Source organism: Sceloporus occidentalis, unplaced genomic scaffold (assembly GCF_023333645.1).
Source record: "Sceloporus occidentalis isolate IW3139 unplaced genomic scaffold, rSceOcc1.0.p SCAF_25, whole genome shotgun sequence".
Taxonomy (NCBI): Eukaryota; Metazoa; Chordata; class Lepidosauria; order Squamata; family Phrynosomatidae; genus Sceloporus; species Sceloporus occidentalis.
In genome coordinates this window covers 6,541,112-6,658,955 of record NW_028317005.1, presented here as the reverse complement: position 1 = coordinate 6,658,955, position 117,844 = coordinate 6,541,112, and the positions used below count along the sequence as shown (strand labels likewise).

Below are 117,844 nucleotides of genomic sequence, written 5' to 3'. Positions count from 1 at the left end.
AGGCGACCGGCCTCATGCTCCCTAATGTTGGGCTGGTTAGCGGGAGATTGCGATCTCCCCAACCTGCCCTGCTCAGCAGCTGCCTCCTACCCACACCAGCTCTCATGGTGCCTGGATGGACCCCCTGGGGCGACCGCTGAGCAGGGCTGTTTTGGGGAGATGACAATCTTGCACCTGCCTCGGCGCGGCCCTGAGAACGCAGGTCTTCTGCCCAGTGCGCCCATGCGTTAAGACAGCACTGGTTTACTACTCTTAGAATGAATCATACTTAAACCTCAAAGTGCAGCAGATGACTCTGGGTTTGGGGGATTCCAAGTGTATTAATGACTGCATAGTGCTGCTATAGTAAATGGTAAAGTAGGGTGGAATAGTAATAACAATCCATTTGTCATGGTTGCCATGTGTAGGGGCATGTTAATGCTGCAACATTCTATACATATCTGTACATCCATATGTGGTTGCAAATCAAATACCTATAGGACGAGAGAGCCCCCTAAAAGCCAGACCTAATTGCCCAACATAAGTGCCTGACTTCTCATGCAATCTCTTGTAGTTAAATGGAAGCAGATCCCTGCAGCGATGTTCCAACATCTAGTGGAAAACATCCCCAGAACAGTGGCGACTGTTATAGCACCAAGGTAGAGGGGGACTTCATATTATTGGCTATTATTTTGGAACAAGATTTTTATGCCGGTGCTCACATGTGTTAACAGGTCTGAAATGCTCTGTTTTTTTGTAACCATAACATGTAAAGGTTGGATGCTTTTATTATGCGCCATCATTGCCAAACATCATATTGCCAGCATGCGGTGGTGTGTGTTCCAGTAATACAAAGCGATAACGATTACCCAAGCCTGGTTTAGATGAGCTGCAGTGAGCCTTTATTTATAAAACCTCACAAAGAACAATACATAGAACTTTAAAATCATTTATTTACAGTAGTAAGTCACAGACAAAAGTCACAGTGTTCTGTATTAAAACATATACTACATGTGTTTTATCTAGAGTGGCAACTAAAAAAACAGATATTTCTCCAGTTAAGTCTGCAACGGAGTTAAAGAGTTTGATGACAGCAATCAGACACATAGTGCTTGGCCCCAGACCTCGTCCATTCACTAAAGAGGGAGTTTGAAACACATAGTTCAACTTGCATTTAAAGGACTGAAAAACTGAGGTTTGACCTTGATAATGCACATTTCTAACTCTCATCCAAGCTCTCTCTTGAGTGGATAGACCCCAAAGTTGTAACAGCCAAGAGATCCCCTTTAGCAAACTAAAAAACAAAACTAAGAAAACTATTTGCACAGCCACAGGAGGACACATTAAGTGTGTGTGTATATCTATATATATAGATATCTATATATATATATATATATATATACACATACACATGCTCTATTTTTATATATAATATATGTAGGTATACTCGTTTGTAAACAAATACATGTTATTTGCTGCACATGATAAAAATGGTCCTATTTAGTACTTAAGATGAAATTCCTCATAATTTTGCAGCAAAGCTATTTGATGAAGATGGGGTCAAATTTAAAAGTCTTCTAAATAGTTCTCTGTTATATAATAATGTTTTTGTTTAAGGCACTGTTATACATTAAAAAAAATATATATTTATCCAGTGAATTTAAATGGTTTGCTGCAATGTTTGGAATTGGAGAACTGAACCATGACACTGCCTTATTTGTGCAATGTAACTTTAAAAACAGAAATATAGGTGATATTAACTTTTTTTTATTTTTTTTTAAAAAAAAAAGCATTTAGACTTTTTTGTTTTCAGAACGAAACCTCACCAAAAAAGCTATTTCATAAGTGCTGATTTTCTTTAATCTATGGAATGCTGTGTTTATACAGTACTTGTGGAATCCTCATTGGATACTAAAACATATGAACAGAATCTCCCTATCAGCAGTGTTTTTTTTATGTTAAGACTATTTTCTTCCTAGCATTTACAGTTCATGTAAAGTTCAAAAGCCACTTAAAAGTCATATGTAAAGGCTTTGAGGCAACTTTCATTACTAGGTTGCTTAAGAATCCTCATTTATATTAAACTACGGTTTCTGTGAATGTTGAGTTTTTCCATTCCTTATTTGCTAATAATTCTAAGTAAGATTGCGTCTTCTTACCGTCTTTTCATAACGAATGTGTGGTAACCCCAAGAAGCATGGAATGTTGTCAAAGAATTTCTACAGGTCCGTTCTTCTGAACCATGTCCAAATAGATGCCCACACAACTTTTGCTTTAGTGTTGGTTTCCAAACATGAAGTCTCAATACAACCCTGATAGACATAACAGCAATGTTCTGCCTTTTGAGCGTATTTGCTTAATGCCAACTTTCCCTTTTAGATTCCATGAGTAAAATGATAGAACGGAAGCAGTGGCTTATGTGGACATGAAAGTAGAGACACTGTCCTTAGACTATCACCCTAATGATTACATGGTGATGCGAATCTTCACAGGAGTTCAGTGTCTAGCTCTGCAAGTACGCTGAAGGTCAATTATTCTAACTTTCCCACCAACAGTGCTGCTATTGTAGTGCAAATCATGCAGTAAAAAAAATGGCTGGATTGAGTCTTGGGCTAGACATTTGTTTCCAGAGCAAGTAAACGTCCCATGCGTTCCATGTTCTTTTCTATTGTGGCACGGCAAGTTATTTCCTTGGCACACTCCATAGGGAACCAACCTCTCTCTCCATCTCGCAGTCTTTCCCCTTCATACCACCCTGTAAGGTAGAAGCAGAGATTGTGAACTTGCAGATTGTCAACAGGGCCGAGTCCAACTGTTTTATAAATCAGTCCAGGTATTTTATTGTTTGTGTTGCTTACACAAAGTGGGTATTAATGTGTTGTCTAGGGCAGAAACAGAAACTGGCTAAATGAAGGTCAACTGTCTTAATCTCTTTACAAACATAGAACGTCACTAGTATTCCCACAGCTCAAAACAAAACAAAAAAACCCTAAAACATTAATTTTCATGAAGCAAACCAGCTACAATATAAAACCTGGCATTTTGTTTTTATTGTTGTGCGCTTGGGGAATGCAATGAATTTTATCTACTGGGAATTAGTTACTAGAAAAACACTGCCTGACGCAGTCCTACTCATGATTGTAACAAGAAGAATGACAATTTCCTCTGACAGAAAACTTAGAACAACAAAAATCAGCCATCATCTCTGTTGCTATGGTAACCACACAACGGATACCCTAGATTGTACTGGAAAAGAGATGGATCGGTATTGTTTTCTAGTAAGTCAGATTTAGGACTCTTCAACTGAAGCAGTCACCTTAACAATATATGTCTGCGTGACACGGCGGGAAAAACCCCCAATGGTTTTAAGATACCACCTGCTGACTCGAGCATCTCTTAACCCTCAACTTGCTGGATAGATATGGAATCTACCCCTTCAAATGTAATATAAATGTTTTGCACTCCAACTTAAATGTGAGTGTATTGGAGTGTTCTCCTTAAAGAACCATATCTTTGCAATATTACACCATATTTGTTTGTTTCTTTTCTTTTTTATGTCCTTATATGTTGGATATCGGAGACCAAACTACACTAGTTGGGTAAATGATTATTTTTGTTTTTTTGAAGTGCACCGTATCACCTTTTGTATTTAATTTATGTTTAGATGCAATATGGCCTGCAGTAATCATGCCGGGGTTTACCTAGTGAAACTGAACCCAATTATTAATTACATTTGGTCAGTGGCGACTCTAGAAACAATATATAGGGGGGGCACAAAAGATACCACAGTCAAAACTGGGGGGGCATTAATAATTTCCACCATTAAATCATACCACTGAAAAAATCATATATATATATATATATATATATAATATTCCCAAAAGTAATGATACTTTTGTTATTGGACTAACATAATACTTCAACATGGGAAGCCTGAAGCCACAAATAAATAACACAATACCTTAACTTTTCCACTAAATGATTTCTGGGCCTTGAAAGTTTTGTCCCCTGAAGTCACTACAAATTCAGGAGGGCGTTTTATCTCTGGATATAGCTCTGCCATACCGCCACCTACCAAACACACACCAGGACAGTGTCGGCCACACCAACATCCAGACACATGCACCAGAAAAGGCTCTGCCACACCAACATCCAAACACACACACCAGGACAGGCTCTGCCACACCAACACCCAAACCAGGACAGGCTCTGCCACACCGACACCCAAACACACACCCCAGGACAGGCTCTGCCACACCGACACCCAAACACACACACACCAGGACAATCTCTGCCACAATGACACCCAAACACACACCAGGACAGGCTCTGCCACACTGACACCCAAACACACACCAGGACAGGCTCTGCCACACTGACACCCACACACACACACCAGGACAGGCTCTGCCACACTGACACCCAGACACACACCAGGACAGGCTCTGCCACACCGACACCCAAACACACACCAGGACAGGCTCTGCCACACCAACACCCATACACACACCAGGACAGGCTCTGCTACACTGATAACCAAAATACACAAACAGCAACACCAGGATGGAAATTCCACACTGCATTGTTGTTGATACCCCTCTTAGTGTTTTTGCCCCTTGTGTATTGATGCCTCAGCCAGCACCCTTTTTAGTATAGATTAATGTGGTGCCCCCAGACCCTTGTATGATCTCTTCCAGCCAGCACGATTTGTATTAATGCCCCCAGCGAGCCTTTCCCTTTATTATTGATTAATGTGATGGCCCCATCACATATATGCGTTAGACATGCATTTTTTAATCATAATAAGTACTTATCACTTGAAATTGAAATATGATTTCAAACTAACAGCTGAACTGGCAGTTTCTTTAATATATTATTTATTATATATATTAATATTAGGCCCTGCCGCCGAGATATATATATATATATATATATATATATATATATATATATATATATATATATATAGATAGATAGATAAATATATATATATTAGACCCTGCTGCCTATAGCAGGTATAGATCCACACATTAACATACAAGCCCAGCTTTGCATGTATAGATCAATTGAAATTCACTTGTGAACTCAGCATTGAGGGTATAGATCAAATAAACAGAATCAGACATACAAATCCTGCAGGTATACAATTATAATGTATGGAAACATAGCATTGCAGGTATAGATCAACTGCAAATCACATGTAAACTCAGCACTGAGGGTATAGATCAAATAAATACATGGAACCAGCACTGCAGGTAATGATCAACTAAATATGACATACAAACCCTGTATTTGCAGGTATACATAAATAATGTATGGAAACACAGCATAGCAGATATGGATCTATAGAATAACACAAAAGCACAGCTTTGTGGGTATAGATCAATTGGAATTCACATAAAAACACAGCATTAAAGGTATAGATAAACCCCCACTTGGTATTTAGAGCTCACACAATAAAACACAACAAAACAATTACACACAGAAAGCTCAGCTTGACATAAGGCAATTGATTCAACATGGTTTTGTGTAAATAGCTTCATTCTACAATATCATATTATTCACAATGGTTGCATAATTGAGTTATTGCATTTTCCCAGCATACCTGGAATGCATAAGGGAAACTGGGGGCAAAGGCAAACTCTGTCCCCAGTTTCCCATAGGCATCTTTGTCACTAAACATGGGACCATGGTAAGCTATTTACTGACAAAGATGCCTATGGGAAACTGGGGACAGAGTTTGCCTTTGCCCCCAGTTTCCTATAGGCATCTTTGTCACTAAACATGGGACCATGGGGAGCTATTTAGTGACAACGATGCCTATGGGAAACTGGGGACAGAGTTTGCCTTTGCCCCCAGTTTCCCATAGGCATCTTTGTCACCAAACATGGGACCATGCTAAGCTATTTACTGACAAAGATGCCTATGGGAAACTGGGGACAGAGTTTGCCTTTGCCCCCAGTTTCCCATAGGCATCTCTGTCACTAAACATGGGACCATGGGGAGCTATTTAGTGACAAAGATGCCTATGGGAAACTGGGGGCAAAGGCAAACTCTGTCCCCAGTTTCCCATAGGCATCTTTGTCACTGAACATGGGACCATGGGGAGCTATTTAGTGACAAAGATGCCTATGGGAAACCGGGGACAGAGTTTCTCACCAGTTTCCCATAGCCATCTTTGTCCCAGCCTCCCACTGCCAACCATGCCCCCAGTTTGTCAACTTACCTGACTGAAGATACGCGGTCTGACAGTGGACTCTGCTGAATTCCCGCTGCCAACTTTCTCCACCCACTTCACTGAACGGGGCTGGCACCGCCCCACAAAGGTAATTGAGCCGTGCTGACGCCGCCCATGAATGTTATTGAGAGGCGCCGGCTGACTCAATTCAATTTCAAATCGACAGGGGCGGCATTTTAAGAATACACTCCAGTCGATCCGAAATAGATTTGAGTCAGCTGGCCAGCGCGGCTCAATAACCTTCGTGGGTGCACTGTCCCGGATTGAATCTGGGACATCTGGTTCCAAATTCGGCGGGGGGGCAAGGAATAACCTAGGGGGGGGCAATTGCCCCCCTGTAGCGACGCCACTGCATTTGGTTAATTGGTTAAAGCCCATTGCTTTTTCTTGTAGGGCTGGATAGCCTTTTCTTTTTCTAAATCTTTTGACAACCTTCTGGTGAAATCTTTACACATTGCATTTAGTGTTTACTCAGGCTGTATTTGTCTAATATTAAAGTTATTTGGATGATCTAAAACATTTAAGTGTGACAAATATGCAAAAATATAAATACTTGTTTCAGATAATAGTGTTGTTAAGAATTATCCCAAACCCCCTTTTTTCACAAAGCCATCACGTGGAATGGAAAGAAGTCAGTACACCTTCAAACTGCATTAAACCCAATAATTTGCTCACCGTCATTAATTTTCTGATAAACCAAGACAACGTCAGCGACCTGTAGAGAAAGCTCATCTGGCTGCTTAGCAGTATATGTCCTGGTAATTTCCACTTGTGTCAAAGCTTTGGGAGGAAAAGAGTTAAAAAGTTTGTTAGTTTGTCAGAAATACAAAATTATATAAATTCTTGATTGAGATGAAATCTGCAGGACAAATAAACACATTATATATGTCATGTAAAGTCAACGATTGTATAATTGCTGTTATGTGCAGTATGGGTGTGTTGTCATCTGGTGGCACAATGGTATAATACAGACACCTTGTTAGTAGGCCTAGTTTCATGCGTATGCCGGTAACAAATTTGTTAGTGATGCATGTAGGGGTTAGCGATGGAATATTAATGTCACTTTTTCAAGACAAGTGCCATTTTTGTAAATCATATGGTTTGTGACTGTTTTCGCACTATACACTAGGGGGCAGTATGGCACAGGAGAAGGAACGTTTCATGCTTACTTGTTCTATCTGTGTATGGTCTGTCATTTCTCTGTCCCAGCGCAGTTATCCAGCGAGCTCGGTCACTCCTGTAACATATAAGGTGAAAAACATGTGTAGGAACTAAAGCCAAGTTGTCAATGACCCACTGTCTCGTGATGTACGGTTTGAATGAGCACATTCTGTGCCCTCAAAATAGACGAGTCAAGGAAAAAATATCTAGAGTGTTATATTTCTAAACAAATTGTGCAGCAAGTACTAAATTAAAATATGAAAAAAAGATGTAAAGAAACCATGATTTGGAAAACAAGGAAAACCAAAACTGCATTGAAGACTTGTTTAAAATGTTAAAAGTATGCCGCTTAAAGCAATGTGGCATTATGTCTAGTAAGCATTTATCCTGCTCTCCTGAAACATTGTATGAGCACACACTAAAATAACGAGCATGTTTCCAGAAATTCAGGTGCAAATGTGTGTTCAGTATGTGTTGTTTATTTTTTGCGCAACCTTAAAAATCCTCAAATATGGAATAGCTCCTTATAGGAGGCAATTACTGTGGCATTGTCAGACTGGATCGACAATAAAGACTATTAAATTACAACATCCATTGTGCCAGAATTCAAAGTGTACCACACTCATCAGTGTAAGATTCTGCCCTGATGAAGACCCCTAGTTATAGAGTAGAGAGAACACTGTTTTCCAGTCGTAGTATCTGGCTTCTCGGCAGCCATCATTGGAAGCAATGATAAAGGAATCTTATCCTGTATTTACTTTTTATATATGTCTACATTTCCGAAATAACCCTGAATAGACAGAAATACTGTGCTGTGTGTTGTCAAGCCTCAGATGAGACTCAGTGGCGGATCTACCGGGGTCGCAGGGGTCGCGACTGCGACCGGGCCCCGGCGGCAGGGGGGCCCAAGCCAAGGGGCCGCCCGAAATCTTTTTTTTTTTACGTTTTTTTTTTTTTTTTTTAAATAAGGCAGGGGCATCCAACATGCGGCCCGCGGGCCAAATGCGGCCCGCGAGACCTCGAGGTGCGGCCCGCGTAAGATCGGCAGCCAGGGCAACCGATCTTACACGAGCCGCACCTCAAGCCCTGCTACTTACTTGTGGGAGGGTCTTCTGGACAGCACGGAGGAAGCGGAGTTCACGTGACTTCCTACTTCCTCTGTGCTTTAGCAGAGAAGGCAGAGGGAGGCCGCGCCCCCTGCTGAAGTCTGTGAGCGGCATCGAGGGAGCTGCAGTACAGGTAGGGGGGTGGGGAGGGTGTTTGAATGAGTGTGTGTGATTGAGGGAATGAATCTGTGAATTAATGATTATATGAATAAATGAGTGTGTGTGTGTGTGTGTGTGTGTGTGTGTGTGATAGCATGGATGTGTAAGTGCTGGAACCTAGGCATGATGGGACTGTGATTGCTGTTAGCAATCACACTCCTATCATGCCAAGTCAGCCAGTACATGCTGAAACCTGGCTAGCTGCCCCCCTTGTGTATTGATGCTGCCAGCAGTATGGGGTCTGCACATCACTTACAGCCATCCTGTACCAGCGTGTATTGGCTGACTTGGCATGATAGGAGTGTGATTGCTAACAGCAATCAGAGTCCCATCATGCCTAGGTTCCAGCATTTACTGGATGGATGTGTAAGTGCTGGAACCTAGGCATGATGGGACTGTGACTACTGTTAGCAATCACACTCCTATCATGCCAAGTCAGCCAGTACATGCTGAAACCTAGCTAGCTGCCCCCCTTGTGTAGTGATGCTGCCAGCAGTATGGGGTCTGCACATCACTTACAGCCACCCTGTACCAGCATGTACTGGCTGACTTGGCATGATAGGAGTGTGATTGCTAACAGCAATCACAGCGAGCACAGTCCCATCATGCCTAGGTACCAGCATTTACTGGTTGCCTAGGCTAACAGCAATCACACTCCTATCATGCCAAGTCATATTGCTAATTTTGTCCAATTGTGTGTTACCTACTTTTATTAAACATGTGAGTTTTTATTAGTATTTTTAAAGGTGGGGGTCATTTTCGGTTTTAGCTAAGTGAACCCTGAATGTTTTGGTCCAGAATTTTCATTTTAGTTCATCCCTAGAATAAATCTAGGGAATCCTGAATTTGTAGTCGCAAAACTTTCAAGGCCCAGAAATCAGTGAGAGGAAGAGTAAAGGTTTTGTGTCATTTTACTTTATTTTAATCTGCATATTTTATTAAAGGCCATATTTTTTGTCACAGTGAAAAATGAGTGCGGCCCGCGCACGTATACAATTCTGATGAAGTGGCCCACTGCAGAAAAAACTTGGACACCCCTGGATTATGCCCTTTGTACATGCGCCCCTTTTTCTTTGATTATGATTCAATATGTAAATTGAATTTGTTGAATTAGTTGAAAAAAAATTGTTGGGTAAAAATCATGTTTTTTTTGGGGGGGTGAGGGGGTGGGGGGCCCTTAACAGATTCTCGCACCCGGGCCCTGAGGCGTCTAGTTACGCCCCTGATGAGACTCACAACTTATTTGTGTAGAATACCAACTACAGGCCTGAGAAAGACCTTATTACAATGACAACAAAATAAGTCAAAAGCGTGATGGAAAAGGATGGAATGTCTTTAATTTTAATTATTTTATTGAATTGTTGGTAATCCAACAGGAGGCCATGTCCACATTTGAAACAGTTGTGAAATATGGTCAATCATTTGTGAAAGTAAAAGTTGGAAAATTGTTATGGTAAAAACAGGGTGTTAGAAATCCCAGTGCCAGACCCGCACTTAATGCCTCCGGATGGTTCCTTAACATCATCATCAACCAGCACAGACAAAATACCCCTTATGACTTAAATTAAAAAATGTGTAACTAATGCTATACTATTGCACGGGTGATTAAAAAAATGACATCAGAGCCTTCAGATTCAGCATTTATTGGAGGGATGGCCGGTGAAGCAATGCCTTTATTTGAAATTCCATTGTCTCTTCCCCAGGATGGCAACGTGCCATCAGAGGTTAAACGATATGGGGAAATATTTGACTAATCTCCTGACGTATGTAAATATCATATAGAATACTCAGAAACCGCAAGCTTTACAGATCCTAATCCACAGTAATGGCCACATTGGCCAGTGATAGGGAGCGAGTGTTATTGAGTGAGGTGTTTTATGTGAAAGGTGGTATGGGCATAAGGTCCCCTTAAACTAGAAGAACTAAAGGGTGATGACAGAGATCAGCAGGCAGAGTGGTGAAGACAGACAGGGTTAAGAGGCCCCGCTGAAATGTTTTCCATGAGGAAATACATCAAATTGATATGCTATTTAAAAAAATGGAATAAGCTTATTTAAGATGCATACTATAGTAGTGCATAATAATATTAATATCTGAGAAAGTTGTGAAAAACCCTCTATGTGGAACAGCACATTTAATTGTTGGTGTAATGTTTCTCACTCCTTTTCACCTCAACCTTGTCCACTACACAACCTAATATTGGTGGTTCTGCTTCACATCTCTTTTACTAAAAAGGGAATCCTGGAAAATGCTTTCTAAGTTTCTTGCTGGCGCACACTTAGTACAATTTAATTAAAAATATGGTCTCAAACGTCTATATGTGGGGCTCTAGCCTCTACACACAGAGACAGAGTAAGTGTATCCAGTGGAAAAAGCAGCGACACTCCATTTACTGGCACTACATCATCACTAGAATTCCTCGTTCATTAAGTGCACAGGGAGCTGGATGATACAAAACAGACACATTAACACGCACAATATAACTTCACTGCCGTAATCAACAGTCGGAAAAGATCACACATTTTACCCGTTGTGCTCAGGAATAATAGCAAAATCTCCAGAATTCCTTACTGTTTATGTTAAAAACCATACGACCATTATTGCAAAGAAAAGGATGTATCTATTTCCAGGGGTTATTTAACATAACTATGTATTTCTTAAATGAAGTTACTACTATTAAACAAGTGTTTATCTGTTATATAGAACTAAATGAGCGTCGTGATCCCAGTGTGTGGCTCACCCTGACTCACGGAAGTGGGAGAACAAGACGAGCCTGAGGTGTGGCAAGGCTAATGCTGGGCCATCGGCCAGCTGCTTGTTCACATCTGTATTCTCTACATCAGAGAAAATGCTTTTAATTCCAGTAGTCTTCTGACCAAGCAAATTTTCTAGATACTTTGTAGGTGACCAGTGTGGGTCCTTGTGAATGTTATTTTGTGTTTTGTATAAAACGTAAATGACCGGTTTTGTTCTCGTATTGATTCCGAATTTAATTTGTAGGTGTGTGTGCAGTGACGTGCATGCTGCAGGTTATACTCCCAGATAATGCAGACGATTATCAGCTACGGAAACTATGACTTCTGGCTCATGAAACTGGCAGGGTGTGAGAAAACAAGAATGGAGAAGGATTTCAGTCTGCATTTCTCATAACAGAGAGCAAAATGACTCAAGTGCAGCACCAACACTAATTGCTTAAACAGATCACATCAAAAAGATCTAGCTGTTGCTTGTAAATACAAGCAGCAATTTTTGTCTCTCAAGGGACAGCTGTCTGTTTTCCTCCCTGGCTCCCTGCAGTGTGAGCAGTATTTCACTACTAAATACTCACCCACTCTGCTTACAGTCTCTGTTCATACCCCCAATATTTCAGTTCCCCAAAATATGGTATGGTTAAAGGTACCATGTACATACCTAACCACCTCCTGACACTTTGATTCAGAATGTTGGATATGACATGATATGCTGGTGCCCAGCTTAACTGTGTTGCGAGGAAGCCATGTGGGTGCTGGCATTGTGGTCAGTGCTGTAGAAGCACAGGTCAATTGCAAATGCTTATGGGCTTGGCAGATTCTGATCTCCCTAACCAGCAGTTCAGTAGGACTGTCCCAGCATATTAGGGAGGCTGGGAGTTATGTCTATGTCTGAACCCATTTATGTGGACATTTCCCCAGTGCATCTAGGTTCAGGGTGAACCAAGTAGTGCCAGTGGTAGCGTAGCGTAGACAGATGCAGAAAAAGAAAGGGAGGTGTTTCTGTAAGGGAGGTCTTTCCGTAGCAGTTTGAAGTTGACTTTGAAAACTAATCGTGTAGATTGTTAGTGCCGTGCCCCCGACTTCCATGGAAAGCCAAAAGATTATTCTACAGCAGTTCTGGCATCATAGCTTCCATTGTTCTCAATCAAAAGAGTGGATAATCTACAGAGGTTTTTTGTTGGATACTTCCAGAGACAGAACATCTCTCTCCTCCAGTCATTACCAAGGTCAAATTACAAGCAAACACGGTTAATGGAGGCAAGAGGCTTCTTGCAAATCGAATGGATATGGATGTCTGGTATAAAGATGGCTCTTTAGAGGAACAGTGCTCATTTTTTAGGGTCCCTAAGCAAAGAGATATCTAGGGGCCCCACCTCAAGTACAACTGTTGAATGTATGTTCAATAAGGAAATAAGTACTTATGAACACAGTTGCATTAAGAAAAATTATATTGATTATAGCTTTATAAGGAATCCATGTCTCATCTCTGCCATGTCCTCTGAGGGACCCCTTTAGAGCAGCAGGGGGCATAATTTGCTGCTTTATATGGCTGCAGCTGTAGATCCTGAATACTACAAATAGATGGATGAGTGATACAATGTGTTACATATAGGAACGACTAGCAGTAATTTTTGCCTGAAACAAAATAAACTAATGTATGCCATGCACATAACAGCCATGTATGCCTAAAATTAAGGATCTCAATATCTCATTATCTATAATGATTATTTAATTAGCAACTTGAATTATTTATTTACTTACAAGGTCTCTGCTCCAAGCAGCATCTCTACTTCCTCCCCTGCATAGTTGCTGCGAATGGTTAGCGTGAATAGGTGACTTGCTGAGCATTGGCGCAAGTAGAGAATTGGTGTGCTGGTCTTTGTAGGTGAAGTCGGTTCCTCGCTATCGTATTGCTCAACGTAAAGCTGGTCTAGTAAGGAGTAATCTGTGACGTTATAACTCTCCTCACTGCAAGGAAAAAAAACATTAACACAACCATGTTATACTGTATGGATGCTATATAGTGGAGTGAACTTGCTTTAATTTATATTCTGCTGACAGGAGGTACAGACATATAGGTGGATCTAGATTTGTAGAGAAAAATTATTTAAAAACATCTGTCCTAATTTAATTAATATTTCATGGATCTATCTGAAAGATTTATTCCATAAACAGAGAAATGTGATACACAAAAAATAAAAAAAATCACAGCCACCTTCATCAAAACACACCTTCATCAAATCTACTACCACAAGAAGTTGCCATAAAGAAATGGAAAGATGGTGAAAATATGTGGACACGTGAAGGAGAAAAGGCAATATGTAAGAGACAAATACATAACAAAAGCAGCATAAGAGGGTAAAGTTGGAGAAAAGGGCAGACTGTGCCAGCATGAATGAGGAAAGAAGGGTGAACTAGAGATGGAGGATTGGGGAGCATAAAGTTGATGAACAGACAAAAGATACAAAATAGATTGGGTTAGAAGAGAAACTTGACATGGATGAAGGTGAGATGAAGAGAGCTGCAAAGTGTAGGAGGCGGTAGCGGTGAAGAAAATGTCAGAGGGAATGATCTGAAGATATTATTGAGGAAAAAATGTGTGCCATAGGGATGCGACAGAAATAGAATAAATTGGCTGGATTAAGGCGCTTCTGGCCCGTCACCTTGAAGAAAAACTTTGTATTTATCAGTGGGACATGATTACTTGTACATGGCTCTGTGAACAGTCCACTTAAAATGATTTAGCCGATTTTAACAGATGTTCATTACAACTCTATTGTTCTTGGAACATATTTCCAAACAATCATTTCTTCTACCACTTCCTAACTTAATTTCCCATCTTTTTAAATATTTGTACCATGTTTTAGAAGTTGTGCAGGACAGTAGGACAGTGGAGTCTGAAATTATACTATGGGCGTTCAATTAAAACTCACCCAAAAAGCATGTAAATGTATTATATATATATATATATATATATATATATATATATACACATACACATATACACATACATACACACGCACACATACACGCACACACCACATGCATATAATGCAGACACAACGTATGTCATAATATAATTAATTTTGTTGTGCTGAACACCAGATAGGAGCCACATTGTAAGGAACATAATAACACATAACTACAATAACATTTACAGTTTTCTGATTATTTACTGGTTACTAAAGGTTGAATTTTCTTTCAAATAGTGTAAAGAGCATGTAGAGGTGAGGCATTTCTGCTCTGGGCTTTTGTCAATCAAACAATGCCGCAGGATGGAAACATCATTACTCAAGTTCACAAGAAAAAGAAACTAATATTACAAGTTCCATATTCTTCAGAAGACATGACACCGGGATGAATTTTGCCTCCAGGTCATCAAAAAGTAATTCCTGCCTTTCCCCAACAAAACAAAACAAAAAACAATAAAAACAGTAAGACACATCCAGCTTTACAATTATAAAACAATGTTGGTTGGTCAACAATATGTGGATGTTGTTGTGACACCACAGTCAGATGCTGAGAGAGCAACCAAGTAAAATACTCCATTCATAAAATATCGTGTTTGTGCATGAGCAAATCTAGTTGTGGGCACTGCGCATGTGACTCTGCCAGCAGTCCTGATATTTGGGACACATGCCATCAATCACAAGGACATGTTGCTAGGACTGTCTCGGAATTTATAGAGTAGAATTAATCACTAAAACTATTTTTTAAATCAGAATCTAGAGTACATCCAGTATATCTTGTTTCAGAAACACATTTTGCATAATGTGAAAGTAGACAGTTCTTTATGTAAGCATTCTTTAACAACTCTGCCGGGAAAATGCAAGAAACCTTTGTTTGTATTCTAATAGGAAGCACAAAATGCCTAGAGAGAATAAGGTTGTTTTCCCAACGATAGAGCACAACTTAAAATACACAACATTTATTTTTATGAAAAGTTTGTTCATATCCATAGACCATAAATAATCATTTTAATTCAGGGGTCTACTGGCTACAGCACATGTACAATATACAAATATCAAAACGCAAAATATTATCTTGGCATCCACAGAATTCCAGACAAGATGCTTAGAAGTGCTGTAAGTGTCATGACAGTGAAGATAAGAACCACTTGGTACATCCAAGGTTCTTCAGTCCCTTATCTGCCTTAAAATATTTATAGTTTCTGTGGTATAAAGCAAGTGCTCCTCGGAGTTAACGAGGTCTGTCTTTGTTGTCTTTTGAAATCATTGTACAAACCCCTTTTGTTCTGGGTACATTCATCAGGAAAAATGGGTAAGAGGAGAGCCTGAGAAACCCCATACATTTTGTTCCCACATATTCCAAGCAAAACTGGAGACTGGCAACTGGTTGTCTTCTCTTAGGAATCTCCAGAAGTCTGGAAAATTAAACTGAACCAGTCAATATAGGACATCCAGCTGAGGCCTATCAGCTGGCACCGGGCACTTCCGAATATCATTTTTTTTCTATGGTTTTCTGAACAAGGAACTTAACCAGCTTAAGCTAAAGACAGTTACAGTTCTCAATGGGGTGACACGAAAAACATGTGTTCAGGAACCTCCCCAAAGGAATGTGCGTATTATAATTGAGACTGCTTGTAGACGGGCCTTTAAAACATTCTTGGCAACGCTATGCTTGTCAAGGAAATGCTTCCTGCAATTGTTTGTCATGCGTGTGCCTGTTTACCAGCTGTGGGGTAAGGTAAGTGAAAATGATCTGGTTTGGCAACCCACTGACCTATTACTTAGGAAGGAGTTTGAAGCCCCCACACGTTTCCTGTTTCACCTTCCCTGCACACTAACTTCCATAATACATTATATATAAAGAACCATTTGTCATATATAAAACACAGCTGCACACAGTTACTTCATTATCTAAGGTGATTAAGTTTCCTCCTAAAGGGAAATCAACAATGATATTAGTCCAGCCTGACAGTACCGGATAATTTATTTTACATACATAGTTTAATTTGTAATCCCACTTTCTGTATGTACGTATATATATATATATATATATATATTTACACACACACACACACACGATATAAAAAAAATATTGCAGAGTATGACAGTGTCTACTGGACTAATAACCCACACATATGTATGTGTATATTATATATATATATGTATAAATAATGACTTTAGGACAATAGACAGGAAGGGTTGGTACCTTCTATCCTCTCACATAGTAACTAATACTCATTGTATCACGCACTCACACATTCACACTAAAACTCACACTATCATACCTCCCATCTTTATCTAATCAGCAGCCTACATCATCTTTCCACAGTGTGTTCTAATTTGGATATGTTCTTCCTTATTTAAGTGTACAGCCTTTAATGAGGAAAATGTGTGTATGTTGTCAATTGCACAAGTAGCAGCCTTAAAGTGTACATGACAACATTTGTGCATTTTCATTTAATGCAAAAAAGCTTACAAAATACCATGATCTTTAATATTATACATCCTTTCCAAGGGTGTATGCATGCGAGATTAGCTTTTCTATTTCAGCAAAATAATTTAGATTAATTGGCTAAAGGAAAAAGTGGGAATTACATTTCTACATCCCCTTAGATTGCTTCAGTTTAGTTTAGTTTAATTACACCAAATGAAGATACCTGTAATGTTTCTGCATACACGCTGTCACATGCTAAAACTTTACTTGTTTTACATAAACTCGTATAAAGCCGGATTGTTTGTCTGCCATGCCAATGCCACTTATGGTTCAGTCAACAAAGCTCTAAAAACCTGGCACAGAAATCAGTCTTCTGTAATAATTAAAGAAGCCTTCTTGCGAAATCACTTTAAAGAGATTATGCATGCTAATTAATCAAAGGTATATGTTTCCACGTTAAGGAAAAAAAACTCCCAATGACTATAACCTGATACTTGTAAAACTGGCCAGATCTGATTCTCCCGGAGAAATATTCACTGAAAGTCCAGCATGCAGCTGCTCACAGGTAACATTCCACCGTATTGTCTGATCTTTGGGTTCTGTCCAACTTATGAAGTACAGCTGCCTTTTCTCAAATATATCTGTTTTCCCCTGGGCAGTGAGCCAAAAGTCTCAGCAATTTGCTGTAATCCCAGTGTGACAAGACAAAGAACAGAAAAAAAACTATAGAATGATAAAAAAAACTAAAATACTTTGTACCTTGAACTTTTTGTATATAATACCTATCTGTGCTTAGCATATTACCGTGCTAAGCATAGGCAGGTATGTTATTCAACAAAACACCCATAGAGAATTCTCATCAAAATAAATCTAGTACGCAGTCATGTGCTGATGATATTATTCGGGGATTCAGGAAATAAGGATATAAAAGGAGACTTTTACAGAAAGGTCAAACAGGGAAGCTGAGTAAACAAGCTATGAGCAAACAAGAAAATAAAATATTACATACATACAAATCTATATTTCTAAATCACTCTTGCTTTCTGCGTATTAAGACAGACCACATCACCTGTCTGCAAGAGAGAATTAGTGAATAGCAGATGGCAGATTCCATTAATCAGATGTACTCGCAGCCAAGATCTGTTCAGATCTGTTCGGTGTAGAATTAACATCACATTTTAGAAGAAAACATACAGTCTAAGTTTATTTCAGGGCAGAGACGGCCTTAGGGCCGTCATCAGAGAAGTATAACAACAAGAGGTGCCCTTTGGCCACCAAAGTCCAACAATGATGTATAACGTCTCTACAGTTCAATACCATCAGCTCACTGAAATACTCAGTGTGAGGTTTACTTTGTAGAAGTTCAGTGTTTAATACATCTGAAGAGATCACTGAGTTACTGTGACTTTACATCTTGCTCTATTAATATGTTGCAACATGTTAATAAAAGTTTCAGGATAGAAAGGGCTCATTTCTACATGATGTGAGCATCATAAATTAGCATAGCTATAAATTTGAAATCTGGTGTTGTGAATTTGTAACAGAACTAGTGAAGTGTGAAACCTTAGACAAATCCATGTAAATCCTTTTTGCTCACCCAATGTCCTTAAAAACATATTTAACGCAGGACTTGCACATCTAATTCACTTGAAGAAAACTGAGAAACTCTATAACAGTTGGAAAAAACTATTAGCAAACACTTCAGTGCTACTGAAGACGACTCATAGTTAAATAAACGTTAAGAATGAACCAAAAGAAAATATACCAAATATGTAAATGAATAGCTGCACATATGCAGTTAAGGCCCTACCAAGTGATAGGAAGAGTCAGTATCATCCATATAAACGATCACATCAAATTTCTCAAGAAGAAACAATATATTTAGCAAAATATTTTATTTGGCTCTGAAAATATGCAAAACTTTTTATATTGTATTGTACAGTCCAGCAGAATATGATGGTGCCTGAAACAGCCTGAGGATGACGAGGCAGTCATGGCTCTTTAAGCCTAGTGGCCACCAAATCGCAGCAGATAGCTGGATACTTAAGACTGCACTGTATGTTTTTGTGGCCACACAACAAGCAGACGAGAATATGCACTAGGGAAACTGGGCATTGCAGCACCTGATCTGCCGCTAGAGCAGCTGTCAGCCAGAGCCGCACCATGTATTTGCTCAGTCCAGGCCTTGACGGCACTATCATCAAATAATGATAATTGACCATGACGTATCCTGTGAACCAGTATAACCTATAGGACTGTTTTGGTTTTTTTTGTATTTAAGTTTATTATACAAACTGATTATGATAAAACAGACATCAACCTGTTTTAGCAGGAGTACATAAATCGGTATTATCGGTACAGATAGACGATAACCAGTACTGCGATGCAGCGCAGGGCAATACACGTTACAGTACGACTTCAGTTACGGAAAGCTCAGTAGAAGCAGTGTACGATTACATTTCCAGACGTGGCGCATATGGTTAGCACTTTAGTGGAACATAACCTGGGGAAATGGGGGGGGGGAGGGGGTCGAGGAGAATGGGGCTAGTCTTCAGCCTCTAGACTGTCCTTGAGAGAGTAGTCTCTCAGCAGGCTGTGGATAAGCCTGCGGCAGTCACGGACTGTGACCTGCTCCCTCCTCAGCACCAGGCGGTTCCTGGCAAACCATAGAGCGTCCTTTACACAGCACATGAGACGCCAAGCATCCTCAATGGCGCTCTCCGTGTGTGTTCCTGGAAAAAGTCCGTAAAGTACCGAATGGTAGGACAGGTACTTTCTCTCGATAGAGTCCTTGAGATCCAGCTCCAGGGCTCTGAACAAAGCCTGTGCAAACGGGCACTGCCAGAACAAGTGAAGGGAAGTCTCCTAGTCCACAATGCACTGTGGGCAGTGTCTATATCTGCACAGCCCCCTGGCATGCATAAATGTCCTTAGGGGGAGGCCTCCCTGAATGGCCATCCATGCTATGCCTTTATGCCTGTTGGTTAGCCTGCTCGACGACACGTTAGCCCAGACAGTCTTGGCTGTGGCGTTGGGGAGCCCTGGGATGTTCTCGATAGTGTATTTGGCTCTGATGAACTTGTGGATCACACGGGGTAGCCACAAATCTGGTTTAAAACTCCCTCCAGTTGGTGCTCCCTTACAAATGTACCAGGGCATGGTCCAATTGTAAGGGACGGAGCTGTCCCACTTTTCCCACTTGAGCTGCCTCCACAGGGGCAGCAGGAAGAAGCGAGACATGGAGTTTCCAGCAGAGCCTTTCACTACGTCTCAGAGTCCTGCGCACGCAGTTGCACACAAAGAAGGTCCTCAGCATGGTAGGGATGTCAGGCGCTCCTTTGCCTCCCTTGCCGGGTTCCTTGTACATCACTGCGCGCTAGAGCAGCTGTCAGCCAGAGCCGCACCATGTATTTGCTCAGTCCAGGCCTTGACGACACTATCATCAAATAATGATAATTGACCATGACGTATCCTGTGAACCAGTATAACCTATAGGACTGGTTATATATTCACAGGGAGCAAAACAGCAGATGAGCCTGAGAAACATGAATATTCTGGATCTTCTTCAACCATAGGTTTGGTCAAAGTTAAGGTGACTCTCTATGTGTTAAACCTATAGCTTAACTTAGTTATTTTTAACCAATTCGTTTGCACATGACTTCTCACGGGCTTTTAAACAATTATAGAAAACATAACCTGATCATAATTGGTAGGCCTCCAATACAAAGAGTAGGCTGAAACATTGTGAAACTCGTGTGTCAACAGTAACTATACCCACATACACAAACCAGATAAATGTTACAAAGGTAAACGTTTTTACGAGGGTTCACAGCAATGTTTGCTTTAGTTATTGTGTACTTGTTATATTACTTTCAGTTTAAAATAAGTCGATAGCTGTGCCCCTATGCACATGCGAGCTAGGTGGATTGCCACAGGATTGGAGTAACTGACCTTAGAGTCAAATTGAATATTAGATAGATATAAAAGACATGATATAAAATAATATAGCATAATCTACTGGAAGATACATATAATATCATTAAAATGCAATTTTTTTTGCATCACAGTCTTAGTGACCTCATTAAAATACATCCAGCAGGACCAGTCATTTTACCAAAGAGGTGACCTGAAAGGTGGGGGAAACTGGGCAATGGCATATTCTTCCTAGGGAGACAGGTCCAAAAAGCAGTAGCCCCTAGACCACACTTAGGCTCACAATCCCTTTGTGTCCTTTTCCTTCACTGATCTCCCTCCTCTTTAGGAGTTCGGATGTGTTCTGCAGCCCTAAAAGCCACAATAATGCTTATATAATACAGCAATGCAAATTTAACGATTTTTTTTTTTAAGTCTTAAGCTCACAATCATAATGAAATATGTTGGGAGTGGGCACCATCATCAATGTGAAATGCAATTACATTCTAATTTATTAAAAATAAATATGTATGCTTAATATAAAACTAAATTACTGTTACGAGTCCAGTAGTTAATATTTTGAATGCCATAAAGGAGATCCCGGGGTTTGTTTCCCTTTCACACAAATAGATAGCAGGACTTTGGAGAGATCTGCGTCTGGCGGCTTCCTGTAAACAGTATGTTTCAGGAAGGCCTGCATAATCAGAGCTTATTTTAAGGCTAAAAATCCACCAAAATATCCATATGTTTATGTTTTCCTTTGTGTGTAGCTTTCTATATGTCGGTGAAATCTGAAAATGAGAACGTTTAACACAGCTACAAAGATGAGAAAGTTGGTTGCAAAGAAAGTATTTTTTTACCCTTAATCTAATTTTTGTGCAGGAATGAAAGGTGTTCAAGCTTTCCTAATGCCAAAGTTAGAGAATTTCCTTCTTACTTTTAATATTTCCAGGCATAAGGGCCAAGAAATACATTTGGGGCACTCAAAATTTTAAAGAGAAAAACAAGTACTTAGAATATACAAAAGAAACAAATATAAATGGTTTTAAATGAAAAATAACAAAAACTACTTCAATCACTCCTCCACTTAGAGGAATGCACTTATCTATGATGTGTTATAATTGTAGTAGGGTGATTATGTATATATTTTTCAGAGGATTGCATTTTCAAATACTAGCATTCCCGGGAACACTCCACACTTTACCCAAGTCTGCTTTCTCGGGTCACTTCTCTTTTTCTAGAGCTGGGCAGCAGCATTGCCACACCCACTTCCCGCCCACTTCCCCTCCCACTCAAGACTGTCTTGGGCTAGCCTTGTCACAATGCCTTGTTTGCTCCACCCTATACAAGTCTAGTCCCACCTACGTAGTCATCTAGTCCCACCCTGTCACAAAGTGTCACCTCTAGAAGAGGGAGAGCTCCAGGTAGCGTGCCTTGGAGGTAGACTATGCCCAGAGCATAACACATGTGAGCAACACAAGGCATATAATCAGCAAGTGCACAAGTGTTATGGGTCAACATGTTTTAGAAAAAACTGACAGTTAGGAAGCACATCTTACAATTCTGCAAGACTTACCGTATCTAATAATCAATAGTGTTTAATACAGTAAACTCTCAATAAAAACCAATGGGGTTTCACAACAGGGGAAAACAGTAAAGTATCTATAGAGTCAAAGTAACAAAACATGCAAACTGATACATAATTTTGATTTTCTAGTTGTTTGTTTATTTACATTTTCATAGCAACATTTCAATGCTGCCTGTTGCCAACGGTTTGTTTAGCAGAGTGAATGTAGAGAACAGGGCAGTGTTACACCTCTTGAGGACTGCCGAGTTCCAAAACACAGCAGCCAAAAGCATATGGAAGCTGAAACAAGTCCTATTCGAAATGTTACAGATGTATCCTGGGATACCATTTTCCATGCCAAATGAGCTCAGATTGTCCAAGTACAATAAAAAAAGAGCTAGTGGATTTCCAGTGATAAACTGCTTAAAATTATGTGTCAAAGGCAACTTATGATATGCTGATTTTAAGACTTAAGCCAATATTTTGCTAATGTTTTAAGAAATTAAAAAAATGTGCTATGTGAGGTCAAATATGCTCCCTTAGCACAAGTTTACAGCAAAGCTGCTATACTCATTCCAATCTTTATTACTACACTGAACTTCAGATCACTACTCCCAATGCACCATAAAAAGCCTATAATATTCTTTGTCTTCAGGATCACACTATAACTATGTAACATGTTCTGATTTCTGCCAATTTACTAGGGCTCTCTAATACAGCATTCAAGGAAATCGATTAAAGTTAAGGTATTAAAATGCTTATACAATGTTATTGATGATTGAGCTTGCCACACTGAATTTATAATGCCAAACTGGAGTAATTTTAGTTCTGAATTTGGATCAATGAGCAGAAATATTTTGTGGTGTCTATCAGGGATGTTAGCCTAAAACTGCTCAAAATATACCGTAATAATAATAATCTTGGAGTCTTGTCCTGCTTGATAGCCTTCAGTGCTGGGTTTTTGGCAAATCCTGATAAGAAACCAAAAGCTAAAAACTTTAAGCCAGAATAATTACCTTTTCTTCTTTGTAATAATGAGGACATCGTTGAAAAGAAAGAAGTAGACTGGCTGTTTAGTTGTTTTCTTTGAGAAAATCCCAGTATCTTCTACATAGGCAGTTAGCTCACCCCTCTTCAATAACCACCGGGATGAAGACACCAAAGGGAATGGCTACAAGACACACAAAAAAACCCCATAAGATTTTGTATTGGCTCTTACCACCCCCACGTAAACCGAAATGAAATATCATAAAACCTATTGCCTTAGAAACTATAAATTAAAAAACAACACACAAAGAGTGAGTTAAGGGGCTTCCTCAGCACCCACAGGATTGGAGAATGCGTAATCAAATGAGTTCATAATGTGCCAGGATCGTGCAGGGCAATTTATCAGGACTGGTCAGAACTTTCCTAAAGTGGCCATAACAGGACACAGTACAAATGGGAAAATAACTTAGAAGAACACTAACCAACCTCGCAGCAAATATGTTACTGCCACCTCATATAGAATCATTGATATTGTTTTAATGGGGAGTTTAACTTGACTTCTTCTAGACCAACAGAAAAGCAGACTTAAAAATCTTGTTCACAAGGACCAGTTTATGTTGGCAAATTTGAGAGATTCTGAAAAATCTATACTAGGCTAAGTGATGACGTTACATGACGAGTGGTCAGGGTTAGAAATTATCTTTAAAATGTTGTGTAAAAGTGTAAAATAAGATACAAAACATTACATTTGTAATGTATAATTAGTTACTAAATGTGTATTGTAGTGACAGATTAAGTGTGCATAGTGTTAGGGTGTGTATTCTTATTGTTAGCCATTGCGTGTGTGAGAGTGTATGTTGAACAGTGTATCCATGTGTATAAACGTGTTTTGTGTATGTTACAGTGTTGCATTAACATGGGTATGTATGTCAGTATATATAATACGTGTGTATGACTGTATGGTGTTAGCATGTGTGTTCAGGAGTCTAGAATCTTAGCATGTGTGTTACTGTAAGATGTTTGTGAGGATAAGATGTTAGCGTGTGTCTGTTACTGTGTGGTGTTAGTATGAGTAAGTGTATAAAATAATGGTTAAACATACCACCTTAAGTCTTTGTGGTGTAAAATATCCTTTGTCATTAAGGGGTTAATTGGAGTACTGTACAACATGGTGCAGCACTGAAGAAAGGTGTACTTTATGTCATATTGCCCCAATACACATCCTTTAACTGCAAACCAGGGGTAATATATGAAGATAAAAACATGAATGGTGAAGGGAAAAAAAGCTGGCTCCTAGAGCCAAACAAAATCTGATGACCCCGACTTACTTGACTAGACAAGCACATTACAAATTACTGTTTGCCCTGGATGGTGTACGATCTCCTTTCCTGTGACATTTCTCACCTGAAGCCATATTTTTATAAATTTCTCATATCTATGCATTTTTATACATGAATAGAACTAGTTACATTTTTAAAGAAAAAACTAGCAAAAAAGCACACTGCAGATTAATTATATTTTATGTATACATATTATTTTATTGAAGATGTATTAGCAAATTTTTGTTTTACAATATTGACTAAAGCATTAAGAATTCCAAGACCACTAAATATCTACAAGTTAAGCATTACAGATTGAGCTGCACAAAACCCTACTGGGGCCAAATGTATTATTTTTCCATAGAAATGTTTTGATTTCAATTTTTTTTTTGCTATAGAAAACACTATTTCACAAATAGTTTTTTTTGTATAATTAAAGTTCAACCACTTCCTAGTAAGCAGAAGTCTTTGCTAACAAATAAGTCTTAATAGTTGTAGATCTAGCTAGAAATACAATGGGTCTTTTCCCATGATCACACTATAATGGACTGTTTAAATTTGATGTCATAAAAGAAAAACGTACAGAAGGTCTTTTAGCATTTAAAAAAATACAAACTTTTGTACGTTTAATAGCCCACTTGAAAATAAAGCAACAATGAAACGATGCAATATTATGTGCACAACTTTCTTTACTCATGATCACTACAGACACATTGACTCCAGATTATTGACCTCTGCGGAAAAGGCCTGCAAAAGTTTTGAGACAATGCTGAAAAGGAGGACAAACTCCACTTTATACAACAAGAAGCTGAAATAAAAAAAATACAATATATAATTTAAACATAAAGGATATTGTCCAGCAAAGTCACAATAGGGTGACAACCTGGTTCTTTTTAGGGACAATATATTTCCCTGAAATCGAGCTTGAGATTCACATATGCTATTTAGCACACATCAGACCTTAGTACGGATGGGGCATCATAGGGCAGGAGGGCAAAGTTTCTGCATAGCTAAGATGAGACTCAAAACTGGGTGATCTTGTACCTTTTGTCTTTGAAAAACAGCCTTGACTTAACAGTAGCACGCACCATCTAACCCAACTCCTATCACAGAAGTGCCGACATGTAACAAAACAAGCAGAAACGAGGAAGTGCTCAGAATACATATACTGTATACGGATAATAATATACCAACCAATAACGCAACCCCGTAGAATTGAAAAGAGGAAAATGTCATCAATGTCACTTCTCATTTTCCTTAGCACTTTCATTTGCTTGATTGGCAAACAGAAAGGTCATCTTGTATTTGTACAAACATCAGCGTACACCTGTTAAGCATCTACAGGTAAAAGGTGCAGCTTTATGTACTGATGATAAGGTGTAGAAAGAATATGTCGAAATAGCACAAAAATTTTTTCAGATGAAAAGGTTGCAATATTACCAGGATAAAGTGATTAATTAGTCTAGAAATGAGAAATATTTAATGATTATAGATCAACTGTCACATTATTGGAACACACAAGAGGTAGAAAATGTTGATAAATGTAAAATAATGCACTTGGGATGTAAATGCCTCAAGGCAGCATGTAGCGTTGGGGACACTGCTCTGTCATCGACAACAGAAGTGAGGGACTCGGCAGAAATTATTTCTGAAGACTTCAAGGTAAGCAGACAATGCAATAAAGCATCAGAAAAAGCAAGCAGGATGCTGGTTTGTAGAGCGAAAGGCATTAGTAGCAGGATGAGGACGGTGGTTCTTCCACTTTACAGATCTCTGGATAGGCCTCGTCTAGACTTTTCTGTACAGATCCGGTTACCCCATTTCCAGAAGGATATTGAAACATTAAAGGGAGAGTTCAGAGGAATGATCAATGAATCTTAAAAGGTATAGCTCGGTGCAAAGAAGAAAGAAAGGGGATGCAATAGAAACATTCAAATACTTAATCGATTTAGCGAAGTACAGGAGTTTACTTAATTGAGGAACGATGTTAAAACAAGAGGTCATAGGCTAAGACTAGAGGCTCACAAGGCTTCGATTTAGTGTAAGAAGTTCTACTGAGATAGTAGACGACAAATGTCTCCAAGTAGAAGTGGAGGAGAGAGGGAATTTAAACATGAATGGGAGAGACAAGAAGCTATCCTCAGTATGGGACCAGACCAAAGACTGATAGAGGTTTGAATCGCTTAGCATCAGGAAAAATGGGCAGACTAGAGGGGTTGGATGGTTCTTATCTGCCATTAAATTCTGTGATGTGTAAAACTGTTAAATTATAATGAAATATGCAAATGCACCGTGGAAACGCAATGAGAATGTATAGGGAGAGTACATGGAACAAAAGAAAATACCTTAATTTTAAATTCCAGTTGAGAATTGATTGTGACCATCATTTCCATCCTCTCCATCTTCCGTGCTCCTTCATTACACAGACGGACCAACTAAGAATAAACAATGGAAGTTTGATTTATATATAAACAGTGGATACAAATTAACAAACAGAGACAGGATATGAACAAAGGGAAATCTTAAGCAGGGTAGACATACAAACTTGCGTGTTACATATGTCTATAACCAAGTGCTGTTACTGAGATACATGCAATACTTTGTTATCCCTTTCCCTATTACATTGTGCGCGTACTGGTGATTAAATGTAGATTCCCCACAACAGCTTGTGATTTTGAGAGGGGAAGAAGTTGTACAGGTCGATACAGCATGGGGCGTTAGATTCAGCATAGCTTTAGTGTACTTAGTGCTTTAATATTTACGGCTCAGTAAGGGAAAGTAATGTAAGTGCAGTAGTTATACAGACATTATGATATTGGGTGTCATAGTTATGCTGACATTTTAATAAGTGGGCCCTGGTCACGGCAAATGACTATACAATGTAAATGTTTAAAACAGCTGATTTTCTATTCTTCTACTCTATTCTTTTAGTCTATTCTTATCTACCGAACCTATAAATATTGGAAATACTGTCTTGTTCTTAACTCAAAACAATACACACGGACAATGCCTGAGGCGTCACAATGACTAATCCTTAAAAACATGCTAGTTTAGCGAAATCGGACTTACATCAGGGATATCAGAGAACATGGAATGTGTGCCTCTGGTGGTGTTAAGTCTTAACATGTGAAGAACAATGACGACTCAGCCCATACACATTACCAATTTACAACACACAGGAGCACACTGTTCAAAGCAAATGGTAGTGTGTTACACTGGATTGAATTTAACAGCAGATGAGAACCGTCTGACAAACGATCAGGAGAGCATTCAGATGAATCCGTAGATTTAAGTAAATTTAAAGTTGTGATCATATGTATCAGACTAGAGTATCCCTTTAGCTGTATAGGTAATTGCAATTGCTGATTGCGGTTGCACAGAAAATATCTGAAGAACTAACATGAAAATCAGCAACATAGCTTAGTTCCCCCTCCAGCGGAACTTGGCATTTCTCCAGCATAAAACCATTTTTAGCAGTTGTCACAATTCATTACTATTGCTTTAGTGAAGCTAAATAATAAACAGGCATTCTATTTACCCAGTTTTCAAAGAATAGTTTAGATGCCAAGTGATTTACCTTGCCAACTTCTTTCAGGGCTCTTTTGCATACCTCATACTTTGAGGAATCTTTGGGCGTTTTTTGACAGATAGTCTGCAATAAAATAAAGTATCCCAATATTTAAAGTGTATTTTTAAATTCATTTAAATCTAATTAATTTAATTTTCCCAAATAACTTGTAAACAGAAACAGTTCCCCTCCACATAGAAATTGTAAATATAGTTTAAATCCTAATTTCATATGGCTCAGTATTCAGTTTTGTACCGTCACAATCCTAGAATATACTGCTGCACACAATTTTTTAGCCTTTATGCATATTATCTTTGCAGGCCAAGTTTACAATCTTGGTTTTCCTCTACCTCTTCTAGCATAAGCCAGTCTGGCTTTTGCTGTGTCAATTGGAAAGAATTTTTCATTCCTCACATTGATTACATCAATATATCACGTACACATGCTTCCTTAGCATTCATTCTTCTTCAATAATTGGCAGAAAACATGTATTCAGTGAGGTTATTTTCCCCAAAGTATAATGTATTTACTATAGCATCCTGTCTTCGAACCCCTCGATGGATTGACTTTAAAAAAAATTATATTGCTCATGGATAAAAAAAAAATACTTTAATAAATCATAAATTGTGGGCAAAAGTTGTAATTTTGCATCCTATTCTGCATACTATTATTTCATGTGTTTGTCCTACCCAAATAAAACGTCACTTAATATATTTAATTTTGCAAGCCTCAAAGGAATTCTAGACGGTGCAATTAGGACATGTAAATTTTAGATGCAGTGGAGGAAATGGGCTAGGCTGTGAAATACTTGCAGTAAAAGTTGTTTCTATCATTCCATTACTCATAATTGTGCACAGTGATATAGGATGACACATTTTATAGCTATTAGCCCAGCAGCAATGTGTAAGGTAGAAAACCAAACATTATACATAATCCAGCACTGCTCCACCACAATGGAGACAGGACAGGGGTAGGCAATCTTCGGCTCTCCAGATGTTGTAAACTACATTTCCCTTGATGCTTTGCCAGCATTATGACTGTAAGAGCATTATGGGAGATGTAATCCACAACATCAGGAGAGCCGAAGATTGCCTACCCCTGCCCTAGAAGTAACCCTTCAAAGATTGTCCTTTGACAAAAGGTGGCAACCATATTTCTACATTTTTCTCTTCTTGGGATACATCATTCTCATATTTCCATTTTTAATTTTATAAGAGTCTTTTGCTTGTTTTCAAGAAACTCACAATTAATGTTTTGAAACTTGAGTTTTTCATTAACATTGCATGGATATTAAATTATGATTTAAAGATCATCTCATATAAGAATATATTTGCAAACTGATGAATCACTTTAAATACTAAGCTGTATATTCATAAAAATCATACTGTGATTCAATTGAATAATTAGCCTTGCAGTAACCCAACAGAACAGGTTTCAAGGTCACTTCACAGGATACAATATAATATGCCGCAGAGCACTGCAGGCTTAAAATAAAGTGTCATTCAACATAATCATAAGGCTATTTTGTCAAAACTGTTGGCAAGACTAACAGATGTATTACCTCATCTGTATAATTTGAGATCATAAAGGGTGATCCTGAAAATATGCACCTCTGAACACTGGCTAACTGTACTTTTTTATCGTATCAATTAACTAAACCCAAATTAAGAGAAGCTTTGGATAATTTAAGACAACATTTATTTTGCTTACATCCATGAGCAGGGGAAGTCGAGTAACTCTCTGCATAGGAAGGATGAGGAATGAGATCATGGGGAGATTCCTGCAGTCTTCATGAGATTCAATTCTAGACAAAACTTCCTTAAAAGATGCATTTGTAGAACTGGAAAACAAAAAAAATTAACACATTTGTGTTCTGCTTACTTACTTAATGTGAAAAGTCTCAATCTTAAAAAAATATCCAATACATATAAAAGTCATTGACTAGAATTTAACACAAAATATTAAGTGATAATACATTATTTCATGTGCCAATGTTTAATATTTATTATTCTTAGCCTGGATATACAGAATAAAGTGTATATTTATCTAATGAATTGGCTTGTCTGGAGCTATATAAACGATAACAGCAGTAATAACAGCAAGAAATACAGGATTTTACTTTTTATCCAGATTGCTCATCGATACTGCGGCTAGCTAATTTTCCCTAATAATCCTGCCTCGCAATCATAAATTTAACTAGTAGCTCATCGACAATGATTTGTAAAGAATAGCAACCGTGTGACTGAATAGAAACTGAAACCTCTTTAACTCTCATAAGATCATTTAATTATGCTACAACCCTTCATTTGGTTAAAAATAATTTTGTCAAAAGCCTTCCTTGTCAAACAAACAACCGATTACATAGACTGGATAAATAAACTAAGGACAGGGGTCTGCAGACAGTAGCCTTCCTAGATTTCAGTAATGCATTTGACACTGTTCCTTATTATAAATAATTTACAGTGTTTGAGTTTGGATGTAAAAGTTGAACGGATGTAAAAGTTGAACGGATGAGGCAACGGCCGGGTGGCAGCAGACATGCCTTCTGGATTATCTCTGGGGTTTTTTTTAGGATAACTAGGACTTTAGAAAGCACTTCCGGTCTCTATGTCCGTAAGCTTTTGATGCAGACATTTTTTCTTCCAAATGTGTTTTAGGTCTCTTTAATATTGGGCCATTTGGCTGGATTCACCCCCTGTTGAGGAAACGCCTATTAAGGTTCTACTACAGGTTTAAAAGTTGGTTTGTAATGTTCCCATATTTACCACTCACTGGCCAACAGAAGTAGATTTTTCCCCAAATATTTTGTTTATAAGCACATGACAATTATATTTTAGGAGAGAAAAAGCATCATAAATAATATAAAATTTGTACATTAATTTTTGGAGTGTCCTTTGCTGATAAACTTCATTGGTGCAATACTTCACATAGGGATCGAATGTTGACTTTGCATGCTTCTCAACAATGTCGCTAATGTCTTCAATTACAATGTTTCTTTGATGTCTTCCTTCCAGCTCTTTAAAGAACCTACAGACAAAAATAAAGTTGCATTTGTTATTACAATACTTCGGACTTACGAGGAATCTTATTTACCTTGTGGTTTTCAATTGATCCAACTACACATATGGGTAAAATTGGTAAAACATTGGCCACTGCAGCCTACACAAAATGAGTCATACATTAAATCTGTTTTTAATTATTTTTCTAGAATCATTTTGATGTTTTTTAGCTACACGCAGCCTTCTCTTTTACATATTTATATACACTGCAAGCATTGTAGAATAAGAGTTTAAAAAAGTGTTTTATGGTGCTTTGGGGTCTATGCTTGGCAGATAATTACAGACAGGGCCCTTTTAACTGCACAGACAAAGTGATATGTAGCTATGTCTTTTCTTCATTTTACAGTGATCCCATTCCTTCTCCAGCCTCAACATTGAAATGCATTTCCAGCAAAATAAATATAACAGGCACTGGTTAAAATCTCACTAGCCACCCTAATTTTAATACATAACTATTGATTAAGGCACAGATATTTATATATATATATATATATATATATATATATATATATATATATATATATAATGTATTTATTTATTTAACATTCATAGGCTGTAAGAGATGAAGGACTTTGCCAAGGTAAAACGGATCTGTTAAACATTGAATCAATCTCTCACTCATACACTCCCACTGCCTTCCACAACCCCTTATCTCACTTGCAGCTTTCTCTGTGGGGCTTCCACACTGTGCGAGTAACCTCTCTTTTAAACCCAGGGGAAGTCTGAACGCAGAAAGCGCACACAACGTAAAGCGACCCCGCTGCATTCCTGCTTCCCTTGGGTGGTAAAAGAGAAGTTGCTTGCACGGTGTGCGTGCATGACAGCAATAAGATGCGGGTCCGTGACCATGTTTGTTATGCCACTGGGGCCTGCATTAATAACAGTGGTGCTTCACCACCCCCCAGACCCAGTCTGGCCCTGTCAATGTTTGTCAAACTATCAGACTTGTAGGGGTTTAGTACTTTTCAGACTGCATGAAAGCATCATAGGTTCTGTAGTATTACCACAGCAATGTAACATTATCCACCCCCATCACAATAGTATATGGCCCTCATCATTTAATGAGCTGGACTCTACTACTCAAGAATATTAACTTAACAGACATCTTTTTGGCAAATTATCTTGACACAACCACTACAATGAGTCATAAACAGGAAGAAAAATGATGCTAATGACTGCCAAACAAAATGTTTACTCGTGTTAATTCCAACCCTGAATATAATGTTGGGTAATAAGTACAGCATTCAGACAGGCAACAGATTTCTCTCTAGATATTTAGAACACAGAGTTCTGTCTGTGTCCTCTGACTTGCTAATGAAGACATAAAGTTGCAATTACAACCCAATAATACCAGTGAGCTGGCTCTATAATATGGATAGTATACTGGTATATTAAATGCAATTCATTATAAAGGCATTCTTCCTGAATTTAAAATTTTATGCAAGACACAACTAGATCAGACAAAATAAATACTGTGATTTCTAAGCTTGGGCCCGAGGCAATATAATTGTTTTTTCCCCCCAAGACACAAACTCATTGAGATTGACTGCATGTTCCTGGCTAAAACCATCCACCAATGATGGCAAGTGGGTTACAAGAGTCGCTTGAGCTGGCGAGTGCATGGTGGAAGCTCCTGAGAAATAGAAGCACTCAGAAGATGATGGGCACGTTATCTTAACAACATTGTAGTAAAACCAGTGGGGTCTCAAGTTTATGTGACTTTATATCTTTTTCTACATCGCCCAAATGAAAGCTATCAAGTTCAACAAAATAATCCAGTCTTTAGTAGTAGGGTCACAGTCACCCTCTTGTACGTTAGAGTTTACTGAGCTAAACACTATCAATCCTGGACCACAGAAGCTTTACAATAATCCTTTTTAGTAATCATAAAAGTTTCACTGCCTGAGACAAAAAGTTGTCTTATAATATGCCCTATATTTAGAAAAAAAAAGCACTTTAAAACACTACCTTTGGCAAATATTTTGTGAAATATGTCATTTTTAATTCCATGTAAATTACCCTAAAGCAGAGAAACTCCCTTGTCTTAGATAATGGACTGGTATGACTTTGATAGACCATTGCTTTCAAATGAATGTGGTAATGGAAGGTGTACTCTTTGGGGCCTATTTACTACAAAAGACACTTGCAAGAGATTGAAATATTTCAGCTCTGCCATATCAGTTCGCATTATCAAGGATAAAGCCCATTAAGCTTTTGCAGCAAGAGAGTTTGGCCCTGAAGAATACATAGGATTTCTTAAAACTCTCCTCGCTAATTTACATAGAGCTTTTCTCGCATGAGACTCTCACTAGGGTTTCTTTTTCGCCAGGTATAGTGATATCGGCTGAAATGTACAACTCTCTTGCAAACTCCCTCTTTAGTGAATAGATGCCTTTTATGAACTGAGCTTTGCCTTGAGAAGTTTGATAGCACTTTACTGAAATATATTGGCAGCCATTGCTCGATTACAAAAAAAAAAAAGCAGGAAAAAAAGAAGGATAATGTAATAAGAAGAACAAAAATAATTTATACAGAGGCAATATAATGGTGTCATTTTATCCACCTTCTGAAACCCATCTATTATCATTTAAAGCATAGAAAACCTTTGTTCTGTCTCACAACATAAAGAAACTTTGTGTGCATCCCACATTACTTTTTCAACAGTGATGTTTGCCACAGTCGCACAATAAACATAACCCGAAAGGTATTTGTATGGAGAAATTGGCCAAATGCTTGTGGGTCGATGCCAATTTGGGTCATTCACATACCTTGCTTGCCACTAGTGGCAGGTCCTGTCCAATATTGTGTGGCTGCACATAGCCACCTGGAAACCACACGCCATTTTCTTTCTTTAGGTGGACATGTGGATTTTCTGGTTCTCTCAGGCAGTCATGACCTTAATTTAATTTCTAGTTTTACGTCTCTTCAAAATGCAAATAAGAACCCAACAACATTCCAAACATATATTTTGCCACACCATCTGTTCACACCCATAGTCTGAGATAATATGCATTGAATAGTTAAGCACTCCTTAGAAAGAATTACATACGCAACAGCTGGCTGCTTTTACTTTACTCTGAAGCATTAGCAATTATACACATACTAAAACATAAAATGTTAAGTGTTAGGAAGACCACACAAAAATTTAGTGACTCTCCTTTGAATTCTATCTAAATTACACATGTCCTTCTCTGATCTCCACACCCAACATACACTAGACTGGTATTAGGACAACACATAGACATGGACCAAAAACATGGGTTGGAAAGAAATGTGTGATTTATCCAACATTTTGTATTTTTTTTTTAAGGGAGGACATTTAGAAAAGATTTACAATATTAACAAAATGTAAAAAAATAAATAAATAAATACTTTGTGTTACAAATGTAACATTTTTATTTTATACTCTGAATATATTGCTCTGATGTTACAAGAAATAGCCATTAATGGGGAGCCTCACTAAAATTGTAGAAATAATTACATCATAGATGGCCAAACATTGCATGCACACCAAGCAGCCACCTATTACTTTAACTACAGTATCCTTGGGCAGCAAGACACCAAAAAAACAACCCAAGACAGCAAGGCTTCTGACTAAATCTGGAACACACAAGAATCGCATCAGGGAAGGGCTGGCCCATTGTGGCTCAGCCAAACGGCCCCATATTATTACCTCCACCATAGGAGGAGTGGTGCAGGACACTACAATGAGCCAAGGATTACTGGTGCCTGGGTGCAGGGTGCCCACATATGAAATGTCATACTTTAAGGAATATAGCTGGTCATGGTTGGGGAAATGAAGCCTGTCCTGTAGGAGGGCTAAGTACATCTGTTAGCACTAAATAAAAATATACTTACAGTGGCCCCAAACTTAAATACAAACACTGAGAGATACCTTAAAGTGATCAAAGTCCTTTTAATACTTAATCCATACTTAAGTCCATTTGCTACTTAATATAAGACATAACAATACTGGAAAATGTGTTTGATGCAAGCCAATGGATTTAACTGTGACTTATTCAATAGCTCCAATCTAACATTGTACTTCGCTTTTAATTATAGCTTAAAATGATTTTATTAACAGTAATGACCTTTGTCTAGTCTTAGCAATTATGAGGTTTTTTTTTTTATCATATGTCTGGCTATAAAACTAAATGTAATTCATTTTCATTGCAGGCTATCAACTCATATTTTTATTTGCACCAGAAAACAGCAAACATAATCCACAGCTACTAAGCGAACCTTGCAGCTGGCTCTTCAAACTTGTACTCTTCAAACAAGATAAGGACAGCTTTGACTAAGCACAACAATGCTCTTTTGTAGGTGCCCGAAACCTGGATAATATAGTTTCCACACCGGCAAGTCATTTTCCGTGTTGACAACATTCAACACAAAACTAGTGGTTTACCAAATATGTATGCTGTGGCATAGGGCAAATGGAACAATCGGCTGCTCGCTCCTTGTAGACACTAACATGTACCATAACATCTCACAATACAGTGCTCATAGGTCTCCCAATTCTGGACACTGATAGCAGGCATTAAAAAACTATTAAAATACCAAACGGAAGAGCTGCAAAAATGTTTCAATTCCAGCCAGGGGTGGGCTGGTCCAAAATTATTCAAAAATGGCAGATCTGACGTAGAACATCGTGACTAGTACACTGGGTGGCTATAGGTGTGCTTTTAGAAACATTTGGGTATTCTAGTTTAGTATTCTACAAAGGACAGCAAGTGGACATGAAGAGGTTTAATCAATAGAAAGGAAGTTAACAGACTATACATTATCAAGGGCCAACCAAAATGAGCTCCAGCTCCAAGAATACATTGGATGGCCCTGAATAAAGCATATTAAATCTCATCAGTGAGATTTTTTGAAAGTCACTTTACTGGTTGAGTAATATATTATGAGGGGAAAACTTTCATTCTTGCAGAGATATTTGCCAGGGAGTACCTATTATAATGCATACCGAATACATGGAGCTGAAACCATAAAACTCTTCTGAAAACACCCCGCCAACTTCTACTTTAGTGAATACATCGCAGAGCGTTTACAGGGGGAAGTACAGTAGATGTACCAGTATGTTTTAAATCAAGCAAAAGATCTGTTAACCTTCCTCTATACTTCAAGCATCAGGTGTAAACCTATACCACCATCCTACAAGAAATCATCGTTATTACCTCCACTAAGCCAATGAGCACCACAGCCTGGAACTGCACAACATACATCCAAGAGGTAGCGTGGACATCCTCCAAGAAAGCAGGTAAGCACATCATAAAATAAAATAAAAATAAGGAACTTTATACCAAGAAGACCACCAACAACCAACAATACCCTACCAACAACAATCCACAAATGCTTTGTACAAACTACTCACCACCTAACAAACCCTATCAGCCCAATAACAGATAATGTGCATCTACAAACCTACCACAGTTTTTCCTTAAAATCCCTCTACTACAAGGAATCAGACTTTCTTTTTATATAATGTGTGGTCACCATGATCAACCATCAGCTTATGAGAATATTTCCTAATTGGTTGGTTTGCTAGTCATCCAGGGTGCGGACAATGAACATATCCACCAAAAAAAAATTGCAGTAGTTTTTGGTAAGGTAGTAATCAGCTGAATTGTTGGGTTGTCAAAGACAGTTGTCAACCAGTATCAGTTACTGCTAGCATTCATTTATAGCAAAGAGTCAGTGCACGTGAAGCGTATTGTGTTAATGGTTAAAACATACAAAACACGTTTTTCTATGTCTAGAACCAAAAATGCTTAACTTTACTTTCTGCACATGCTCTGTAACATTCCCACGGTAGTTGCAATCAAAGGGGGTAGTTACAACCAACTAGATATCTGCTAGCTGGACATTAAACTAGCACAGAAACGCATGCAATAGATGTATTGATCTGCATATAGTAAAACTCCAACATGAAAGCAAGACAGTGGGTCTTTGCATTTCCCCGACCAATAATGTGCCATAGATGGCCTCTAACAACAATGAAATTAGACACTTCCAAGTTGTGTGTTCGCTTCACAGATATTAAACACTTGCAGGTATCCAGTTTCAAGCATGGGCGTTTTTCAAAAGTACAGTACAGTTTTAACAGAATGGCTAGACTCGTTCAAGTACAAGCTGACAATGTCTTAACTGCTGATTCAAATTAAAATTGTACTTTGAACTACGCATGATAGCATTATCACATAATTGCTTTCTCCTGCTGGACTTGCCTATGAAATTACATCACGTTCTTATGTTTACAGTGTTCTGTAAAAAGTAAATGATCAATCAAGCATTCAGCTCAAGGGAAATTCTGGCCATATTTAGATTCTTAGAAATATTCAATTACATATATTATCTTATTTCCCTTTAGAAAGCTTTTGCTTTTATTGTCCCTAAGAATATGTCAAGATTGCCCCCGACCCAAGCTGAGGTATGTAGGGAAGGCAGGGCTAGCTGTGCATATGGGTGGAACAATCCCAATAATCTTGATTAGGTGGAAAGTCGTAGTATTTGGTCATTAATCCCCAAATTTATTAGGTCATTGGCCTTTTATTCAGGATAGCAGTATACCTGTCCTATGTATGTTTAAGTGACTATTAACCTCTACCACTTTTAATAGAAGGCAGTTGCACTTACCTACTATGCACTCATGAAGTAAAACTTGGGTATACCTTACATGTGCACCTCAGTTTTCTCTGCAAGGCTGCCATCAGGGGGTACGCCCAGTACTCGTGTACGGGGCCTGGCGTCCCTGCTCTCTCACCTGTGACAGCAGGGAGGCCAAGCTTACCCTGCTTGGCTGCAGGGCTGCACTTAGGCGAGTGCCATAAGTTTTGGTTGTTTGTGAGCATTTGGTATTATGCGTGTCAGAGTATAGTATTAGCATGAGTGTATATATTTGTATGTATATTTGTTAGTGTGTTTTTATTGGTGTATGGGGTAGCATGTCTGTGCATGATTGTTAGCATGTGTGTGTTACTGTAAAGTGTTAGAGTGTTGAAGTGTATGTAAGCGTATGGTGTTAGCATGCTTGTATATGGTGTTCGTATTTGGTGTTAGCATATCAGTGGTGAGCCTAAAATTAGTGGTGGTGCCTGGGAGAGGAGAAAGAATGTGTGTGTATGCAAGTGTTTGATAGCAGAGCTAGGTTGCTAGAGTGAGTCTGTGTGCTAGTATGTATGAACTACTGCACCTAATCCCCACTAACCCTAGGCTTACCCCAGTTCTCATAAGGTGTGCTTATGGGAAGATTTTAAGACCAGTAGAGATTATCCGTGGTACTATAGAGATCCTCTTATATACCCTCACTAGTTGGCCCGTGCCTGTGGCCCTGCCCATTTCTAGCCCAGGCTCTGCTCCTTTACTCCACTGGAAACACCCCCTCCCCCAACAAAGGTGTCCGGATTTGGGAATGCAACACAGTAAATCTGACAATATTCCGATCACAAATGATACATCTTCTATTTATCAATATCATATCATGATACATGTCATGCATTTTTTTTTTTACTTAAATGCTGATGTAATTTTCTTTAAACTGCTATCTTGCTGACACAAAATATATAAAGTATAGTTTAATAAGCACGTGCGGGTCTGCTTTCAAGGCTATATTTCCCTATTCTCCACATTAACTTCTCTATCTATATTACAACTATTATTTGCAGAGTAATCATATCTGGTATCCACGCACACAGATTGCCTATGGCAATAACCTATTACAGCAATACCTATTTGCACCCTTTCATCTCTGTCACAAGAGTGCACAAAGAAAAATAGAGTTATGAGAATGCATAACAAAGGGTGAGGGGAACAACATGAGACCAACATTGGGAGGTGGTAGCTTTGTTCTAAAGCAATGTGCCCTTAAGCACTGACAGACAGGTGTGGGACCAAAAATGCATAGCTATTACATATGTACAACGTGCTATACATGTAATATTCTATATTAACAAATTATGAGAATAAAAGCAAGCTAACACATTCAGGTCTAAATGAGCCAGAGTTACTCCAGGTTGAGATAATTGCAAAATATACTTGCAGAGACTGGAGAAAATTTGTACAGAGAATGTACTCAAAGTTGGGTTCCCTGAAAGTGCCAACACATTATGTCACGCCCTGGCTCAGAGCAACAACAGACCACCCAGTGGGAAGCACACATTACACAAATATGTGCTGGAAGTGTCCAAAACCCTATGCCACCTCTACATACAATCAGGGAAAGATCCCTAATAAAAATCTATTCTACTTCCTAGCGGGTAAAGCAAATGTATCCACATTGTGCTGCAAACTGTTCCACAACTATTACATCTATTTTCTGTTTTTCCATCCCAAACACTTATCACAAAAATATATCATTTTTTAAAGACACAATTCCAGCACCCACATTGAGACAAATTATTAATAAATTAACATGCTAATCCTAGAATGAAAAACAAAATTCTAATTATTATCCTCAGGAGAAACCTTAAAATTGAATTTTAGTTTAACATGTTTTAGAATTAGTGAAATATATGTGCAATTTTAGATAATAGATCCTTAATTTTCTGTATTTCCCATGAGAAGCTGTAAACATTACTCAAATCATATTAACTAAAGTGCTTTCCCTCAAAGATCCAGCTACAATATTCACTACAGTCATGTTCACAGGCTGGAACGTCATCATTGAGAGGACAGGTGCCAAGTTTCTAACGGCACAGCTGAACTATAGGATAAGGTCAACTTGGTGGGAATGTAGGCTGTTTGAATCTGGCAACGCAGTACTGTTTATATAACTATGAACAAGATACATTGTGTTCAGTTTGAATTCAAGAACAAAAATCAAGCGGGAGATTTCATCATTTTCTGGGAATCAGAATCTGTGAATAGCACAGACAGAAGAAGAACTTCTCCGGTAAGCCAAGCAGCACTTGAGATGATAACAGACTGAATAAAATGTGGACTTTACGTTTTACCATCCCAAACGTAAATGTAGAAATCAAAATAATTTAAAGTGGTTAACATGTGTAACAGAACTTTCTGCTTAGCAAGCATGCCACCCTGGGTTTTTTCAGCACTGTAGGGGAGTAATATCTCTGGTGCCCCCCTCCTGCATGCTCTGACAATAAGGTCATGACAACACCCCTTACCACCTCAGATCATAATGAAACCATCTGGTTTGCTTAAGACCAATCTAGGCATTTGCTTCATCCTCCCTACACTCACTCAATGACTGTATAATAGGAACCAACAATTTTTCATTTGGTTTCCTTGCCCTAAAACAAATTGTGTGAGCCTGTCCTTGCTTTCATCTTGGTTTTTTTTTTTTTTTTTTTTACACCATAACATCATAGGTAACAAAGCTTACAAAAATGTTGCCATGACCTCTTCGTATTTATAGAGTAACATACCAGTAGTTACATGGATGATATTTCCCTTCCTAGTCCAGTAAAACAGGTACTATGACTTTGTTAGGACTATATGATGGTTTATGTGGTCATGGTAACAATATTTTGATTCAGGAACAAAGAAACCAATAACAATATATATGGTACAATATTTTAAAGAGGAAGAATGTGAAATTATTTTAGTTAAACCACCTGTACCATGTACATTTTTGCTTTGTGGTCAGGAAGCAGAGTTGTATATCAAAAGTGGCAAAACTACCCAATTACCGTATTTGCTCGATTATAAGATGACCCTGATTATAAGACGACCCCCCAAAATCTGAATATTAATTTAGGAAAAAAAGAAAAAGCCTGAATATAAGACGACCCTATAGGAAAAAAGTTTTACCAGTAAATGTTAATTCATGTAAACTATTAAATTTTTTAATAAAAGCTATGATTGAGAAAAAGGCAGAGTGGCGTTCAGGGGGTTAAAAGGCATTTCATAGAGCACTCTGCCTCCAGAAATGCCCTATGCCCCCATTTAACACTCCCGCCCCCACACACACACACTTACCAGGGCTTCCAATTTCCTGCTGTATACCGGGGCAGCAGTCTTCCTTCTGTCTCCCCCCATTTAACACTCCCCCCCCACACTTACCGGTGCTTCCAATTTCCTGCTGTATACCAGGGCAGCAGTCTTCCTTCTGTCTCCCGTTGCAGCCGGAAGGAGGTGTGGCTAGCAGTGGGGGTTGTCTGCATCCATCGCGCTGACCTTCCCCGGTTGTCAGAGATCAGAGTTCCACCGGCACCGGTGCGGGGAACTCTGATCTCTGACAGTCGGGGAAGGTCTGCGCGATGGACGCAGACAACCCCCGCTGCTAGCCACACCTCCTTCCGGCTGCAGCGTAACTTGTCTACGCGGATAGCGTGGATGTCAACCAGCTGCCCCGGTATACAGCAGGAAATTGGAAGCACCGGTAAGTGTGTGTGGTGTGGAGTGGGGTGGGGTGGTGTGGAGTGTTAAATGGGGGGGGGGGCGGGAGAGACAGAAGGATCCAGGTCCCCTGCAGCGGTGCGGGGGATCTGGATCTTAGTCTCATAGTCAGACCTCTATTTGAGGTTTGATTATAAGACGACCCCGATTAGAAGACGAGGATAGAATGTTCTTACCCTTAACCCACTCATTGGTAATTAAAGCTACAAATTAAATTTAAAGATATAACAACTATAAAAAAAACTAGCTATTAAAATTTTACTATACTCAGGAGTAATAAATAACCAAAATGTCTGTAAAGTTTTTTTTGTGTTTTTTTTAATGTGTATTGTTAAATTAATACATTTCTTCTCCTTTTCAGGTCTGCAAGGTGATTCTCTGCAGAAGGCTTTCGAGGGGCTCATATATCAAAAGTTGTCTGAAATGTAACAGTTTCATGAGCGGCCAAACAAAAGCACATTTTGTGTATTTGAAAAGAACCTAGACTAATGTGTCCCTAATGGGAGGTCTGTCTGTTTTCGGTTAGAAAGGAAGCTATAGGTTTGTCTTTTGTCCAATTCTTAATTACACAAGGTTTACTCGCTATGAGGCTTTAGTGTCCCCTGTGTGAAAAGGGAATCATCGGAATAGCTGCTTTCAGAGACTTGTATTTGTGGAAACAAAAAGCATACACAAAGAACGAGTATACAGGAATCCACCCATAAACAATGAAATGTATTTACAGATGTTATACGTACATCTGAGTTAAAGCTGTGACATGTGGCCAGTTCAAATGTTCTCAGACATCATCTAATCACTGACCGAGTTTTTATTTTTGGAAGGAATTCCAGAAGGGAAATGTATACAACTATTCCATTCAATAGCACGAGAGACGGCAAATCCTTTTTAAATGCACCAAGCAATGGTGTCCGAAAAAAGGCAGCCAGAGGAATTTCATGGAAGTTCAAGAATGCGCACTGACAACCACATATTGTATGAGCAGAGGGTTACAAACACACATGGGCTGGGAACTGCCCGCTGTTTGAATCACTCTCTTCTTTAATAGGGGAAACAGATTCCAAGGAGTCTCCAAGATGAGACCAGGCATCCCGGCTGCATTGAAAGCATCACAAAGTTGGCATTGTTTGGAAAAAATACTGATGACCACTTCTTCAAGAGCCCTCAGACACATGGAAAGGGTTTTATTTTCACCAAACCCTTTCAAACCTTAAAATGTAAATCATGTATACAGAAACCACAAATATATCAACTTTATTCTGATACTCCATGCAACTGAAAAAATTCATACTAAAATTACCGTATTTGCTCAATTATAAGACGACCCGGATTATTAGACGACCACCCAAAATCTGAATATTAGTTTATGAAAAAAAGAAAAAGCCTGAATATAAGACGACCCTATAGGAAAAAAGTTTTACCAGTAAATGTTAATTCATGTAAACTATGTGAACAATTTTTTTTAATAAAAGCTATGATTGAGAAAAATATTTTGTTTTTATTTCCTTTTTTTTTTTTTCAACCTGCCCCCCCCCCCAGTTATGCACATCTGCCCCCTGGCTTGCCACTCTGCCCCAGAAATGCCTTATACCCCCTATATGCCACTGTGCCTCATGATATGCCTTTTAACCTTCCAAATGCCACTGTGGCCCCATGATATGCCTTTTGACCCCTATGTGCCACTCTGCCTCCAGAATTGCCTTATACCCCTATATGCTACTCTGGCATTTAGGGGGTTAAAGGGCATATTATGGGGCAGAGTGGCATATAGGGAGCTATAAGGCATTTCAGGAGGCAGAGTGGCATTAAGGGGGTTAAAAGGCATTTCATATAGCACTCTGCCTACAGAAATTCCTTATGCCCCCCCTTTAACAATCCCTCCCCCTCCCTCCATCCTCCAAACTTACCGGAGCTTCTGAGTCCCCGGTGCATAGTGCGTGCAGAGCTCTACGCGATTCGCGTACACAACTTCTGCTGCAGCCGGGAGGAGGTGCGGTTAGCGGCGGGGGTTGTCTGCGTCCATTGCGCAGACCTTCCCCGGCTGTCAGAGATCACGGGGAACTCTGATTGCTGACAGCCGGGGAAGGTCTGCTCAATGGACGCAGGCAACCCCCGCTGCTAACCGCACCTCCTCCTGGCTGCAGCGGAGGTTGTAGAATCGCGTAGAGCTTAGTCCGGGCAGCGCGAATCGCGCAGAGCTCTACACGCTGCCCGGACTAAGCACCGGGGACTCAGAAGTACCTGCAAATTGGGGGGGGGGACGGGACAGGAGGATCCAGGTCCCCTGCATCGCTGCGGGGGATCTGGATCTTAGTCTCATAGTCAGACCTAGTTGAGGTCTGATTATAAGACGACCCCGATTATAAGACGAGGGGTCTTTTTCAGAGCATTTGCTCTGGAAAAAACCTCGTCTTATAATCAAGCAAATACGGTATATAAAGCTTTAACGCTTTGCCTGAAACCAAAAGCCACTACTAATGTTCACAAGTATGGCAGAGGAAATCTAGACTAATATGCAAATTAGTAAAATTTTTATATTGTGGAAAAACAATATGTGATGGTTTTAGTTAACCTTTTGTTTGCCATAAGATTGGGCAATAAACATTTATATTTAAAAATGACATTAGCGATACCTTTGGCCATTATAGATATGGCACCAAACTTCTGTTCAGTTCTTGTTACACAAAAATCACTAGGGTTTAGTCGAGAGGTAAACAGCTCTATGTGCCTCTATGGTGGCTCCTACTTCTATACTTTCTTGTGTGTTGCCACTGCATCATTGACTTAGGTCAGTCAGTACAACTAAGACCTGAGAATTGGACTGATTCAGAGTAACATTATACTACCATAGCCACACTTAAATGCAAGGGAACATACGTTACAAGCTTAGTGATAATCACAACCATGACTGAGATTTTTCTTTCTAAAGGGACAGTGATATCAGATATTTTTAAAAAACAGCACCTGGTGGGCCAGTAGTACCCCATACTTACCGGATCTGCCCCTCCAGCAGCATATTGGGATAACTAGTGTGTGCCCCTAGGTGGCCACATGTATGTCATTTGGCAGCTGCTGGCCTTAAAGTGTCATCCCCAGTCCAGATCTGGAACTTATCACCACGGCACCCAAAGAAATGTTCATGTTGGCTGCACCATCCAACTGATTCATTCAAATAATACTCAAGTTTTTTCCCAGCAGAGCATAAAACAATGTTGGATAGCTTTTCAAAACACTAATTCCAAGGATGGCACAGGGCGTTTTTAAATATCCAAGACTATGTACCCCTTATATTAAACAAAATATTACATTGCAAATGTCATCCTGAAAGGGACAATTTTCAGTCCTGAACATAACAATTAATTGTGATAATAACATGGATTTCAAACAGAAAAATATGAACTGCTGCAGGCACATGTACTTTAACAAAATAAGACAGACTGAACAGGCTTTGTCTTTACATGTAACTGGTTAATGCCAGCTGAAACAGCTACACAATTATCTTTCAAGAAGATGAATGTAAATTTCCTCCTCAACCAACCAGATTGTAATCTCGCAAGAACAGGGCCCACTTATCCTTTTCATATTTACTGATAATTTAATATAAACCTACAGAATAAAGAAATTATGAACGTCTATATGTTTTTCACATCTAAATACAATTTTTAAACCATTAACAATTATGGATTTCTTATGCTTTCCAAAAGACACAAGGTAGCATGGAAGCAATTTAATACTCAGCATTTTTAAAACATTGTTTCCGGGGATAGAAAAATCTTACTTTTTACTTGCTTCACAGACATCTGTAATGTTGGAGAAGAGGTGATGGCTTTCGGTTTTGGTCATAGTGGAACTCAGTTGTTTGGAATTCTTAAACATTCGGATCAAAATTTCTAAGCTAAGTAGGTATGAATGCTCTGAAGATATCACTTCAAACATCGCCTGCGAAAAGCCATTAGAAAAAGTGATAAGCAATTACAAGACATTTGTGGAAGAGACAAAAGATGCATACTGTTAATGTAGTATAATGGATGGCTGCCTTAGATCTCCCGTAGTGAGCCACTGCTTTGGCTCATGGATCTTGCTGAAGTTTTCTGTGGCTCTAAACATGTACTTACTATTAATAGAAACACATAATTTAATGGCAGATAAGAACCATTAGGCCTATCTAGTCTGCCCATGTTTTGTGATGTAAAGACTCAGAACTTAATCAGTGCTTGGTCTGGTCTATAAAGACAGCCATGTTGACCTATACTTAATGTTCTACTCCTTAGCAAGGAGACATCTTTATTCCTCCCAGTTTATGAATTTGTCTGTCATAAAAGGCATGTACTACAGAAAGTAGACTCATTATCAAAGTTCTCCTACTCAGTACATCAGCTCGTTTTAGTGGATTTCACTTTCAGACCTATCAAGGAGCTTTCTTAGGCACTCAATGAGTAATCAAAATTACAGAATACATGACTAGCTGGTGTTGGAATGTTTGGCACTCTGTTAGGAATCGCTCTCTGCTGTATAGAATATGCCATATTCAACCAGATTCTAACCTGTACAGGGAGACTCCAATGGAATAATTACCTATGCTTTCACCAATATATATTCAACTTCATACTGAAGAGATCCTTCTGTGGGGACAATATTTCATACAGACACAAACGATTGTGAGTTGGACCATTTAAAGAAGAGGATGGCATGAGTCTTTTGGGAAGTCTGGAGTTCTATAAAGTGGCATGAGGTCCTCACTCAGGCTGGTCAACAAAAGACACATGACACGATTAGCACAGCATGATTGTGAAGAGTGTAAATACCTCTTGTCTTTTTCTTTCTTCTTGGCTAACTGACTGCGACAACCCATTCTTTCTTACCTAAGGGAGGAAAAAAAAAAAAAAAGACATCAAAACATTCAGCTTTTTGATAATTTCACTTAGGAGACACATTATGTATGGCGATTCACACAACTAAAGCAGGTCTCTCAAGTGTACAACCTATAATATTACTTAATATATTTAATAAACCACAATGTTTTTTTTTCTTTTCCCGATCAGTTCATGGAAAGCGCTATGTGCAGCTGAAACAGTAAGATATGATGCAGAATTTATTTATATAAGAATATGCATATCCATGAATGGAATTGTCAGTCTGATTCCAGCGTCTTACGATTTACTGGCAGGTGGTTGAAGCATTTGCCGAAATTGCGTTAACATTCCTTCCACGTGCTTCAGCCATGTTACTAATCCGTCTTGTATATATTTAAAAAGAGCATAGAACAGTCACATCATATTGATAATATCATGTAAAATTTCTTTCAACGAAAGGTCCCTGTACCCGTGTGTACTGCAGGGTGTTTTGAGAACACATATAGATTATCTGCACGTCCTTCCCTCCTTCCAAGTACCAACATATTAGCCTGGCTTTCAGACAAGCGTGCCAACAGCAAAGAGACACCACAGATGGGGTCAATCCTGAATCTACCTTCTAGAGGAGAATGCATTGGTGGCATGTGAGCATGCGCTTCCAATGACTAATCATGCAACATAGAAGTATTAGTACTTTATAGATCCCTACAAAATTGGTATGCCAGACTTATTTTGTGGGGTATGAGATATCTCAACTCAGAATTAATGAGATAAAAATACAATCAAGTTAAAGTATAGCCTAAAGTCATATATTTTTGTTTTAGTCTAAAAGATCTAGCGATCGTGCAAGAGGAGTGCAGTTCTTGCACCTTCCAGTAAGCCATTGTGGAAAACCAGCCTCCTGACATATATGTGCCCACATCAAAGGTCGAGATTCTTGCAGTAATTTTGTCAGGCACATTTTAGTCAAGACTTCTTTTTATAGCTTTCTATGAATCTGGGAGGGTTTGGATGTGATATTTCATAGAAATCAAGTTGTTTATTTAATGATTCCAGGAATTCATCAATCAGCAAGTCAAATCTAACAGTATGTCTTAATCGCTCAGGAACGTCCCGGATACCGGAAATGAATGCAAATCAAAATCTATTTCTGAAACGGAAAAATATGTTGGTTATCCAATAGAAGTATATTAAGACAATGTGTGGAAACAGAAATATAGATTCAACAGCTAGTTGATGGACTCCTTTTCTCTTGTGTATTAGAAAACATGTGTCATCATAAATAATTCTGTAAACAATATGTTTGCTCTGTAAAAGAATGCAGAAAATAAATACTCCACTTGTTTGGGGGGAAAAAAAAAAAAGATTATAAATCTCCCAAGAAGTTCATATAAATATAACCAAGGTGCCTAAACTATTCTTCCTGCTTTACAAGATAGGAAAACCAATTTTGTTTGTTTAGTAAAAGAGATGTAAAAAATGTATCTACATATCTGCTTTACTCGAACAATATTTAACTAGTATGAACTGTTATCCTGGTGACTATAGCCGATTAATTCCTACTTGAAAAATCTGCACTTTTGCACTTTGATTTACCATATACATTAATTTGGAATTTGTTTTTGTGATAATTTCAAACTTTGGGGGGCAATAACACTTTCTACGTAACACAGCTGCGTTACTACCACCCTGTCATGCAATGCATATTAAATTGATCCCACAGGGCTCCTCTATTACCTGGTGCCTGGGTGCTTTGCACCCGCCTTAGAACATCCCCCAACCTCACACTCTGGAAGGCTATGGTGAAAAAGGATTTCCTTCATGATCAGCATGCTCATTGGATCTCTGGCTCACTTTACTGAAATTACTTCCTAGGACCCAGTATGTGAATCAGTATTGAGGGGGAAGACCTGCCTCATCCATGGACCAGATCACCATATCTCAGAGCCCTAAAATTGGGACTTGCAAGAATCTTGACAGTTTCAAGCTATGGCTTATGTATAAAAAGTTGGAAAGTGGTCTTATCATCAGATTACATAAAATGGATTGTGACTGTTGATTAACCATTTTTTGGTGCCAAAATATCACTTTTCAAACTTTGGAAAAGAATCGCTTTGTATACATAATCTCCAATTTATTTTAACCTATGCTTTTCCACCCCACCAACACCTGGCTAATAAATCTGTTTTCCCCCAGTTATGAACTAGAATATCAATGCTCTTTTACAGAGTTGGTAAATGCATTTATATAACACCAACAAATTGTGCAACACTTTACATAGTAATACAAGTGACACATTCAAAAAGTTAGAAATACACAACTACATAAAAGGTAACATTGGTGCTTCTTGTACACTTACAAGGATTATACAACATGACACGCTAACTACCCAGTCGTTTTGGATTAATGTAGAGCCGAGAAGTCCTTTGGCCCATCTTCTGTGTGTTGGGAAACATGTTACAACAGTAAACAAGCATAAGCACAGGACATTATTCCAATCATATCTTATGATAAATGTAGTTAATAATTTACTAGACACAAGGGACACCGGCATCCCATATGTTTACAAGGAGTAGCACATGATAATTGGCCTAATGCGGCAGTTCCAGCTGGCAGTAGCGCCGATCAGGCTTCCTGGGTCAATTGGGGCTTCAATGTAACTCGCCCATATACAGTATAGAGCCACATGCTCAATGGTGAACTCTCTCAGCGCTTCATACCCTTAAAATGATGTCAGCCTGGACGTAAATGGGGGGGGGGTGTAACTGAGGCACTGCTCTGGGTCAGAGAGGGAGTATTTCAAATTGCATTACCATTATGTCATAATCCTATTCATCTTTCAGATTCCTATAATATAATATTCACTGCAGAAGCAGTTGGCTAGATTAAAGAAAAATAAGAAATAAGGTTATGACTTCATTCAGATATTTGTAAAATAATTTTACTAGGAAAATGTACATTGTGATTCTCATTTGTTGGGATATACAAATTATATAGAAAAAAAGGAACGCTTGAACAAGTTGCGAAACTCATGCAAAATGTGGGTCAACCTAGTTCAACAGAGAAAGCCCACTGTAAACCACTGGTAACAAAATGCATTATCAAGGGTTATATTTCCTAACACTCTCCTTGTATTATACATGGCCAGTTCAGCTGTTCTTGCAAGGGAACCTTATTAGTGTTTACCCTCAACTCAATGGGAGATTTTAAAGCATATCTTAAATTCTCACTGTGAAAGGTACATACCGTATGGGAATAAAAGAGTCAGGAACAAGAGAAAAACCAATGTGGATAAATAAAAATGTAAAGGGGGCAATAAATGGCAAAAACAGGCATTTAAGCTACTAAAACAGGAAGGCAGTGAGGAAGCACTAAAAAGCTATCGGGGAAAAATATTAAATATGTAAAAATCAGATAAAAGCAGCAAAATTGGAGACAGAAAGACTCATTGCCAAAGAGAGTAAAACAAACCCCAAAATGTTCTTTAACTATATAAATAGTAAAAAGGTTAAAAATGAAAGCATTGGCCCCTTAAAAAGTAATGAGGGAGAAGTTATAGACGGGGATCAGGAAAAAGCTAATCTATTAAATATATTCTTCTCTGCTGTATTCACAGAGGAAAATGAAATGCCAGGTAATATACAGCAGGATGAGATGAATGCCCCAGCACATGTCTCCTGTCTAACCCAGAAGAAGTGCAGTGCCGCCTAAAGAAAAATCAAAATAGACAAATCACCAGGTCCAGATGGCATTCACCCCCGCGTTTGAAGGGAGTTAAGTAATGTAATAGACAGACCCCTATTTATAATATTCAAGGACTCTATAGTGACAGGGTCTGTTCCCCAGGACTGGCGCATAGCAAATGTTGTGCCAATATTCAAAAAGGGGACAAAAAGTGACCCGGGGAATTATAGGCCTGTTAGTTTAACTTCTGTTGTGTGTAAACTGTTTGAGGGTTTCCTAAGAGATGCTATTTTGGAGTATCTCAATGAAAATAAATGTATGACTCCATATCAGCATGGGTTTACAAGAGATCGGTCCTGTCAAACTAACCTGATCAGCTTTTATGAGGAGGTGAGCTCAAGACTGGATTGGGGTGAATCGCTGGATGTCGTATATCTTGATTTTTCCAAAGCATTTGATACGGTGCCACATAAAAGGCTGGTACATAAAATGAGAATGCTTGGGCTGGGGGAGAATGTGTGTATGTGGGTAAGTAACTGGCTCAGTGATAGGAAACAGAGGGTGGTTATTAATGGTACATACTCTGAGTGGGTGACTGTTGCTAGTGGGGTACCACAGGGGTCAGTTTTGGGTCCTATTCTTTTTAATATATTTATTTATGACCTTGTAGAGGGATTGTATAGTAAAGTATGAATCTTTGCAGACGATACTAAGCTCTCTAACGTGGTTAACACAATAAAGGACAGTACACGATTACAAATGGATCTGCATAGGTTGGAGGCTTGGGCTGGGATGTGGCAGATGAGGTTCAACACAGATACATGTAAGGTTATGCACATGGGGAAGAAAAATCCAGGCTGGGAATATGTATTAAATGGGAAAACACTGGGGACGACTGACATGGAAAAGGACTTAGGAGTTTTAGTTAACAGTAAATTTACCTGTAGCGACCAGTGTCAGGCAGCTGCTGCTAAGGCAAATAAAATCATGGGGTGCATTAAAAGGGGCATAGATGCCCACGACAAGGAAATAATTCTACCACTGTACAAGTCACTAGTCAGACCACACATGGAATACTGTGTACAGTACTGGGCACCAGTGTACAAGAAAGATATAGTGGAGCTGGAGAGGGTTCAAAGACGGGCAACCAGAGTAATAAGGGGAATGGGAGGACTACAGTACCCAGAAAGATTATCAGAATTAGGGTTATTTAGTTTGGAAAAAAAAGACGGTTTAGGGGGGACTTAATAACTATGTATAAATATATAAGGGGGCAGTACAGAGATCACTCCCAGGACCTATTTATACCCAGGACTGTATCTATAACAAGGGGACATCCTCTACGGCTGGAGGAAAGAAGGTTTCTACACCAGCACAGACGGGGGTTCTTTACAGTAAGAGCGGTGAGATTATGGAACTCTCTGCCAGAGGAAGTGGTAATGGTAAACTCAATAAAAGAGTTCAAAAGGAGCCTGGACGTTTTTCTTGAAAGCAATAATATTACAAGTTATGGATATTAAATTAATAGGGACAGAACGTTGATCCAGGGATTTATTCTGATTGCCATATTTGGAGTCGGGAAGGAATTTTCCCACTGGTATGGGGCAATTGGCATCTGCTTCATAAGGGTATTTTGCCTTCCTCTGGATCAACACAGTAGGGACACAATATGTATATAGGTTGAACTTGATGGACTTTGGTCTTTTTTCAACCTTATGAACTATGTTACTATGTTACCCTTGATGATGCATAACTATATCAGGGAGTTGAATTGTTCAATTCCGAAAATTCCATCTTTAGTGAATAGACCACTCGGCTTGTCTATGTACTAAATGCCAGCGTACTGGTACAAAGACAGAAGCTCTATCTCTGCTTCAATGACCATGTAATATCTGAAGATCGTTTTATACTGTTTGATCTTATAGCTGCTTGGTTATATATTTAGGCATTGAGTTGCTATAACTTTTAGGAAGCTTTGTGCATCAAAAACTTGCTTTGCATAAAAGGTCCCCTACAGCTTTGACTGTGGTTCTCTTCTTAACCCTTTTAAGAATTGCTTTTTTTCCTGTCTCAGGCTAAATTGTAGAGATAATTTTAAACAGAAAAACTTGTTTCCTACTGAGCAGCCAAAAGGCTTGCTGATACACTGAGATATTATATAATATTTTGGAGGGGACCCTTTGTGACGATGTAACCCCAGGCCATGATGCGATTTTTAAAACTGCAGTGAATATTGTTACAGATTATTGTGTTTGTACGTAGACCAGCAACACCAGTGATCAGATCACTTTTCGCTGGATAGGTGACTGTTTCCACACATGGTATCTGTTTGTATCAATTAAGATCTTCCAAGGTCTTCTCTTGAGTTTCTCACAGACAGATACCATGGGGATGCTATAAGCCTAAGCAACATTTGGCTTCTACTATGGCTGCTATAAATATTCAATTATGGAATTATGGATTCCAGTACTCATCATGAAGCACCTCCAACCATGATTTAATTCTTAAAATCAAACGCATAGTTAAACAGTCACATCAGTAGAAAACTCTACAATATCCCCTTTGTTTAAAAGACACTGAATTACATTCAATATGAGCAGACAGGGCATTTGTACAAATATCAAACCATCTGCCTCACATCTTTTAAAAGAATTCTAAAATAATGTATTATTTTCCCATAGCATTTAATCAACCCAAACAACTCATGCCAAGTACTCTGAACCGTTGAAATGGTTTTTGATCCACAAAATGGGCATGATGCTAACCCTCGGGTAGAGACACCCCAACCCTATTTTTAGTCCCTTTTAAATGTGTAGTCCCTTTTAAATGTTTGCAGTGTACCTCTTGCAAATGCATAGAATTTTTCTAATAGATGTGAGGCATACGGTTTGATATTCTGCAGAATCCCCCCTATACATATTTGCTCTTTTCCTTAATAATGCCCTAATCCTATTTCTGCCTGCTCCAGCTTGTCACTGATACCCAACTGTAAGAATAGGTTGAGGATGGGGAGGAGAGTATCTTTTGAACCAGCTCCACTATTGGTGATACTGAGGGAGTGATATTGAAAAGTTATGAAGTGTTGGTCCTCAAAAACACTTAACTATACGCTATTATTCCTGACATACTTTGTTAAACAAATGTCTTAAAACAAATTCCATTCTATAAACAGCAGTTTCATGTATACATTACAAACCCACGTTCAGCAGATGGGTGTCACTACATAGAGAGAATAAAAAATTTGAACGCCTTTATATTGGGAAAAATGTGGCATGTTTTTGTTCTTAAACCAATAAACACCAATTACAGTCAGTACATGATTATTTTACTAAAAAAACCCTAGATCTATGTATTTCGGTTTTCTTTTTACATAAGCACCAGCAGATTGATCAGAAATAGAGGCCAGGGTACCAAATCGGAAAATGGATGACGCATCCTGAGTCATTGAGTTAAAAATCTAAATACATGCATGCAATCAAAAGGGTTTGTATCTTATTTTATATCAAAAGGAAAATAAATATGGTCAATATGGTCACTCCAGCCATACGCAATCAGCTGACAGCAAACAACCATAGTACAATCAGTTTTCAATATGTACGTTCCTGCATACTTTCACTTAATATTTTAATATATAAAATAACTTGTTCCTTTGCTTCCCCTTCTGCTAGCTCATTTTATTTAATATTTACTTCAAAACATATTTTAGTGATTTTGTATGTGAAAAAAATAGTTTGAGATACATATCTCAAACATTTCTGTTCATCTACATATTTTTTTGTTATGGGTACAAGCTGAAAAGGCCGCTAGAGTGCAATTAATATTTTCTCTAAGTGGAACAACACCTTCAATTGTGGTTTTCCAATAGAACTTTATAACTCAGTAAGGCTGTTTCAGTCTGCATCTGGCCCAGGGAGAATAATTATGTTGGACCCCTTGACATCCAATTTCTCTGTAAAAGACTATAAAACACTCCACCACAGTGAGCGGCATCTCCTTTTCTGCTGAATAATAAATTTGCTTTAACTGCCTTTTACTGATCCTCAAAATATATAATTAGTAATAATACAGTAACCCAAATCATTTAAAGAATGCATTGTAGCAGTCAGTCGTGTGTTTAGGGATTAGCCGTGTTTGTGCATAATAACCTTGAAATGACTTTGTGTAGAGTCTTGTCAAGCTTGTTTAACAGAATTTTTTTTTTTTCTCAAATACATATGTTATTCCCACTTACTTCCTTGTCGATAGCCTTTTCTTACCTACAACAGTGAGGTAATCTGGTCTAGGCTGACTAGGCATAAAAAAACTAGGTGGGGAGATAGCGGAGTAGCTTCTGCCATCCACCAACCTAGTGCCCTATGCCTAGTCAGCCTAGACCAGAGACCGGGGCAGATCACAACTGGGCCATGGGACCATAGGCAAGGTACATATTTGCAGTCCCCTCCTAGTCCCACACGTATATAATACTGCTCCCATATATATGAATGGCCAGGTCCCCCAAGCACCTTAGGCCCTAAGCTTGCACCTAGGCATTATTGTGCATGATCCAGCTCTGGAGACTGCCATAGTAGCGATCAGGCTCCCTGCTCAATGGGCCGGTAAGCAAGTTTGAAAATCATCTGTTCTTTTTAGTACACTATAACTGGTTAATTATCACAAACACAACTATTGTGGTTTTCTTTGTAAAAACACATTTTTTCCAAATGTTGTACGACCCAAGATGTAAGAGGCCTGGATCTTTGATGTAAAGGTCTCCATGGGAAGTGACATATTTGGTTTTCCAGAAAACCCAAAAGCTGCCCCTCAATGAATAATTGTTACGTATCAGCCATACGCCTCTATTACTCAATAATACAGATTCTCACCATAGCTCAACTTCTAAAGCATATAATCCACTGTAAAAGGGTGTTTGGAGCTAAAGATGATCGCTCTAAATTACTGCAGCATCACTAACCTAATACTATTTTCTAATGCTCTAAATCAAAACTTGGCATTTAACAAAATGTTATAAAACTAAAGTATATAAAAGCTACTGAAAAAAGTTGTACTAATGTGGAGAGATGGACATCATCGCCACATATAATTAAAAACCCAGCTTGCTCACTTACTACACTGCTAATTGCTCGTAGAATGTTTTGGACAGCTTCCATGTGTTCCAGCTGGTACTGGGAGCCAACATGTCTATTCGTGATAAGGTAGTGGGACAGATATCCCCTCATATTAAATCTCATCAAGACAGAGATAAAATTTGATTTGCGTAATCAGTGATTATATTCTATCTTACACATTAAAACCACACCAACCTCCATTCTGAAGAAGACTTTTTTCCAGAGATTTGGTAATCCACTCTGACACCTTGATGGTGCCAATGTATAGTATAAACCATCCTCAAAGCACATACATACAAATAGGTTCATATTCAAGGTTTTAGGATCACATTAAACAAGTTGCTTTGCACAGTTCGTAGTTTCAGCTTCTTCAAGATTTAAGTGGACACTTTACCAGAAGCATGTAAATATCATGTAGGGTGACAAACATTTATATCTCATAGAAGGACACGGGAAACTTCAAGGACACAGCAGATTGGAACCAATATGCAGTACTTGATCGGTGTTTCTAGTGTTCACACTACACTAGTGTCAAACGCAGAACGCCTGGGGAGCTTTTCCATCTAAGCTTTTGCAAGAATACTAAGGACTTGGAATTGTGAATGGAATACATAACTTAAGAGTCTGGCGTCCTGCCACAATGCCCTTCTCACAGTGCTGTAGTCAATAAAAACAAAAACGGAGAGCTATCGACATTCACTGCATCTGATTGCATTTTCTATACTGTGCTATTTGTGTTGCCTAATTCACAAATAAGCAGAGCTCAAATCACAAATCATGAGAGCTGTTACCAAAAGCCTGTAGAAGGCAAGCATAATCAGTCCGCATTAATGTGTGCTGCTTTTTTAGCAAAAATGGGAACCTGTGATACAGGACCGAGATCCCATGAATAAGGGAAACCAGGGCAGTCCCGCTTACAAAAGCCAAGCTGCATAAAAAAGTCCCTAAAATGTAGCAGGCCTTATTCGCCACCACCTATGGAAAGAGATAAAACTCCAGCATGTCAGCAATAATCACTAATTCGATATATATTACCGTCTATACACACACGTTTCATCCACTACATGGTTTTATCTGCTGTCGAAAGGTACATCAGAAAGAAAAGAAGTCATTGACAAATAAGTGTAGATTTTTAAACTGTACAGCATTCACACTGTATTCATACAAAAAATGCACAGATCATAAAACTAAAGTATGAAATGGATATGGTTACAATGATAATTTAACTAACAAGCTCTTCAGCCTTTTCTACCATAGTAGTAGCAGAACTAGGGATTGTTGTACCTGGGGCAGAGAATACAAAAAAACCACCCCTAACATCAGAGCAAGTCAAGGTTTAGGACAGAAGTCACAAAAGGAGGTGGCAGGAGAATATTCTTCACATGCCACTGAGCTGCTCAAAGGTGCCATCACTTTGGCATGTCTGTGGCACCTGCCCCTACTGCCCTGCATACTTCTCTGCAAAGGCAATTATAACACTGCAGAACACTGATTTATACCAGGGATTTCAGCTTTGAACCGGCTGCTTCTTGAGACAAGCAAGCTAAATAAAAAGGCTGGCTCTGGTTCAACTACAACATAGAACTGGTCCAATGGAATCTGCATTTCAATTACTCGCTAACAAAAACCATTACACACACTCAACATCATGCACCAAACTTTCCCTCGATTTAATCCAGTTCTTCCTAACTCTAACCAGCATGGTGCCTCTCCCTCTCATCCTTCTCATCTACCAAGATGTACTTTGTTAGGTTCCTGTTAGGTAATTACAGCTAGAAGGATAAGTACAGGCTGAAATTTCTGTTAAGGGAATACTGGGGTTACTGCTTTTTAAAATTTAAGGACAAAGCTATTGGACTAACTTAGAAAAACATGTAAAGTTACATAAACTTTTGGTACCTTAGAGGTCTCCTCTTGACATGGAATGTGTAAACCTAAAGAAGACACCTTTGAGATCCTGAAAGCTTATGTAACTATGTATTTTTCTAGGCTGGTCCAATAAAAAGGTATCAGCTGCACGAAAGGGATAAATTACTACACGTCCATGTCCTGACCAACTAGATGTACTGCTTTCATTGCTCGGTACTGTAAAACATTAAGCAAATTCTACATTTTATCATTCTATACACTACATAAACCAGTTTTGGCAGGACAGTCCAGATTTTCAGTCAATGTCCCGCTATCATGGGTAGCTGTTCCACTGTCCTATTTATGTGCCTAGTGGGGAACACAGGCTTGTTGAGGAGATCCTCTGATCGCAGACAACCATCACGAGGAGATGAAAATAAGTGTATGCTTTATCTCTTTGCAATGCTAGATACACAAGATTGCTATTTGAGTAAGGCGGGTGGGTGACCACGCTTTCCACCCACTTCCAGGGCAAACTCTGCCCCTACTGACCTCTTGCCACAACCTTAAAATAGGTGTCCTGATTTGGACACTTGGAATGTTTGAGCGTATACATTTTAACTTCCCGTTCTCAGGATCTGATCATGATTATGCCAACACAATAATTTAGCTCCACCATTTTGTTTAAGTTACTGATTGGTTTACAAAGCCTTTGAATGGATGGAGTGAGAAGAAGCGAGACAGCTTCAGGACTGGAAGCTACTTAAACCTCATATCTGTGTCTCTTTCTGCTACAGATTCCAGCTTTCCTTAAAAACATTTAAACCTAGTATCTTAAAATAAATCACATATATTGAATAACAAAACCACAAGATAAAAGTTTTAACAAACAAAATTTCATCACTGAACTATAACTTGGGTCAAGGTTCTCTGAGAAACTTATATCCACCTTGGTATCACTGGATGCACCAATTCCTTGTTACCTTTTTACGTGCTGCATAAACAAAAACCAGTATGATGACAGACGAAACAAAAATGCTTTCTCAGGAAACAAATTAAAATGCTGTGTAAATATAAAGGAAATTTGTGTATTTTTTGAAAATGTATTGTTTGTTCTATGTAAAAGGAAGCCTATAAAAAGGTAAATATTGTCAAGAAACCTACCACCGAAAGCTGACTCCATGTCGATCTTAAAGGTTTATATTCAACAATAATCCGCTCTTCCTTTTGTTCTTTGGCATCTGCTTCCTCATCAGAATCGATTTCAAGGGCTTTTTCCTTGTAATTTTGGTATAGAACAGCATTTTCTGCAATGGATCAGAAACAACCATTTAGGGAAAACAAATATCACCACTATGAACACTCATGAAACATAGGCTCAAAATGTAGAAAATTATAAGTAAAACAGTAAAATATTCACATATGGACTTTGCAATATATTGGGGGTATAATATAGTCATTTTTCCGGGTTTATGTTGGTTTGGAGACTTTTTGACCTTAGAGAAGCTGTTCCTAGTGACAAAACTAACAAATTCTGTAGTGTTTTTGTGCTCTGATTAAAAAAACATTAGATTGTACTTTACACTTTTGGCAAGCATCCAATAACAATCTCCATCCTGATCTAGCTTTATGTATATGGGTTTTTCTAATGTAACTACCCTTTAAAAACTGCCCATAGGCAACGCTGCATGTAATTGTATCCAATTCTTTGAAAACAACTCTCTAAATACAAGCTTTGTACATGAAACAAATGTAACATGGTACAAATGTAGAGTAACTTAAACTCGACTACAAGTGTGCTTAGCAACAAAATCACCAACAAACGACCTTCAGCGCCTGTAAAAGGTGCAGCAATAAACAAACATTTGTAATATGCATAATGAACACCTAAACTAGAAAAAAAAGCCATGTTCTTATGAGCAGATTATTGTCATATAGGGACAGTAAAATAAAAAAAAGTTCACTAATAATCTTCTTAAATAATATATGGGTGCATGGGCTACATGAAATCCTATTTATGATAATTCAGTAAAATAATTATTTTATAGAAAAGGACATTTTGAGCCTCTGTACCAAGAATTAAAAAGGGTAGACTCAAGAGAGTGCGACAGTTGACACTTTAAAAATCAAAAGCTATTTTTTTTTTAAATGAGGATATTTAATGAAAAAAAGCAGCTTTCAATAAAAGGATCCTTCCCAAAGGTGTAGTTAATAGCCCTTTCCAGGATTAGCCCTTTGATATGCGTCCAGATGATGGCAGGCACAGCGAAAATGCAATGGATTGTAGTTTTAAAGAAAGTGATGAGAGATTCATGGGTTATGCTTCCTGTACTTTTTAGGGTAAGCATGATCAGTGAAATATGTCAGGGGTGACTAACGTTACCATAAATATAAAAGAAAGAAGAGGGGTCAGTTACACTAATCCTTTTTTGGAAGGAGATGAATACAATAGCCTACAAAATTGTTGTCTTTTATCTTTTATCTGTTTTGTAACATACCTTCTCCATCAAATGTCCCTTGTCCCCGTAGAATTTTTCTCTTTAGATACACGAAAAAGAGAGGGGGAAAAAAAGGTCAGTGTAAATGAGCAAGTCATTATTATCTTGCAAAAACAATCAAAAATGGTGGGGACCTTTTTAAAACAAATCAATCAGAAAACAATGATTATTTTGCATCACTTTTAGAATGTATGGCAGTGCCAATCAGACCAGTACTGGAGTATGTGTATGTGTGAGTGTCATTTACGCATTGCTACCTCTCTCACACAATACACAATTGCTTGAATCATAACTCTCATACAAACTCCCCTTCCAACTCTTGTTTTTGTGAATAAGCCTCCTCGTGTTTGGGCTCCGCAAACTGGGACGGGATTGTGATGGCTCCCAGCTTGGATCGTGTCCTTCTATGCTAAGGTCATTTATTTCTAGTAAAATAAAGAATGTGCATAAGACCTAAATCACATAGCAGAACATCTGGGGTGGGATGGGAGAATAGATGGCTCTTGAGAGGCCAGTATCTCACACACACACACACATTATTTGGCAGGAGAAATGAAGAGTAGCTTGAGAGCTCTATCATCTTGTCCCCCTTAGAATTAACAGTCCAGTTCAAAGACGGCTAATTTTAAGTTTGCTGTGATAAAGTATTTAAACTAAAAGATCCCTGCTGGAAAAACAGTTTAGTCGAGAACAATCAGCAAGATAACGGTTTATTACAGTAAACGCTAAACTGCAATTGAACTTAAGAAACTACAATAAGAAATATGTTTTAGTTCACACACTGCGTTAAGCTTAAGTTAAAAAAAAAAAAAAGTTTAAAAAGCGAACACCATAGCAGCCAATGAAACATTCATGTTGAATCAACTAATCCACTGGTTGCTATGGTGATCATACCCCTTTTCAAACTTTGCTTTTTTTTTTTCCCGTACACACGTCTACGGGGAAGCTTCCACGCTGACTTTCTGTGATATTTTAACAGTTTCCTTCGCTGATGGCTAGAAAACAAAACATGGGCACCACTACCACCTTAACCAAACAGGGCATATATGTTTGGTAACACACAGGTAGACATAAAACTGTCAACAAATGAAAAGGCAAACTATATGACCTTAAAGCAAATATAATCAAAAACAGTAATGGTTTATAGTAGGGTTTGCAATGAGGATGACGAAGCAGCCCTGACACTTTAGGGCTGATGGCCACTTATAACATGGGTGCCGCCGGCAGCTGGATACACAAGGCCGCACGCTAAGTGCTTATGCTAATACAGGGTGCGACTGGGCATATCCAACGGCTAGGCGAACACTAAAGCCCCCGATCTGCTGCTCCAGTGGAGCAATATCTGGCAGTGGCCCACCGGGCATCTGGGTCTGGTTTATAGTGAGAAACACCAAGTATTTTTTCATGGTAGCTGCCCCCTGCCTCTTTTGCAAGAAGCTCACCTTCAAAATGTTTCATTTATAAAGTGAATGGATTACCGTTTCATTCACCAGTAAAATTGTCCGGCACAATGCTACTTTCAAAGTGATTAAATGATTACATATATTAAGGAATACTTCCTTATTTACTTCTATTTGATATTTCCCACATATGTCAACAAATCATTTCAGAAGTTCCCAACAGTGCTCTTTATCTCTTGATTTATTCAGTGTAATTGAAGCTTTATGGAAATAATGTAAATGAGCATTCTCTAAAGGATAATGGATTGTTATCCATTCATTAACAGCAACCTAATTAGTAAAACTAGAGATTTCAGTGTTAATTACCAAATTGTATTCTGATCACGTCAGACTTTAAACAGTGTGAACTTTTCAGAACATTCTGAACATTGAGGTTGATTTATACAGTTCTCGCAGGCAGAAAAATTAGGACAATACTGCAATTTAATTTTGGCGATGTGGCAGCCATGCCAAAATGCAGATCTGTGCAAGAATACAGTTCAGGCTGAAAGTTGACATACACCTAGCCTAAAGACATTCAAACTCAAATCGCTTTACTTTAATCAAAGGCTTGGGGTTGCATTCCACAAGTTACTCACAATACTTAGCTGGATTTTTTGCCCATTCCTCCAGATAGAACTGGTCTAACTCAAATTTGTGGGCCTCCTTGCTAGGACATGTTTTTTCTGTTCAGTCTACAAACGTTACGTGGTGTTTGGGTTAGGGCTTTGTGATAGCCACGCCAATTCTTTCACTTAGTTGTCTATAAGCCATTGTGTTACAACTTAAGAGGTATGCTTACGATCATTGTCATGCTGGAAGGCCCACTTGCAACTATGATTTCACTTTGTATCTGACGTTTTGAGGTGTTGCTTTAGTATTTCCAGATAATCCTCTTTTTTCATGATGCCATCCATTTTTCAGAATGCATCTATTCCTTTTCCAGCAAGACACCCCCACCATCATGATGCTGCCATCCTCATGCTTCACACTTGGGATGGTGTTCTTCAGATTAAAATCTCACCCTTTTTCCTCCATACACAACGCTGATCATTATGTCCAGTTACATTTTTGTTTAATCTGACCAGAGAACAAGGCTAGGTTTTCCTCCTGTGATCACCTGTAAACTTCATTCTTTCTTTCTTTTTCATGCTGGTCTCGGAGTGGGGGCTTCTGCCTGGTGTAACAAGCTTTCAGGGCATGGCGATGTAGCAGTCTCTTAATGGTAGATGTAGATACTTCCCTTTACCAGCTCCTTTGTTGTTATCTTTGGGTTCAGTTAAACCTACAGGTGGGCCCTTACAGCACTGTGTATGTAAACTTTGACCCATTAGACATCTGACATAGTGAATTAAAGCTGAACAAATTCTGTCTGTAATGGATCTTTATTTGACTTGCCAAAAGAAATGTGTGGTAACAAGGCGTGTTGGGTTGTGAAAAGTTAAGTTTGAATGTCCTTATCCTAGTGGTATCTAAACTTTGGGGCCTCAACTGTAGGTGGACCATCACACCATAAAAAGTGGATAATCTCATATAAAAATATTTCTTCAGATTTTTGAAACAAAAAATAATGGCCACATCTAAAATAACATTTCGCATCTGTCACATAAGTATGTATGAACGTTCTTAATTCCAGGCTTCATTTTGAGCAGTGCTAAATGTATAAATCACTCCCATTGTATGGAAGGTCTGTATATAAAAGGTGGAATAACTGCTATAAGAGGTTGAACAGCAAAGTTCAGGATCTTTATCCACCCTTTGCAAGAAATATCAGGATTTTCATCCACCCTTTGGAAAGGAAATGTTGACAGATGTTTATGTGGGCTGTAGTTCAATGCCTACAGGCTACCTGTTGGCATCATATGATTCAGGCTATTCATGAAAAAGGCAGCAAATGTAAAATATTTCCAACCAATTTTTGTAAATCAAAAATATTTAGAAACTTTTTACAAATATTTTCTAGTTTTTCAAACATTTCCTAATTTAAAATTCCTGTTCTATGCTCAATTAATAAATTCTACTGCAGATAAACAATCTTACCTTTATCCTTCCCAAACTGGAAAATCTCTCTTTGTCCTCTACGACCGCCTTGAGGTTTGGCTGAGACATACGGTTATTCTTTTTTCTCTCTGTAGGACTGTTAGTGTCAATGCCACTTACTACTGCCCTGCGATAAGATGTGGATCGAAGACCTCTCCGCAGTGTCCCTGGGCTATCTGTCTCAGGTTCTGCTTTTCCATCATCTGAAGCTGCCACTAAACGAGCTGAGTTGGTCTCCACCATACTACGTGTCTTAAGTAGCCTTCTGTTAGGTTCCATGTTTTGGGATCCACTATTTTTGTGTGTTACTTTTATTTCTGAAGCTAGACTTTTAGGAATAATTTGTTGTGCACCCATTCTTAAAGCAGCTGCACTGTTTGTGCTTAGCACTACTGACTGCTTTTCTGATAAGGAACCTGAATTAGATGGGATTCTTTGAAGAGCTTGCTTTTCATCTGAAGGTGATTTTGAAGAACCTGAAGAAGAGTCTGGAGAGAAGGAATTCACATCCTGCTTGGCTTGTGTTTGAAGAGTCTGATCACAGTTACCAGATTTCTGTAACCCATTTTTTGTAAAATAAGAATTGGAGCCAAAAATGATCTGTTCTTTATCAGGTGTTACGGTAAAACTACTGGATATCCTGTTGGAAACCATTGATTTTTGATTTGGTGATGGAAGATTTCCATTGGCTGTAAAACTAATGGCGTTATTTGAAACCACTTTTAGAACCTGAGATGAACCTTTATGATTCTGGGCCAAAGGTTTATATTCCAGAGATGATGATGAGGAGGAAGGCAATAGTTTACCATTGGGAGCTGTTGGAAAGACAACTCGTTGGTGAGAAATTTTGCTTTCTGGAGAACTTGTAATCCTTTCGTCAGGCTGGGTCAGTGTAAAACAGTGTCTGTCCTCTACAGGGAAGTCTGTCACTAGGAGTCCACTTGGACTCTGATAAGACTGTGGTCTAGGTCTGGGGCTCCGACTGTAGTACAATCCCTCTCTCTGGGGAGGAAGAGTAGCTGATCTCCTCCACGATGGAATGAACTTGACATCACTGCTAGAAAATTCCACCTCGCTTTCAGCCTCCATAGCAATGCCTGTTCATCCTCCAAAAGCCATAAAAACACAAATTCTAGAGTCTGACAGTATCCACCAACTGTCTATCATTCCTAGAAAAAAGAACAAGGAAAAAGCTTAGTAATACTTAACACGTCTTATTTATGCATATTATTCTATGTGGGAACCAGTATAAAAGGCTTTCACCTTAACTATGCAAAACAAGGAAGTCTGTGTCACATTATAGTTGCTCATGAATGTAAATAGACTGTTCCTTTACTGTAGAGAAAGTTTAGAAAAAGGTCAAATTAGATTAGTAAATAAAAAACACAACCTGGTAGTAAAATATATACGTCATGCTGTAGAAATCAATCACTGAAGTCAGTTATGCTAGCCTACAATGCACTGCAAATGTCAATAGAATCTATTTTATTTATGATGGAAATGGCAATAGATATGTGCTGTTCAGTACTTTTTTCATTTTCGGCATCTCTTTGGCACTTAAGAGTTAAATAAATTTGTCCTACCACCCCTATAATTTAGTGAAGGGCTTGGACATTTCAAATTCTCAGTGGATGTTACAGCACACCATGACTCCAATCAGCATTTTGCTGGCTGAGGGTAGTGGGAGCTGTACTTGAAATGGCAGTTTTATGTCTCGACGATGAACTGCCCAACTATAAAACTTTCTTGAATACACTCTCTCACTTGTCTGATGGGATTACGCACTCCCGCAATGTTGGACAGAAATCATTAAATTGAATGCACTCTGCAATATAATAGGCAGTTAGAATCTGCCAATAAAAGAAAACTAGCCTTTGAAGAAAAGATGCATATATGTAAACCAGGGGGATATAAAAAAAAAGATTCTATACTCTGACTGCGGTAGATTTGAAGGAAAATACAGCAGTAAAATCACACAGTAAAGAATTCCATGAAAGCTACTCATTAGAAACAACTTGGGAGTCCAGTTGATGGAGGGGTTTAAAGCCCCCTTGTAGGATAACCATATTATTAGACCTGTTCCAGCCACAGACTGATACCCTTTTAGGGATTGAGCACTGCTGTGTAATATATGGATGATAAAAAATGTCTTACTCATCTCAGCAGTCTATAGGCTGGGAGCCAGACCTTACATTGACATTACACACCTGCCATGGAAGGCATGTATTAAAGAGGTCTGGCTTAACCCTTTAGCTACCAGATACAAATTAGATTTATTCACACACAGGAAACTTGGAAAGAAAGTTTTTTGGAAAGTTGTGGTTTTTATTCTCTCGATTCACTGCCTGGTTTCTCCAGCAAGAAGGGTTAAGCTAGCCCTGTGCAATGTATAAAATGTGATGGGGACTTAGAAGAAATCTCACTGGTTTAACTACACATTAAGCCTTCCAAGCTGTTCCTGCAAACATAAGCTCACTGGAGTGGAACCTTCATAATGTATAGTGAAGACAAGGAGCAGAAAATGAAGCACAACTCCCCTTTCCTCAATCTCTGCCAACTTTCCCTTTAGTGAAGAAACCCTAAAGATCTTTTAATTTTGGTGTTTTTTTTTAATTAATTCCATATCACAGGTACACAACAAAACAAGTTAATTGCATAACTTTCAATGATATCAAGTTTCATGATAGGAACTAAAGTACAAAAAAATAGGAAAAATGTATTTATAGGAATCAGTAATGCTCCTATTACTGTGTCTGATTAAAAGTTAAAGGTTTCTGAATTTTGATTCTACCACCAAGACTCAGCTGGATCACTTACTTACATTTGCTTGGGGCTGTCCTGGCTTGGCACAATGACTCGAACTACGGGCTTGGATTTTACCAGGTTTGGAGAGGCTGTAGCAGGACACAGTGGAGATCAGAAGGTGATCGTGAAGTTCTGCTCCTCTAAGTCACTATGACAAGACGCAGCTCCACCTGCCCACAGGGTGGAGGAATAAACCGCTCTCTTTTTCCTTCAGGAGGGACAGCTGGGCATAAAAGATCAGAGTCCAACGGTCAAGTTTACTGTGACATTACAGCAAACTAAGTGTTGTTTCACAACTCTACAATCCACTCCGAACAATCTGTTTGGAACGGCACATAACAACAAACTACTTCGCACAGGGCTGTTCACTTAGCCTTGAATTGCTGTAGTTACCGTCACCACATTCCATTCAAGGTGAGAGTGCCTCCTAGTGGCCGCTATTGGTAATTACACACCCAGCAATTACTGAACAGGGGGAGGGAGGGGTGTTACATGTATCAATTTACCTTTAAACAAATAGTCGGCTACCCTCTTAACTGCAGTACAAAAGGTAAAGCAAATGTATTTTAAAATATATTTTTATTTCAACTATTAATTATTGAAGGTTGCAATTTATAGAGATTACACTTTGAGTAGACATATTTGTAGTAATTAATATAAGCGCTAATTTGCACACATTCATTCATTGTTAGTATCATATATGGGAAATGGGTAAAATTAGCCAGTTCTTAAATCTCTCAAATATTTAAGTGTATTTTGCTCCAGGAATAGAAAATGTTTTCTTTTTTTGGTTTTGCCCAAGAGGCTTGGGCAAGGAAGAAAACACGGTTAATATAAAAATAGAGGGACAGTAGGCTTAAATGAAACAAGTAAGTTTTAAGATTTAATCACACATGGGATAGGCATAAAGCCCTCCCGAATTAAAGATGAGACCAAGGACTAATTAAGGTCAGAGCCTTTACATTAGAAATGTGGGCAGGCTAGATGGGCCGAATGGTTCTTTCTGTGTTTCTATGTATTAAAAAATGAATATCCACAGTAAGGAAGCCTGCTAGTTTACACAATGGAACTGAAAGCGAAAACCTGTAACAGCCCCGATTGAGGAACAGTGCAGGGGCTGGTAGTATTGCCAACAGGGTCTCTTCCTTTGCCTTTAAATGTTCAGTGGATCTCTACTCGTCGTTAATCTTGACTACAAAGGGGTATTTTAAAGGTATCTGATGTTTTCCAGCCTCCCAAGAGTCTACTACTTAGTAGACTTGGGCGGTGGCATAAAAAATGTAATCGTCTGTCTTCTGTTTGGATGAAATTCATCCAAAATTTTTGTTTCCAGAAATCCCATTCGTCTGTCCGGTTGCCATGGAAAGAAGGAATAAACGTGTAGAAGAAGTTGAATTAAAATGGTGAGATTCTCCTCCTCTTAGGGTAGTTAAAATGGCGACCGCAGAGACGAACAAATGAACAAAGATTTTTGTATTGCGCACATTTGCTTTTCGTTTTTGTTAAATTCGGCACAAAAATGCATTTGTAGGAAAACTAACGGGCAAGTCTTCTATTTAGTGTGTGGAAGGTAGAGTGGTTTACCCGGTGTCTTGGGACTTCCTGGGTTTGGAGTAACTTTTAGTCTTGTGGCAGAGTAGATACCAAGGCACACAAATGCCCCGCTCTCATTTTAGGGAAGGGTAATATGTAGGCTGGGGGCAATCAGTGATGTTAGATACATTAGCCAGACGTTTACCACTCCATTTGCTTTTCCGAGAGGCCGGTATGGATTATTTACAGTGCATCTTTCATTAAAACTGACAAGGTGCCATTTTATAGGACACAGAACTTTGCATATACACAGTGATATCACATGTACAAGTGACTAGAAAAAAACAGCTGTTGTTCTTCAGACTCCCATGGTTAAAAACAACCTTAGGGTAATTTAAATACAACTATGTGCCTGACAGAGAGGTTTATTCATTATGAAAGGCCACCCCTGGCAAGTTTGTGCTGGCTGGCTTTGTAAAACGCATAGTTCAATGACTAAATCTCAATCTCACTAAATTAACTATGCGTTACACAGGACCATGCAATCTTATCTTGGAGCAGGAGCTCTTGAGGTTGGACCTTTATATTGTTTAATAAACTTGACAATTCCCACTTTAGAGTAACATGCAGTCTTTATGGGCCACTTTTTGGAATTTTGGTTAATACGCAGATTTAAAGGGGGGCTGTCACAATCTCAGCTTTTATTTTAGCAATATATTTATCAAGTCTGCTTAAGGTGCTTTTTGCTTGCCAGTCGGTGTAGTTGATTAATGGCAGTTTTACGTTATGAAAGCTGACATCTGTAACTGAAAGTGGAAGAAAATGAAAGTACATTATTTATTGGTTTATTAAGTTGTCCTCCCGTCCCTTGCCCAAACTCTTAACAAATGGGTGAAATAACTTGTATTATCTCACAAATCCATTGAATGGGATGTTGAAATATTGTTAATTTAGTAAAGCAATGGTTATAGAAGTAAAGATACGTAAGGCAAAGTATTTGCTTGTTAGCGGATATTTCAAAATTCAAATCAATGTCTTAATCACAACAATAAGCATGGCAGAAACAACATAAACATTGTGATGTGTTAGTAAGACACTATGTATGAGGTAGGTATGGCTGGAACTGAAATTGATAGGATTCATAAAAATAATGTAAATGGATTGTTTTAGATCTTTATGAATGAATCACCCAGATATACAATACTAATGGATTATTCTGAGGAGATGAGTATTTTATTGCTAACGGCAGGAGAGCGCTGCTAAGAGGCTGTTCCCATTTAGAGAATTGAAACAACTACAGAAGCCAGGGGAGGTTGGACTACTTCTGGTCAAGGGGGCAGGTAAAGCCCATCTGTCCCCCTTCCTGGTAACTAACATACACACTCGCACACATATTTACACACTCTTGAGGCAAAAACACACTCACACTTACTTACACATACACATACACACACTTCAACATATACACTTAAACACATTCTAACACACACCTACATACACACTCCTATATACATACATACTCACTCTCTTCCTCCATTACCCCTTCCCTTACTGGGAGCCTTTTTTTTGAGCCAACACACTTTTACCGCAGAGTAACATTTCATGGGTGTGTGTTAGTGTATGGTGTTAGAGTAAGGTTTTTCTGTGTGTGGGTGTTATTGTATGGTGTTAGCATGAGTATGTGCATTAGGTTTTAGAGAGTGAGACCTAGTACATTCTTTTAGAGTGTGTTAGTGTATGGTGTTTGTGTATTTGCAAGTAATATTAATGGAGGACAGGTGACCAGATGGCTTCACTTGTCCCCAGTCTAGAAAGTGCCAGACTCAATATAATAACCTTCCCCAAAGAAGATGCCAAAGAATTCTTTCACCCAGGTGTCGGTAACTCTAGGCCTTCACTTACATTCAAGGTGATGAATGAAAAGAAAATAATTTGATTTTTTTCTTCATTAGAATGCAGTTAGCTGGAATCCCCATCTTCACCCAATCTAAATCCATTACAATAATAACAAAGAAAAAACACATTAGTAGCGTTATGCCATTCCTACAGATCAAGGAAACTGAAGTATGACTAAAAGGAAGATGATAAACTAACGATTCCAGTCCTACAGCATTCTAGGCCACACGTATAATGTATGAAAGATTTATGTCTCTAGTGTAACAGGCACTGTAACCGGAGTTGCAAGAGTATCTGATGTCGCAGGAATAGTACAAATGAGCTAACACTTACCTAAGAACCAAGTTTAGAAAGTAAATTCATAATAATTTCATTCAAAAACACACTTCTTTAGATTACTTTTACAATTTTAAGCCACGCTGTAATTTTCAGCACTATATTCAAAAAGTAATTCATGTAATTTCAGTGTAAAAAAAGTGGCAATAAACAAAAACCATGGGTTATAAAGTGGTGCATCTCATGTATAAATATTTGATGAGTTATTGTGACATGACACTGAACACAATTCACTGTGACATCAAAACAGGATATATTGCATCTGCAGCAGAGAGTAGAATAGTCTGGCCTAAGATGGCTAGATCTTGGAGGAAGCAGCTTCATTAGGGGGCAATCCCATTGGACACCACAGCTCTCACTGACCTGGTTGGGGATACCAAAGATCTACCTTAATGAACTAATGAGGAGTGACGGTATATCACAGCTCTGTAGGTCTAAGTTATCTGCTGAGGGTACTCCAACCTCACTGGCACCAGGAATACATTATATGTAAAGGCTGCTTGTTCCAATTTGCAATATCATAATGCTGCCAACAGCATTTTAAGCATTGGGCCTGTAACACATTTTTTTAGTAAATCTTATAAATCACCCCAATAAAACTTGATAAGACCCATTGGGCCCACCTAATATGTCCCCATTTCTATCTTCTTAGCCCATATCCTTGTCTCATGTTTAGAGCAGCTTTATGCTCATTCAACATTTGCTATGGTCTTACTTTATATGCTATAATATACAGCCTTGTAACTCTGGTTTGTATAGATGTGTTTTAGGAAAGAAAACATTTAGTGTTAACGCGATGTTACATTACCTTGACTTTTCATTGGTGTGGCCAGGGATTTGGAAACGTAGGGTACTTATTGTAGTCATAAAAGCTGCTATGTTAGCATCAACAAATTACCACAAATAAAATCAAACATTTTTTAAGCATATTAACTAACAATTAAAGTCAATCAATTGACTTGTTACCAGTTCGTAATCTATAGTTCTTTAAGCAATTGTATATACTCTGTCCAATCACTTCTATGACCTCAATTTATTGGTTAACTAGGTCCAGACCAAGTAGTGTAAGGTCAATGTTCAATTAGTTTTGACTTAAATCGATGGATTCTCTGGGTCAAACAATATGGAGCAGATACCTAAATATTCTAGTCTGATGTAATTATTAATATATTAATTCATATGATTAATTTTTAGTATTGTTTCCCATTTGGTGCTTTCCTGTTGAAATTCCCGTCTTACTTTCTGACAAACTTTTGTAAGCTGTTAGAAGAACCATATGGTTGCAACTTGCTACCATTACTAGACAGAAGCTTTGTGATGTACTGTTAAAAGCTTAATATTTTAGGACTCACAGTCATTATTTAGAAAGTTCCCATGTGTGCTCATACATTAACCAGCAGTACTTTGACTTGAGAGACATGGGGAATACCCATGAGACATACTAGTATAGTGTGTCCCGTGTTGCTACTTTCATTGACAGGCAACCCTTGTCAATCAACACCACAGACAATCCTCTCACCAAACTATGCCTGCAATAAGACAGTCTGTCAAATTTCACATGAATACATACTACCTTAGTTTGAGAAACATAGATTAGTTTAATTGTTTAAAAAATCAAGTGGTTCAAGCCACCTCCGACGAGCTGTCAAGAGAAGATCATCAAACATAACCATGGCTTTGAGATTTTTTTTGGTGTTTTGGTTTAAATGTAGATTCGTATACTTTTACTATATTGCTGCAGGATAAGTTGTCTAATTTGATTAAAGTTTACTGTCGGTGCAGAACGATGATGACAAATTGGAAACAGGATTTTAAAATCATGACAAACAGGTAACGTGATCTTGTTGTTCAGCCTCACAAGGACTTCTAAATGCTCTGGCACTTAAAGAATGCTCGAAACCATGCACATTTTCTCTGTCACCACATAAAGTAAAGGAATTGGACAATTAGGCCAACATAAACATTGTTTTAATATAATTCATTCTGATTACTGTACACATTTACAGGCATGGAGATGATATACTGTCAATGTAAACAGTTGTGTTCATGGGAGAAGATCGGTCTCAGGAAATACGTCTTGCGTGTGATTTCAGTTACTTGTGCACTTAGATAAAGGTTGTGTAACTGATAAGGTAGGAAATGGTGGGACGTAGATTTAAAATTATTTGAATAACCATCAGCCTATTCACACCACCATTTTAAATGTGCTCTTCCATCTAATCTGCCGAATTTAACATGCGTGACCAAATGCAAAAACATCATTCCAAACCATTCCCAAAATAATAATTTACCCCCTTTAGGACTGAGAGGTTTTCATACCCTAAACACAGGTCTTTTTTTTATTTTTACAATATGGTGGGTAATCCATTATTCCCCTTTTCCATACTTTTTGTATCCACACAAGCGATAATTCTATTTTATTTTAGGGACGCAGAGTGAGGCAACATTAGTCTTCTTTTGAAGCTACTGTTTGTTATTTTTGAAGAATCTTGTCCTGCTCCCACAGCAGTAGCGCAGCACAGACTAAAATGTCAAAACTAGTAGTACAGGAATCTAAACATGCATGTGCCTTTAATTAAAAATGGAGATGCATAAAATATAGGGGGGAAAGAAAAAAAGTGTCCATGGGCGAGGGGTTGGGGTGAGGTTTATACTTAAGCTAAAATATACATTGTGATTTGAGACCAAGCTAAAATTAATAAAATTAAGAAATAACCTGAAGCTAAAAGTCACACCTAGATATTAAAAACAATGAGATCACAACGTAACAAACATGTTTCATATTCTTTGGAATGTAAACAAACTCAGGAATTACTCAAGAATGTTTTATAGTCTGTAACTAATGTGAACAATACATTTATTTTATATATATCATTGTTTTAAGGAGCATATCGTTTTAATTAGGTCACCTGTTAAGTACATTAAAAACATTACGTGGGGCATTTAATTAAATGTTTATTCAGCGTATCACCTATAGGACATGTAGAGAGACCTCAAAATGTGTTGTTCAGGAATTATTAAGTTAGGTAAGGTACTGTTTTACTTAGACTAAACATTAATTGTTATATGAAGTGTGTTAATCAAATCTATCTTAGAAGCTCTTTCATTTGATTCCCTCCTTTGAAGGCTTAATCTCATAATTTATCAAATATGAGGAATATTTCGACAAGGAGCATCTAGCATTATTGGCGCCAAATGGCCATATATGAAAAAAGGGCCACTTGGAGGATCTTATTTTTGGCTGTACACTTTTGAGCGCCTGATGTCCTCAGAGGATGTCACCACACTGTTTGGTCTGTGGTCCAGCTGGGGCAGTTAACCCTGGAGCAACGTGATGACTGAAGAAACAACATCCTGTGTTCATGGAAGGAACCTGGAAGCAGGGACATCCACTGTAAGAAATTCATGTTATTTTTCAGAAAGATTCAGTTAAGTTGTCTGACACATAATGGTTAGAATATCCAGCAGTACTAAGAAAGATGCCTATAATATTACATTTAATCAAACAAGTGTTACATTCAGTAGAGTTGGTGGAGCAGCAACATTTAATGGTTAACTAAACAGCTACAGTTAAAGCAAAGGTGTGTCCCGTATGTTTAGAGCACTTAATGTCTAAAGGATCAGTAAGAATCCTTGTTCTTACTATGGGGTTACATGGGGCTTAGTCAATTTTGTGACACACTGATAAAGTTAAAGTGATCACAGATTTAATATGTATGGGAAACAACCAATTGTTAACACAATATAGGCATTGCCAGAATTGCCACCAATAATACAGTTCATACATTACCCTTTTTATTGCCAATTACCCACTGACAATGACAGCCCCCTTCAAGCAGGGGCGTAACTAGAAACCACTGTTGCCAAAATTGTCTCAGGGCCCCCAACATCAACAGCTGGTCTGTGCCTACATTGCCCCCCAACAACTTGTCTGTGCCTTATTTGCCCCTTGCCCCCCCTTCCAACATACACTCCGGCTCACATACATAAACACACTTACACAAATTATACTGTCAGGTCACTCGGTGCCAGATCAGGTAGGAGTCTCAATGCAGGGGCAGGTTCAGAACATGGATGTAAGCCAGCTGATGTGTCCAGTTCAGGGCTGTGCGCTACTTTAGCTTTAGATTTTCTCTTAGGCGCCATCTTTAGGTATTCGGAGAGAGCAGGAGAAAAACAGGCAGGAAACTTGAAGCCCACTGGCAGGGCAGACGGCTAGGAAGCCCACTGGCAGGGCAGACGGCAAGGAACACACGCACACAATTACACATCCATGCTCACATACACACATACAATTACACATCTATACTCACATACACAATTACACATCCATCCCTGGCACGGGGAGATAGACACGTATCGTGGCCACGATACATCATGTGACCCCGCAGTCCGTGTGGTCATATCCAACAGATGAGCTACTGCAGCTTAAACTGCTGAAAAAGTTAATGCTGGTTCTGATAGAAAGGTGTCAGAACTTTGCATCGTACTTTGTTGCACATGGGGCTGCGTAGCCCATGCTGACCCCTGTCCAGTGCCGAAAGTGACTACAATGGGCACGTGCGCCTAAGAACTGGACCACGGAGCACTGGAAGAAGGTGGCCTGGTCTGATGAATCATGTTTTCTTTTACATCACGTGTATGAACCGTCTTGTCTGCCTGCCAGCACCGTGTATGAACCCCGGCTTATCTACTTACCTGCTCGTGTATATCCGGTGAATGGTTTTGTATTTTTTGCTGTTGGTGGAAACCCATTATTTAGCTCCGGTGTCGGTAGCATGACAACACTAAATTGTATGCACGAAGAAACGATAATTTTCCATAGGACTTAGGCTTTAAATATCCTCATTACTGTAATACTGAGTGATATAATAGAATGTACTTGTTGTTTTTTGTTCATTAAAAAAAAACAAAAACGGAATTTCAGTTCCCTTGCTATTTATGTTCCTTCATTACCTCCTTATCTCTAATTTACTTCCTAAATGTTTGGCTTTATTTTATCCTAATAGCATTGATTTATTTCATAGACTTGTCACATATTTCTGGCTATAATTAATTTTTCTTTAGACTAGTTTATTATTAATGACTACTTACAAACTGGAAAAATAAACAAAACCATGCGTATCATTAAATCTAGTTTTACATTTTCTAATATCAAGAAGCTCCAATGGAAGGACAATTAAATTACATAAGACCCTTGATCAGTGAATGTATATTGTACGCAGGTACAAAACAATTTGATCTACTCAGTTTTGTTCAGACACTAAAGAAATTGATACCCCTGCTTCCTCCTAATAACAACCCTTTAATGTTCTAAATTGAAATAATCTATAGGGGAGAAAAACAGCATTAGTATATGTGTAAACATCCTATTCTATTCTGTGAAATTCACTACTTACATTAAGCTTAAATGTTGTCTAAAAACCCAAATAAAATATATCCTCCTAATACCCACAACCTATATTCTGAAAGAAACCATCTATTCTCCCCAACTTCATGCTTGTTATTTCCCCATTTGACCCTCGCTACAATCTTCCTTACCCATGCAGTCTATCACATTATGTCTCAACCTCCTGATATATTGTACACTCACAAAGCAGTAACCTCCTTTCCGTCTGTATCAGTATGTGTTAAACATTTGTTAATGTCATTGTTAATTTTGTAGATTTGTCATTTTTTCAAATTTGTTTTAAAACTCTTTATTTCCAAAAGAGGACAGATTGCACAAAATATGCACATCATTACAGCATGGATACAGAACAAATTGTGCACACACCATTGTCACCATAAATGCAGAGGCTACAGAACTTTTCTGTCTCTCTTAAACCCAGACTGCACTTTGGCAGTATGCATGTATAAACTCTGACACTGTAGTATGAACAACTTGTCTTACAAAATCATGGGATCCCTTGGGGACACACCTTCCTGTCATGGGAAGTGTAAGGTAAAATTAAATATTACTCACAGGTAGGGTATATGCCAATGTAATGATGTACATGTTATTCAAAGATCTGTCAAGGTACAACCTTTATACACCTGTATTAACCTATACCACCAAGTTACAACTCATTGTTGCTACACTGGAAGACATATGATGACAATTAATTGGCCTTAAAGCCTGTTTGGTGAACAAGCATTTTGCCGTGTCTTCCTTATGCAGTGATGTCTCAATCCAATCCATTTAAAAGATAAATTGTATTCTAGATAGTACCATGTCCAGTACATGCAGTTGAGAATGTATTTACTGGGCCAATATAGCTTTCTTCCCTACTGCTGAGAGAACCCCTAACAGTTTTTTTTCCTTTGCTACTAATCAACCTCTATCATCGTGGACACTGACCTGAACAGTGCCCAGTACGCAGATAATGTGAACTTAAGCTTTAATGTACCAGTAAAATAATGACTAATTGTCTATCCAAAGTTTTTTTGTAATGGAGGGGCATGACCATAAACAATCATGTCAGCATCGTAAGCTGAGCACTTGGGGTATTTTGAGTTTCATTTGGAATCTTAGTATCGGAGTGGTGTATGCTCTATGTAACACTTTAAGTAACATTTGCTATATGATTTAGAAACCAGTAATTTGGACGTAATGTTGGTGGCCACAGTGAGATGCTTGACCTCTGAGTATGGAAAATCTGCCTTCCAAGCAGTTAGTCCCCTATTCTGAACTTCAAGATTCAAGACTGGTCTGATGAAGTTATAGATTGAGGTCATTTTAACCGCCTGTGTTCTATGGAGAATGGTAAATTATCAAGAGGATAATTCATATTTTCGTCCCTGAGCTGAGTGTAAGAAGCCGGAGAGCTGTATAGGTGGCATTTGAAAGGTTAGACTATGTCTAAGAAGGGGTAGTTCGCGTTGCTATGCTGGAATAACAGGTTACTCAGCAATGGCATAAATCCTGAGAGAGGAGACCTGTAAGACCAGTCACTTTCTGATCAACTTAAAGGACTTCCAGGTGTAATATAGTAGAGGGTTTGGGACAAGTACTCCAGCGAGGAAGGCCTTGGCAGATGAAGAAGGGAGGCCAATTGTATGGACTGAAAGTACTACTGCTCCAGCTAAGGACATGTGAACCTTGAGAAGCCAAGAATCCAGTCTAGCAATTCTGTAATTAGCTACTAAATTGTTGGAGCTATTTTGTTGTAATTTAAATACTGATATCCTGCCCTTTTATTTTGACAAATATATTTTTGTTGTAGACTATTAGGTTTCTTAATGTCTTTTCTTTTGAGAAGGAAAGGGAGCATGCTTAGAGGATATAATAGTTTAGGAAAATTGATCATTGTGTATAAGTGGCAATGGCCCGTAAAGGATAAATAGAATTTCATCCACTTTTCAAAATCATCCTCCAACCCAGACAAGAGTGGTAACATATTCAATTTGTACAATTTAGGTACAGTTAGGTATGTCAAGATAAGCAAATGGGAAGTCCATTTGAATGGAAAGGGAAATGTTCAGCCAACCTTTGCCTGTGATTCTGTTTTCTATGTATTTATTAAAAACCTGAGGCATTTTGAAATAGCTCCAACACGCTCTCAAAATGCCTTCGGTTTTTAATAAATACATAGAAAACAGAATACCTGCATATTGTGCAAAGACCACTGTCTTTAGTTTTATAGTTCCCACCTTAATCCCCTTGATATCAAGAGAGGATTCCAAAATTTGGAGTAGGGTTTCCATTGTTAAATCAAAAAATAGGGAGGGAAGAGGACAGCCTTGCCACGTTCCCCTTTCCAACTGAAACCAGTTAGAATTTAAGTTATTGACCTGTGCTATAGGGGAGACATACAAGGCCCAAAATAAATGTATAAATGGTAACCCCAAAATGATGAAACTCAAAGAAGCATGTGAGATAATGGCATGATGCCTTTATATTTTTAGAAAGTTTGAAATGAAATTTTAATGTTATGTTATAGTGCTCCTGAATCTGCTAGCAGATATAATGCAATGTATTAGAGAAGATCACTGTTACACCTTTTTACAATCTTCTTAATAAGATAATCTGGTTTACTATCCCTGTTGGTTTCGCAGTTATGTTTCTGTTTTGTGTGCTTTTTTAAAATTTTATTAACCTTTGTACTAATATTAATTATAATTACACATAGTTTTATGGAAATTATTCTTATCTTCAAAACAAATATTTTCTGTGTTTCCTGAAAGCTATACAGTACATGTTGATATGTAATACTTGAAATAAATTACAAGGTAATGAATACATGCACAAAGGAATAATTCATAGCTATCTACAGATAGATTAGTAAAAAGAAACATCTGTTTCTCAGTGTTCCAGTACATACAGATGAGAATCTTTGGGAATGCCTGAAATACTCCAGATACCTGCAGTTATGAAATGTCATAGAAAAAAACATAATTTGTACCAAACATAAAGCAGAAGCCATCACCACGCAAGAGAAATGGCTTGAGTGATTATAATGAGGATTCATATTCAAGCTTTTACCACAGATTATACACATAATTAAGCGATATAAAAATATTTGGGAGTGTCTGGGGATTAAGAATTTTAATATTTATACTAGAAAGAGGATCTTGAATCCTTAAATCCTATTTTGAGTCTAAAGAGTTGTGGCAGTTTTGGCGGTGGTCAATGACTGAACATCATATTTAAGTAGAAGGATGGCAGTTTCTCAGTTATAGGTAAAATAGTATTTTGTAAAAATAAAATAACATAAAATGAAATGCATGGAGGATTCAAATTACCATAATGAAGATATTCATTATAGTAAAAATTAATAATTGTATGTCGATAAAGTCTGTCTAGAAATGCTTGGGAAAAATATATATAAATCTTTCTTAGTCAATATATAATGGGCCTTTTTAGCCACACATTTACATTTCGATACATATGGGCAGGAGATGGAGCTATTCGTATACTATGCATTTGACGTTACCACTTATTAATCAACATATACATATAAACACATATACAGCTAAAGCTTGGCCGAAATTGGGTCATGCAACTGGACAATTATCCCAAGCACACTAACAAATCTACAACAGAATTGCTGAAAAAGAAAAGAATGAATGTTGCAACAGCTCAGTCAAAGTCCAGACCTCAACCCGATTAAAATGCTGTGGTGGGACCTTAAGAGAGCTGTGCATAAAAAAAGCCTGTAAAACCTCAATGAACTGAAGCAACATTGTAAAGAAGAGTGGGCCAAAATTCCTCCACAATGATGTAAGAGACTGATAAAGTCATACAGAAAACAAGTACTTCAAGTTATTGCTGCTAATGGTAGCTCCTCAAGCTATTGAATCATAAGGTGTAATTAGTTTTTTATACATGGCTTCTCTGTTTTGGCTTTATTTTTGTTGCACAAATCATGACACAGTGTCATCTCATGTGGCCTAATTGTTAGGCCTGTTAAAGAACAGATGATTGTTATTATGTCCTACATATCAAATACAGTATATTCACACATTCAAGTAACGTTTACATACATGTACATAACTATCTGTCTGATATTACTCAATAATTCTTCCACTGGAGCTGTTTGGCGCTGCGATGCACTGTGTGGTGATGTGGAGATAAAAATTTTAATTTGTACTAATCCAAATGCACAAGTCTAGTACTTCAATTTATTTGAGCGCTTGTGGCTTCCCACCACTTTTCAAAGCAGTGCCATTTGTACTATGGACAGTCTGCAGGAGTACCCAAGGGTTCCTGCCTCTGCAATGTACTGTCCTGTGCTGCTGGAAGAGGTCAGTGAAATAGACAGATTAGTGTGCTTAGTTACTGTAACAGCCACTCACACCCACACACTTTTGCCCCCCCCTCTCCTAGGCTCCACTAACCCTAGGCTCAACTCCTATGCTGTAACACCATATGTTGATATTCACAATCAAACCATCCATTAACACACTTATTCTAAAGCCATACAGCAGCGCACACATATGAATGCTAGCAGCATGCACACACTGACACACACTCACACCATACATTAACACACATACTCTAACACCAGACAGTAACACACCCATTCTAACAACATACACTCACACAGTATCAAGATGGACTAACGCCATGTACTTACACACACACACACCCTCTAATAAATACACTCACACTGATTCTATCCCTCTGTCAGTTTTCAATCTCTCTCTCAAGCACTTCATTGGTTGATGGTAGACGAGCCCCCTGCTGGCGACCAGTAGAGTCACTCGTACAGACTTTTAACTCTTGGAGCGGGGAGACCATCTGGTCTCACCAGGCCAAGTTCCGCCATCAGGAGTTAAAGGGCACTGTGTAATGCAGGATCTAGGACAACACAGGTGATGCACCCACTATGCAGAGACGGTAGCATAGTCACAGAACGAAATGCTAGGCAGTAAGTCCAAGGCAAACAGGCAGTATAGGGACAGCGGCAGGAAAACGTGGTCAGGAAATTCCAAGGTCGGGGCAGGCAGCACAGGATCAAAGTCGGGAAACAAAGCCAAGGTCTGGTACACGTATGAAGACAATCAGAAGCAAAATGAACCAATAACGAGAACCCTGAGCAACACACAAGTGACTCTTTGAACGGGCACTGAAGGACTGCAGAAGTGGGTTTAAATAGGGCAAAAGGCAGGAAAAAACGTTGGTGCGTTGGTGCATCGTGGCCGTGCCACAGCAGGTTGCATTACATCATGCGACCGCCGTGAGCATGCCGAGCGCACGTCACTGTGCGAGAGCCTCCCACCAGCGGCTGATCGGCGATGGACCGCGACAGACACGGTAGGTATCACACCCTGGGAGCGACTCTACTGATCGCCTGCAGGGGCCTCCTCTGGCATCAACCAATTGAGTCCTTTAACTCCTGACGGCGAACCTACGGATTTCCGATCCCGTTAACCCCTGCGATGCTGCGTAGATAAGGTAGGCTAGATGGGGAAGGGACCAGGGAGATTAGTAAACGAAGACGAACATGAACATGAAGATTCTTTCGTGTTGTGTGCCTTCGTCTTCGAATATGTTTTGCCGCCGCCAAGTTTGTATGTTCGGTATTCGGAACACACCCGTCGTGTTCATTTTCATGTTCGCCCGAATACGAATGCACAAGTCTAGTATTTACCATCCAAGCTTAACCTGTAGTAGAAATAACACATTACTTACAGTATGTGTAGATATGGTACAAATGGAAAGAGAATTTTGCATGCTATAGAATTTTACAATATACACAAACAATATAAATTATTGACATTCATTGAACACACTGCTAATAGGATGTTTCTTGGGCTTTTGTTTTGCAAGATATGTTTTTATCTTTATTTTTTCCATGATTAGTATGGTGCTAAGTATTTATTACAGCAGATTAAATGTGGGTGGATGATTAAAAGTCAAATTAATTAGAAATATATTCTCAGCCAGCTGCAGAAGTAATTCAGTAGATGTTTGGCTCTTGTTTAGGATATGAACTGTCTTCACATATGACAGCACAATTATAATTATAAATTTGTATTAGTATTTAAAAAAAAAATTTTTTTTTTAAAAAAGAGGAAAACTCAATGATCAGAAAGCAGGGCTCTATACAGTAGTGCTGCTGGCTCCTGCTGAGTGTCTAGTCATTTTACTCACATAACATGTAGGGGACATGATAGGGACCCCAAAGTACTTTCATGCTAAATCAAGTTTTGTTTTCATAAAGCTGATTGAAAGTTAACTTTCCCATCTTGTAGCTTTCAACCTCATTTGGACTACTTTGGCACATCTACAAGCAAGTTTATTATTTAATATTTAGTCTTTTTATGCATCTATATGTACCTAACATATAGTTTCTTTCCCCCGGATCCGCTCCACTTCTGGCCTCCAACAGCCATAACTCCTCGCCTTTTACCTTAATCATTTCCCCTCTCTTTTTCATCTCTCTATTTCCTCTCTTGTAGCTTCCCAGAAACATCAGAAGCCTTCTGGTTAGAGAGTCCTGACGCAGTAGCTTTGAGTCTTAACCTTTCCTTACAGAGCGCCATGCAGCTTGTACTTTTACTGACTGTAACATGTGCCTACAATAGAAGGTTCTTAATGGCTGATCCTGTGACGTGACAGGAAGGAAGAAGCTTCTTCTTCCATCACCTTCCTGCAGGACCTAAGATTGCCAAGTGACTGCTATTTTGCCTGCATGACGAGTCTGTCTCCATACATAAGTGATCTGCAGCTCTAGTGATGTAATGTAAGCAGTATGCGAAACTAATGGGTGAGCGTGTGGAACCATGACTGCGATAAAGGACAATGGAGCACTGTAGCTATTATACTGAGATGAGGCCAGTTTTGTCCTTTGTGAATTTGGCAACCCTAGCCTGCACAGCACCTAGTACAACAAGCTCTTTATTCCCACTGTGCAGTGCAAGAATATACAGTATATATATATATACCGTATTTATGGCAAAACAAATACTAAGCAACAAATAAGGGAACTTTTGCCACCAGGGGCATGAAGACAATGCCCCATTTTCCCCATGTAAAACTGCCCCTACAAAATGCAATTATAAGAGGACTAATACTACAGCTCCTGGATAGGAAATCAAGATTACTGCTCCCGGTATATATTGCTCAATATTGTCTATAAACTGGAGTAAATATACTCAAATATGCCCCTTATAGCTAAGTTGCAAGGAAACAGTGATATCCTTCATTGTCACCCTAGAGTGACCCCGTTGAACATCAACACCACTTGTAAGTGGTAAGGAGTTCATGTTTACAATAAAGTAGCATTTGAAAATGATAGAAAAGTGGTAGTTTTTATTGTCTTAATCCGTTAAACTGGCTTACTTTTCAGTAGCTTCAGCATGGATATAAAATATATTGGGATAGATTTCAAAGAACGGGGATATCAAAACACTCAGCGAAGAACATTTTAATTTGAAAACTGTTCCAGTTTCTGAATTGCATGCACTGGCAGCGGTTTTGTTGCACAGATGAATCACAGTTCATTCCTCTGTTGTTTATAATAAGACAACACATTTGTCAACTCATATGGTATTAATTTAAACATGGCTCTATCCCTTACTTAAGTGCACTGGTAGTAATAATAGTTGTCCTAAAATGTTTAGTTATTTAAGCCAAACGTTTGGAAATTTCCACTTGTAAAAACAATATAACAATCATAATATTCATAAATAGATCAATTAAATGCCAGCTTGGTTTAAGGAAGACAAATGGCTTACTTTAGGTACTAACTTTGCTACTGAATATAAAAATTAATCATTCCTTTTTTCATCATGTTGGTAAATTTTATGCCAGACACAATACTGCAATTTCATCCTTTGAAAAAAATTATATAAACAAGGCAATAGCTATTAAAAGTCAAACTTTTAATGGATTATATTCTTCTTTCCACCTAGATTGATGGTTGGAGTAATAGTAGTATTTTGGCAGATTGAGGCATTTTTGTGGAAAATACATTCAAGCTGTTGCGTAATTTTGTGCAAATATTTTTTCCGTGTGAGTTGCCAACTAAGAAGATTGTTAAAAGTGTAAACATCCATATCATACGGTTTCTTGTAGGAAACAATTCATTGGAATGTATTTATTATATGATGTCATGCATGTGAGACAATGTCAAAATCAGAGAACTGTTATTAACAAACTGTTAATTGCATGGATTACCATGGTTTACCATTATTTGTTTGTATTCCAAATTATTTAATATTTTCTTTTGTCAAGTGATGTTATTAAGTAGTTCTTAGAAAAAGGAGTCAAAGGAACCATTTACTGTGATTATTTTGTAATCGTACTTTTTATGATTTGCGTTACTTACAACAATGCCCTGGCCACAGCTATGTGAAATGTTTTTTCATTTCTCATTGTGGCTATTTGCAGAGCAAGAAAATGAAAAGGAATATGTTCCCTCATACTGTGTCTGGACAGAAAAGCTAACCGAGGGGGCTGTACAATCCTGTTATTTTATATTGCAATAACAGATGTCTATTATCGAATGTTTCTAATAACTAAGAGGTAATTAACAAAAGGCTCATGATGTAGTCAACTTTTGTGACTTGACAAATATGCTCAGGTTTTCTGTATGATTTAACATGTTGATCTTTAAAAAATAATTTGTCAACAGCATGGTAGATCACATGCATAGATTACATATTTGTATTTTGAAAATTTAAAACACCCAGCTGTTTTCTATATTCTTTAGAATCACAACACTTAGTAGAGTTATGTTTACCTTGGTAAGGTTCCCCAGAGAGCAGGTTCTGCAGCTATGCTGTGGTTGTCTGTTTTGGTCAAGGTCGTGGTACGTGATTCTGACCCTCATTCAGGGAGTGGTTCCATGGGGAAACTCTTACTCACTAAGTTCCTGCCATGGATTTTCTCCATATCCTGTAGCAAGAAATATTGTCTAGATGTTTGATACCACTGGAAACTGAAGAGTTTCACTTAATGTTCTAAAACCAAGGTAAATCCAGATAATGGGTGGCATAACATTGGCTTTGTCTACCATATGTTAACTTTAGATTGTGGTTAAATGAAGTTCTACCACATTTTAATAAAACTCTCTTACTCACAATTAATATCAGACTAGTATGTCTTCCCAAGAAGGATCTGACCAGCTACATTGCCAAATAGTCCTTATGCATATCCGTAGTTCACTGAGAACTTCCTCCCATCTGGCATGGAACATACTTGGCCACTGGTAGTCCCAATCAAGTAAGTCGATGTCACACTCGTATGTCACCTTTCGCCGGCGAGTCTGTCCGTGGGGGCCCCGCTGCTGCCGTGCGTCAGTCCCGCGTCCCGCTCCCTCGGGTGGGGGCGTCCTCCGTCGGGTCCTCCAGCGCTGCTCTCCGCCGGGGATCACCATCTTCGCCATCCTTGGCCGTCGTGGCGTCGTTCTCTCCTGCCGGGGGTCTGCGGCGGGGGTCCTGGAGGGGTTCTTCGCTCGTCCTCGGTGAGCTGGAAGTGCGCACACGTGCACACTGTCATGGCGGCCGGGAATCCCATACCCGGCAACAGCATACGTCACGCTAGGGGGCGGGTCCTCTAGCTATTTATCTAATTGGATGATTATTTGCTGCAGCTGTTTGGCACCAAATTTAAACCCCCTGCTCACTCTAATCTGAGCCCTTGTGTGGTACAAACGTTTTCACTGTCTCAGTGTGTTATATTCTGATTTACTGGTTTCCTGACTCCTGCTTTGTTCCTGACTACTCTCTGATCGCCGCCTGGATTGACTTTGGATTGCTTTTTGGACTTTGCCTGTTTGCTGCCTGCCTCGACTTTGCACTGTGACCTGTTTATGCTATTTGAACTTTTCTTGCTGTTGTCCCACTATTCCTCCTACAACTACTCATCCTGATTGCTCACCATTCTGCAAACGGGACCCGTCTCTCGTCGGAGTGTTACATCGTATCATCTCCACATTATTGCACTAGCAGTTGTGACCTTTTTTGCACCTCTTTATGCTGATTGGAGCACTATGGTGTACCCACTTTAAGCAATTGGTAATCACCAATTTATCCAGTGTTGATTATTCGCTGATCAGAAATAGTAGGCAGTGTTAACACCAACTAATGGAACCACACCTCTGCATGCTGCTTGGAGCTTCATGGCAAGCCAATCTCTCATAATTGGTAACATTGTCTCTAATTACTTGTTTAAGATGACTGGCTTACTTGATCCTTTGTAACAGGAGCCCACTCTCATTTTATTGGTCCAGATTTTCTCTACTGGTATATCCAGCGGATCATCGTGATTGAACCAAAATAAATGAACACTGATAGCAGCTGCAGTGAAAAACACTCAATTTGTGACGATTAACCTAATGCAGGGGCGTCCAACATGCGGCCCGCGGGCCAAATGCAGCCCGCGGAACCTCGAGGTGCAGCCCGCGTGAGATCGGCAGCCAGGATCACAAGAGCCCTGCTGCTTACTTGTGGGAGGGTCTATTCTCTGCTCCAGTCCTGCCTCCTCTGTGGGGAGAACGAGGGAGGCCGCGCCCCCTGCTGAAGTCTGTGAGCGGCATCGAGAGCTGTAGAGCAGGTAAGGGGGTGCGGTAGGTTGTGTGAATGAGTATGTCTGATTGAGGGAATTAATCTGTGAATGAATGAATTTGTGTGTGTGTGATAGCATGGATGTGTAAGTGCTGGAACCTAGGCATGATGGGACTATGATTGCTGTTAGCAATCACACTCCTATCATGCCAAGTCAGCCAGTACATGCTGAAACCTGGCTAGCTGCCCCCATGTGTATTGATGCTGCCAGCAGTATGGGGTCTGCACTTACAGCCACCCTGTACCAGCACGTATTGGCTGACTTGGGATGATAGGAGTGTGATTGCTAACAGCAATCACAGTCCCATCATGCCTAGGTTCCAGCATTTACTGGTTGCCTGGGTATAAAAAGAGTGTGTTTGCTGTTAGCAATCACACTCCTATCATGCCAAGTCATATTGTTGATTTTTTTTGTCCAATTGTGGTGTGTTACTTTTAATAAAAGCAAGGCTACACACAAAAAATACAATGCCCAGCCAACCAGTACATGCTGGAATCTGGGTATGCCTGAGATTGCTGTTAACAATCATCATATATAATTTTTTTGTACAATTTTGGTTTGTAACTTACTTTTATTAAAAGTGTGTGTGGGGGGGTCACTTTCAGTTTCGGCTAAGTGAACCCTGAATTTTCGGTTTTGGTCCAGAATTTTCATTTTAGTGCATCCCTAAAATAAATAGAACTATTTTATTTTTACTTATCCAGAATCCTGAATTTGTAGGCCCAGAAATCCCAGAAATCAGTGAGAGGAAAAGTAAAGGTTTTGTGTCATTTACTTTATTTTAATCTGCATATCTTATTAAAGGCCATATTTTCTCTCAGTGAAAAATGAGTGCGGCCCTCGCACCTATACAATTCTGATGAAGTGGCCCACTGCAGAGCAAAACAAAATGTATCAATGTGAATTGTAATCAATTGTTACAAAGTGTAATAAATGAGTCCATAGTGTGTAATGTAATAAAAAATTCAGTGCAAGCGGTTAATTGCTACATTTACAAGTTGTTAAAAGGCGTATTAAAAGTTAAACAAGGGTTAGTCCAAATTTCGAGCTCTGAGTGATATTCCCAGTTCCTCTTCTATTAAAGTCTGTTAGTAACCCTGCTGGTATCGTAGCGCAACCCAATCTGTGTTTTTCTTGCAATCCCATCATTTCCCTTTGTAAATAATTTATAGTAAAGCCTAAAAATTCTGTGTTCTGATGGACTTCTTGTGGTTTATGAGGAAACCGAGGACTGGAGAAGAGCTTCTGCATCCAAGTGGTGTAAAGAAGACGTTGTTGGTGACTTTGAGACATCAGTAATATGTCGTCTAGATAAATAAACAGATGAACACCTCTACATCGTAGTAGCGAGACCACTGGTTTCATCAGTTTGGTGAAGCACCAAGAAGCTGATAAGAGGCCAGAATTGTAGACAAGTAAATTAATACCTTTTCTTCTCCCATAGGAATTGAAGGTAAGGCTGATGAAGTGGTGACACTGGGACTGTTAGGAAATGGTCATAATCCACTCAATGGTTGAGGTATTTTAGATTGATCACCGGACATAAGCCTGAATCCCTTTTCTGAACTAGGAACATGTTGCTCTGGTGTGACAGGGAAAAAGGGATGTTAGCACCTTTCTGGAGGAGATCCAAGACTTCTGAAATGACAAGCTCTTGATCATTTGTGGACAATTAAATGAGTCTGGGAAGAGAGGACTGCACTGGAGTGGCATAAAACATTTTTAGATACCATTGGACTGTTTGGAGGAGGTTATGTTGAGCCCTTGTGGGAAAAAATGGGTGAGTCTGCCAGCCACTTTTCCAGGGGAGAAAAGAGATAGGAACATTTTACCTGAGTGGGGTCTGCAATGTGAAGATCCTCTTTCACATCTCGCTCCAATTCTTTGGCAAATGACTCTTCAAAGAGCACAATGTGCCAAGGGACCTAGTTCAGACTTTGACATCTCAGTCAATAAGGGATCAAGTTTTAGTAGAATAGAATGCCTACATTATATAGTAAGAGCTGTATTTGCATTGCCTAGTAAACAGAATGATGTTTGGATGTACCCCCTTTGAACAATGGTGTCAACAGTAGAGCTACCAGTTCTGCCATTTTCTGTCAAATCAAATTTTTTTTGCCATAGGGCCAACAAGGTTAAGGAGTTTGTCCTGAAAGTTACGTAGAGATCTGTCGGGAACCTTTCTAAGGCTTTTTTCTGTTTTGGTTAAGTATTGTACAAAATTGGGTTCTATTGTAGGTGTTTTGCAGACTTTATTTGGAATGGATGGCTTGGGACATTCTGTTCGAAGTTTATTACTGGCCACCTCATCAAAAGGTTAGCAATAACTTAAACATATATTTAATTATGTGCGTAATGGGAACCCACTTAGAGGATCTCGGGTGTCCTATGTGTTCACGGTCAAATAAAGGTTCACCCAAGTCGTCCAGAATAATATTTTATCCAAGCAGTTTAGATTAGAGTCAGAAATGCTTGGAGAGGCTTGATTATTGTTATATAAATCATCAACTGATTCTTCTGTGTAAGTGAGCTCAGGATAAAATGACTCATCAGAGTCACCGTCAGAGGAGCAAAAAGAGTCCCACTTTATTCACCTCTTTTTTAGGCTGTTATAGGTTCTTGTCTCCTTCTCCACTTTTCAATATTGCCTTTTATAGATGTCACAGAATCATTTGGTTATTGTTCAAGGAAGGACCTCAAAGTCCTCAAAAGTAGACTACATTTAATCATCTAAATGCTAAGGCTTAGCATAGCTTTGCACAAATTGAATCACATTATCACCCATTACAGGGGTCAGGGGTAAATCAGAAACAGGACCTTGTATGAGATCTGGACAAACTGCACAGTTCAAGTAAGGAAACAGTTTATTTTAAACTGAAGTAAAATTAAGAAATAGCAATAAGATAGCAAGATAAGTAAACTTATCTGTCGATGCACGGCAAAGAGCTCTAACAGAACAGCTGTCAAAGCACTTTAACTCAGCAAAAGGCAAATGGAAGCAACATGACGTAGGTGGAAATGAAGGAGAAAGAAGATGCTGCCAGACTTTACCGTTCCCCGACGGAGAAGATGATGTTTGACTAAAATGAAGTGGTAGAAAAACAAGAAAAAAGCTACAATTTGATGGAATAAGAAACATGGCAACAGAAGGCAGAATACAGTGGCCAGACAGATGCCCAGCCAAAGATAGAAAATAAAATACTTTAAGTAGAAAAGGCAATATAGATATAAATTTAATATAGAAGTCCTCAGAGAAAGAGAACACTTTCTGTCAAATATTCTAATTAAATATATTGCTGTTTATTGATTTGATTTGAAAACATTTAACTGTCTCCTATACTATCTTTTGCTGCTATGGGAATAGTAAAGAAAGATTAAGAATAAAATGAGCATCCTGTCTACAATAAAACTTAAGGACAACAAGAAGAATCAGTGCAGTTAAGCACATAAAAAATCATAACAAATTTAACAACGATCAATAATCTTTTTGTTAACCCTGGGGGAACTCTTACTCTTTTCTGTACTACTATTTCGACAGTAGGTAGGTGGTAATGGGTGAGGGGCGGCTGGAATTCTGCCCTGCGTCAGGCCTAGGGCAGCGCTCATCCACAAAATACACCACTGTATTCAATTAATGAATTAACAATTTTGGACCTCGGAAATGAAAATGTTTGCAACAAAGCACAATATTAATACCTGCTGTTGGTGATGAACAGGAAATAAAATATTAGTTAAGGCTTCTACTCCTATGTGGCCTGAATTGCTTTCTAAAAAGAAGCAAACTCTTTGAAGCTAACACTATGACTGGCATATTTGGAAGTGAATTCTGAGTAATGGCTTGTTGTCTTGACAGCATTGCAACAGTATAAAGGTTCTTGGTATGAGAACAAAGCCATTCAAATGATTTTTTTAAGTGTAATTACATTTGACGCCACTAGATAGCAGTGTTTGGCTAATCTAGATCAAAGGTAGTTTTACGTTAATCTTCAGAAAAGAATTCCTGTGACTCTTCGACTTTGATGAACTGCAGGAATACCCCGTTGCCACGATTCATGACATTTATGAAGTAAATGTCAATCCCTTCATACTTATTCAAGTGTAACCATAGATAAAGGTCCCAATATTGCCAATTAAAATTATTTTTATGGTAATGAGTGTTACTTGCAAGATTATTAAGTTTGTATGGTCTTTGTGTGATCAAATTCTTACCACCAAAGGCAATTGTCAAAATGTCTGTTCCTTTGCTTTTAAGCACTGTACCTTTAGATAAAGATCATTTAATACTGGTTTTGAAGCAAAGTAAAACTATATGGCGGCCTTGCAATGCTGATTAAACATGATTCAGATTTGACTGTTTTTTTTCTGGGCCAAATCTAATCAATCTGTGTCTAGTGTCCATAAAACATAACCTCTTACATACCCCCCGAACTATCAAACTCATGATGTGTCTTGGTCCATCTGAGTATTTGTTAATGGTGGAGTTACATAAACCTAAAGCTAGGATAAGTGCATAGAAGGAGACTTTCAGCAGGGATTTTAGATGAATGTCAATGTTTCCTACCCATGTTGTTATTCAACTGATTAACATCAGTGATATGGTGCATACGCTTGCACCCAGCAATGCATTTACACCCCAGCCAATCCCCTTCTCGTCGGAGTCTACAATGCTATAAAAGGTGCGCTGTGCGTTTAAGACATGGAGCTCCTGAATATGATGTCATATCCAGTGTTCCCTCTAAGCTGTGCGCTTGTGCCGCCGCACATAGCTTTTGGAGAGAGCACACACATCAAATTGTGTGCACAACGAGTAGCATACCTAGTAGGCAGTGGCGGAACTACCGGGGTCGCGACTGCGACCAGGCCCTAGAGTTCTGCCACTCAGGGGGGCCCAAGCAGGGTCGGACTGGCCCACCGGGATACCGGGAAATTTCCCGGTGGCCTGCAGATTCGTGGGCCCGACGGCCGGCTGAGCGGGGCGCTACTTCCGGTCCGGCTTGCCATATTAAATAAAAAAAAAAAAAAGTATTAAAGTAGCGCTGGCCGGCTGCATCAGCACCCAGCGGCCGTGTGCGATGGCCGGCTAGTGATGGGAGCAGCGTGAGGGGTGAAAGCTCCGCCCCCTTGCACGGACCTTTCACCCTTCACGCTGCTCCCATCACTATGCGGCCATCAGATTGTTGGAACTCTAATCTAAACGGCCGCTGCATGCTGATGCCGCCGGCCGGAGCTACTTTAATACTTTATTTATTTTTAATATGACAAGCCGATCCGGCATGTTAAATAAATAAAAAAAAGATTAAAGTAGCTCTGGCCGGCGGGATCAGAACGCATCGGCCGTGTAGATTAAATTTCCAGCAATCTGATGGCCGCCTAGTGATGATGAGACTGAGAGCAGCGTGAGGGGTGAAAGCTCCGCCCCCTCGCACTCAGACTGCTGGAGCACCGGACGTCGGGTCACTGACGTCCTGTTACCATAGAAAACGGCAGTCTGCAGCTACCAGAGGACGGAGGACAAGATGGAAAAGCCCCAAGAAGTGGAAGAAGTAGAAGGTCAGTAAACTGATTTATTTTTTGTACAAACTGTATAATATTTTTTTTTATTTTTTAAAAACAAAAACAATCGGTATGTGTGTTTATGTAAGTGTGCTTTTTTAAATTATTATGTCATTGCTGTCCCAATTCAGCCCCCCATGTAATCTCTGTCCCCAATGAGCCCCTCCCAGTGTCACCCCTGTCCCCATTCAGCTCCCCAGTGTCACCTCTGTCCCCATTCAGGAGGCAGAGTGCCCCATGATATGCCTTTTAACCCCCTATATGCCACTCTGACTCTATAAATGCCTTTTAACCCCTATATACGACTCTGTCTCTATAAATGCCTTTTTAACCCCCTATATGCCACTCTGCCTCCAGAAATGCCTTTTAACCCCTATATACGATTCTGTCTCTATAAATGCCTTTTTAACCCCCTTATATGCCACTCTGTCTCATGGTATGCCTTTTAACCCCCTATATGCAAGAGTGGTGTATAGGGGTATAAGGCATTTCTGGAGGCAGAGGGGCATATAGGGGTTAAAAGGCATATCAGGGGGCAGAGTGGCAAGCCTGGGGCAGATGTGCATAACTAGGGGGGGGGCCAGGTTGGCAAATAAAAGGGAGCGATTAGGCAGCTGGGGGGTGTTGGGTCAGGTCCCCACACTTGTGTGAGGACCTAATCAACACACAACCCCCTTCCCTGAAGCTCCCTGTGGTAGCTGAAAACACGATTGCTGGTTTTCCTGCAACAGCGTTTTCAGCCTACAGGATCATTCTGTGGCTGTGCTGACGCGGGGGCAATTTTTTGTGGATGTAAGAGGCTGACAAACACCTTTGTCGAGCCCTGTATTAATATTGTTCTTGATTTTTTGTGTCTAATTTTAGTGTGTTACTTTTTTTTGTTTTTAAAGGTGGGGGGGATCATTTTCGGTTTTTGTCAAATGAATGCTGAATTTTCCATTTCGGTCCAGAATTTTCATTTTAGTGCATCCCTACTATATACTAGGCCAGACACTGAAGTGGTAGGCCTACACCACATCAATGTTTGGCTTAGTATGTAGTGATAGGGGTTATGCTGTATTGTTGTCAATGCCTGGCTCAATGTATAGTGATAGGTGTTATGCTGTACCACTGTCAATGTGTGCCTCAGTATAAAGTGATAGGTGTTATGCTCTACCACTGTCAGTGTGTGTCTCAATATATAGTGATAGGTGTTATGCTGTACCACCGTCAATGTTTGCCTCAGTATATAGTGATGGGTGTTATGCTGTACCCCAGTCAATGTGTGCCTCAGTATATAGTGATAGGCGTTATTCTGTGCCACCGTCAATGTCTGCCTTAGTATATAATGATAACAGTTATGCTGTACCCCTATCAACGATAGAAGCAGTTTTAAAGTGTGTGCGAGTGTGTGGGGTGGTGCCACATACAGGATCCGCCCCAGGTGCCAAATACTCTAGGTACACCCCTGCGCGCAACAGTTTTTTTTAATCCTCCGCTCGTGATTTGCTCATAATTTACTTATGCAGCGAGAATTTCACCTTTAAAATAGACCATGGAAGTCAAAAGGGGTGGAAATATATAGCTCCACCCCCTTGCAATGTGAATTTTTTCTGCTCCACCAACTTCGCTTTACATGGACTGTGTGACAAAGCAAAGTGGACATTAGGAGAGAGGCTTGTCTGTCCGACAGGTTGACATTACAGTAAGTAATACTGTTGTGTAACTAATACTATATTATCACACTATAATGTAGTGCATGAGCGAGCTGTACCAAATACATAGATTAACAATTTAAATGTAACATTTGCAGAAGCATATTGTGCGCACAAAATTTTGTCTCTGGAAAAATGTTTGCACAAGAAAAATTTTCTGCGCACACCACCTAAGAAAAATTAGAGGCAACATTGGTCCTATCCCTGTATTCAGTGTCTTAAATGCATGCAACACCTTCTATTGCAGACTATGGGATCTGTTCTGAGTCAACGCAGCCTCCATAGTGTAAATAGACTGGTGTGTGTGGGTATGTCGTTGTGTGACTTTGGGTATGTCAGTATGTGTGTTATACATTTATTAAGTAGATATCACAGTGCATAGCAGTGACCCAGGTGCACCTGACAAGTTGGGATTTATTTATTGAAGAGAGCGTTTTCTGAATTAACTATACATTGTACAGGGTTAGCCAAGCTCTTCCACTAGCAGAAGCTCCCTGGGGATGGGGACCCTCATAACATATAGTAAAGTCAAGGAGCTGAAACTGCAACTCTCCTACAAACATTCCTGTCAACTACACCATTACATTACAGACCCCGATGATGTTTTTAAGCATGATACATTGGGCTTAGCAGTAGTGATTTTCTGCACTCTGTCTGATATGCTATGTCAAGAAAATGTTAAACAATCACTGAGTATTAACCCTTTCATTTAGAATGGACATATTCTTTAGACTTCTTGGATGAAAAAGTGTTTATTAAACTGAGGGGCTGGAAAATTTCTGTTTTTAACCTTAAATCTCCCATAAAATTCCTTTGTTCACCTGTTGTAGTTTTATTAATTTATGTTAAGCTCCTTTTTAGCGCTGATCTATAAAATATACCTTGTAAATTGTAGATCATTCCAAATAAGAAATGTTGCACATAATTGCAAGAATAATAGTGTTTAATAAAGGCCTCTTTGCTTTATTACACAATGTTATAGCAGTGCGTTCTTTTCATCAACGCCTCCACAATCAATCTTTTCTTAATGATTACATGACTGCATTCCTTGTCACTCACTTTTGTGTGATTGAGACAAGACCCACCTATTCTGAGCAAAAATCTGTTAAATCCTTTGACAATGCTGAAAGGCTAAAAATAGAAGTGTGGAATGATCGAGCTTTGTTCTTGGCAGTGGGGAGATTTGCAGCGTGGCACAATGGTTATTCATTGTGGTGACGTTTATTGATGAGTGTTACCCTGGCTTAGCTGACGTTAGTCTGAGTTGCACTTGAGACTAATAGAAATCAAGAACAATCAGATACAGGACTTTGTGATTCCCACACTGCCCATAAAACAAAGATCATATTCAGTGGCTTTTATTAAAAAGTATATTAGAAAAGAATAATACCACTTGACAGTGTTTTGTTATTATTATTCATTGATTTATACAGTGCCATCATATTCAGCAGCGCTGTTTTCAGGGATGTAGGTAATTTTCCCTCAGTTTAAATGTGAATAAAAGAGGTTATGTGTGTACACACATATATATATATATATATATATATATATATATATATATATATATATATATATATATATATATATATGTATATATACTAGGGATGAACCGACACCGATACTGGTATCGGTATCGGTGCTGATACACAGCAGTTGCACGAGTACTTGTACTCGTGCAAACTGCTCCGATGCCGAAACCGATACCCTGCCTGCAGGGCCGGAGGGCAGGTCTGTGGGCCGCCAGGCAGACTGACATTCAAAACAGCCGCTGAACGGCTGCAAGCGGGATTGAAAACCGCCAGCGCCTAATGAAATTAAAGAGGCTGGAGTGCACGCACCGCGCCGCCTAATGGCCATTTCAGCACTTCGTCCCACGTCTTAAAAGGGATGGGACGAAGAGCTGAGGCACGGCCATTGGGCAAGGTGTACCTAATAAAGTGGTCAGTGAGGGTATATGTGTATGTATGTATGTGTGTATATATATATATATATATATAATATACACACACACACACACACAATACCATTCAACTTTGGTTTTTGACAGAAAAGCTAATTTTCTCAATTAAAATCCATCAATATAACTTAGCAACATTGTATAGCAAGTACAGCCAAGTTCGATGTGAAATGCTTTGGTGCACGATTTAAAACAGATTAGCAAGTAGCAACAGCAGAGCTGAGTCCCAATAGGCAAAGGCTCCGAGGGGAGATTTATGTTTGATATCATGCTGAGGAACCTTAGTTATTTACTGCACTATATGGACCCAATGAAGTGATAAGGGCATTTTCCTCCAACATTCCTCCTCTATTTCACTTCTCTCTAACCTCTCCGTTCTTCTCATTCCATTCCTCATTTGATATCACCTATTTTTACTCCTATAAATGATCCCCATTTTATTAAATCCTTCAAAACCCATTGACCGTCATTGATTCAAGGATAATGTTGCTGTGAAAAAAAATCACAAAACTTGCCAAAACCTGACTACACTACCATTATTTCTCTTTATGGTAAAAGTAGAAAGTAAAAAAAATTAACAGGTGATTCTGAACAGAAAAAACAGATACATTACTTCAATAGTCTTTAAATGTAAGAGCTGCCAAGTCCAAAAAGAAAACAATTTCACAACAGGAAAAAGATAATAGTGGTATTCTCCTTTCTTACATTGCTTCAAGTACTGAGTTATCTGTTTAGGAAACTGCAATTCATCAACTGCCAGACACATCAGGTATTTTTTGCTGGGCTTGGCAAAACAAGAGATGAAAGTAGATGTCTACACAGAAATGTGTATTTTTAGCTCTCAACAAGAATTCTGTATGCTTTAATTATGGCTTAGAACTAGAATGGGCTTTTAAGAATCTACAATTTACAATCCAGAGGCATTGCTAAACTTTCCTGTAAAGTTAACCATCATAGTACAGGCTGTCATTCTGTAGGAACTGACATATGCACCGTTATATTACAGGATGCGCAAAAAATGGAAAATCTGGCACACGAAAATAGGATGCAATTAAAAAGTTCTTTATTAAAGCGCCAGTGGGTAAGACAGAGAACCTGTGGGAAAGGCTTAACGTGTTTCGCGCCCCAACTGACGCTTACTTGAAAGTTCTGCCTTATTATGTAATTACAGAATGGTGTAATATTATACTAGTAATAACAAATGGTGGTTTTAAGTTTTTAAGTTTAAAAAAAAATGAAAATGTGCTTCTCTTATTCTTGCTTACAATCATTTAGACACTGCATTTTGATATTTAATCCTCCCTTATATGTAAGATAAGGAAAGCTTGAAAGCAGGTACAGTGGATGAGCACACATATGGTAGTTCTTAACTGGATATCATATACATCATGACCTTAAATGACTATATTTGTGTATTGTTTGGGTAACAACAAACACAGAAATTGTTTACCTTATTATCAGATGTGTATATAAAATGACATTTACTGCATAATTATAGAAGCAGATTTTTCAGTTCAAAGGTTCTGTATGTTTGTAATGATAGTTAATACACATAAAGAGAGCACATATCTAGACATATGTGCAATGTTTAAACTTGTTTTCTTACTAGGGTTGTATGTGTTCCTTCTATTTTCAGCTTGCCTGTGCTTTTCTCATCTGTTTAATGGTGCAAAGTTGCTTGTGTCAAGTTTATGAAGGAAGAATATTGATATTATATATCACACCAGCAAAAAATAAAATAAAAGATGAAACATATGTTCACAAATGAAAAATTGATAAAGATTAAATATACATAGATTATCCACTTAGCGTGGGTTACTTCATCAGTACACAAGGAACTTGGGCTGGAGGCAAGCTACACTTTATGACCAGAAGTATGTGGACACCCCTCCTATTTACTGAGCTTAGGTCACACCCATTGCTAAGTGGTGTATAAAATCAAGCACACAGGCAAGCCATAGGTATACTTGGCAAAAGAAAGGGTCACACTAAAGATCTCAATTACTTTAAACATGCCACTGTCGTAGGATACAACCTTTGCCATACCTTTTGTGAAATCTTCCCTGCTAGATTTGCCCCAGTCCACTGTAAGTGCTAATATTGTGAAGCTGAAGGAGTAACAACAGCTCAGCATTATATTAACGCCTTTGGTTTTTGAATGGGAAGTCCAACAAGCTCAAAAGATACTTTTTTGTCATATAGGGTACCATTTCCACAACTAGTGTGTGGATACAGCTTTTATTGTGCTTGTATCCATGCCTCTGTCAGCTCAGGTGCCAGAGCCCTTATTATTAGATTTTTCTAAAACAGATATATGGGATTTGATGGCAGAGAAGAACGATCGGTCCATGCCCAGTTTTCCTGCTATAAAGTATCCAACCTTAATCAGTCTTTGGTCTTCTCTTAGATCCAGGATAGCCTAATGTCTATCCCATTCATGTTTTTTTATGTAATAGTGGAATAAAGATACATTGGATGCTAAGACAGAGCTACAATTCTGAAGAATGGAGTGAGGTTCTATATTTAAAGTGCATGTGAAAATTCATACATCTTGTGCTTTATGTATTTTTAAATCATTCATAAGCTATTTCATTTAGTAAGTTAATGGTACTCGTCAAAATTGAGACTGGTGCTTTGTAAAGTCAACAGAACATATCTTTGACATTTCATGAAAAATTAACATGATACAGTTTGTACACACTGTGCCAAATAGTTCACACAGAATGAAACCACTAGTGAACCTTGTGAAGATTGGATTTAAAACTCTCCAAATTATTTAATTGAATGGTTACATTACATAAATTTAAATAGCACCAGCGGATTCCGTAACTGTGTTACAAGTCAGTAAAATAACTTAAAGTTACACACAATAGCAAACTGGTACAAAAGGAGAAGAGACCCCTGCTCTTGCAAGCTTACGATCTAGTTGGTGGTTGATGGGGGAGTGAAACAGTAGGAGAGGATCTGAGAAGGGAAAAGGCTTTATTGGACAAGTAAGGCATTGCCATAAACTGTCATCTTAGTGTGGTGTTTGGTCAGGGAAATTCTTCAGAATATTACATGACTGACAGCAATGACAACCTCCGGGTAAGCAGATAAATGCATTGGAGCAAAATGAAACCAAACAAGTTTTCTTTAATTTACCTTTGAGGAAATAGCATTTTGTTCCATGAGATTTCACCTTAAAGGTTAAGAAATTGTGTCTACTCAATGGGTTAAGCCTTTAAATATATGTATATTTGCCTTTGCTTGTATGTCCATCATTGTAAGGCAATCCCCTAGAATCTTCTTCAGTCAAGAAATGGTACCCATCCATAAAACAAAAAATCCTAAAATGTACTAATGTACTATTTTTGCAATAAAATATAAACACATTTTCACTTTTTTCTAGGACCAGAGCCATTATTGTTATAAACCCAACAACTATTTAATTTAGGAAATTCAGGACATAAACCGTACAGACCACTGAGCTGTGCTGTTGGACAAATGTCAGGCTGATATTTGTTAATGGATATAAGGCTTACAAAAGAATAGAGAAAGAACATTCTTTTGGAGAGTGGATTAGGTCAGATAGCGTTTCTATCTTGCAATGAAGCTTCAACTGGGTTATTCTTAAAGGTCCATTCCAACCTTACTTCTGTGGTAAATGCATATTGAGACCTTTTGCATTTCATTGCAGATTGAAGCAAACATTATTTAGTTTAGTATGAAAATGTACCTACTGTCTCATTTAACTCTCCCAGCTACTCAAGCAGGAAGCATTTTATGTAAACTCCTTGCTCATGCTCAGAAGCATTCCCATTCTAGTTAATGGCAGTAGCATGGGCCAATCACATGTATGTTAGCTGAACGCTGTTAGCATAAATGGTTTTGGATGCAGCTAATCCCACAGAATTCAATGGGAGTTCAGCAGAAGTATACTTCCTGCTTACACTTCCTGCTTTTACTAGGAGGACTTAAGTGAGACAGAAGTTTCATTTTCTAACTCCAACACCTAAGGAATACATGTACCAATTTGCTTTCTATGAAATGTACAGTAAAATAGACTCCAATGTGTATTACAAAATAAAAACTTGAGTGTTATTTAAGCACTTCATGATGAAGGGCACTGTCTACTGTCATGAGAACTATGGCCCTTTGTGATCACAAGGATGACATAAAACTTGCTTCTTCCTTCAATTCTCCTTATCATTCATGCTGTCTATATCACTGGCTCAGAGAGAAAGTGTTCAGTTCAAGCACCATTATGTTGACATTTAAATACCCAGACTGAACCGTAAAAGAGACCTTATAGGGTTTATACAAACTCTGCTGGAGTCTCTGATGACTCTCACTGATACTGAGTACACAAGATGTGATTAGGAAAGCAGGGCCATTGAGGCCTACTGCCGTTCCATTATGTGATCATCACAAAGTTCACCCCTTCAAAAATAAAAATCTTTAAAAAAGTAATAAAATTGTTAAGACTTTCATAAATAAACCATTTAACCCATGTGATGTCACAACACCTTAAGGTATACCTGTTAGTAACAAGAGATCTCAAAGTCATGTTCCATTGCTCTTTCATAAGGGCAAATAAGTAAAAAAAACTAAAAAAAGCAAATATTATTCCAAATGCTGAGGTACAAAATAGTCCCTTAATATCTCTTACCCCTTCCAGTAAAATAATGCAATAATAAAAAAAAAAAAACTAAAATAGTGTGAGGAAGGTGTAAGAGTTTTGATCCTCCAAAAGATTAAAAAAACCTATGCATTTGAGAGATTATTGTACTCAGGAGATATAAGGGGACATGACTATATGTTTAGCAATGACACCTATATTCAGCATACATAAGTGGTAAAAATGCTTTTGGTACATAAGTGTAAAAGTCATGAACCTGCCTTTGATCCTTAAGTGGTTGCATTTCGAATTATATGTTCACATAAACTGCTCAGTGCTATTTTTTTAATAGTCATAATATGCCTTACTTAGGAAAAAGCTTTGTGCTGTAATAATTTGCCAACAAAAATTGTTGTAAAGGTTTCTGGATGAGTTCTCGGTAAAGTTATTTTTATGTGCTCTTTCAAACTACGTTTTCCCTTTCCGCAGTAGCGATTTGCTGTAAAACTAATGTCTGATTCTTCTTCCTTGATAAATTTCTAAAAATGCCACACATATGATAGTCTAAGTAATTAAATCCATTAAATAATCATAAGAAGTATTTAAAGGTCATTTTAAAAAAGACATATGGCACCTTAAGCATTATGCCTTTATTAACGTGTTAAAATATATCTTAATATTTAATTCTAATTTTTGTAACATAAAGAAACCGTTGGTTATTTTGTCAAAATGCTCATATCGCTGTGCTTTATTGCCTACAACCACTCTAATATCTAATTATAAGTGTGTTTCTAGCTGGCCATTATTTGGCAAGTGACATTCCATGAGAGAATAGGACCATTCAGCCGTGACTTACAGATGAAAATCAAAGAGAGGTAAAACAAACAAGCCAGTAGATTGGAATATATTGTGAAAAAAATATGACTTCTGAGTTAAAAAGACAGAAGACAGGTCTGAATTAATAACCGGAATACAGTTTTGTGTTCATCATTTTCTGTTACTACTCATGTGGAACAAAGGTCGGCTTGTAATGAGGTAGACAGTTAATGGCATTGGGTAAAATATATAGAGAGAGCAAAATATATTTTTTGGATGGAAGTCTTTAAGGGGAAAAAAGTGGAAACCATTTTTTCCCTGGAATGTTTGCTAGGTATGAATGGTATCACAGTGCCCTACAGCCATAAAAGCTGCAGTGTGCCTAAAAAGCTGCAGATTTTCATGAATCTAAATGCCTCAATAACATACATAGCTAGCAATAGAACACAAAGTCACATTTAAAGCCCCATGTGTCATGCCCCCTATTGGTCATTTAAAATGCAGCTCTCACAAGACCAATATTACCCCTGAATAGTGTATTAATAATACTGCATTTTAGAAAATGTACATATAGTAATAGCTAAATAATTCTGAAAGAGTGTGTGAAAATATTAAACCAATATCACATTCTAATAACAGTCTAGAACTGCTCTGGAGTAAGAAGATCAGGGGGATGGACAGCATGACTGTGTTGCAGGAACCCGCATTGCCCCTGGGCCCCCCAACTTTACCAAGCAACATGTCCCAAAGTCCTACAGAGTTTATGAGTACATCCTTTGCCCCCAAGCAGCTTATCAGTGCCCCCTAACAGATTGTCTTTGCCATCATTGCCCCTGCCCCCCCTGCAACATACACTATGACACACATATGTAAGGACACACAATTTTACCCATGCTAACAAACATACCTACTCATACTCACTGACACACACTTATTCTAATACACACACTCCGTTTCACACCACTCATATTAAGACACACTCCACCTCACACCACTTACACAGCCACACACATACCCTTAAACATAGACATCCATGCTGACATACACTTAAATATAGACATCCATGCTGACATACACTTAAATATAGACATCCATGCTTACATACACTTATATATAGACACCCATGATTACATACATACAAACATATATACCCCCTCCTTTATAAAGGGGAAAGGCTTGGTTGACATTACCTCAATCAAGGACAGAATCAGAGGTAGAAGAATAGGGGGTGCAGATACTAGGTCAGTGGCCGCTGCCTCACTGAGTCTGAGAACATAGTTTCCCATTCTCAATTGGTTGATGCCAGAGGAGGCCCCTGCAGGCGACCAATAGAGTAGTTGCACGGTCCTTTAACTCCTTGCGCGACCCTACGGATTCCCACTCCCGTTAACCCCTGCAATGCTGCTTAGACAAGGTAGGCTAAAAGGGGAACCAGGGAGATTAGTAAACGAAGACGAACATGAACATTCTTCGTGTTGTGTGTCTTCGTCTTCGTCTACGTTTTGCCGCCGCCATATTTGTTTCTTTGGTATTCGAGCTGAACAACGAAAACGCACCCTTCGTGTTCGTTTTCATGTTCGCCCGAATATGAATGCACAAATCTAATTTTCATCCACTTGGGGAAGTTTTAACAGAGATCTGGCATTCAAACATGTAGGTCAAAAATGAAAAACAGCATTGCACATAATTTATTTCCAAGGGTTGCATCTTACTGCAAGGCTAAAGAGATCATTAGTATCATAATCTACCCATACATCTTGTGATAATATACAGGATATACAGTACCTATAAAATAAATAAAAATGAGTTTTCTCCTCTTGATTCAATCACTATTTGAAGCATTTTTTTCCCTGCAAGTGACAGAATTAGAAATCACATAACATGCTTGCACAGACAGTTTGGGCGAAGCTATGTTTGCAATGTCAGGGAAAGAAACTAATTTGACAGGTGACATTCCGATCTCCTTGCTGCATTTTTCTAGGAAAGAAAAAAAAACAGATTTATTGTTTAATGGACCAAAAATTCTCGAATGAAAAACTGTATAAGTTGTCTAGGTAATAATTATATTTTATTAAATGCCCATGGATTTTCTAGAATTGCAAGTGCTACTATTCAGAAACCTTCTCTGAAAATCCAACATATGAAATACAGTTCACTGCACGAGAATGCTATATTTTATATAGTAGATTTCTGCGTTGTAATGTACTGATATATTAAACAAGACGCTGGTTGTAATCAGCCTTTAATTCTATAACCTCAATATGGTAAGCATCAACTCAAAACAATTAAAAAAGCAGTCTTCCAGAAATTACAAATAACATGCGTATCATCATCTCCCGTCTGCATACCTCCCACCATCACCCTACCAGTACCCTGTCCTGCCTCCTCACAGTACAGCTGTGTGTTATAGTGACAATACAGTGTCCAGGTTATGAAGATATTAGACCTAGAACACATACTATTACTAACGTGTAGCTAACATTGTGCAGAAAAACTAGTTTAAACTGTTGTGTCAAAAAGACAATGTATTTTTAATCTGATACTTGTAATAAAAAAGCCGGATACAAACAACCTATGAAATAGAAAGGGTTAATGGGAGCAATGTATGTAGCTCATTTTCAGTAAAAACAGATTACCCCTTCTTCTGCACTATATATTCTTATCTGAACCCCTTCTAGTAATTTAGTAGCCTATCTGACCCTGTGTTCTTCCTCTCCTTGTCATGCCTAACCTGCGTCTCTGGGGCTGCCTTTTTCGTTCATTGTAAAAGTTTAAGCAGACTGCAATGCATTTAAAAGTGTCAATGCAGAATTAGAGTAAATGCCTAATATTCCTTTTTGAGAGATATTTTGCTGCCAACAATAATGTATCTCTGTGAGTAAGTATAATCTATACTTTGCACTTTAGTGCTTTTAGTAAACGGCATTTAATAAACCTGCACTAGGAACAAATACATAAATACATCCTCATTGTTTGTTATTTTCACCAAATATAAATCATCCAAAGTTACATCATGATGGTTAATTCAAAGGCTTGTCCCCTGAGTGATAGAATGCCATCAATCAATACTAATCTAGACAAAACAATTAACGTCTGCTTGTAAAGTATATCTCTCACCCAGCTACATTATCTTATTTTAAATTGTCTGAAAGTAGTTATTTTTAAAACTGCAAACATTTATTTAATGACTTGGTTATTATTACATTTAAAAGCTCCTCACGCATTGGTTCAGACTATCCTGAATACTTGTGTTTTTGAACTAAGATTATAGTGTAAAGATGACTCCTTTTATAATGCAAAGTAAAGCCACATTGCAAAACTGGGCAATTAACAAACACAAGGTCACTTCTATGGTGTGTCTATTTCTTTCCCACTTGTGGTTCCTCTAATACATGTGTTGTGCTATTAGTCTACAAAAACATGCAGTGATTTATCCACTGTGGTAAAAAAAATCTAAACAAGATCAAGAGAACAACAAAAAACAAAAGTAAATATATTAATTTACTTGTGTTGAGTTTGGAAGCTCATTTATACCTAGGGTTTATCTATCACTAACTGTGGTATTCTGTGGCTGGGGCGCGACAGGGAATTAAAATTGGCACCCAGGAAAGTCAAGAGCTAAGATTCTAACAAATCTACAGAATCCAGAAAATATGCCAAAAGTCCAAAACCAAAGCTCTTAATATAGAGAATGTGAATTTATCCCAGAAAGCAACTGAATGACTTGGTAAGCCTGTTCTGACAGGATGCGGTGGGTGTGAAAACCAGGTCTGTGGCGCTAAAGTATTAGGTGTTTGCAACACATGTGGGTGCATGTTTCAGGAAAATTGAATGAAACATGCATTCAGCAACTGAAACCCTCCATGTGATTTATAATAACTAGCACCAGCAGGTATTAACCCCTTTAGGACCGGGATTTTTAAACTAGGGTGTCGCTAAAGGACCGGAGCCGTTTTTGTGTTTTTGCCATGTCTTTCTTCAACTGTAATTTCTCTCCTATCAATTGGTGCACCCACATCATATATTGTTTTTTTCAGCACAAGTAGGGCTTTCATTTGAAACCATATTAAGCTGGGTAGTACATTGTTTTGTTTGAAATAAACTGGAAAAAGTGGGGGGAAATGAAAAAAACACATTTTTTTACAGTTTTGTATACATACAAATTGTACACACATTGAACCAATGGGAAAAAATTATATTCATTAAGTTGTCTTTATGAGAATATATATATATTTTTTTTTAAATATATTCATTAAGTTGTCCTGATTTGGAAACCACCCAACATGGCCAGGATTTTTATCTATTTTGACCAGTATAGGGCAAATATTGCAAGGCATGCATCACGTTTTTGAAATGTAATTTTTTTCAAATTTGGCATGGTAGTCTAATAACTGCAATAGTTGTCACAGATACTGATTATCCCCCCAAAATTATATGTTTATGAACAGTAGATAAGTCAAGGTGTACAACTAGGGTCATTTTGACACTTTTCAAACAGGGATTTTATCGCCAATTGCTGCCAAATTTTGAGGTATTTTTATATTTTTTTGGTTTTTTTGCATATGTTGCAATGTTGCTTTAGATTTTATATTATATTTTGTATAGAATATGTGCAACTGCAGAAAAAAACACCAAATTGTGTTCACCAACATCTCCCAGTTCCAACAAGGCCTCACATGCATGGTTCATGCATTTTTTGAGGAAGCTATGAGGGCAAAACTGGAACATGCGCATTTTAGTTTTCAAATTTGGAATTTTCAGAAATTGGTTTCCTGGGCCCATATCCCATTTGGGACATTTTGGAAGCCCCCCACTGTAAATTACCCCATAAAAGTATATATTTATGAATAGTAGATGAGTCAAGGTGTTCAACTAGGGTAGTTTTGACAGTTTTCACCCAGCCATTTCTTCACTGATGTCTGCCAAGCTTCACAGGGAAATTATTTTATTGCGTTTTTAACGCATACATTTCAATGTTGCACTGAATTTCTTGCACACCATAAGTGCAACAGTGGAATAAAACACCACATTTTGTTCACCAACATCCCATGAGTCCAACAAAGCCTCACATGTATGGTTCATGCATTTTTTGAGGAAGCTATGAGGGCAAAACTGGAACATGTGCATTTAAATTATTTTTAATATTTTTTTTTTTTTATCAGATTACTTGTAAGTGACAGGTTTAGGCCGCTGACATCAATCAGGGAGACCGATCAATAATCAGCGACTTAAAATGTCACCGACAAGTCATCAGGTAATAATTATGATTTTTTTATTTATTAATAATTTGTGTTTTTTCATAATTAACCTAGATGACCCCTCTCTTTGTAGAGCAGGGTCATCCGTGGGCTGCCATAATGATCCGATCACTCCTATTGGCCAGGAGCGATCTGATCAGCCCAGCATTTGACCTGGAAGCACCCTGGACTTTCAGGTCAGTGCTGTTATTTTTTTATTTTTTTTTTTTATTATTATTTTATAAAAAATTTTTAATTTATTTATTTTTTCATTTTTTTTATTATTATTATTATTTTTTACATTTTTTTAACTCTTTCAATGCTGATGCTCCATTGAAGCACAGCATTGACTAATATTTAGTCCCCACAAGCTTGTGGAGACTAATATTAACCCCTGCAATGCTGCGATGGGGGTCATACACAATCGCAGCATTGAAGGGGTTAATTGAGGAAGAGGGGGTAGGGGTTAAGTTAGCAAGGGAGGGGGTGGGGGGGCTGGTCTCCACACTCATGTGGAGACCAAAGAACCCTGTCTCCCTGTCCCTGAAACTGCCTCTGGCAGCTGGGACACAATCTCCCATAGACTGGAGATTGTAGGGGAGGAGTCTCTTTGATCAGTCCTACAGGACTGATCAAAGGACTTCTGGGGGCTCTTTTTTGCTGTTGCTGGTCTGCCTGGGCTTCCAGGCAGACCACCAGCAGCAGAGCCCACTACAAAATGGGAATTAACCCCTTCAATGCCGCGATCGCTGCATGGAGCGATCAGGCAGCAGGGGGGTGTTGGGTCAGGTCCCCACACTTGTGTGGGGACCCATTCAACACACCACCCCCTTCCCTGAAGCTGCCTGTGGCAGCTGAAAACGCGATTGCAGATTTTTCTGCAATCGCGGTTTCTGCCTAGAGAATCACTCCGTGGGAGTGATCGTGGGCTTGGGGGTGGGTTTAGAGAGGCTGTGCTGTCTGCCCAGACTCCTGGGCAGACAGCAGCAGCAGCGCCCCCACGATTACCATGATTGTGGCGATGTGGGGGCGGTTTTTGGAGGAAACGTACCTGGTACGTCCCGGTCTACCGGTGACCTGTAACCAGGAAGTACCAGGTACGTCCCGGACCTGAAGGGGTTAAAGCCCAACAAACCAAATTACAAGCAATTGACAGAGTTTGGGGGCTTATTTGGTATATATATGTCCCCCAAAGGTAATTTCAGAGGAAATTCTGAGTCATTTTTTGATTCAGAGATGACAGTCTGGGGTTGTTCCCAAAGAAGGAGGTCCCTGACACCATTTGAACTCGCCTTTCACCAACAGCAGCACCATCCCAAAGTTTAGGACTGGGAGTAGGTAGATGCTAGCACATATCCAGCCCCACCATATAGGACACTGAATTTTCCCCCAAAATTAGAAAATATTTATGTCTCAGAGTAAGAAAGGAAATTGGGCTCCAGCTGCAGAGGCAGAGCAGGGCACAGGGCAGGCACTGGCAGACACACTGAACCCCACATATTAGAAACAAGAATTGACCCACCACAGTCAGGAAAGGCATTGAGGCACAGAGCAGGACCAGCCACAAGACTGACCCCTCCCCGTTTTAGAAAAAATGAGAATTCATTCCCCAAAGTAAGGGAATATATATTGCTTACCAAGAAGCTGAATCAGTGGGGTTTCCAGATGTTTTTGTCCAAGCTCTTTTGAAGAAGAAAAGAATGTTGAGGACTGTAGACACAGTGGTCAGTCAAACAAATAGCACACCAGATGAAAAGTACACCATGCTTACTTCCCTTCACAATAAGAAAATGTCTAGCAGTGCCATCAACTCAGCATTGTCAGAAATCACTGGGACCCTGGTACACCGATCTACTGTCCAGAGAAGTCTGGTCAGAAGTGGTCTTCATGGAAGACACGCGGCCAAAAAGTCATTCCTCTGACGTGGAAACAAAGCCAAGTGACTTAACTATTCACAAAAACATAGGAACCAGGGTACAGAAAAATGGCAGCAGGTGCTCTGGACTGATGATTCAAAATTTTAAATATTTGGCTGTAGCAGAAGTCATTTCATTCACCAGAGGGCTGGAGGGCAGTACAACAATTAGTGTTTGCAGGCAGTAGTGAAGCATGTTGGAGGTTCCTTGCAAGTTTTGGGTTTTATTTCTGCAAAAGGGGTAGGGGATTTTGTCAGAAGTTATGGTCTTCTCAATGCTGAGAAATACAAGCAGATATGTATACATCATGTATACAACCCCAAACATACAGCCAAAGTCATTAAGAACTATATTCAGTTTCAAGAAGTCACCGGAAGTCATGTACTGGAAGTCATGTACTGGAAGTCATGGCATGGCCCACACAGATCCCTGATCTCAACATCATCAGGTCTGTCTCAGATTACATAAAGATAAAGAAAGGGAGGCTGCCTAAATCCACAGAAGAACTGTGGTTATTTGTCCGAGATGTTTGGAACAACCTATGTACAAGTTCCTTAAAAAATGTGTACAAATGTACCTAGAAGAATTACTGTTGTTTTGAAAGCAAAGCATCTTTTATGCCAAATATTGATTTGATTTATATTTTTCTTCTGTTCACTGACTTTGCATTTTGTTAAATAATTTGTAAAATAAACTTTTAACATTAACAAGAAGTTTTTTTCACATGCCTAAAGGCGTGTCTGTGTGTGTTTATGCTTCATACTAGAAATAAGAATGTTAGTGTCCAAATTGCATCCCTTTCCCTGCAAAATATAATTTATGCGCTACTGACTTTTAAGAGAACAAGCCACATGTCATGAACCCCACTGCCCAATTGTTTTAAATAACTTTTCAATATTATTTTCCCAGGAAGCCTTAGGTGTTCAAGTGTTTATCATGCTTCATTTTGACATGCAATAGTTCCCCTGGTACTACATACTTGAATCGACAACAAAATAAGTATATACAGCCAGGGCCGGCCCACGGCAAAATGGGGCGCATTTTAAAATGCCGCCCCCCCCTTATCTACCCTTCCTCTCCCTCCGCCCCCCCCCCCCTTGTACTTACCTTTCAGCAGTCCTGCGGCGAGTCTCCCTGTTCGTTCTCGGTGCCGGCTTGTAATGCTGAGCGCCGGAAATCTTCCGCCACTCAGCATTACAAGCCGGCACCGAGACCGAACAGGGAAACTCGCCGCAGAGGAGAGAGAGAGGGGCGCCGAGCGAGTACTGACAGCTTGGTAAGCGAAAACCACTCGGCGCCCCTTTCTCTCTTTCGCTTTTTTTTTTAAAAAAAAGGGCTTGGGGCGGCAAAGTGCCGCCCCTTCAAAAGTGCCGCCTGGAGCGGTTGCCCCACTCGGCTCCATTGTCGGGCCGGCCCTGTATACAGCACATAGTTGCATTTTAACTTATGCCTAAGGCTGTCTTTGATATGGAAAATCCTCTTGCATGTTTCGGTGCTTCCATCAAACATAGGATAAATGTATTAATCTGTGTGAAAAACACATGCCTTAACATCACTTCTCATGGTGTAAAATATATCTGTGAATATAAGTATGCATACTATATAACGTAATTTGTAAATGCATTCTTAAAAATCATTCCTATTCTCTGACAATGATGCAGTATTTTAACTAAAGCGAGATTAAAACAGAAACTTTTCACTTAATGTGTGCTTTTATTAGCAATTTTTGCAATATATTGGGCTGGATTTGATGCCAGAGATAAATCAATCAGAACTAATTGAATTGCAATAATTGTATACATTACAATGGAAAATGATAGGGTAAAAACAGTGAAACATTTTATCATATTTGATGAGTCTGGGCCAAGATACCTGTGTCTTTAATCTCATTTTTTCCATTGACATACGTGTATACAGTATATTGCAATTCAAATATTTGTGATATTGTGTGGCATCAAATCCAGACCAGAAAATACAACATTGAAGGGTTTTAAATTAATATTTTTTTCATTTATTTTTATTTAACATTTTTTTGTAGAAAAGAAAGTATGACAGGGTGAGTTATGGTCTCCATAACATGATTCCTGATCTTTAGTGCAGCGGCAGGGACATGTCTCTACCCATGCAAAAGGCTGGATTTCATATCACAAACTATCATAAAAGAAATATCACAAGCCCATAAGCTTCTTCGGTGCCACAGAGTCATATTGTCAAACAAGGACTGAGCTTTCTGTCCATAGTTGCCTGATTTTAATGAACAAAACCTGCTTTGAATTCTAAACATCCCATTTAAATAATGTGACTTGAGAGTGATTTTTAAAGAGTGCTAATGCATTCACGTAAACATGTAACTAGAAAAGATACCTTCTCAGAAAATAAAACACAACAGCAATTTTTGCATGCCTGCTACTAAAGTATCAGCCATGGGGGAATCCAAGGCTGCATTTCCCAATGTAACTAGATTGTTTTTAAACATATTTATGTGATATGTGTTTTGAACTCATAATGGACATTTGGCCAGGCTTATCATGATTTAGATAATATGGATGGCTAGAACCTTTTAAAACCTTTTTAAACACTTGCGCTAAATTTAGAAACTCGTATTACTCAGTGCTTTATTAGTAAAGTGGATGAAAAAAATAACATTATGACTGATCCTCTATTATAAATGTCACATGCTTTTCCAACACCATTATTCCGTTGAACCTATCAGCCACAAATTGTGCCTTTCTGCATTTTTTGGTTTTTTTAACATATTTGCTTTTCCAAATATTCAGATTCAACACCATTAAATCCTCTGATTCCGCTGATGGAAAATCACTGGGAGATGCATGCAAACGGTTGTAAAAAAAAAGCCAGGCATTCATGTGAACTGGCAGGAATTATAATGCTGGAAGTTTCATGATCATTGAGCATGGAATAGCTGACAAGCTGAATGCTTTCTTCCCTCAATTGGCCAAATCTATCGGTGGCTGGCATGTGCTAATTTGCTCGCAGGAACAGAAACGCGTAGTCAATATGGCTTCAATTTACTTCATTAATCACAAGCTTTGCTATTGTTGGTTTCATAAGGAAGTATCTTGATAGCTATATCATCACTACAAACGTGACTACTTAGAAAAATGTTTAAATAGTTTTTTATTTACCCAGACACAGATATATTATACCCATTCAATGTACCAATACCTCATAAAAGGTGAGGTTTCCCTATGACATACCGGGAAATCCAGCCTTTTATGCATGGGTAGAGACATCTCCCTGCCGCTGCACTAAAGATCAGGCAAGATGTAATGACAGTCTGGACTCCCACTTGTCAGCAGAGAAGGGAGAAGTTCCTTCTAAAAGATTGATGTTAACAGCACCCAGTACAAGCCAGAGGAACATTGCAGGAGAGAAGAGAGAAGGAGAGAAGTCTCTCCAGACTATGGAGCTCTGTTTGCTGATCACAGTGTGCTTGGTGAAGGTGAGATGAAGGAAAGAGAAAGACAAAGGTTCTCCCTCTTTCAAGAAATGGAAAAAATGAAGAAAATGAAAAATGTTTATTTTCACCCTCATGTTTTCATTTGTATGTGTATTAAGAATGCCACACTGTGTAGTGTATGTGTAAGTGTTACTTTCCTAATCCCTTCATCTCTGTTGTGTATTTGCCATTGTTGAATGTGTGAGGAGATTAGTATGGTGCAGAAGTTGTGTGGCTATATAAACTAGACTTGTACATTTGGATTTGTACGAATTGCATTTTTACTGAATTTTGGTAAATTTGACGATTCTCACGAAGCCCCGAAAACGAGGCCAGACCCCCACAATTAGACAAAAACAAAGCAAAAAGCTCAGAATTTTGGTCCGCAATTTGTGAGCCCACATTCACATGACTGGAGTGTCGTGTCCTGACTGGTACTCTTTTTTGAGAGACCCTTTTTCACAGGAGGAGTCCACCATTCATTACAATTATATTATTTTGAAACGTGCCCAAGTTACAGGCTTTTTTTCTAGCACTAGAAAATTATATATATATATATATAAAAAAAACCTTCTCTACCCCAAACCCCTTAATCCAAGAGTATTAAAAATAATAACCTATTGGGTAATATGTATAGGATGGATGTGGCTCTCTAGGATAAAAAAAATAGATGTATATATATTCTCTTATAAATAAGCACCCAAATGTGAAATGTGTTAGGTAGGTATGTATACTTAGTCTGTGTGATATGAAGATACTACAATAAAGTGATTTTTGAATCAGATTAGGTCTAAAACTTCTTGTTCTGAGTGTCAGTTATGGATGTATGGCCCAGGGAAGGGTGCTTCAGAGAGTTCCCTGGCTAGGCACATACCTACATAGTGCAAAGCAGCCATTACATTGTGTTAACTAACTTCTGCATCCCACCAATTGCAATTATTTTGTAATCCTATAAATATCTGTAGGTTTGGTTCAGTATGTGTATAATATACAGTATTTTATACAAGTGTGAATAGACCACTAAAAATATATTTAAATGGATTAAATGTCTGCTATTTTTTTTTTAATGTAGAACAAACACTTTTCTGTTTGAATAACATTTTAAACAAATTACATGCATATGTAAATAGGGCTGGTATGCGGTTATTAGAATCCATCCTATTATTTGACCCTGTCAATTTTGAATGGGCCCAGAAAACACATATATTCAAGCTTACGTAAAGGTTTCAGATAAAAATAGGTTAAAAAATAGATGTTGAAATGTATTGATTTGTCTTAATTTACTGTAAATATGTTTGCTGGTTATGTGCTGCAATGCATAACATACAGTAAATATGTTTCTCCTTGATATTCACCTTATCACAGAATTGGCTTGCTGTCATGTGTTATTCATGCATCTTAATTGTTTGTTGAAGAGCTGTCAGTAAGAGCGAATGACTTGGAATGCATAATGATTTATGTTTTCTCAGTTCATTTTGCATTTGGAAATTAATAACGTGCTGTATAAGATAAGAAAAGCACAATACCTATAGGATGATCTTACATCAGTGTGCAGAAATCCATTGATGTGCTAAGCAATAAGCATACTCTACACAGGTTCATTAACAATATTGAATTTTAGATTTATTGAAATAATATAATAAGTTATATAGTTATATATGCTGATCACACACACAATGAGATTTCATCCCTGCTAGATATTCCACTGTCAGCTGTAAGTGGTATTAATGGAAAGTGGAAGCATTTAGGAACAGCAGCAACTCAGCCACGAAGCAGGAGGCCATGTAAAGTTGCAGAGCGGGGTCACCGAGTGCTGAGGAGCATGGTGCGTAAAAGTCACCAACGCTCTTCTGATTCCATAGCTGAAGAGTTCCAAACTTTCACTGGCATTAATATCAGCACAAAAACTGATCTGAGCTTCATGAAATGGGTTTCAATGGCCAAGCAGCTGCATGCAAGCCTCACATCACCAAATACAATTCCAAACTTTGGATTGAGTAATGCCGCCACTGAACTGCTCTGTTCGACAGTCTGATGGGCACGTCTGACTTTGGCGAGTGTCAGGAGAATGTTACCAGACCGACTTTGTTGTACCAACTAGTTTGGTGGAAGAGGGATAATGGTATGGGGCTGTTTTTCAGGGGTTGTTGCAATGACATAAATCCAATGTCATAAAAGTCCCTTTTGGTGAAAAGGTCAGGTGTCCCAATACTTTTGTCCTTATCGTGTATATCACTAAGTATAGAAACATTGAGACCCGAAATGAAGGACAATTAATTTCAAAACTCTCAAGCCTTTATAAAAAGGGAGAATTCTAGAATATGGCTCTAGTTATAACTCAATCACCATCTACCCACATTTACGTGTATTTGTAGTACTCCAACCTGCTCTGACCTCTTCCCTAGATACTTTGTCAATTGACAATGGATTTGTCAATTGACAAAGCTCTTTAACTCGTTAAGAGTTAAGGAGTTTCCTTTGTGTTTCTCACACCTACAGCTTCGTCTCATGTCTTTCTTCAGCTATACAAAATACGTGAATTTCATGTATGTAGGTAGTGTGTACCGTGCATAGCAAACCCGTTACCACTTAACCCACCAAGTAACGACACAGAGACTGAAATTGGATAAAGCAGGCCACAGCACAATTTTATTACAAAACCATAAAAACACTGTGTTGGCGTAAAACACAACAAACCAATAAACAAGAATATACAATAAAACCGATAAATAATAAATACAAATATACAAATATACATAACACATTACCATAACATATTCAAACATAACCAACACAGGAACCGAATTAACCCCGTCCTTGCCGGCCTCTCACACTGCACAATCCATACCACAGGTACTCACCTCCCCCCTCGTCCAAACAAAATTGACAGCTACCTTTCGCTGTCCCACCACCAATGCTAACCACCAGCCGTCCACAAGCTCGGTGGGCACGTCCAATAAAACACCAGAGGTTAGGGGAGGATTGAGCCTTCCATTACACCAGCATCCAAACTCCATCACTTACCAAAACCAGACCGGCAAGGACACACAAACTGCCACCAACCCCACTGTTTAACCCCTTAAATCAGCAAGGGCCCCCACCAGCACACGCCATGGCCTGACCTATAGCCTCCTGCAGAGCCAAATTAAAAATGTCCAAACCAATGTCATTTAAATGAACACCATCACTCCGAAACAAATTAGCCGCGTCCCTCTCAAACACCCTATGCCTAACCGTCACGCCATTAACGCTAGCCACAAACTTGGAAATCCAACGATTAAATTTAACCCGCGACTGCTCTAGGGCCCGCTGGTTAGTCGCCACTCACCAAAAATTCCGAGACACCACCTCGGACCATACCAAGAGGAGAGAACCCCAACTGCTCCCCGTTTGGGCGAACCCGCCTCCTGGCCCAGAAGGTGAAGGAATGTCCAACGAGCCAGACTTGAGGGAGAACCACACCTACAAAAAACAGAGAACATTAAACAGGCATATCCAAACGAACATACGACCTAAAACGACCCGATCGCCAGCGCCCAATACGTTGCACCGAGGAATCAGGCAAACCAACCCGGGTAGCCTCCGTGGCTGCACCAGTCCTAAAGGAATAGCCCCCAAAAGACCCGGCAGGAACACCCAAGGCTGACAGCGACTTCCGAAAAACACAGACAATTTGGAAATGGGATAAATATGACCCGTCCTGATGCACCAACAGCGGACCCCCCACTGCCGGGCGCACCAATAGAAACTCGCGAACCGACGACACCGGGAAAATAGGGGAGCCCGCAATGGAACCCAAACGAACGCAAGACCCCCTACCCAGTACATCTGTCTTTGAGCGCCGAATGCGAAAGCTCAGACCAACAGCCCCCAATTCCACATCCTCCGCCAAAATACCCCCAGGCACATGCCTACTAGGGCTAACCAACTCCCCTATCCGCATAGCCCCGAAAAATGCCAAGCTAAAAGCCGCCCTGAACAACCGAACTTCAAATTCTGAAACACAAACAGAACCTAACACCCCACACAACCGAACCAGCAACTCAGCCGAAACCGGCCTCCGAGTATCCCTTGTAACAACCCCCTTTCGCCATCCCTTCAAGGCCTGGCGAACAAGGAAATCCTTAGTAAAATCAGCGATTCCCATCAATTTACACAAAAAACTTAGACCCGACAGGCGAGCAGAAGCCGCCGACAGGGACACCCCGGCCGAGTCCCATTGACACAGGAGGGAAAGCAAGCCGCGAACCCGAGCAGCGTGAGTCGGGAAACCCCCACAGTCGCCCTCAAACACTGCCCACTCGTCGCAGGATAGAAGCCAAACCCGCCTCCTCCCGAACAACCCACTCCAAAAACGTGCTAAAACATTCGAAATAGGAGCAGGATATAGAACAACCCATCGGGAGGCACATATCAACATAAAAACAACCCTCGAACTGACAACCCAACAAATGATGGCAAGCGGGGTGAACCGGGAGAAGGCGAAACGCCGCCTCAATATCCGTCTTTGCCAACAGGGCGTCACGACCCGCCGCCCGCACCATGTCAACCGCTTTATCATAAGACGCGTAAACAACCCTAACCATCTCAGCCAAAATGCCGTCATTAACCGAACTACCACGGGGGTATGATAAGTGATGAATCAAAAGAAACTTACCAGGTTCCTTCTTAGGAACTACCCCGAGCGGGGACACCCGCAAATTCGCCAAAGGCTGCACGGCGAAAGGGCCCGCCATGCGCCCCAACTCAACTTCCTTACGCAACTTGTCCCTCACAACATCAGGAAATTCCGCAACAGAACGCAAATTCCGAAAATTAACCGAACTAGGGGCATCCACAAAGGGTATCCAAAACCCCTCCGAAAACCCCCGCAACAAAATATCAGCAGCCCGTTGGTCCCTATATCGGCTTAGCCACGGGCGCATTGCCCTTCGATCCCACATCTGCGCGCTCGCCCTATTTAGCCCGCTTGAAGCAGCGGGAGTGGGGATGGGCTCCGCCACAGCCGGAGCACTCATGCTTGAACCGACAGGAGAGGGCGTGGCACCAGATACCCCCCCGGCCCCCCCAAGAAACGACGAGAAACCACCCTGATGCGTGGCCGGCCGAGTCATAATGGCCAGCCACAGACCAATGTCCATCTGATCCCAACCGATAGACGGCCGGACCGCCAAGCGTTGGCGGAACTGCTCATCGTACCGCCACCAGCCCAGACCCCCATAAGTCCGACACGCACTCCAGATGAGATCTTGATACGCAAAAAGTGGCGAACATTTTTCAAGGCACTTTTCGCCTATCACGCTAGCCAAGATAGAAAAAGCGCGGATCCAATTACCAAAGGTCTTTGGAATCCGCCGATACCGAAACTTCTCTTTTTCCTTCTCCTTTTCCTTATCCTTCTACTCCGCCGCAGGGGGAGGAGCCTTCTCCAGCGACAGAAGGGAGAAAATCTCAAGGAACTCCCCTTTCCAGATCTTCTCCTTAATCTCTTGTTTCAAGTGCAGCCCAAGCGGGCACGACCAACACATGTAGGCAGCCCCACGAGCCACGTCCGCCACCCCTAAAGCCGCATCTACAACTGGCGCCGAGCCAAGTACCGCAGCAGCCCCGCAGCCCAGACCCCAACGGACCAGCACCCCCACCGCGCTCCCACGCATCCAAAAAACCCTGCAGACCCGAAAGAAAAGCACCCATAGAAGAGCCCGAGCGACCTTCCACCCCGGCTCCCAAGAGGCCCACAGAATGAGAAGGTAACTCACCGCCAAGCGACCGGCAGACCTCCTGCGGCGCCGTAGCTGAAGCCGTGTTGATATAAGGTCCCTGAAGTCCTGGTCCCAGCAGCGGCGTAGCATCCTGCAGCAGCACACCAGACACAGCCTGTGAAGAGGAAGGGGGTGAGATAACATGTCCTGGAACAGCCGCAGTACCAGAAACCACCGGCAGGGGGCCTAGCCTGGGCAAGCCACCACCAGGTGCCGTATGGAAAGGGGGGTAGCAAAAGCCTCCTCATCAGAGGAGCCGTATGGCAGAGGTGGAGACTCCCCCCATCCCTTCCCCCTGAGGAGGTAAGCGGGCTGAGGGCCCCTGAGAGAGGGGCAAGTCATCCCCGGAGGACCCCCCTGCCTCCTCCGAGTCATCCCCCCCAGCAGGACCCCCAGCCGCCCTCCATACAGCCCTGCCGGGCCTACTCACCCCCCTGCGGCTTGCCTGACCCCGGATGGGGCTGCCGCAACTGCTCGCGACGTCCTCTTCGGGCAGGCAGCGGAAACGCTGTCCGCCACTTTACGCGCTCCCGCGCGGCTTCCGGAAAGCTCCACCGTCCGTCCACGGCCACCGGAACGGCCGCGACGAAGCGCCGCATCACGCGGCGCCCGTGCAGGCGCCGGAGCCTCCGTCGCTGGCACCGACAAGGGAACGGCAGGTCTCGCGAGCCGTGAGGCAGCCTCGTGAGACTTCCGCGAGGACGCACGCCGCCGCTGCCATCTTGGAGACGACGGCGGCGAAGACAGACGCCCGCCCCGAGGAGACGGCTCAACCGAGCAGGAGGGCTGGTGCACCGGCAACCCGTATCACGCCCGCGAGACGATGCCTCCGCGGCCCCACTAGACCCGGCAGGCACTACAGCCACCGCAGCCTGAGGTAGTAAGTGAGCAAACTGCTCACGAAGCGCCCTACCACCGTCCTGGTCCGCACCAGCCCTGAGAGCAGCGAGGATCGCCTCCACATCCATACTGCAGGCCATCAGGATACACCAAAGCACAAGCAGGTAAGTCTGTTGGCCGTGTCTGTAAAAGGACAGTGACCGGGGTCACCCATAGGTCACCTTATATCACTTAGGGTCTCCCGCCCCTCAATTAACATACCCCAATCAAAACACGGACATGCCCCAAGCATGCACTCACCCACACACATACATGCTCCCTGTCCATTTAGCTACGCTGATTCCCAGGGGCCTTGTTACCAAACTTTTGTAAAGCTGTAATGCCGACTAAGTTAAACATACAGCT

At 39.3% G+C, this 117,844-nt stretch overlaps 1 protein-coding gene across 1 annotated transcript; it reads right to left on the bottom strand.

Moving 5' to 3' along the window:
- Positions 1-2,591: 2,591 nt before the first annotated feature.
- Positions 2,592-64,126, bottom strand: LOC149300333 (rho guanine nucleotide exchange factor 26-like). Its single transcript, XM_089485380.1, has 14 exons — positions 63,038-64,126; positions 59,559-59,598; positions 58,225-58,367; positions 46,376-46,432; positions 45,349-45,509; positions 31,027-31,179; positions 29,863-29,992; positions 28,162-28,236; positions 26,930-27,019; positions 23,295-23,449; positions 13,158-13,364; positions 7,387-7,454; positions 6,893-6,997; positions 2,592-2,734 (listed from the first exon to the last, which is right to left on the bottom strand). Exons 1-14 carry the CDS (start codon positions 64,124-64,126, stop codon positions 2,592-2,594), a joined length of 2,616 nt encoding a protein of 871 aa, XP_089341506.1.
- Positions 64,127-117,844: the final 53,718 nt, after the last annotated feature.

Coding starts and splice junctions, on each gene's coding strand:
- LOC149300333 (XM_089485380.1), bottom strand. CDS start 64,126: ATGGAGGCTGAAAGCGAGGTGGAATTTTCTAGCAGTGATGTCAAGTTC. Junction 31,180..45,348: donor GTCTGTGAAGCAAGTAAAAA/GTAAGATTTTTC, acceptor TTTTGTCTGTAG/GTTCTTTAAAGAGCTGGAAG. Junction 23,450..26,929: donor AACTGGAATTTAAAATTAAG/GTATTTTCTTTT, acceptor TGTGTCTTGTAG/CCATTCCCTTTGGTGTCTTC.